The 131638-nt window shown below is 49.3% G+C and overlaps 7 protein-coding genes across 37 annotated transcripts in view; 5 read left to right on the top strand and 2 right to left on the bottom strand.

Moving 5' to 3' along the window:
* Window positions 1–39220, bottom strand: part of NFATC3 (nuclear factor of activated T cells 3) — a 155074-nt gene extending 115854 nt beyond the window's left edge. Inside the window, exon 1 of one of the 4 annotated variants that reach the window (XM_017342314.3) lies at window positions 38665–39220. In XM_017342314.3, the coding sequence (XP_017197803.1) occupies window positions 38665–38767 (103 nt within the window). In that variant the 5' untranslated portion in view covers window positions 38768–39220. The remainder of the gene's footprint in view (window positions 1–38664) is intronic. The other 3 variants (XM_008257512.4, XM_051847207.2, XM_002711632.5) reach the window with 3 other exon arrangements.
* A 5451-nt stretch (window positions 39221–44671) lies between these two features.
* DUS2 (dihydrouridine synthase 2) lies at window positions 44672–98881 on the bottom strand. 21 transcript variants are annotated; one of them, XM_051847208.2, is made up of 19 exons: window positions 90226–90393; window positions 87773–87849; window positions 86174–86211; window positions 85812–86092; window positions 84503–84645; window positions 77381–77426; window positions 74254–74345; window positions 72434–72477; window positions 71147–71207; window positions 62899–62946; window positions 56156–56221; window positions 55901–55971; window positions 53570–53656; window positions 51750–51918; window positions 49242–49363; window positions 47660–47809; window positions 46483–46570; window positions 45446–45519; window positions 44672–45222 (listed from the first exon to the last, which is right to left on the bottom strand). In XM_051847208.2, the coding sequence occupies exons 4-19, from the start codon at window positions 85855–85857 to the stop codon at window positions 44985–44987; spliced, it is 1545 nt and encodes a 514-aa protein (XP_051703168.1). In that variant the 5' UTR covers window positions 85858–86092; window positions 86174–86211; window positions 87773–87849; window positions 90226–90393; the 3' UTR covers window positions 44672–44984. The 21 variants fall into 21 exon arrangements, with proteins under 21 accessions (XP_051703168.1, XP_051703173.1, XP_051703170.1 ...); XM_051847213.2 differs by having other exon boundaries at window positions 85822–86092; XM_051847210.2 differs by having other exon boundaries at window positions 90251–90386.
* DDX28 (DEAD-box helicase 28) lies at window positions 90934–91986 on the top strand. The gene has a single exon (XM_002711630.3). The coding sequence runs from the start codon at window positions 90934–90936 to the stop codon at window positions 91984–91986; it is 1053 nt and encodes a 350-aa protein (XP_002711676.2).
* DPEP2NB (DPEP2 neighbor) lies at window positions 95838–97953 on the top strand. Its single transcript, XM_017342311.3, has 2 exons — window positions 95838–95973; window positions 97048–97953. The coding sequence occupies exons 1-2, from the start codon at window positions 95838–95840 to the stop codon at window positions 97383–97385; spliced, it is 474 nt and encodes a 157-aa protein (XP_017197800.3). The 3' UTR covers window positions 97386–97953.
* A 4911-nt stretch (window positions 98882–103792) lies between the features above and the next one.
* On the top strand, window positions 103793–113830 carry LOC100353768 (dipeptidase 2). Of its 8 annotated transcripts, none has more exons than XM_008257492.4 (11): window positions 103793–105599; window positions 108878–109178; window positions 109444–109570; window positions 110201–110330; window positions 110414–110555; window positions 110863–110932; window positions 111039–111215; window positions 111585–111669; window positions 112205–112280; window positions 112894–113029; window positions 113465–113830. In XM_008257492.4, the coding sequence occupies exons 2-11, from the start codon at window positions 108916–108918 to the stop codon at window positions 113717–113719; spliced, it is 1461 nt and encodes a 486-aa protein (XP_008255714.3). In that variant the 5' UTR covers window positions 103793–105599; window positions 108878–108915; the 3' UTR covers window positions 113720–113830. The 8 variants fall into 8 exon arrangements, with proteins under 8 accessions (XP_008255714.3, XP_017197798.2, XP_069918770.1 ...); XM_070062669.1 differs by lacking the exon at window positions 103793–105599 and adding an exon at window positions 105647–107627; XM_070062667.1 differs by lacking the exon at window positions 103793–105599 and adding an exon at window positions 107750–108576.
* A 6365-nt stretch (window positions 113831–120195) lies between these two features.
* Window positions 120196–124512, top strand: DPEP3 (dipeptidase 3). The gene is made up of 10 exons (XM_051847222.2): window positions 120196–120687; window positions 120976–121102; window positions 121596–121725; window positions 121808–121949; window positions 122205–122274; window positions 122382–122558; window positions 122834–122918; window positions 123394–123469; window positions 123941–124076; window positions 124168–124512. The coding sequence occupies exons 1-10, from the start codon at window positions 120449–120451 to the stop codon at window positions 124408–124410; spliced, it is 1425 nt and encodes a 474-aa protein (XP_051703182.2). The 5' UTR covers window positions 120196–120448; the 3' UTR covers window positions 124411–124512.
* A 5702-nt stretch (window positions 124513–130214) lies between these two features.
* The window catches only part of SLC12A4 (solute carrier family 12 member 4), a 20775-nt gene continuing 19351 nt past the window's right edge, over window positions 130215–131638 (top strand). Inside the window, 1 exon segment of the mRNA NM_001082703.2 lies at window positions 130215–130348. Coding sequence (NP_001076172.1) covers window positions 130234–130348 — 115 coding nt within the window. The 5' untranslated portion in view covers window positions 130215–130233.

Below are 131638 nucleotides of genomic sequence, written 5' to 3'. Positions count from 1 at the left end.
AGAGAGCAAATTCTTACGTGACATTTAAAAAACAACAATATTTTCAATGAAGTTGAGAAAACATCCATATACCAAAACATAATGGTCCGGCACCGCGGCTCACTAGGCTAATCCTCCGCCTTGCAGCGCTGGCACACCGGGTTCTAGTCCCGGTCGGGACACCGGATTCTGTCTCGGTTGCCTATCTTCCAGGCCAGCTCTCTGCTGTGGCCAGGGAGTGCAGTGGAGGATGGCCCAAGTCCTTGGGCCCTGCACCCACATGGGAGACCAGGAAAAGCACCTGACTCCTGCCATCAGATCAGCACGATGCACCGGCCGCAGCGTGCCGGCCGTGGCGGCCATTGGAGGGTGAACCAACGGCAAAGGAAGACATTTCTCTCTGTCTCTCTCTCACTGTCCACTCTGCCTGTCAAAAATAAATAAATAAATAAAATAAAAAAAAAACATAATGAACTCTGTCAGAATGTGTTTCAATTGTTGGTTAAAATATATATGAGATATACTATATATATTTCATATACTATGAAAATTGCTCACTAACAGACAATCTAAAACAAACAGGAAAACTCACAGAAACAAATTTACCAAAACTAAATCAAAAGGTAATAGAGGGAAGCCAGCGCTGTGGCTTAGTGAGTAAAGCTGCCACCTGTAGTGCCAGCATCCCATATGGGTGCCAATACGAGTCCCGGCTACTCCACTTCTGATCCAGCACCCACGTGGGAAAGCCAGAAATTCCTGGCTTCTGGCTTCAGATCAGCGCAGCTCTGGCAGTTGTAGACATCTGGGGAGTGAACCAGCGGATGGAAGATCTCTCACTCTCTGACTCTCCTTGTCTATGTAATTTTGACTTTCAAATAAATAATCTTTAAAAATAAAAAAGATAATAGAACTGTACCAAGAAATTGAATCAGTAGTCAAAATCTCCCCAACAAATGAAGTTCAAGCTCAGATGGATTCATTGGTGAATGCTATCAATTATGTAAGAGAATATTTAATATTTAAATAATAATAATCCTCTTCAACTTCTAAAAAATATACAAGATGGCTGGCGCCGTGGCTCACTTGGCTAATCCTCCACCTGCTGCGCCGGCACCCTAGGTTCTAGTCCCAGTCGAGGTGCCTGATTCTGTTCCAGTTGCTCTTCTTCCAGTCCAGCTCTCTGCTGTGGCCCGGGAGTGCAGTGGGGGATGGCCCAAGTGCTTGGACCCTGCGCCCGCATGGGAGACCAGGAGGAAGCAGCTGGCTTCGGATCAGCGAAGTGCGCTGGCCACAGCGCGCCGGCCGTAGCAGTCATTTGGGGGTTGAACCAATGGAAAGGAAGACCTTTCTCTCTGTCTCTGTCTAACTGCCTGTCAAAAAATAAATAAATAAATAAATAAAAAATATACAAGACGAAAGAATACTACTTCATCTTTTTATTTTTAAAGATTTATTTTATTTATTAGAAAGAGTTAGAGAGAGAGGCAGAGACAGAGAGAGAGGTCTTCCATCCACTGGTTCACTCCACAGAACGGCCGGAGCTGAGCCAATCTGAAGCCTGGAGCCAGGAGCCAGGATCTTCTTCCAGGCCTCCCACGTGGGTACAGGGGACCAAGGACTTGGGCCATCTTCCACTGCTTTCCCAGGCCATAGCAGAGAGCTGCATTGGAAGTGGAGGAACCAGGACTCAAAACCAGCGCCCATATGGGATGCTGGCACTTCAGGCAAGGGCTTTAATAACCTGCTGTGCCACAGCTTCGGCCTTTCTTCTTTTCTTTTAAAACTCTATTTGAAAGGCAGAGCCCAGAACTCCATCCAAGTCTCCCACTTGGGTGGCAGGAACCCATCACCACCCATCACCACAGTCTCCCAAGATATGCATTACCAGGAAGCTAGAATCAGGAGCAGTCAGGAGCTGACATGATATGAGATGTGAGTGTCTCAGGAAGAGTCTTAACTGTTACAGCAAACTCCCATCCTGGAACATTTCTTAACACTTTATATGAGCCAAACATTTTTTTGATATCAAAACAAGATAAAAACTACTACACACACACACACACAAACTACACACCAATAATACACAATACATAATAGATTCATAAAAGTCCTCAATGAAAACAAGCAAACCAAATCCAATAGCACACTCACAATGCAAGAGTGATTTGAAAGATGATATAATCAGCTCACATAATATGCCACACATAGACTGAAGGGGAAAAAATGATCATTTCAACTGACAAAAAGTATTGATAGAATTCAACATTTTTTTATGATTGGGAAAAAAAAAAACCCTCCGACAACCAGACAACCAGAATAGAGGGAAATTTCCTTAACAAGATCAAGGGAATATATGAAAAACCCACAGCTGGCCAGTTGACATCATACTTCAGGGTGAAAAAAGTTTTCCCCAAAAGATCATGAATAAGACAAGGATGTTTGCTTTCACTAACACAGCTATTCACCACTCAACCAGAAGTCTTATCCAGAGCAATTCAGCAATGAAAAGAAACAAAAAGAACTCAAATCAGAAAGGAAAAAGTAAAACTATGGAGAGACATTGTGGAACACTGGGTTAAGCTGCCACTTGTGATGTTTAAATCTTGTATGGGAATATTTGGCTCTATCCCAACTACTCTGTTTCCTTCCAGCTCCGTGCTAATGCACTCATGAAGGCAGGAGATGATGGCTTGGGTCCTTGTCACTAACATGAGAGAGCCAAATGGAGTTACTGGCTCCTGAGATAGGCCTGGCCCAGACTTGGCTTTTGTGGGCATTTGGGGAATAAAGCAGTGCATGCAAGATACCTTTCTCTCTCATTCTCACTTTGCCTTTCAAGTAGTTGAAAATATATACATTAAAAAAAAAAAAAAAAAAGGAGAAGAAGAAGTCGGGCTGGCATTGTGGTACAGTGGATTAAGCCACTGCCTGCAACACCAGCATCCCCATATGAGCATCTTTAAGTTCCAACTGCTCTACTTCTGATCCAGCTCCTCGCTAATGCGCATGGGAAAGCAACGGAAGATGGCTCAAGGACATAGGCCCCTGCCATCCATACTGGAGACCTGGAAAGAGTTCTAGGCTCCTGACTTTGGCCTGGCCCAGCCCCAGCTGTTGTGGCCATTTGGAGAGTGAACTAGTGGATGGAAAATCTCTCTCTCCTCTCTAACTCTGCCTTTCAAATAAATACATAAATTTTAAAAAATAAACAAAAGGTAAAACTATCTCTATTTGCAGATGACATGATTCCATGTATAGTAAATTGCATAGTATACACAAAAAACTACCACAGTTAAAAAATGAATTCAGTGAAGCTCCAAGGTAGGGGGTAAGCATTTGGTGCAGCAGTTAAGCTGCCACTTAGGAAGCCTGCATACCATGTCCAAGTGCCTAGTCCAAGTCTTGACTCCTCTACTTTCAATCCAGCTTCCTGCTGGATACCTGGAAGGCAACAGATGATGGTTCTAGTACTTGGGTCTTTGTTAGCCACATAGGAGACCCAGTTCCAGGCTCCTTCCTGACTTTGGACTGGTCCAACCATGGCCATTGCAGGCATTTAAGGGGTGAAAAAGTGAACAGAAGTCTCACTTGTCTCTATTTCTGTCTCCGTATCTTTCAAATAAATAAAAATAATTTTAAGATTTATTTATTTGAAAGGCAGAGGCAGAGAGAGAGAGGTCTTTCATCTGCTGGTTCACTCCCCCAAATAACCACAATGGCCAGAGCTGGGCCAACCCGAAGCCAGGAGCCTGAAGCTTCTTTCAGGTCTCCCACTTGGGTGAGGGGCCCAAGGATTTGGGCCATCTTCCACTGCTTTCCCAGGCCATAGCAGAGAGCTACATCAGAAGTGGAGCAGCCAGGACTCGAACTGGAACCCATATGGGATGCTGGCACTGCAGGTAGCAGTTTTAACTGCTACGCCACAGTGCCAGCCCCAACAAAAATAAATTAAAAAAAATTTTTAAAGTAACCCAAAATGCAGTAATGATCTAAATGTAAGAGCTAAAAAACTATAAAACTTTTAAAAGTAAACACAGGGGTATACTTTCACTTCCTCAGATGTGGCAATGGATCTTAAATACTAAAAGCATAAGCAGCAAAAGGAAAATTAGATAAATAGGACTTGATAAAAAAATTTTTTTTAAGAATTTATTTTTATTTGTTTACCTGACAGGCAGAGGCAGAGGCAGAGAGAGAGAGAGAGGTCTTCCATCCACTGGTTCACTCCCCAGATGGCTGCAACGGCTAGAGCTGTACCAATCCAAAGGCAGGTGCCAGGAGATTCTTCCAGGTCTCCCACATGGGTGCAGGGGCCAAAGGACTTGGGCCATCTTTTACTGCTTTCCCAGGCTGTATCAGAGAGTTGGATCAGAAGTGGAACAGCCGGGACAAGAACTGAATCAGCGCCCATATGGGATGCTGGCACTGCAAGCGGTGGCTTTACCCACTACGCCAAAGCACCAGCCCTCCTTGTAAACAGGCCCTGCACCCACGTGTGGGACACCTGGAAAAAATAAATCTTTTTTTATTTAAAGATTTATTTATGCATTTGAAAGTCAGAGTTACAAAGAGAGAGGAGAGGCAGAGAGAGAGGTCTTCCATATACTGGTTCACTCCCCAGATGGCCTCAACTGCCAGAGCTACACCAATCCAAAGCCAGGAGCCAGAAGCTTCTTATGGGTCTCCCACACGGGTGTAGGGAGGGGCCCAAGCACTTGGGCCATCTTCTACTGCTTTCCCAGCCCATGGCAGAGAGCTGGATAGGAAGTGGAGCATCTAGGCCTCGAACCAGTGCCCTTATGGGATACTAGCACTGCAGGCAGCAGCTTCAGCTGCTACACCATAGCACCGGCCCCCATAAATAAATCTTTTTTAAACAATTATTGGGCTCTAAAAGTTAAAAAAAAATTATTGGGCTGGCATTTGACATAGCAGGGAAAACTGCCACGTGTGATACCAACATCCCATGTGGGCGCTGGTTGGATTCCCAGCTGCTCCACATCTGAACCAGTTCCCTGACTGGGAAAGCAGTGAAGGATGGTCCAAATGCTTGAGCCCCTGTACCCATGTGGGAGACCCAGAAGAAGCTGCTGGCTCCTGTATCCATATGCGAGACCCAGAAGCTCCTTCAGCCCATCTCAGCCTTGGCTGTTGGGGCCATCTGGGGAGTGAACCAGTGTTTTGAAGACCCCTCTCTCTAACTCTTTCAAATAAATAAATCTTTTAAAAATATATATTTATTTGAGAGGCAGAGACAGACATCTCCCACCTGCTGATTCACTTGCCAAATACAAAGTTTGGCCTGGGACTAGACCAGGCTGAAGTTAGGAGTTGAGAACTCAGTCTGGATCTCTCATATGAGTGGTAGGGACCAAACTACTAAACCATCACCTGCAGCCTCTCAAGGTAATACATTAGCAGGACACTGGAATTGGAGCACAACTGGGACTCAAACCCAGGCACTCCAGTATGATATAAGTATCCCAAATGAAAACTGCCATGCCAAATGCCTGCCTGTTTACTTTTTTTTTTTTTTTTTTTTTTTAAGATTTCTTTTACTTGAAAGGCAGAGTTACAGAGAGAGGCGGAGGCGGAGGCGGAGGTAGGGAGGGAGTGAGGGAGGAAAGGAGGGAGGGGGAGGGACAGGTTGAGGGGGAGGGACAGGGAGAGATAGAGAGATGGGGGGGGGAGATGCAGCTTTACCTGCTACACCACAGCGCCAACCCCCAGCCCAATGATTTTTTAATTAAAATAAAATTTTAAAAATAAAATAAAAGCTAACAATAGGAAAAACTATCTGCAAATCACATATTTGATAAGGATTTGGTATCCAGAATATAAAAAGATTAGAGCCAGTGCTGTGGCGCAGTGGGTTAAAGCCCTGACCTGAAGTGCCGGCATTCCATATGACCACTGGTTCTAGTCCCAGCTGCTCCTCTTCCGATCCAGCTCTCTGCTATGGCCTGGAAAACAAGATGCCCCAAGTCTTTGGGGCCCTGCAGCCACGTGGGAGACCTGGAAGAAGCTCCTGGCTTCGGATCAGCTCAGCTCTGGCTGTTGCGGCCATCTGGGGAGTGAACCAGCAGATGGAAGACCTCTCTCTGTCTCTACCTCTCTCTGTAACTCTTTCAAATAAATAAAAAATAGGCCAACACTGCAGCTCACTAGGCTAATCCTCTGCCTACAGCACTGGCACTCTGGGTTCTAGTCCCGGTTGGGGCGCCAGATTCTATCCCGGTTGCTCCTCTTCCAGTCCAGCTCTCTGCTGTGGCCCGGGAAGGCAGTGGAAGATGGCCCAAGTGCTTGCGCTCTGCACCCGCATGGGAGACCAGGAGGAAGCACCAGGCTCCTGGCTTCGGATCAGCACAGTGCGCCGGCCGTAGCGGCCATTGTGGGGTGAACCAATGGAAAAAGGAAGGCCTTTCTCTCTCACTGTCTAACTTTGCCTGTCAAAACACACACTATGCTAAGAGAAAGAAGCCAGACACAAAACATCACATAATTATATTTTTTTAAAAAAGACTTATTTATGGGGATGGCGCCATGGCATAGGGTAATGCCACCTGCAGTGCTGGCATCCCATATGGGCACTGGTTCCCATCCCAGCTACTCCACTTCTGATCCAGCTCTCTGCTATGGCCTGGGAAAGCAATGGAAGATGGCCCAAGTGCTTGGGCCCCTGCACCCACATGGGAGACCAGGAGCTCCTGGCTCCTGGTTTTAGATCAGTGCAGCTCTAGCCATTGCAGCCATCTGGGGAGTGAACCAGCAGATGGAAGACCTCTCTCTCTCTCTCTGCCTCTGCCTCTCTGTAACTCTGCCTTTCAAATAAAATATTAAGAAAAAAAAAAGATTTATTTATTTATTTGAAAGTTAAGCATTGGGCCGGCACCGCGGCTCACTAGGCTAATCCTCCGCCTGTGGCACCGGCACCCCAGGTTCTAGTCCTGGTCGGGGTGCCAGATTCTGTCCCGGTTGCTCCTCTTCTAGTCCAGCTCTCTGCTGTGGCCCAGGAGTGCAGTGGAGGATGGCCCAGGTCCTTTGGCCCTGTACCCGCATGGGAGATCAGGAGGAAGCACCTGGCTCCTGGCTTTGAATCGGCGCAGCACCAGCCATGGCGGCCATTTGGGGGTGAACCAACAGAAAGGAAGACCTTTCTCTCTGTCTCTCTCTCTCTCTCACTGTCTAACTCTGCCTGTCAAAAAAATAATGAGCCGGCGCCAGGGCTCACTAGGCTAATCCTCCACCTTGCAGCGCCGGCACACCGGGTTCTAGTCCTGGTCAGGGCTCCGGATTCTGTCCCGGTTGCCCCTCTTCCAGGCCAGCTCTCTGCTGTGACCAGGGAGTGCAGTGGAGGATGGTCCAAGTGCTTGGGCCCTGCACCCCATGGGAGACCAGGAGAAGCACCTGGCTCCTGCCATTGGATCAGCGTGATGCACCGGCCGCAGCGCGCCAGCCACGGTGGCCATTGGAGGGTGAACCAACGGCAAAGGAAGACCTTTCTCTCTGTCTCTCTCTCTCACTGTCCACTCTGCCTGTCAAAAATAAATAAATAAATAGGGCCGGCGCCGCGGCTCACTAGGCTAATCCTCCGCCTAGCGGCGCCGGCACACCGGGTTCTAGTCCCGGTCGGGGCGCCGGATTCTGTCCCGGTTGCCCCTCTCCAGGCCAGCCCTCTGCTGTGGCCAGGGAGTGCAGTGGAGGATGGCCCAGGTGCTTGGGCCCTGCACCCCATGGGAGACCGGGAAAAGCACCTGGCTCCTGGCTCCTGCCATCGGATCAGCGCGGTGCGCTGGCCGCAGCGCACCGGCCGCGGCGGCCATTGGAGGGTGAACCAACGGCAAAGGAAGACCTTTCTCTCTGTCTGTCTCTCTCTCTCACTGTCCACTCTGCCTGTCCAAAAATAAATAAATAAATAAATAAACAATATTCTAAAAAAAATAAAGAAAGAGAAAGAAGAAGAAGAAAAAGAAAGAAAGTTAAGTGTTACAGAGAGAGAAGGAGAGACACTGAGACATCTTCCATCTGCTAATTCACAACCCAGAGGGCTGCAATGGTGAGGAATGGGCCAGCCTGACACCAGGAGCAAGAAGCTTCATGTAGTTCTCCCAACCTGGGTAGAAGGTACCTAAGTACTTATGTCATCTTCCAGTGCTTTTCTCAAGCCATTAGCAGAAAGCTGGATAGGAAGTGGAGCAGCCAGGACTCGAACCCGTGCCCATATGTGATGCCAGTGTCACAGGCAGCAGCTTTACCCACTATACCACAATGCCAGCCCCTATATGATGCCTTTTATATGATAAATTGACACAGAACACAGTAGAAGTTATCAGGAGATGAAGAAGAGAAATTCTGAGTGATTACTTAATGGGTATGGGTTATTTTTACAACGAGATGATGAAAAAAGTTTTCAATCTAGAGAAAGCTGGTGTTCGCACAACACTGTGTTATACTAAATACCACTTAATTTTATATTGTATATTGTTAAATATTTGCCTGTATGTTGCGTAACTTTCACTTCAATAAAAAAAATAAAAAACAGGAGTGCTTGGTGTTTGGCACAGAAGTTTAAAAAGTGGCTTAAATTCCTGTATCCCATATCTGAGTGCCTGGATTCCAGTCTCAGCTCTGCTCCTAATTCCAGCTTCATGCTAATGCTCACCCTGGGAGGCAGCAAGTGATGGCTCAACTAGATAAGTCCCTGCCATCCATATGGGAGACTCACTGAATTCCAACTCCTGGCTTCAGTGTGGCCAAGCCTCAGCTGTTACTGGCGTTTAGGACATGAATCAGCGGATAGTAGAGCTCTGTCCTGTCTGTTGTCATCTCTCCTTCCTCACCATTCAGGTAAGTAAAATAAAAATCTTACAAATTTTTTAAATGAAAGAATTTCCAAGTGAATAAAGAGGACTGAAGATACAAATTTACCTGTGCCCTACTGAAACTCCACTAAATGACAGTAAGTGAATTTTTTTTAAGGAATAAACACACAAGAACAAAAAGAACAGCAGATGAAACCATAGAAACAAAATTTTTAGAAGCCAGAATGCAGAACACATAGTAGCTGACTTAGGATGTGGAAAAACCAAAGCAGCACTGTGGACAGCCAAGAAAAATGATTTACAACAAAACACCCTCACATTCAGGAACCATACTTTGAGATGCTTTTAAAAGAGAAGGTGAAAGCAAAGCTGAAAACAAAATTGGTAAAAAGTCAGTTTAATGAGTAGGTTACCCTCTTTCCAACTTCCCACACTCTTCACTGTGTACTACTGGATGACTTTTCCTATGGGCACAATACAAGAAATTTTCTGAAGAGGTAAGACAGGGATAACTGAGAGCCTGGAAACCAAACTGAAAACAGGATGATGAAATATAAGTCTCTCTAAAACATATACTGAAACCCTAAGTGGTTTTTCCCTTGGCTCAGCAGCACAATGGGCTTATACTCCGCAGGCAAGAGACTGGAAGATTCTTCCCAAGGGAATCTAATTAGCCTAAGAGAAAAGACCTACAGATAAAAACATCAAAGGTAACATAGTGAAAAATCCCTACAATGAGGTCTGCAGTCAGCAAGCACCACTTGTGATCACAAAGCTGCCAGTAAGATTTTGGTGCCCATTTTAAAAATAAACAGATAGCCATAATCACCACACATCTGAAACAAATATCAACGTTAAAGACAAAAACAAAAAACAAGAAAAGAATTGCAGAGGGAAAAAACTATGCAACAATATGGAAGCCTCAAAAATAAAAACAAGAGGCAGGTATTTTGCCAAAGGGGTTAAGCCACCAGTTAGGAGGCCTGCATTCCATGTCAGAGTACCTGGATTTAATGCCTAGCTTTGGCACCTGTTTTCAGCTTCCTACTGAAATACTCTCTGGGAGGTAGCAGTGATGCTCAAGTAGGCAGATTCCTGCCACCCACAAGAGGCATCTGGATTGAGTCTCCAAGTCCTGGCTTGAGACCCCTGGCCATTGCTGGCATTTGGGAAATGAACCAGCAGATAACAGCACTTGCTCATGCACTAAATGTGTGTGTGTGTCTGTCTGTCTCATGGCTCTCTGTCAAATAAACTTTTTAGAAAGCTTAAAACAGGGTCAGCGCTGTGGCCCAGCAGGTTAAAGCCCTGACCTGAAGCTCCGGCATCCCATATGGGAGCTGGGTCTAGTCCTGGCTGCTCCTCTTCCGATCCAGCTCTCTGCCATGGCCTGGGAAAGCAGTGGAAGATGGTGCAAGTCCTTGGGCCCTTGCACCTGCATGGGAGACCCAGAAGAAGCTCCTGGCTCCTGGCTTCAGATCAGCGCAGTTCCGGCTATTGCGGCCATCTGGGGAGTTAACCAGCAGATGGAAGACCTCTCTCTCTGTCTCTACCTCTCTCTGTCTCTCTGTCTTTCAAATAAATAAAATAAATCTTTAAAAAATAAATAGCTTAAAATATAAAACATGGGTTGGACATTGTGACACAACAGGTTAAGTTACCTCTTGGGACTCTTCTATCTCATATCATATCAAAGTGCCAGTTAAGAGTCCAGGCTACTGCACTTCCAATCTAGCTTCCTATCAATATGCCTGGGAGGCAGCAGATGACAGCTCAAGAGTATGGGCCCCAGCTACAAACATGGGAGAACTGACTGGAGTTCCAGGATCCTGGCTTCAGCCTGGCCCAGTTCTGACTATTGGAGAGTGAAGAGCAGCAGATGGAAGATACCTTTCTCTCCCTCTCTGCCTTTCAAAATGATGGAAATAAATAAAACATTTTTAAAAACATGCCAATCAGGGCGGTGCTGTGGTGTGGTGGGAAAGTCTCAGCCTGCGGTGGGTGCTGGGTTCTAGTTTCGTCTGCTCCAATCCAGCTCTCTGCTATAGCAGCCATTTGGGGAGTGAACCAGCAGATGGAAGACCTTTCTCTGTCTCTTCCTCCCACTGTCTGTAACTCTACCTCTCAAAAAATAAACAAATCTTAAAAAAAAAAAAAAAAAAACCCTGCCAATCCTCTAAAAATAAATAAATAAAACCTATCCTCAATATTTTCAGAGAGAAAAGAAGATATTGTAACCCTGAAAGAACATGTATTTACGTTTTTAAAAAATTAAAGAGCAAGCCCTTAGAAATTAAAAATTATTTATCATACAAATAATTGGATCAGGCACTATGGTGCAACAGGTTAAGCTGCTACTTGGGACAACATCCCATACTGGAAAGCCAAATCAGGTCTCAGCACCTCTGGTTCTGATCCAGCTACCTGCTAATGCATCCTTGGAAGTAGTAGATAATGCCTAGTGCCTGGGCTCATGCCACCAACATGGGAGAATGGATAGAGTTCCTGGCTCTTGGCTTTGGCCTGGCCCAGCCTTACATATTGAGGGAATGTAAGAAGTAAACCAGTAGATGAAAGATCTCTGTCTCCTACTGCATACTTCTGCCTTTCAAACAAATGAAAATAAACATTTTAAAACTATAATACAAATATTCGTTTTCCTTTGAGCCTTAAAAATAAGATCCAAAGAAAAACTAAAAGATTAAGTTGAAGAAATTTCCCAAAGGTAAGCAAAGAGACAAACAGGAAATGGGGGGGAGGAGGATAGAATCTATACCACAGTTGAAGATTGGGAGTTCTAGGAAAGAACAGAAAATAGAGAGGAAGGGGACTGGCACTGTGGTACGATGCAACACAATAAGAAGGCAAAGGGAATCCTCAAGATGATAAAGAAGTGAAATCTCAGAATGACAGATATACAACAGCCTGGGTAGCTACCAGTACAGATCTGAGCTGTTTAGAAGGCTCTGACAGAAATCTGCAAGAAAATCGAATTGACAGACTGATATGTTTGAAAATGCTTAACCGAGGGCTGTCACTGTGGCACAGCAGGTAAAGCTGCCACTTTGCAGTGCCAGCATCCCACATGGGCACTGGTTTGAGTCCTGGCTGCTTCCGATCCAGCTCTTTGCTACGGCCTTGGAAAGCAGTGGAAGATGGCCCAAGTTCTTGGGACCCTGAACCCATATGGGAGACCCAGAAGAAGATCCTGGCTGCTGGCTTCGGATCAGCACAGCTCCAGCCGTTGCGGCCATATGGGGAGTGAACCACTGGATAGAAGACCGCTTTCTCTCCTTCTCTCTCTGTGTAACTGTTTCAAGTAAATAAATAAATCTTTAAAAAAAAAAAAAAAAAAAAGGACCGGCGCTGTGGCTCACTAGGCTAATCCTCCGCCTTGTGGCGCCGGCACACCGGGTTCTAGTCCAGGTCAGAGTGCGGATTCTGTCCCGGTTGCCCATCTTCCAGGCCAGCTCTCTGCTGTGGCCAGGGAGTGCAGTGGAGGATGGCCCAAGTCCTTGGGCCCTGCACCCCATGGGAGACCAGGATAAGTACCTGGCTCCTGCCATCGGATCAGCACAGTGCGCCGGCTGCAGCGGCCATTGGAGGGTGAACCAACGGCAAAGGCAGACCTTTCTCTCTGTCTCTCTCTCTCACTGTCCACTCTGCCTGTCAAAAAAAAAAAAAAAAAGGAGAGAATGTTTCAACATGGGAAGCAGTTCACACAGCAGATTCATAGAATGACAATCGCTCTAATAGCACTCTGGCCTCAGAACCAGCCCTCAAGGCATTCTCATCTGGTTGAAAAGCCCATGAGAACATTTCAGGCATGCAAAGCCAAGACACTGTGGAAAAAAAAAATGTCCTACATAAAGGATCTCTGTGAGATCAACCCCAGTGGAAAGCAGGGGCCATCAAAGAAGGATGTATTTTTCTCTGAAGGGAGGAGAGAACTTCTACTTTCTTATGGCCTTGCCTAATACTGATGGAGACTGTGGACTCAAAGGGCTTCCAAAGCCTTGGTAGCTGATGTCAAGAGCCTCGGGTGATCACTGGTGTCATATATAAGACTGTTAATTGTTAAATTAACAACAGGAGTCACTGTGTACTTACTCCCCATGCAGGACCTCTGTACTGTAAAACTTGTTGTACTGTAAAACTTGTTCTCAAACAGTTTTTTATGTTGTGTGTATGCAAATTGTTGAAATCTTTACTTAGTATAGAGTTGGTCTTCTGTGTACAAAGTTTAAAAGGAAAATTATGTTGAAAATAAGAATAGGGCTGGCGCCGCAGCTCAATAGGCTAATCCTCCACCTGCGGCACCGGCACACCAGGTTCCAGTCCCGGTCGGGGTGCCGGATTCTGCCCCGGTTGCCCCTCTTCCAGGCCAGCTCTCTGCTGTGGCCGGGAGTGCAGTGGAGGATGGCCCCAAGTGCTTGGGCCCTGCACCCCATGGGAGACCAGGAGAAGCACCTGGCTCCTGCCTTCAGATCAGTGCGGTGCGCCGGCCACGGCAGCCACTGGAGGGTGAAACAACGGCAAAAGGAAGACCTTTCTCTCTTTCTCTCTCACTGTCCACTCTGCCTGTCAAAAAAAAAAAAAAAAAAAAAAAAAAAAAAAGAAAGAAAAAGAAAAGAAGAATAGATTAGCATAGCTAGAGTCTGAGAAAATAATGCAACAAAGAAGCAAGAAAAATGAACTAATTTATATCCTCAAATTCATTAACCAAAGGTAATTTACTTCACTTAATAACATATTGAAGGGAGCCAGTGTTGTAGTGTAGCAGGTAAAGCCACCGCCTGCAGTGCCGGCATCACATGTGGGTGCCGGTTCGAATCCCAGATGCTCTACTTCCGATTCAGCTCTCTGCTGTGGCCTGGGAAAGCAGCGGAAGATGGCCCAATTCTTTGGGCCCCTGCACCTGCGTGGGAAGACCCAGAAGAAGCTCCTGGCTCCTGGCTCTAGATCTTGCATCTCTGGCCGATGCAGCCAACTGGGGATGAACCAGTAGATGGAAGACCTGAATCTGCCTCTCCTTTCTCTGTGTAACTCTAACTTTCAAATAAATAAATTAATTTAAAAAATACTAAAAACAACTATAGTAGAATGAAGGTAAAATTCCACACATGTAATCAATTCTATATACCACCAACCCAAAACAAAAATATTTCCTGAAAAGGGTTTTTTGGATGGAGGGCCACAGTCATGGTGAAGCATAGCCACCAAGACACTGGCATCCCATATGGGAGCCTGTTTGTGTCCTGGCTGCTCCACCCCCAATCCAGCTTTCTCCTGTGGCCTGGGGAGCAGTAGAAGATAGTCGAGGTCCTTGGGACCCTGCACCCACGTGGGAGACCTGGAGAAGGTTCCTGGCTCCTGGCTCCTGGCTTTGGATCAGCACAGCTCCAGCCTTTGCAGCCATCTGGGGAATGAATCAGCAGATGGAAGACACCCCCACCACCACCTCTCTGTAACTCTACCTCTCAAATAAATAAATAAATTTTTTTTAAAAAAGACTGTAATCCTCTAATACTCAACATCAGTAAATCCTTTATCACAGAGATACTACTAATCCTCATACTTTTAATGAATATAAAAGAATCACAGTTTCCAGAAAGGAACCTGAGGCAGACATTTGGCACAGCAGTTAAAACACTACTTGAGATGCCCACATCCCATATCAGACTGCCAGGGTTTGAGTCCTGGCTCTGCTTCCAATTCCAGCTTCCTGATAACACTGGGAAGTAGCATGTGATAACTCAAATATTTGGTTTCCTGACACACACATAGAGGACACAGAGTTCTTAGCTCCAAGCTCAGTTTCACTGTTCCAGGTATTCAGGAAGTGAACCAGTGGATGGAAGAAGATGTCTGTCTCTTTATTTTTTACTTATTTGAAAGGAAGAGAAATAATAATTAGAAAAAAAAAAAAAAGAATCCACCATGTAATATAATTCCTTCATCTCTTCCAAACCCCAACATTCTCTTTGAGAACTCATTTATTCTCTTAATTCCTGCACTTTTTCCTTTGGGTCTTGGACTATTAACAAAGCAACATCTCCCAATCAACTTAAATTCTTCTCTGCTCTCAAACCTCTCTAAAATTTCTGAAAAGACACTGTTATGACAATGAAAAGACAACCCACAGATTAAAATTCTTTGAAAAGCATATATCTGATAAAGAACTTGTGTCTAAAAATGATTAAGGCTGCTGGTTGGTTCAAGTTCCAGTTGCTCCACTTCCATTCCAGCTTCCTGTTAATGCAGTGGGGAAAGCAGCAGATGATGGTCCAGGTACCTGAGCCCCTGGCATCCACATGGGAGCTCTGGAAAAAGCTCCTAGCTCCCGCCTTTAGCCTGGCCCAGTGCAGGCAACTGTGGCCATTTGGGGAGTGGACCAGCAGACGGAAGATCTCACTCTCTCTGTCTCTCCCTGTAACTCTGTAACTCCGCTTTTCTAATAAAATAAACAATTCTTTATAAAAGGGGAGGGGGGCAGCATTGTGGTACAGTAGGTTAGGCTGCCATCTGCAACATCAGCACCCCAAATGGATGCTGGTTCAATTCCCAGCTGCTCCACTTTCAATACAGCACTCTGCTGATGTGCCTGGGAAGTAGCAGATAATGCCTTAAGTACTTGAATTTTTGTCGCCCACACAGGAGATCCAGATGGAGTTCCCGACTCCTGGTTTCAGCCTGGCCCAGCCATGGCTGTTGCAACCATTTCACAGGGATTGGAAACATCTAACCTGCAGTGTGTATGCATGTATGTATTGTATATGTGTGTGCATACACACACACACATACATACATGCAGGGCAGGCCACATAAGGCCTGTGAAATCATTTGGTCTAGCCCTGTTAAGGCAACTGCAGGCAGGACTCAAAATTCAATAAATCTGTATCATGCTAATTTTTAAGCTGATAATTTTATATGGCCTACAAATGATATTATAAATATCCAAATGGTCCTTGACCCTTACCCCTAATTTAGTGAGTGAATTAGTGGATCTCTATTTTTCAAATAAAATGAAAAAATTTTTAAAAGAAAAATGGTAACAGATAAAACCCTCTTCTACCTTGGCTTGCCCTATACCATTTTCTTTTGGTTGTCTAATTTAACTCTCTAAGAGACTTTCTTGGGTTTCTCTTGCCATCCTTCCCACACTGTTGTTTCCAGGGTACTGCTTTCAACCTTCTTTTATTATTATTATTTTTTAAGATTTTATTTACTTAAGAGGCAGAGTTACAGACAGTGAGAGGGAGAAACAGAGAAAGGTCTTCTATCTGCTAGTTCACTCCCCAAATGGTCACAATGGACAGAGCTGAGCCAATCTGAAGCCAGGAACTAGGATCTTCCTCCGGGTCTCGCAAGCAGGTGCAGAAGCCCAAGGACTTGAGGCATACTCTACTGCTTTCCCAGGCCATAGCAGAGAGCTGATCGGAAGAGGATCAGCAGGGACTAGAACTGGCGCCCATTTGGGATGCTGACACCACAGATGGAAGATTAACCTACTGCGCCACAGCACTAGACCCTTCCTTTCTCATTTTTATCTATACCTTCCTACAGTGACTTCATTCATGCCTAAAACTTCAACTATCATTCATATTTATAAACCAATGACTTCCAAATCTTTTATGCAAATTTCTCTTTTAAGCTCTAAACTTTCCAGTTGCCCAAGAAATCTACATATGCCTCAAAATGGAGATACACAAGACTAGACTCCTTATCAGTTTATTATATGCTCTGATAGTACTTTCTACTTTCACACCACTTATTTCATCAATAATTATTAGACTATAAGCTCCATGAGGTCAAGAACCATGTCTGTCTTGTTCACCAGCTTCCACAGGTTTGTCATAATGCCTGGCATTATTTTTAAAATTGAATCATCTCCTATCATAATTGACCAGAAACATAATTGCCTAGAAACATAGTCTCCTTCCTCTCCTTACTTGATAACAGATCTGATCAATTTCTTTTCTTCAGATTTATCTCAATTCTATTCTTACTCTGCCATCTACACTGCTTGTTATCTCAGAACTCATTTGTCCTTGCCTTCATTGCTGCTTTTCTCATCTATTACCCACAGTGATCAGAGATCTGAGTCATAAATCTCACAATTCTGCCCAGCCTACAATCAGTCCTTCAATAGCTCCCTGCTGTCTGCAAACTCAAATCCAATCCCTCAATATAATAAGATCTCCTCCAGCCACCTCTGAGCACTCCAGAACCCTGAATCTCCACCTTTCCAATTTAAAGGACCATGCTCTTTAACCTGTGTCTTTCAATGTATAATCAAACAGTGTAAAATGCATGCTCTTCCTTATCCACCTGGTGAACTCATCCCACTGGAATCAGCTCAACTTTACCTTCTTCTCTGACCTCTTTATTCTTAGTTATGCTCTTTGTCTCAAGGATCAAAGAAGACTTTCTCTGTATCTCTGTTACATCAACATTGTTTTATTTTTTTTAAAGATTTATTTATTTATTTGAAAGAGTTACACAGAGAGAGGAGAGGGAGAGAGGGAGAGAGGGAGAGAGGGAGAGAGGGAGAGAGGGAGAGAGGGAGAGAGGGAGAGAGGGAGAGAGGGAGAGAGGGAGAGGGAGAGAGAGAGAGTCTTCCATCCGATGGTTCACTCCCCAATTGGCCACAATGGCTGGAGCTGCGCTGACCCGACGGCAGGAGCCAGGAGCTTCCTCCGGGTCTCCCACATGGGTGCAGGGGCCCAAGGACTTGGGCCATCTTCTACTGCATTCCCAGGCCATAGCAGAGAGCTGGATCAGAAGTGGAGCAGCCGGGTCTCAAACCAGCACCCATATGGGATGCTGGCGCTTCAGTACAGGGCATTAACCCACTGCGCTACAGCGTCTGTTGTATTTACTTTAAATGTCTACTCTAATAGACTGAATGCTCATTTGCTTTCCAGGTATTTTTTCATTTGCATGTTTTTAAAATTTTATTTGAAAGGTAGAGACAAAACAAAATGAGAAATCTTCCATCTGCTGGCTCACTCCCCAAATGCCCAGACTGTACTTAGGTCAATGCCAGGAGCTCAAAATTCAATCCAAGCCTCCCACATGACTGGCAGGAACCCAAGTAGCTAAGCCATCAGCTTCTGTCTCCCAGGGTGCATATAAACAGGAAGGTGAAATCAGAAGCAAAGCCAGAACTCCAAGCGGGCACTGTGATATGGGACGCAAGCATCCCAAGAGGCATCTTAACCACTGCACCAAAAAGCCTGTCCTTGAATTTTTTCAAAGGCTAAATTAGTATATTCACCCATCTGATGGCAGGAGACTTTGTTGAGGTTCCTTCCAACTTAGTTACTCTAAGATCTTATACAATGCTCCTGTCTAGTTACTACTTTTTCTACACCTCCATCAGCTCCCACAATTACCCTAAGAACTTTGACAAAGCAAAAGAAAAAGAAGAAATAGTAATTGCATAGTAAAAGTCACATTTACATTTTGAAGTTCCTTAATTGCTAGAATATTATGTTCAGTACCAGTAGGTAATTCCTTTGGGTGAACCCTCCTCCTAGTATCCATTTTCCCCTTTCTCCTCCCTAACAGATTTTCTTCCATGTATCCTCTCCTCTCCCACAAACCCATGTGCTTCAGAAGCCAACCAACCACATCCTTAGACCAAAGGATATATCTGGTTGGCTAAGAATAATTCCATCTGTCCTTACCAGTAACTAATTTAGGAAAGGGAATGTAACCCAATTTTGGTCAATGAAATGCAAGGTTAAGTTTGGAGAAAGCTTCTAGAAAAGTCCTTCCTTTTCTTAAAAAAGAAAAAAAGCCATCAGAAGCCACCATCTGTCTCTTTCATTCTACCAAATATGAACCCAAAATATAACCATTTTGCATGCATTAAATGAGAAATGTTAAGTATTTTACTATTTCTGACAGTGATCAGAAGATAAAAAATCAACCAACAGTGATTAGGCAATATTTACTAAGTAATATGTGTAATGAAAGAACCCTTTTGCCTTTGTGCTGAAAGGGAGCATTCTGGTAAAGCTCAGAGATAACTGAGCACGTGTAAGAGAGAGGTAGTAAACAAGAGAAGTTCAAAAGATAGTACTGATTTTTTGAGATAAGAATAAATAGCAGATGGCAAACTGATCAAAATATCAAGAAAAAAAGACATGCTATCAGTGTTAGTGACTATAGAAGAACAATTTTACTTGTACCCTAAATTCAACCAAACAAACAGTACTCTTTTTTTTGTTGGGGGGGGTCAGGTGGGGGAGGATATGAGAACATGTGAAAGCAAAATTTTTAAAAGGAGAAGAAAAAAAAAAAAACTACTGCCCTAATTAGTAACTGAGATTTTAAACATTCTAAACTTTCCTCTCAATTATGTTTAAGCCTGTTATGATGACAAATCTAATAGTGCTTCACCTTTTAAATCTGAAATATAAAATAGCCTGCAAGATGACACAAATCATACCCTAATCAGGACACTGGTAGGGGCTGCCAAAGAGAAAGGCCAAAGCCTCTTTACCACTATAATGCTTTAATACCTAAAACAGTATTACCTCTTGACCTCCAGATCCACAAGAGAAGAAAAAGGTCCAAACATCCAAATTTGGGCCTAGCATTGTTGGTGATACCTCTACTGCACTGGATGTATCACTGCTACCATTTTTAAATTTCTAAAGCAAACAAGTAAGATGATGCACCCTCACATAGCTATTTTGAGTCAAAATCAGAAAAATCTAGTCACAGGAACACATGTAACATATAAGCCCTGGCCCAGATATATTTGATTCCATGTGCTCACCATCAGCCTTGCTTTCACCAAAGCAAAAAAAAAAAAAAAACTATGTAAACTTTTTCTGAAAATAGAAAGGAGAGGCAGGCATAGTAAAAACAAGTTCAACACTTGGGTCCGGGGCCGTGGCTCACTTGGCTAATCCTCCGCCTGCGGCGCCGGCATCCCATATGGGCACCGGGTTCTAGTCCCGGTTGCTCCTCTTCCAGTCCAGCTCTCTGCTGTGGCCTGGGAAGGCACTGAAGGATGGCCCAAGTGCTTGGGCTCTGCACCCGCATGGGAGACCAGGAGGAAGCACCTGGCTCCTGGCTTCTGATCGGCACAGTGCACTGGCCGTGGCGGCCACTTTGGGGGGTGAACCAATGGACGGAAGACCTTTCTCTCTGTCTCTCTCTCTCACTGTCTGTCAAATAAATTTTAAAAAATTAAAGAAAAAAAAGGATTCAAGACTTACGTCATAAAACCAAGAATCACATCCCAACTATTCTATTGTCTAGATAGTCAATCTATCTGTATTTGTTTATATATAACACATAAGTAACAGTGGCCGGCACTATGGCATAGCAAGTTAAGCCACGGTCTGCAGTGCCAGCATCCCATATGGGCACTGGTTTGAGTCCTGGCTGTTTCACTTCTGATCCAACTCCCTGCTAATGCACCTGGAAAAGCAGCAGAAGATGGCCCAAGTCCTTGAACCCATTCACCCACGTGGAAGGCTCGGAAGAAGCTCCTGACTTCTGGATTCAGAAAGGCCCAGCTCCAGCCATTGTTGCCAATGGGGGAAGGAAACAGTAGATGGAAGATCTCTTTCTCTCGCTGTCTATCTCTCCTCTCTCGCTCTAACACTTTCAAATAAATAAATAAATAAATAAATCTTTTTTTTTTTAAATGGAAATAATATATACCTCTCTAGGTTATTATGAGATTCTGAAATAATGCATACAAAAATATTTTGTACATAACTGGTACTCAGTATTATTAAATGTTAATCTAACAGAATACTAACAAAAAGGTTACAAAAACAACTCTAGGATTTTCAAACAGGAATTAAGCAATTTAATGAAGAAGAGGAAAAAGGACTAGAAGTCAGATTTGCTGGGTTACTGTTTTGAAACCACCTAATTAAATGACCCTGAGTTAGACAATTTAAACCTCACTTTCTCCTCTCCTATAACAATGGAAAGACTGATTTAGTCTGAACCTACTCTGTCCTTTTTAGCAATGTCAACCCAACTACCAGTAGAAATGAATCTAATTCTAAAACTCAGTACTTTATAAAATAATATCCCTAAATTATTTTACAAAAGACAAAGCTGTAAAACCTGCATATGTCAGAGGAAGTTCAACAAATGGGTAGATGGAAAGGTTTCACAAACTGGACAGAAAAACAATCAAAGTATAAAATTAAAGATGACGAGCTCAGGGCCGGTGCTATGGTGTAGGAGGCAAAGCTGTCACCTGCAGTGCCGGCATCCCATATGGGCGCCAGTTTGAGACCTGGCTGCTTTCACTTCCAGTCCAGCTCTCTGCTATGGCCTGGGAATGCAGTAGAGGATGGCCCAAGTCCTTGGGCCCCTGCACCAACTAGGGAGCTGTACCCACATGGGGAAACTCAGAAGAAGCTCCTGGCTCCTGGCTTCAGATTGGAACAGCTCCAGCTGTTGCAACCAATTGGAGAGTGAACCAGCAGATGGAAGACCTCTCTCTCTCTGCCTCTCCTTCTCTCTGTGTAACTCTGACTTTCAAATAAATAAATAAATCTTGGGGCCGGTGCCGTGGCTCACTTGGTTAATCCTCCGCCTGCGGCGCCGGCATCCCATATGGGCGCCAGGTTCTTGTCCCAGTTGCCCCTCTTCTGGTCCAGCTCTCTGCTGTGGCTCTGGAAGGCGGTGAAGGATGGCCCAGGTGCTTGGGCCCTGCACCCACATGGGAGACCAGGAGGAAGCACCTGGCTCCTGGCTTCGGATCAGCGTAGCTCCGGCCGTAGCGGCCATTTGGGGAGTGAACCAACAGAAGATCTTTCTCTTTGTCTCTCTCTCACTGTCTAACTCTATCTGTCAAATAAATAAAAAAATAAATAAATAAATCTTAAAAAAATATTATGAGCTTGATATTACCTTTAAAAAAAAAGATTTATTTATTTACTTATGTGAAGTCATAATTACAGAGAGAGAGAGACAGAGACAAAGAAAGATCCTCCATTCACTGGTTCACTCCCCCAGATGGCTGCAATGGTCAGGGGTGAGCCAAGCCAAGACCAGGAGACAGGAGCTTCAATCTAGGTTTCCCATATGGGCGGCAGGGGCCCAAGTGTTTGGGCATCGTCCATTGCTCTTCCCAGGTGATTGGCAAGGAGCTCGATCAGGAGGCTTTAGTGCTGTGCCATTATAACCAGCCCCTTGATATTACTTTATGTGGAACAAAATGAAGACTGTGAGGAGGCAGGTTACAGATGAAAAGAAGCAGGTAACCTTAGACAGGACTTTAAAAATTGAATTTGGAGGAGCATAATATGAAGAAAAAAATTTACAAAACTCAAATGGAAGGTTAACAAATACCAGAGAGAATGAAGGAGACATAGTCATTTATAGGAAGTGACAAAACTTACCAATCACATAACCTTTTTAAAGGATAACAATAAGCTAATTCAAAAAATAAAAGGTTAATTCAAAAAATAAAAGGCTGTCGCTGTGGTGCAGCGAGTTAAAGCCTTGGCCTGAAGCATCAGCATCCCATATGGGCGCCGGTTCTAGTCCCGGATGCTCCTCTTCTGATCCAGCTCTCTGCTGTGGCCTATGATAGCAGTGGAAGATGGCCCAAGTCCTTGGGCCCCTGCACTCACGTGGGAGAACCGGAGGAGGCTCCTGGCTCCTGATCGGCACAGCTATTGCCACTGTGGCCATGTGGGGAGTGAAGCAACGGATGGAAGACCTCTCTCTGTCTCTACCTCTCTCTGTAACTTTTTCAAATAAATAAAATAAATCTTCAAAAAAAAAAAAAAAAAGGCTTTAATGTACAGTCATGGGAGGGGGCTGGCACCATGGCTCACTTGGTTAATCCTCCGCCTGTGGCACCAGTATCCCATATGGGCACCGGGTTCTAGTCCCGGTTGTTCCTCTTCCAGTACAGCTCTCTGCTGTGACCTGGGAAGGCAGTGGAGGATGGCCCAAATGCTTGAGCACCTGCACCATGTGGGAGACCAGGAAGAAGTACCTAGCTCCTGGCTTCGGATCAGTGTGGCTATGGCCATAGTGGCCATTTTGGGGGGTAAACCAATGGAAGGAAGACCTTTCTCTCTGTCTCTCTTCCTCACTCTCTAACTCTATCTGTCAAAAAAAAAAAAAAAAAAAAAAAAGTACAGTCATGGGAAATAATTGATGATAGCAAGAACATTTCAATGCCTTAAAAAAATATTTTTAAAGATTTATTTAGGAGCCGGCGCTGTGGTGCAGTGGTTAAGGCCGCTGTCTGCAGGCCGGCATCCCAAATGGGCTGTTCCGGCTGCTCCACTTCAGATCCAGCTCTCTGCTATGGCCTGGGAAAGCAGTGGAAGATGGCCCAAGTCCTTGGGCCCTTATACCCACGTGGAAGACCTGGAAGAAGCTCCTGGATCCTGGCTTCAGACTGGTACAGCTCCAGCCATTGTGGCCAACTGGGGAGTGAACCAGCAGATGGAGGACCCTCTCTCTCTCCCTGCCTCTCCTTTCTGTGTGTAACTGATTTTCAAATAAATAAATAAATCTTTAAAAAGAAAGGCAGAGTTACAGAGAGGCAGAGGCAGAGAGAAAAACATCTTCCATCCATTGGTTCATTCCCCAAATGGCTGCCAACGGCCAGAAATGTGCCAATCTGAATGCAGGAGCCTGGAGCTTCTTCCCAGTCTCCCACATGGGTGCAGGGGGCACTTTTCCCTGCCAGGCCACCCATCTTAGAAGTTTTAATTGGAACTCTGAAGCCATGTCGGAGAGGTTTGTTTTTAGAACTGAAGATTATAAGTTAGTTGTGGAGCTGGCATTATGGCATGGTGGATTAAGCAAATCATATGAGCACCGGTTCAATTCTCAGCTGCTCCACTTCTGATCCAGCTCCTGCTCATGTGCCTGAGAAGGCAACAAAAGGTGGCCCAAGTGTTTGCATCCCTGCCATTAAGTGAGAGACCCAGAGGAAGTTCCAAGCTCCCAGCTTTGGCCTGGCCCAATCTTAGCCTGGCCATTGTATCCATTTGGGGAATGAACAAATGGATGAAAGATCTATCTGTGTCTCTGACTCTCTTTCTGAAATTCTGTCTTTCAAATAAATAAAATAAACCTTTAAAAAATTAATTGCATTGTGACTTTAACGTAATAAAAAAGAAAACATTGAGGCCGACATTGTGGTACACTGGGTTAACCTGCTACCTGCTAAACCAGCATCCCATAGGGGCACTGGTTTGAGTCCCAGTTTCAGATCCAGCTCCCTGCCGGTGTGCCTGGGAAAGCAGTAGAAAATGGCCAACTACTTGGGCCCCTGCCACCCATGTGGGAGACCCAAATGGAATTCCCGTATCCTGACTTTGGCCTGGCCCAACCCTGGCAATTGTGGCCATTTGGAGAGAGAAACAGGAAACGGAACACCCCTGCCCCATCTCTCCCTCTCTGTAACTCTGCCTTTCAAATAAGTAAATCTTTTTTTTTTTTTTTTTTAAGATTTTATTTATTTGAGAGGTAGAGTTACAGACAATGAGAGGGAGAGACAGAGAGAAAGGTCTTCCTTCCGCTGGTTCACTCCCCAAAAGGCCACAAAAGCCTGAGCTGAGCCAATCCAAAGCCAGGAGCCAAGAGCTTCTTCCATGTCTCCCACTTGGATACAGGGGCCCAAGCACCCGGGTTATCCTCCACTGTTTTCCCAGGCTATAGCAGAGAGCTGGATTGGAAAAGGAGCAGCCTGGTCTAGAACCAGCGGACATATGGGATGCCAGCACCACAGGCAGAGGATTAACACACTGCGCCAGAGCGCCAGCACCTCAAATAAATAAATCTTTAAAAAAAAATAATAATAATTGGGTCCAGTGCTGTGGCACAGCAGGTTAAGGCTCTGTCTGCAGTGCTGGTATCCCATATGGGCAATGGTTCAAGTTCCAGATGCTCCACTTTTGATCCACCTCCCTGCTAATGTGCCTGGCAAAGCAGCAAAGGATGGCCCAAGTTCTTGGGCCTCTTCACCCCTGTGGGAGAGCTGCAAGAAGCTCCTGGCTCCTGGTTTGGCCTAGCCCAGGCCCGGCCACTGTGGCCATTTGGGGAGTGAACCAGAGGACGGAAGACCTGTGTCTCTCCCTCCTTCTCTGTGTAACTCTGCGTTCAAATATTTTTTTAAAAAAATCTTAAAATAATAATAATTTTTTAAAAAAGAAAATATCAGAGACCAATGTGTGGTACAGTAGGTTAAACCACTGCTTGTGACACAGGCATCCCTTATCAGACAGCCAGCTCAAGTCTCAGCTGCTACACTTCCAAAGTAGCTTCCCGCTGACACACTTGGGAAAGCAGTGAATGATGGCTCAAGTACTTGAGCCCCTGCCATCCATGAGGAAGACCTGGATGGAGTTCTAGCCTCCTATCTTTTGCCAAGTCAAGACCTGGCTGCTGCAGTCATTTAGGGAATAAACCAGCATACAGAAGATATCCTTTTCTCTTTGTTACTCTGCTTTTCAAATAAATAAATATTTTTAATTAAACATTTAGATAAAACTTTCTGTATCTACCCCCAAGACTTTCCTGATACATAGGGCAAAATTAAAACCTGTATTCTTCTAGTATGCACTATGATCTCAGAAATGGCAACATGATATAAATTACAGACCTTGTTTCTTCTGAAATATTCACTAATAATTTGTCTGTTTATCTTTGTAAATTAATTCCTACCAATTATATAGTTAAGTGGCAAAATTAAAACCTGTATTCTTCTAGTATGCACTATGATCTCAGAAATGGCAACATGATATAAATTACAGACCTTGTTTCTTCTGAAATATTCACTAATAATTTGTCTGTTTATCTTTGTAAATTAATTCCTACCAATTGTATAGTAAGACTAAAAAAAGTACTCCTAAAATTAAAAACAAGTTCTCTAATTTCACCACAAATAAATCTAAAAGTTCAAGCAAACTAAAAAAACAATATCAGACTGATGTACCTAAGCAACATGATCAAATATTAAAAATTTTAAATGATTTCAAACTCTTAAATACATGAATTTTTCTGACCTCATATACTTAATTAGAAAATATTTTAAAAACACCTACTTTCAAAAACATAAGATCAGTTCACTTCCTATTTATGTAGATCACAGATCCCACCCTCCCACTAATACCGCATAATCAAAGAGAGAAAAGGATTCTGTAAATAAGACATACCACAACTAATTTTTTTTTTTTTTTTTGACAGGCAGAGTGGACAGTGAGAGAGAAAGACAGAAAGAAAGGTCTTCCTTTGCCGTTGGTTCACCCTCCAATGGCCACCGCGGCCAGCGCGCTGCGGCCGGCGCACCGCGCTGATCCGATGGCAGGAGCCAGGAGCCAGGTGCTTCTCCTGGTCTCCCATGGGGTGCAGGGCCCAAGCACCTGGGCCATCCTCCACTGCACTCCCTGGCCACAGCAGAGAGCTGGCCTGGAAGAGGGGCAACCGGGACAGAATCCGGCGCCCCAACCGGGACTAGAACCCGGTGTGCCGGCGCCGCTAGGCGGAGGATTAGCCTAGTGAGCCGCGGCGCCGGCACCACAACTAATTTTTAGTTTTCGATAATTTGTTAAATGTTTTTTTAACTTTTTTTTTTAATTTGAGAGTAGAGTTACAGACAGTGAGAGAGAGACAGAGAGAAAGGTCTTCCGTCCATTGGTTCACTCCTCAAATCGCCGCCACAGCCAGCACTGTGCCAATCCGAAGCCAGGAGCCAGGTGCTTCTTCCTGGTCTCTCATGCAGGTGCAGAGGCCCAAGCACTTGGGCCATCCTCCACTGTCCTCCCGGGCCACAGCAGAGAGCTGGACTGGAAGAGGAACAACCGGGACAGAATCTGGTGCCAATATGGGATGCTGGTGCCACAGGCAGAGGATTAACCTAGTCAGCCACGGCACCAGCCCCAGTATTTTATAAGTAACAGCAAATCCTACTACACAGTACTACTTTATTTTTTTAAAGATTTATTTATTTATTTGAAAGTCAGAGTTACACAGGAAGAGGAGTGGCAGAGAGAGAGGTCTTCCATCCGATGGTTCACTCCCCAATTGGCTGCAACGGCCAGAGCTGTGCTGATCCGAAACCAGGAGCCAGGAACTTCCTCCAGGTCTCCCAGGAGTGTGCAGGGGCTCAAGGACTTGGGCCATCTTCCACTGCTTTCCCAAGCCACAGTAGAGAGCTGGATTGGAAGCAGAGCTGCCGGGTCTCGAACCAGCATCCATATGGGATGCTGGCACTTCAGGTCAGGTGTTAACCTGCTGCACCATAGCGCAGACCCCCACAGTACTACTTATAAAAGTGAATATTTTTCCTATCCCCATCTAACACCTTAAACATTTTGTATTTTGTGTTTTTGTTTTGTTTTGTTTTTTGTTTTTTTAACAGGCAGAGTTAGACAGTGAGGGAGACAGAGAGAAAGGTCTTCCTTTTCCGTTGGTTCACCTCCCAAAATGCCTGCTATGGCCGGTGCGCTGTGCCGATCCAAAGCCAGGAGCCAGGTGCTTCTTCCTGATCTCCCATGCGAGTGCAGGGCCCAAGCACTTGGGCCATCCTCCACTGCCTTCCTGGGCCACAGCAGAGAGCTGGACTGGAAGAGGAGCAACTAGGACAGAACCGGCGCCCCAACCGGGACTAGAACCTGGGGTGCCGGCACCATGGGCGAAGGATTAGCCAAGTGAGCCGCGGCACCAGCCACTTTAAACATTTTGAATGTCATCTTTTAAACTTCCTAGTATAGAAAATTTTTTTAAGATTTATATATTTATTTTGAAAGTCAAGAGTTAGAGAGACAGAGACAGATTTGCCATCTTCTGGTTCAATCCCCATATGGCTGTAATGGCCAGGGTTTGCCTGGGCCAAAGCCAAGAGCCTGGGGCTTCTTCCAGGTCTCCCATGAGGGTGCAGGGGCCCAAGCACTTGGGCCATCTTGCACTGCTTTTCCCAAGTCAATAGCAGGGAGCTGGATCAGAAGTAGAACAACCAACACCCATAAGAAATGCTGGCATTGTAGGGCAGCAGCTTTACCCACTCCGCCACAACGCCGGCCCCTTCGTTATGGAAATATAAGAACATATACTGAGGCCAGCACTGGGTTGCAGCAGGTTAAAGCCCTGGCCCACTGCCCCAGAATCCCACATGGGTGCCAGTTCCAATCCCAGTGCTCCACTTCCAATCCAGCTCCCTGCTAATGCACCTGGGAAAGGAATGGAGGATGGCCTAACCCCTTGGGCCTCTGTACCCACATTGAGAGACCAGAAGCTCCCAGCTCCTGCCATTGCGGCCATTTGGGGAGTGAACCAGCGGATGAAAAACCTATCTCTCTTCCTCTGTCTCTACCTCTCTCTGTACTGTTACTCTTTCAAATAAATCTTTTTTAAAAATTTTTTCATCTAAAAATGAGTAATCTTTATATATAGAATATATACAAAGAATAGAGAACAGCATAAGGAACCATCTAGCTTCAACAGTTTCTGAATGTCTTTTTCTCTAAATGCTATCTTTAAAATTATTTATCTCTATTTTCATTTGAAAGACAGAGAGAGAGAGAGAGCGAGAGAGAGACAGAATGTTCCCATCCACTGACTCACTTCCCAAATGCCTACAATAGCTGGGGGTGGGCCAGGCCAAAGCCAGGAATTCAATCCAGGTCTCCCACATGGGTGGCAGGGACCCAATTACTGGAACCACCACCTGCTGTATCCAGGGTGCACATTAGCAGGAAATTGTAAATCAGGAACAGAGTCCAAACCTTGCTCCAGTAGGGATGGGTGGGTCTCAGGCTCTGTCTTAACCACTGTGCCATAAGTCCAATGCTAAACACCAGTCCCCTGAAAGCTACTGTTAATTTAGAAACCTTTACTGAAAAAAATGTTTAAAGCAATACTGAAAAATATTTATGTTGAGGCTGGCGCTGTGGCATACCAGGTAAAGCCACCGCCTCTAGTGCTGGCATCCCTTATGGGCAGTGGCTGAGTCCAGTAGCTCCACTTCCAATCCAGCTCTATGATATGGCCTAGGAAAGTGATGGAAGATGGCCCAAGTTCTTGAGCCCCTGCACCTGCATGGGAGACCTGGAGAAAGCTCCTGGCTCCTGGTTTCGGATCAGCACAGCTCCGGCCGTTGTGGCCAACTGGGGAGTGAACCATCGGATGGAAGACTTCTCTCTCTCTCTGCCTCGCTGTAACTCTGCCTTTCAAATAAATAAATATATCTTTAAAAAATTAATGTTTAAATTTAACTTATAGTACATTAACATGTTTAGACAATGATTAACTTGGTGGGAAAAAATGCTTTTAGACATATTTTTACATTTGATACAAATCAAAAATACTGGAAAAAGTTATGAGAAAATAATAATCTGAAATTAACCCAATTTCAGAGCTCAGATAATCCTGCATTTTTAATTAAAATAAAGAGTAAAGCCAATGAAAATTTAACCCAAACTTAAGAAATACAGGGGCCAGCGCTGTGGAGCAGCGGGTTAATGCTCTGGCCTAAAGTGCTGGCAGCCCATATGGGCAACGGTTCAAGACCCGACTGCTCCACTTCCGATCCAGCTCTCTGCTATGGCCTGGGAAAGTGTGGAAGATGGCCCAAGTCCTTGGGCCCCTGCACCTACGTGGGAGACCCGGAATAAGCTCCTGGCTCCTGGCTTCGAATCGGCACAGCTCCAGCAGTTGCAGCCAATTGAGGAGTGAACCATCTCTCTCTGCCTCTCTCTTCTCTCTGTGTAACTCTGACTTTCAAATAAATAAATCTTTAAAAAAAAAAAGACAAAAATTTATGACATTAAAAACATTTTAAAATTAACACTTTATAGGAAAATGACGCCGTCAAGTTACTTCTCCAGCGTACTTGAGATTTTCAGGCTTTTACACATTTGTAGTTCCTTTTCATGCATCAACACAATATGTTAATTAGAACTGTCCAAACAACTAAATTTCAGCTTTTCATAAGCTATAAATTCATACTCTGTAACTAGTCAGGTCTTACAGGCTCCTACTGTTCCTCTGTCCTAAACATCACCAAATTCAAACAGGTTAAAGAAATATAATTATATAAACATTGCCAGAAATACTGAAATATATGTGGGCCTATGTTACATTTGATAAAATGGCTGTTTAAAAAGCTTGCTCCTGCTTGTGACTCTCTTAAGTTTCCCTCAACTCACTCCTCTTAAATTCCACTGTTACTTGAACCTCATATGGCATGCCTGGGCAAATTTGATGACTTGGATTTTGTTTTAGAAGCCAGGCTTACTGCCAAGTCTGCTGTGTCTACTCCCCTGACCCACCAGGACAACACCTCCCTTATTTGTTACTGCTGTGAGCAGTTAAACTACCACTTACTATCAAATGAGGCTGAACTTACTCAGGTTTCCTACCTCTTAAATGTGACTGCCTTCACTATATTATGGCTTCCTCAACCCCACCTCTATTTAAAAAAAAAATTACCATATTGAATCATCTTCTACTCAAGAAGGAAATCAGTCATAAAAATCATCTTAATTCTATTTTACATATCAGTAGTTATGACTATACCTAAGGAAAAATTAATATGATTATACTTCACTGAAAAAAAGTATAAAGCAAACCTCAAAAGCAGAGGACTATGCTTTCAATAAAAATACAATTTTAGGCAAAGTTTAATGGCTGTCCCAGAAACACAAGTCATAAGTTGTATCCTACATAAATATCCTAAAAGCCCTTTAATGCCTAAGATACAAATTTTACTAGACTTGTACAATTTCCTGGCCAAACAACCAAGCTTTAACTTTTATATCATCTAATAAAAATACTATAGTATTGGGGCCGGCACTGTGGCTCACTTGGTTAATCCTCTGCCTGCGGCACCGGCATCCCATATGGGTGCCAGGTTCTAGTCCTGGTTTCTCCTCTTCCAGTCCAGCTCTCTGCTGTGGCCCAGGAAGGCAGTGGAGGGTGGCCCAAGTGCTTGGGCCTCTGCACCTGCATGAAGACCAGGAGGAGGCACCTAGCTCCTGGCTTCGGATCAGCACAGTGCTGGACGTGGCAGCCATTTGGGGGGTGAACCAACGGAAGGAAGACCTTTGTCTCTGTCTCTCTATGACTCTACCTGTCAAAAAAAAAAAAAAAAAAACTATAGTATTACCTTTACTAATAGTTCAGAATTTATGACAAAATATCCCTTCTATTAGTAAACGGGAAAACCTAAAAAAAATGCAGGAATAGCAATGCTCTTACAATGATGAATTTAATAAATTTATTTGAATGGTAGAGTTACAGAGAATCAGAGGCAGAGAGAAAGGTCTTCCATTAGCTGGTACACTCCTCAGATGGCTGCAACAGCTGCAGCTGGGCTGATTCGAAGCCAGGAGCCAGGAGCTTCTTCCAGGTGTCCCACTCAAAGAAAGGAACCCAAGGTCTTGGGCTACCTTCAACTTTTTTCTCAGGCCATGGCAGAGTGCTTCGGAAGTGAAGCAGCTGGGACTCAAACCAGTGCCCAGTGCAGCCCTCAATGACGAATATTTTTAACAAAATAATTTGACACTGAAATTCTTTCCTCATACTCACTAAAAACATTTATTCACTAATCTACATCACTGAATTCTTCTGGCAACCCCAAGAGCATTCTTCAACCCCTTTCAGCGAATGTGTCAAAGAAACAGACTATTAAATTACTCTTCCAAGTAAAATGGTAAAATGTTTATCCTTGACTCAGTTGCCTAACACATACTGTCACTGCATTCAAGTCAACAGAAAAAGCTGACTTATGGCTTGAAAATAGGGCCTAGTAGCAATCAAATCATCCTTTACAGTACATAACAGGCTGCACAAACACACCATTTTATTTCTACAGGAAACCATACAAGCAACTTCCCTTTTTCAAACTGATTTAAATATCCAATTATACTTAGTATAGTTAGTAAATCAACCATCTTTCACAGCCTACTGAGTCAGTAACAACTTAACTCAAGAAAGAAAAAGAGCATAATTAAGAACAAATAATCTTCAGTGCTTACACTTGTCAAAATGAGAAGAGGTAACAATGCAAATAGTACTAGAATTAACAGTATAAAATAAAATGTTTCAAACTAAATAGTACAGCTCACATAAATAAAGTTTAAACTACTACATCTCTGAATCTCTGATCTGCCTCTACTTTCTTTCAATTATTTTTTCTCAAGATTTATTTATTTGAAAGGCAGAATGGCAGAGAGGGAGAGACAGAAAGAGATCCTCCATCCACCAGTGCACTCCCCAAGTGGCCAAGGCAGAGCCAGGATGAAGCCAGGAGCCTGGAACTCCATCTGGGTCTCCCACGTGGGTACAGGGACCCAAGGACTTGGGCCATCTTCCACTTCTTTTCCAGGTGCATCAGGAAGGAGCTGGATCAGAACTGGAGCAGCCAGGACTGGAACCAGTGCTCCATTATGACGCAATGAGCAGCAGCTTAACCCACTGCACCACAACACTGGCCCCCTCAGTGTTTTAAGTTAGTACTATGTAGAGAAAAGTCGAGAGAGGGAGGCAAAACACAGCCTATCAGAGTGTATGTGTGTGGGGAGGGGAATATGTGTGTGTTTAAAGAAATGTTGCAGTAATTCCCAGCATCGTCAGCCTCATAATGACAAATTTTCATCTGACTGCACAATCAAAATGGTATTGATAGGAATGAACTCCAGAGGCTGGACCTGACCCGGGAGTGGTCACTCAGGCCTGGTGCTCTGTTGTATGACCTGTACCTCTCAACTATTGCACTGTTAAATATATGCTATGTCATTAAGTGCTTTTAAATCCAAAAATAAATGCATAAAGAAATAAAAAATAAAGAAATGTTAACTACTGCCACTTAAAGAGCATCACTGAAGCAGAACTGTGATAAGAACTTTAAGTACTTTAACTTGGGGTAAATGTTGTGGCGCCATGGTTAAGCCACCAACTTCCTGTATAGGAGGTACCTGGTTCCAGTCCCTGCTACTCCACTTCTGATTCAGCTTCCTGTTAATGCACACCCTGGAAAAGCAGATGATGGTTCAAGTACTTGGATCCCTGATATGTGGAAGACCTAGAAGGAGCTCTGGGCTCCTGGCTTCCTATCCCAGACTCAGCTGTTGCAAGAATTCAGGGGAACAAATTGGCAGATGAAAACATCCCTCTCTCTCTCTCTGCCTTTCAAATAAATATTATCACATTTATAAAAGATATAACAAAAAACTTTAATTAAAAGCAAGATAAACTGAAAAGTGAAAAAATGAAATTATCTGAGGTAGTAAATTATAGCATGGACCAGACTTCCAAGCACTGAAAGTAAAAACACTCTAGATTAAAGTCTAAAGGACGGCGTTGTGGCATAGTAGGTAAAGCCGCCTCCTGCAGTGCCAGCATCCCATATGGTCAATGGTTCGTGTCCCAGCTGCTCCACTTTCAATCCAGTTATCTGCTATGGCCTGAGAAAGCAGCAGAAGATGGCCCAAGTACTTGGGCCCTGCACCCGCGTGGGAGACCCAGAAGAAGCTTCTGGCTCTTAGCTTCGGATCAGCACAGCTCTGGCCATTGTGGCCATCTGGGGAGTGACCAGTGGATGAAAGACACTCCCCCCTCCACTCTCTCTCTCTCTGCCTCTACCTATGCCTCTCTGTAAATCTGCCTTTCAAATAAATAAATATTTAAAAAAATAAAAAGTCTAAGACAATGATCTAGAACAAGTTCCTCAACTTCATATGTGAAAAAGTTGTGTTTAATAGTAGTATTTGAAAAAAATATCACACATCTTATCATAAATTTCTTACAAAAATATATTGTATCTAAGATATTTTTCCCTTTTGAAAAACAACAGAAGATAACATATTACACACAGTATAGTACTCATTCCTCCAGTAACTTTCATTCAGGACTTTGAAGTAAATATTTAATAACAAACCCTGAGAATGAAACTTTGAATTTGTAAAAGTAAAGATTACTGTAATATCAAACTATATTAAAGATACATAATCAGTACACTAAAACAGATTATCAGAAGCTACCCTTTATAATGGCAAAGAATGTTAATGGAATACATTAAACACTTACCTATCTTAAACTCCCTATTTACTACCGAAATGTAGCATAAATTTAAAGATAAGCAGTAAGTAAAAAAGTTTAGCAAAATGCTTTGATTCAATTATAAATGGGAAAAAATCAGAGACCTCACTGGGAGCGTTACAAAAAAGAGAGAGAGAGAGCTAAAGACTCTAGGGGCTTCAACTTTTCCAGTGGAAAAACCTCAAAACATCTAAGTAAGTAAGTAGTAATTTTAAGTCACAAATGTATCCAATGTTATCAAGTACACCATCTAATTTGTATGTTAACAAGATTGCTTAGGACATTCACTAAATTCAGCACTTTGGCCTGTCCTCACTTTCCAGCCCCTACTCCCAACAAGTATCTTAGAAAAACCTTCTCCCTCAAATGGGCAATAATGGTGCAGTGGGCTAGGCAGTCGCTTGAGATAGCTACATCCACATCAGAGTGCCTGTTCAAAACCTGGCTACTCTGCTTCCAATCCAACTTCCTGCTAATGCGGCTGGGAAGGCAGCAAATGATGACTGACCCAAGTCTTAAGTACCTGTCACCCATGTGGGAGACCCTGGCTTTGCCCTGGTCCAGCACTGGCTGTTGTGGGCATCTTTCTCTCTCTCTTTCTCTGTCTCTCTGTCTCTCCCTCCCTCCCTTTTCTCTGTCAGTTTTTCAAATAAATAAATCTTTTTTTAAAAAATTCTCCCTGTATGGATACTTAGATGTGATACAAGTATTCTTAAACTTTCTGGGCCCAGCACTGTGGCGCAGTGGGTTAAAGCCCTGGCCTGAGGCACTGGCATCCCACGTGGGCGCTGGTTCTAGTCCAGGCTGCTCCTTTTCCGATCTAGCTCTCTGCTGTGGCTTGGGATAGCAGTGGAAGATGGCCCAAGTCCTTGGGCCCCTACACTCACGTGGGAGACCCGGAGGAGGCTCCTGGCTCCTGGCTTCAGATCAGCATAGCTCCAGCTGTTGCAGCTGTCTGGGGAGTGAATCAGCAGATGGAAGACCTCTCTCTCTGGGCCTACCTCTCTCTGTAACTGTCTTTCAAATAAAATAAAAATCTCAAAAAAAAAAACTTTCTGAAATATGCAAAAACCAATGCAGTTCAATGCTATCTCGTGGAACTAATAAAAACTAAAGAATTGAAGCAACTAGCATTAACTTTCTCCACCATGAAAAAACAGTGAACAGTGACTTCAAAACTTCATTAATTCAACAAATATTGGGTGACTATCATGTAAAGGTGCTGATAATATGACTATACAGAAGACATAAACACTATCCCTGCCCCTCCAGGAACTTCCATTCCAGCAAGCTGGAGAATCTAAAAACAAGTAAACACACTGACACAACCCATTCCAATCTGAACTCTACCAAGCAATCTGATTTTCATGCTCCATTTATATCTAATATATATATATATATACACACACAGATATAATCATTTTTATATAAATTATCCTAAAAACCATTTCAGTTGATTAATTTGGTTTCATCAAATTGCATTCTGTATTCATGTTTGTTAAAATGAAAACTTAATTTTGTGAACAAGTAACTCTGAAAACTTAGCTGTGAATGTATAACATCTCTAACAGAATTTAAAAATTATGTCAAGTGTTCACAGCAGCACTATTCACAACAGCCAAAAGATGGAAATTGTTCAAATGTCCATCAATGGATAAAGGGATAACAAACTGTGATTATTCAGCCACAGAAGGGAATGAATTACTGATACATGCTATCAAGTGGCTGACCATGAAAACATCAAGCCAGGTGAAAGACACAAAAAGTTACAAACTGTATGATTCCACTTACAGGAAATATCCATAGACCTCAGACTGGTGGGCACCAGGGGTTGAGAAGGGAAATGGGTAGCAACTGTTTAATGGGTACAGGATTTTCTTTTGGAATGATAAAAGTGTTTTAGAACTAGTTAGAAGTGTTGGTTACACACTGTGAATGCACTAAATTGTTCACTTCAAGATGGTTTATTTTGGGGCCAGCGCTGTGGCATGATGGGTTAAGGTACCGCCTGCAACATTAGCATCCCATATGGGCACCACTTTGAATGCCGGCTGCTCCATTTCCAATCCAGCTCTCTGCTGGTGCGCCTGAGAAAGCAGGGGAAGATGGCCCAAGACCCTGGGCCCCTGCACCCATGTGGGAGACCCAGAAGAAACTCCTGGCTCTTGGCTTTGGCCTGGCCTAGCCCTAGTCGTTGTGGCCATTTGGGGAGTGAACCAGCAGATGTAAGATTTTCTCTTTCTCTGTCTCTCTCTCTGTAACTCTGTCTTTCAAATAAGTAAAACAAATCTTTAAAAAACAAAACAAAACAAAACAAAAACTTGGGCCATCTTCCACTGCTTTCTCAGGCACATTATCAGGAAGCTGGATCAGAAGTGGAGCAGCCAGGACTCAAATCGGCGCCCATATGGGAATCCTGCACTGCAGGCTTTAACCCGCTGCGCCACAGCGCAGGCCCCTGCAGTAAATAAATCAATCTTAAAAATAAAGAGTCTCGGGCCGGCGCCGTGGCTCAATAGGCTAATCCTCCACCTTGCGGCGCCGGCACACCGGGTTCTAGTCCCGGTCAGGGCGCCGGATTCTGTCCCGGTTGCCCCTCTTCCAGGCCAGCTCTCTGCTGTGGCCAGGGAGTGCAGTGAAGGATGGCCCAGGTGCTTGGGCCCTGCACCCCATGGGAGACCAGGAAAAGCACCTGGATCCTGGCTCCTGCCATCGGATCAGCGCGGTGCGCCGGCTGCAGCGGCGGCCATTGGAGGGTGAACCAACGGCAAAAGGAAGACCTTTCTCTCTCTGTCTCTCTATCTCACTGTCCACTCTGCCTGTCAAAAATTAAAAAAAAAAAAATAAATAAAATAAATAAATAAAGAGTCTCTGCCTTCACATAGGAGACCGGGAAGAAGCTCCTGGCTTCAGATCAGCTCAGCTCCAGTCGTTGCAGCCATTTGGGGAGTGAACCAGTGGATGGAAGACCTCTCTCTCTCCCTTTCTCAACCTCTCTCTATAACTCTTTCATATAAATAAAACAAAACAAAACAAAAAAAGTGGTTTATTTTATTCACGTTTCACCTTAATGAAAAAAAAAACTAAAAAAAATCACCTGCTAGAATATTTTAAGTGGACTCAATCACAGAACTAATCACGTGTACTTGTGGAAATTTCAATTATACATAAAGTTGCAAATCTTAACTCCTTCTAAACCTATTTTAATATCAAAATGGTTTTTGTGTGTACAGCAAACATCATATTTCTAAGCCATTTTCATAGCTTTTAAATATTATTCGATATTTTGGATATACATAACTCCTACTTACAAATTTGTTTGGTTAACACCTTTATTTATTATATAATATATAATGTGCTCTAGTCAAGTTTGTGACCAGTAAGTTTACTAATATCAGGAACTGTTTATCATCTTCATAAGAATACTCAGTAAAAATAAGCTGTTCTTATTTGTTCAGTCTCAACAAACTAAGTTCAATTCAATGCCACCCTTTCCACAAATGCCACTTTTTACACTTCTCTACTATAAAATGCCTCAAGATTCAGTCCGCCTAGAAGTCTAGTTTTTTGTGCTGTGTCTCCCCCAACTATTTCCCAAACCCCTTGAGGAGATTCAGTCCTTTTTGCGTTAGCACAACACTACCAAGTATTTAACAGGACCTTCCATATAACCGGTGCTCCAATGATGTTAGTGGAATTGAAAAAACGCAGCCAACACGTAATTATAAATTATTTATTATGTTGAAAAAGACATCTGACAAAGACTAAAAGGACTGATAAAGTAAGTACTGCACCACCCAGAAAATCCTTATGCCTCTGCTTTTCAATACAACTCTACAGAAGGGTATACTAAACAGCAATATGAACACTGATTCATCTAAGACTCGGAACGAATAAATGTGGATTACTCTTATCCATCACCTTTTAGAAGCACGCCTGCATGTATAATAAGAAAACTGAACTTAATGAACCAACAGTTCTCCAAACCAGGTCACAGGAGAGCTCTAAGTCCCAGTCATCCTGTTTCTATTTCCTGATTGGTCTGACCTGCAAGAATTACGGTGCCCAGCCTTCCCAATTCACGCTCCCTTTAAAAATATCTTCTGAAGACATTTTTTCTTAAAACAAAACAAAACAAAAAAGATTTCCAGAACTTTCTAGAAGGATTATAAAGGTACCCCTCTTTTAAAGAAAGCTTCAGAAACACTCTGCTCAAGCAAAACTGTTTTTAGAAAAGTTCCGTTATAGTTACACTTTGGATTAATTATAGGCTATAAACTCGCACAAGTGGAAGTTAACTCGGAAGCATTACCGTCCTAGCAAAGCAGATTTAAAGAAACATGTGCACGAATCTTAGAGGAGACCTCCAAGAATGCGCATCTTTCAAATAAAGTTTTTTTAAAAAAGAAAAAAAAAAACCTAAAATATAGATGAAAACTCCAGTACGCTTACACTTTACAGGGACGAGAACATTTTCTACCACGCTGGCAAAGCAGCGACAGTCAGACGCCACTTGGGCAGCCGCCCCTAGCTTCGGCCTCCAAATCCCGGGCGTCCACCGGCCACAGGAGTCCCGGAGCCCAGCTCCCCACTAGTTCCACGTCGCTGCGACCCACACGCCTCCTCAGCAGTTTAAATTCGCTCTCCACTCAACACGCGCGTGCGCGCCCGCGCGCGCGCGCACACACACACACACACACACACACACGGGGTTACCAGTCGCGGGACAATCAAGGGACCAGGAAGGGGGCGCGAGCTCGTTTGAGGAAAGGGGACTATCGATCCTGCCCGGCCCGTCACCCACCTGCAGGCCGCGAGCCCGGGGGCGGCGGCGCCGGCGCCCCGTCCTCGCCAAAGACGAGTTTGAAGTCGAGCTCGTCGTTGGAGCCACAGTTTGCAGTAGTCATCGGCGTGGCCCAGGGTGCTGCGACTTCTCCTCAGGCGGCGGCGGCAGCAGCAGCGGCAGCGGCGACGGTTCCTTAGCGCCGCTTCATGCCGGGCCGCGCCGGCCAGGAGGTCCCGGGTCCACCGCAAACTTTCCCGGCAAGGCCCGCTACGCCGAGCGTTCCGTCCCGAACTCGAAGGCTGGCCGCGCGCCGAGCTGCACCAGGAGCTGCCGCCGCCAGCAGCCAGCCAGTGCCTAAGCCGCCACCACCGCCTCAGCCAAGGTTCCCCGCCCCCCAACAGTCGCCGCCGCCGCCGCGCGCTCTCGCGCTGTGTTGCGCGCCTGGCCCCGCCTTCTGCCGCGCGCCCATCCGGCTGAGCAGCCCATAGGCCACGGGCGCCACGAACAAGCCAAGCACCCCGCCCCTTCACCGACCTATCGCGTGACTCCTTCCCTAGGAGGAGGAAGTCACATGACAACGGCGGCCAAAGAGCCCTGCTACCTCTCGGGAGTTGTAGTTTTGCCTTTATTCCTTACGCGACTCCTCTGCAAGACGCACGTCAAGCCGTCAAGCCGAAAGCCCTTTCTAATTGGATCGAGGGACCCACCGTCAGCCAATAGAAGCCTCCTTCCCTCACTGGGCGGGGCTCACGTCGAAGAAGGGGCGCCATAATTCTGGGATTATCGGTTCCGTGATGGCCCGCCGCAGAAGTGACTCCTCACCGCTGGGTTTACGGAAGGCATACGGTCCCCCCCGGAGGATTTTCCGGAGGCCACTCAAACCCTCATCTCCCCACTTCAGCCTTAATGGGGGAGCCTAGAGAGGTCAAGGACTTGACGTAAACTTTCAACTATGTTGGGGCGGAGCTGAAGAGACCAGGGTTGCACAAGTATGAGTTCGCGGTCCCTGAAGACCAACCCCTGCGGGGCGGGGCCCACACCTTGATGGCAGTGCTTTTGCTCCCACTAGCTGACCTATGCAGCCAATCTTTCAAGAACAGCATGATCATTCTGGGCCCTGTGCCCTACTGAGGCTGAGCAGGCAGTGGGAAAGCCCTTTGTTGACTGGCACCACTCGCAGCTCTGCCCTCGCCACCCTGATGCACATCCTGTCACCCAAACCAGGTGGCTGACAGGGGGATGTGACACTGTATGAATAACGGTTTTCACGCTTGGCCCCTCCCCAGCAACTCTACTTTCCCCTGAGATGGCCCTGGATGCCTCCTCGTGGGGTCAGGCGTATAGGCAGTGCTCCAGGCCATGAGCCCTGCTTGTTGACTTAAGGATTCACCAAAGATTAGGGTAAATGGGGAGTTAGGGAGAGAATTCTCCCGCCTCCCCCTAGTTTTCCTAGATGCCCCTTGCTGGAGGGACCCAGGGTGTTGTCTCAGGGCCATGGGTGCAGGTGTGAGGTCCCAGAAATGCTACCTCACAGGGCCCACTGCACATCCCACACCACCAGTGGTAGGGGGGAAAAGGACACTCCTTGCAAATGCCTCAAAGTCTGCACTAATACTGGAGTTACCAAGGAGTCCTTAGGGGAGCCCAAATAGGTCTCTGAACTGAATAGGGGATGTTCAGAGTATGTGAGACACTTAGATCAGGTCACTTCATTCCTGCCAGTAGTCTACTGTGCTGGACCAGGGGGTGCACCCTTCAGGGGCAGGGGAGAAGGAAACACTGAATCTGTAATTATTGTGCAGAGATTAGGACTATACCAGGAGCTCAGAGAAGGCTCACATACTCCCTGGCTGCAAGGCCTTGACAAAAGTGAGTAGGAATTGGAGAGAGGGGCAGGAGGTGAGAAGAGCAGAAAACAGATTTCCAAAGATTTGGAGACCAGAAAGCAGTGGGCAAAAGCCAAAGATGAGGCTGGATGAGTAGGCTGAGTGTTGCAGGATTAAAATAAAGTCTTTAGGGGCCAGTGCTGTGGCGCGGCGGGTTAACGCTCTGGCCTGAAGCGCCGGCACCCCATATGGCTGCCGTTTCTAGTCCCGGCTGCTCCACTTCCGATCCAGCTCTCTGCTGTGGCCTGGGATAGCAGCAGGGGCTAGCTCAAGTCCTTGGGCCCCTGCAGCCACATGGGAGACCCGGAAGAAGCTCCTGGCTTCAGATCAGCACAGCTCTGGCCGTTGCGGCCAACTGGGGAGTGAACCATTTGATGGAAGATCTCTCTCTCTCTCTCTCTCTCTCTCTCTCTCTCTCTGCCTCTCCTCTCTGTAACTCTGACTCTCAAGTAAAAAATAAATCTTTTTTTTTTTTTTTAATTCTTCTTCCTTAGGGCAGTAGGGAGCCATGGAAAGGTTTAGAGCAGGGGACTTAAATGGTCAGAGTTCTGGATAGAACACTGGATTTCACCGGGGAGAAGCCAGCAATGGGGTTAAGATGGAGAGAAAATAACACCGGGCAAGGAGAGGGAGCAAATGGTATTAGGTGAGTGGAACACCCTTCCCAACAAGCTCTGCCACCTTCAGAGGATCTCCAACCCAAGGGAGAGAGTAGAACTTACCCAGGCAGGTGGCTGGCCCACCTCGTGCATGATTCTTGTATCAGATCCCAGAAGCTTGGCCAACTCCCCTGCTCCTCCCCATAAAATGTAAGCCAACTTCATGATGTGTGTCCCTCCCCAATCCCACACACCTACCTGCCAGGTTGTCATCTGGATTGAGAAAGTGGACTTTCATCCAGCCCTGCTTCCCCATAGACTTGTCTGCACCTGAACCAGGGCTCAGACAGGGAGGCAGGAAGAAGAGCTGGGGCCTGTCAGCCCCATGGCTGAGAAGGGACCACAGAGCAGCTGGAGATGGCTTGAAAATTAACTCATTCATCAAATGCTCAACTGCATGTGTTTCCGAAGCCACTGAGTACCTGTACAACACTTACAAGGGATTATGTTCTGGGGAGGGTTTCTGGAAATCTAACAGGGAGTAATGAGGGCACTGCGGGAAGAGATACTATCTTTGTAAGAAAGGCAGCAGTAGGGGCTAGTGCTGTGGCACAGCGGGTAGGGCTGCCGCCTGCAGTGCTGGCATCCCATACAGGATGGTTCTAGTCCTGGCTGCTTCTCTTCTGGTCCAGCTCTCTGCTATGGCCTGGAAAAGCAGTAGAAGATGACCCAAGTCTTTGGGCCCCTGCACTCGCGTGGGAGACCCGGCGGAGGCTCCTGGCTCTGGATCAGCCCAGCTCCGCCTGTTGCAGCCATGTGGGGGGTGAGCCAGCAGATGGAAAATCTCTCTCTGCCTCTGCTTCTCTGTAACTATGCCTTTCAAATGAAAGAGAGAACAAAAAGCAGCAAAGGCTGGGAGCTCTTTACTCTGTGAAAGGGCCTGCCCATATACACACTGATATGCACACTCATTCCCCTCCTTTTCCCCAGCTAGGGCTAGGACCACCTCCCATGAACTCATCCTCAGGCAGGCTGCAAACTCCTGCTGGTCATTTGACTTGCCTCCAGCGCTCTCAGAGCCCCATGAAGCCAGAGACCTGGGGGAAGCAGTGCAGCAAATAGAAACCCCCTGTAGACAAACGTGTGGGTCTCTGCACAGCCCCTCTCCCTCCTGGGTGAATGCCAGGCCTGAGAATTAGGGATGGCCATCTCTTTCATCAGCTGCCACAGGCCTAGCCCTAGCCCCCATTGTGGAAAGTTCTCCTGTACTCAGAGCCATGGATAGTACAGCTTAGCGGAATCCATCCCTTGGCCCACTATTAGTGAAAACAGAGCCTTGATGGAAAGTCAGTTTCAAAAAGTTCTTCCTCTCCATGCCACACATTCCTCCCCTCTCCCAACCCCACGGCTCTTGTTTGATTCTTCTTCTGTGCCTACTCCCCACCTCTATGACAAGGCTAGCCATAGGGGACACAAGGACTGCCCTTGAGCAGTTACCAATCTGGGCAGAGAGGGTATGACCAGCCAACTACAATCTCAGATAGTTGCTGAAGTCAGCAGAGGGAGCTGAGAAGACAGGATCAGCACTTTGTCCTCAAACGCTAGGCTGAGGAGTTTGGACTTGATCCAGAGGGCAGTCTCAGTCATGAGAGAGTTCTGAGCAGGAGTAACAACTGCAAAGACCTCAGAGTGCAGGCCTGCAGGCACCAGATTCCCCACTAGTTTGCAGTCTTTGCCAAAGAATCCTTTGTGTGGCCTGTGAAGACCTGCCACCTCTCTTGCCTTATTCATCCTTCCCTTTCCTGTTCATACCAAAACCATTTGTCCTCAAAATGTGAGGAGCTAAGGAGAAGTCCTCAGTCCAGGTAGCCAGAAAGGACAAGCGTGCGGCTACTAGCCCAGGGAGGGGTTTGGGAGTCCAAGCGGCCTATTTTAAGGTGAGCATGGTGAGGAGGTCATTCCCAGGTCTTGGGCAGGTCACTTGACTCCATGGTGAATAAACCTCTTCCCAGTGCTTTCCAGGCCCTCAAAAACCCCTTCCCCTCATCCAGTTTCTTTTTTAACAGCAGACCACTGCCTCTGCTTTTCTCTCCCCACAGCCCAGAAATGAACCTGACCCTGCCAGAGGAGAGGCTTTCCCAGGGAAACCACATTAGTGGGAAAAGAGACCTGGGATCAAAGCCCAGCCCCACCAGGGAAGTGGATCTTAGGTCTCCATCCCCACAGAGTCTTCCCCAGGAGTGCCTGGGGGTCCACTGGGGCTGTTCTGTTCCACTTGGAGTATGAGAAAAGGCAAAGGGCACGTTTTGATTGAGACACTTTCTGGTAGAATCATAAATTGTGCCTACAGCTTGGTGGCTAAGAATTAACCAGGCCTCAAGTCCTTCCCCTGGGTGGGTCCCCTTTGCTGGGAGTACTAGTCTGGGAAGTCAGGACAGCCTTGTCATGAAGTGATCCCATTAGCCATGCAGTGCCACCATCACAGGCCCAGCCCTTATCCGCCAGCCAGCCTCAGCAGGCAGACGACAGCTGAGCACACACTCAGGGCCCTGGGGCCAGAGAGGGCTAGAAGTGAGTTGCCCAAGGTCAAACAGTGATTGACTCTGGAAGGCAGCTAGTAGTGTGGTATCCTTATCTGCACACAGAAGAGCAAGTGTGTGTCCCAGGGAGGGGCAGTGCCAGGACAGCAAAGGCTTTACCTGCCAAACCCTCAGCTCAAGAAGAGGCCAGCAGGGCTGGAGGCTACCGGTGGCACAGGCACCTGACCCACAGAGCCATGAGGCTGACACGAGGGAGATGTGGGAAACCTGGCTTTGGCCCAGGAGGGAATCCCCCCAACAGAGCCTGCCTGGCAGAGAAGAGCAGCAGCCTGTTTACAGCCGAGGAAGTGGGGGCGGGGCAGGCAGGGACCTTTGGTCAGAAGGCCCCTCCCAGTAAGCGGGGGAGGCCCCAGAGTTGTGGTGAGATGCGGTGGCCGTTTGTTTGCTTCTCATTTCTCACTGCCAGGAGGAAATTAAAGAGAATCTGCCACTTCCTTCCGCCCCCAGTGGGATGGGGGAAACAGGGAGGGCAGTGGCCTGACTTCACAATCACAAAGCTAAGTTGTTGCTGTCAGCAGCCTGCAGGGCCACCTGCCCACAGAGGTACCTCATCAGTCTGAGGCAGAGCCAGCTGTCAGGCTCCGAGTCGACTCTGGGCATCAGGCCAACACCCCTAACCCTACTGGTATCCCCTACTGGGGCACCACATAACCTAGTCCTTCCTCCAGATTCCATGGAACCTCTCATCAGGAAAGCCAATGACTGCCCAGTGCCTCAAGTTTCTCATCTTTAGAATGGGTTTTTTTGGGCCTTACAGGCTCAGCCCAAGTCCAGTGAGCCTAAAAGAGGGACACCCATCCCCCTCCTCTACCAGACCCTTAAGGAAGAGTGGGGGCATCCTTTAGGAAGCCTCAGTTCTGCAGAGGTGGGGAGCAGAGTAATTGTTCAGGATACAAGTCCATGTGTAAAGGTGCCCAAGGCTGAAGCAGCCAGCCTTAGGTGAGGGTGGGGGTTGTCTTTATTGCACTGTTCCAGTGTCAGGTTGGAGAAGTGCCACCTGAAAAGCCCATCTTCAAAGAAAACACTGAAGTTGCTAGGACCTTGGCCCCACCCCTGAGACCCACCAAGGGAGATAGGAATCCAATCCTGGGTACTCCTTGGTCCATGTTGCAGGCTGATGGCCCAGGCCAGCACCTCTCACTTCTGATAGGCTGGGCCAGCAAACTGTCCAATGGTTTCCAGCTTATGCTCCAGCACCCACAGCCACCTTAGAGCCAGGCCCAGGGAGGGGCTGACCAGGGCAGGGACAGTAGTCACCAGCCTTCCAGGGGGCTCCCTTGACCACTTTCCAAGGCTACAAAGGGCTTCTTGCACATTTCCCCAGGCAGTGCTGGCTCCTGAGCTCTACAGCCCCCAGGGTCTTGGTCAGAGGCCTCCCGCTTGCGCTTGTACAAGGAGGGGCTCTCTTCACCCAGCCGACCCTCAGGCAGGCCCTGGCTCCGCAGACAGACGATGGCCGCGGCTTGCTCCGCCAGTTTCTTGGACTTGTCCCTGGGCAGACAAGGCATAGGACAATAAGGCAGGTGGGTAAACAGGACTAGAGGCTGGGAGCCTGACTCTGTACACCCTTGGCAGAGATTCTGCCAGAACTGAGAAAGGGATCACCATCCAGGGACACCACTGCTCATGCACACCATCCGCCCAACCCTCCCAGGTCAACACTGGATTCAAGTCCACCACCCAAAGCCTCATGCCCTCTGATGAGGAAACTCACCATAAGGTAGACTGGTACTTTTGCTCTGCAACAGTGACAACAGAACAGAACAGGCGATCTAGGGGCCGTTGAACCTGGGGAAAAAAGCAAAGGAAACACGGCTGGCTGTAGAGCCCTAAAGGTCTACCTACCAGGATCACATCAAAGGCAGATAAAGAGAAGAACTTCCAACTTAAGTCAGATGAAAATTCCCTATTATCACATGCTCTCCCAAGCAAAAGTGCCAGGTGCATCTTCCAGGGAAGAAAGACAGATACACAGACAGTGACATCAAGAGTCCTGTCATGGACCTAAGCAAAGGGCCACATGAGCCCTTCGCAACAGATGACTTATGGGTCCTTTTCCTGCTGACATCTGCACGGGCCAGGACCCCAAAAATTAAGAGTTCACAGGATGGCAAAGGGGTGAAAGAGGACAGGGAACAGAGGAGGCTGGAAGCAGAGAAGGCACACCTGGCTAGCACAGAGGGCTGGGCAGATGGAACCCAAAGTAGCAAGGCCTGGGAGGTGGTGCTTGTGCTTTATACTGAGGCACTAGGGCTTCACTCCACAGACAAGAGGGAACTGATACTTGAGTAAGAGGGACGGACAAGGTTAGATTTGTTTTTGGAAAAGTCATTTTGGCAGAGAGGGACACGAGGCCCTAAATGTTCAAGCCTGGAGGTCAGGAAGTCCAAAAAGAGGCAGAGCAGCCCAGATGAGGCAGGGCCATCAGGACCAAAGGAAGTGAAGCAAAACTATCTCAAGGTTTCCACCCCAGGGGCTCTCATGTCTTGGGTCCAATTCTGGGTTACCCTGGACAAGGCCTGATCCAAAGGCACATCTTCCAGAACTGGATGATAAGCCATGGTCAGAAGGGAGGGCTATTAGCAACTGATCCAGCCCCCCAGCAACCTCTTCATGCCTGCAGAGGCCAGGCTAGGCTCTGGCCAAGCATTCTGGAAATGAGGTTCTCCTGGCTGTTGGTGTGCTGAGTTGATGACACTAGCCATAGGATCCCTGTGGCTGACTGCAGGGCAGGCCACGGTTAGTACTCACTGTTTCATATGTGGGCTGTGCCAACTTCTCCCTCCGGCACCACTCCAGCAGGCACATCTTGGGGGTGATCTGGGGTGCATATGCTCTCCTGGGAAAGGAGGGAAGCAGTTAGGGCCGGCCCACCATCCACTCCCTCCCTTGCAAGGGCCATATTTAGTTCCTGATATGAGCTGCAAGAACTGGCAGAACTCTAACACTAGGTTGCTGCCTTAAGGCTCCTGTACATATTGAACTGGGCTCCCATTCTGTCCTGCCTGCAGCCTGAGACCTGGGAAGATGGCTTTGGCATGCCTGAGGAATTGGTAGGGGGAGAGGGCAGGAGACAGTGAACTCCCAGTATGCTGAGCCTTCAACAGCCAAGAAGAAAGGTTTGGTTTACCTCTCAAGACAGGATTAGTAGGGCAGGGGTAGAGGTGGGTTCTGGAACATAGGTGTCCATACAGTGACCTCAGGGATCTCAGTGCTCACCCTGATTATGTCTGTGACTGTCAGAATGATCTGTTGCTGCCACAGTGGACTGCACTTCCAGAGCTGGTTAGTAACAGAAGGTGACAGGGTAAGAGGGGCCATCTTCTAACTGGGAGCTCTCCCTGGCATTTGACTGCCCAACAGCTGTCTTCAGAATCTGAAATCCTTGTCAGACAAGACAGGCTCCTGGTCTAGCCTGGGGACTGGATGGCAGATGACAATGTTGAGAGCATCATTCAAAGCTGAGTCATAGAAGCAGGAATCAGCCTAAGGTACTTCTGCTGAGGGAGGGCACCACGGGGCTAGTGAGCAGCACTGGGCATGGGCAGGGGTTGCAGAGCCAATCAGTTGCTAAGAGGGAGCTCCAGACAGGCACCCAGCTCTTTAGGACCACAGGGAAGCACAGACTTTCAGGAACAGGAGGTAGGTCCCCCTGCCCCAAGTTGGAGGAGGAGGAGAGTTGGGGAAAAAGCAGAGTTCAATCACTCTTGGGACAGCATGTGTGCCTCCAGCAGCACTGCCTGGGTGGTCAGGGGCTGTCATCCCTGAAAGCACCTTCTTTGGGATACCGAGAATTGAGAATAAGTGTCTGAACCAAGAAGATATCAGGTCTCTAAGCTTGGCATCAGTCACATACAGCAGTCCTCTTGCTGGCCCAGTCCTGAGGACACTGGCCCTGGCCCAAGCTGAAGCCAAGCTGAAGACCTACCGGTCAAACTTGACAGCCATCTTAATGACACCAGAGGTATCTTCAGCTGGCTCCTTTGTTTCTTTCGGAGTTCTGGCCAAGAGCTCAGCCCGCCGGGCATCCAGCTTCTGTGTCATCTCCTTGTAGAAGGCACCAAGGCCAAAGGCCTCACTATGGAGGGAGAAGCAGAACACAGTAAGCATCCAGACTGCCACAAAAGCCCAGGAACCCACCATAAACACCAAAATGCCACTAGGGCCTGGCTGTCAGGAGATGCCTCCTGCCCATCCCTGGGATCAACCTGGAAACTGCAGAGGAATCCCTGAGCATGGACACCAGAGGGAAGCTGGGCTGGGAGGCAAAATGTTCTTAGGTTCACTCCACCACCTACAGCCTTTCTCTCAAGGAGGAACACACAGTAGGATGGTTCCATTCAGTCAGGACTGGTGTTGATGAAGCACCGGGGGTGTGCATAGTCTATTCCTCATGTGGGCCCATAAGAAGGAGAGATGGACGCCTGACCACGGAGTGGTTCCCTACTTCACCTGCTACAAGCAGTTGCCTAAATTAAGAGTTATACTCTGGCCGGCACCGCAGCTCACTAGGCTAATCCTCCGCCTTGCGGCTCTAGCACACCGGGTTCTAGTCCCAGTCGGGGCGCCGGATTCTGTCCCGGTTGCCCCTCTTCCAGGCCAGCTCTCTGCTGTGGCCAGGGAGTGCAGTGGAGGATGGCCCAGGTGCTTGGGCCCTGCACCCCATGAGAGACCAGGAGAAGCACCTGGCTCCTGCCATCAGATCAGCGTGGTGTGCCGGCTGCAGCGCACCAGCCGCGGCGGCCATTGGAGGGTGAACCAACGGCAAAAGGAAGACCTTTCTCTCTCTCTCTCTCTCTCACTGTCCACTCTGCCTGTCTAAAAAAATCTGGAGGCCAGCACTGTGGCATAATGGGTAAAGCTGCTGCCTGCAGTTCCAGCATCCCATATGGGCACCAGTTCAAGGTCCAGCTACTCAACTTCTGATCCAGATCTCTAGTACGGCCTGGGAAAGCAGCAGAAGATGGCCTAAGGCCTTGGGCCCCTGCATCCATGTGGGAAAGCTGGAAGAAGCTCATGGCTCCTGGCTTCGAATCAGCACAGCTCCTGACACTGCGGCCACTTGGGGAGTGAACCAGGGGATAAAAGACCTCTCTCTCTCTCTCTCTCTATAAATATGCCTTTCAAATAAATTTAAAAATATTTTTTAAAAAAAGTTATACTCTGTCTCTCACTCACAAGACACCTGAGTCAGGCTGGTTAAGCCATGCAGGGTGGGGACAGAAACAACACCACAGGCTGGGGTGGGAGGAGGGTCTGGCAAGGCTTTTTCCTTCCTGGAAGCATCCTGAGGGCTGGAGGACTCCCGAGAGATGGCTCCCGGAGGGCGAGAGTGGTTCAGAAACTTTCTCGGAGGAAGGAGGAGGACAGAGAGAGCCAAGGACCCAGTCTGAGCATAGGAGTGGAAGTACAGAAGCAGACGGGTAGCCCCCTAGCAATCAACCTAGGGCACAAGGTAAACCACGGGCAATGTCTGCCCATAACAGAAGGATAGCCCATTTCCCCTTTACCAAATTTCCTGGGAAGACTGTGCAGCATGGAGCAATCTTCCCTGGGATGACTCCAGCTGTTCCCGTAGCATCTGGCACAAGCAGTACTTGGTGTTGGTATAGTGGTTGTCATATTGCACCGCCTGAGAGAAGAACTAGAATGAGCCAGTCTGCTACCCAGCAAGTTCTGAGGCCTGAGCTATACTCCAGTGGCAGGGAAAGTGGTTCCAAGAGGGCATCAGATGTGTGTTTGCAGCTGAAGCAATGTGACCTCATAAGATGAACCCCATTCACCCTGGCCATCGACCAGTGGGACAAAGTTTCAGGGTCACAGCCAAGGTCCCTTGGTTAGGAGTATCCTCTCTTGGAGAGCCTGCATGAGGCTGAGAAGTGCAGGCAGCCCCCTCCTGCATCAGCCACCACAGGCTACCACAGAAGACTGCTGCCAAGCTTGTTCCATGGTGGGGAGGGGGAACACACCAAGTTCTGGCATGGCAGGTCCAGCTCCAGGACAGGGATGATTCCTCTATTCCTTATAACCAAGGTGGTACCTTTCCCTGCCACATCTTCACCAGCTTCTCTCCAACTCTCCCTACACAGGCAAAGCATAGCACCAGTTCCCAAGTGTGTTCACATGTGTTCATTATCATCTCATTTATGTATGCAAGTGTGAGGTACAGCTGTTACCACCACATCATGCCCTAGGAAAGGCGAGCTCAGGAGGCAAGATGACGGCTCAGGGGTACCAGGGGAAGCCTACCTGGCTGTGGGTATAGCAGCACTGAGAGGTTGCTGGCCCCAGCCTTTCAGAGCCCCCACCCTACACTATTCTAGGATTTCCACTGGGGCCTATGTCTTCAGTGCCTGGGAAGTGACCATGGCACATGCAGGACAAAGCTAAGAGTAAGCCTTGGTTGGCAGCAAGGCCTTGATTCAGCTTGTTTGGGACAGAAGGCACCTGGCTGAAGCAGACCTGCTTGTGCTCTCAAAAGTCACTCCCTTTCTCCATGACAACACACCCTCTTGAGGAGCTGCCAAGGGACAGGCTGAGCAGGAATGATAACATCACCTTTCACCCAGTGAGCAAGCTCAGCACTACTAAACATGTCTTTTCAGACACAGGCATGCTATCTGGCCACAAAGTTGGACAGCTGACCTGGGCTGAGACAAACCCCCCTTGCCAGTAGCTGACCCAGGCCACTGGAGGGCTGGTAGTCACCAGCCTCCCAACAGGAGATGAGGGCTGCAACACTGAGGAGGAGAAGCTTAGGACAGAGGCTGCCTGCTCCACGCCAGACCTCATGGCCTCCTAGCATCCGCAGCTTGCAAATCATGGGAATACCCACATCTGCACAGGCACAACCATGGCTTGGCCATGGCCAGGATATACCTAGGACTGAAGAGAGGAATGAAGTCTGCTCTAGGCAAGGGCTGCACCTTCTGTCAGGCCCAACTCAGTGAGGAATTTGAGGAACACTCACTGCTGCTATCTATAGACATGTGCAGCTGATCAGAGTTCCCGAGGTAGTAACAAAAAAACAGGACAAGTGAACTCATAAAAAATTCCTTTGTAGAAGCTAACATTTGATATAGTGGTTATGCTATCAGTTAAAATGCCTGCATCTCATATAGGAGTGCCTGGTTAGAGTCGCAGCTCTGCTCCCAATTCCAACTTCTTGCTAATGTGCACCCTGGGAGACAGCAGTGATAGTAGCTGAGTCCCTGCCACCTGGCTGAGTTCTGAGATCCTGGCTTTGGCCTGGCCAAGTCCCTGCTGACGCAGGCATTTGGAGAGTGAAGCAGCATATGGGAAAGTTTTCACTCCCTCACCTCCACACCACCCCCAAATCCTCCTGTCTAAAAAAAAAAAAAAAAAAAAAAAAAAAAAAAAAAAAAAAAAAAGCCCTTGCAGGGAAATGAATGCCCCTGGCTCTTATCATCAAGTTCCCAGTGAGAAGAAAGTGCTTTAGAAAACATTATTCCCTAAGGAGAGGATTAAAATTGGGCAATTTTCTAAGTCACAGGCTAAAGCATTCTAAGAATTAGCAATGGTTAGAAGTGACTTTGATGAGTTCAATCAGGTGAGAAGTCTCTGTGGACACGTTGTTGTTGTCCCCAACAGCTATAATGGCTCCTCCTGGTTCTGGCTGCTCCTATGCCAATCGATAGATACGTGCCTTCGGTGGCACAGAACCCATTGTCTACGTGCACGCATGTGTGGACGGTATACAGTATGAGAGAGAAGAAAGCTATCAAGCGTCTGGAGTCCCAACAGCATCCTGAATCCTGAAGGTCCTTGCTATGACCTCCACACCTCTGGAAGCTTTAGGAGGAGGCTATGTGGGAGCACAACTCCAGCACCCTCTCTTCACACCGCACGTGGGAAGACCTCAGGCTATACAACAACAGCTAAAAAGAAAAAGAGAAGAACAATAGGGACTGCTAGCAGCCAGAGGATCACACAAAGTACTCTCTGCAGGCACAAGGCAGATGTGAGGAATGTTGTCTTGGAAAAGCGCAGAGACGTACATATCTGATGTACTTCTGCATGACCTCCTCCAGAGGCCGGAGACCCTCCTTGAGGAAGATAGATGGGTTCCACATGGCCGCTCGGGCCACCATCACTGAAGAGGCTGCTGTGGCTTGTCGGAAGTCCTCTATGTCCAAATGCTGTTGGATATGGTCATGAGATCCTCCGCTGCAAAACAACAGCAGGGTTAGAGGTATCCCCATTATGGAACATAAAAGCAATGTCAGAAAAAGGCAACACCCAGATCTGCCACTCATTAACAACATAGCTTTGGCCAAGTCCCTCCCACTATCAGAGCTTCAGTAAAGCATAGAATGCAATACATACCCCATTATGAAGCTAGGAGCACTAAATGAAATAATATAGCAGGGGCCAGTGCTGTGGCATAGCAGGTAAAGCCACTGCCTGCAGTGCCAGTATCCCATACGGACATTGGTTCAAATCCCAGCTGCTCCACTTCCAATCCAGCTCTCTGCTATGGCCTGGGAAAGCAGTAGAAGATGGCCCAAGTCCTTGGGCCCCTACACCCGCATGGGAGACCCAGAAGAAGCTCCTGGCTCCTGGCTTCGGATTGGCGCAGCTCTGGCAGTTGCGGCCAACTGGGGAGTGAACCAGCGGACGACAGAAGACCTCTCTCTCTGTCTCTCCCTCCCTCTCTGTGTAACTGACTTTCAAATAAATAAATAAATCTTAAAAAAAAAAAAACTAATGAACACTAATATTAAAAAAAAATCCAAGCCGGTGCCGCGGCTCACTAGGCTAATCCTCCGCCTGCGGCACTGGCACCCTGGGTTCTAGTCCCGGTTGGGGCAGCGGATTCTGTCCCAGTTGCGGCACCGGATTCTGTCCCAGTTGCTCCTCTTCCAGGCCAGCTCTCTGCTGTGGCCCGGGAGTGCAGTGGAGGATGGCCCAAGTGCTTGGGCCTTGCACCCACGTGGGAGACCAGGAGGAAGCACCTGGCTCCTGGCTTCGGATCGGCGTAGTGCGCCGGCCATAGCGGCCATTTGTGGGGTGAACCAATGGAAGGAAGACCTCTCTCACTGTCTAACTCTGCCTGTCAAAGAAATAAATAAAATAAAATAAATCCAAAAAGAAAAATAAAAAACCTCTCTGCCCTGGGGAAGTTGGGGTCTGGCCCCTCCCTTAGCTCCTCCCTCCCACCATTCAGGCAAGCCTTCTGTTGGGCCTTCTCTGTCCCCAGCTTCCCAGATACCCTCCCTCAGACTCTGTGCCATGCTAAGGTGTAGGCTGAGCTGGACTCCCAGCTGGCCCACCCAGTCCTGCTTCCCATAGCAACTGGGGACTATCTTATCATTAAGTCTCTGGGCTGGTCACTGTGCCTCACATATGCCAGTGTAGGTTCCTCATCCTACAGCTGCCCAGAATGCTTGCCTAGGCTTCTATCACCTACCTTACGCTCCCTGAACCACAGCACCACGAGCTCTGGCTTGAGGCTCCTTACAAAGGTCCCCACACCCCAGGCACCTACCTCTGGGTATGACATCATCTTCCCCTGGGCCTGCTTCAGCAGCTGCCTCCTTATTCCCCCTGTTCCTGAACATGCCCAGCCGCAGCCTGTCCAATGGGAGTGCCTTGGCTGTGCCCCTGCACACTGTGTCAACCTCTTGCCAGGTTGACCCACACGATAGGCACTTTGCAACCTCATTCCCAACTCCTGACTTTTGTCTCATTCTTTTTTCCTTTTCTCTCATGATTATTTTGTAATGCTATCTTGTTCCACATTTCACATGCCAGCTCAAGTCCTTTCTGAATAAGGTAGGGTATAACAAATAATAAATGAGGAAGGAAGGGGGCTTACTTGGCTATGACAGGAATGGAGAGGGTTTCAGCGATGGCTTTGATGACTTCACAGCTGACAGGGTGCTGAGGCCGCTCCTCCCGCTTCCTTGGAAATGAAGAAGAGATGGGGCTGAGGGCTGAGTGCCAAAGGCCGTGTCATCACTCACACAGGGCTACTCCAGTTGGGTCCTCCTGTCCTCCCCACTGAGCCTCAGGAAGGTCAGGCAGCCAACCGGCCACCAAGGGTAGTTGCAGGAGATGGTGCGCCCTGACCCCTGGGGAGGAGCAGCACAGGCGCACGCTGAGGAAACAAGCCCAGTTCTCAGAGGCCTCAGGTGAGGCAGGGCTGCCAGGGGCCGGTATGGATGGCCTGGCTCCCAAGGTCACACTCCTTTCCCCTGGCTTCCCTCCTGCCTCTGTCAGAGATGAGGGATAGTGTCATAAGAATATTGCCCCTACTGTCCCAGTCCTGCCCTCCCCAAGGGACAGGGAACAGCTGCCACTGCTCAGACTAGCCACTCCCACACAGCTGCCTGTGCCGAGGCCAAGTTGCGCAGCTGATCCTAGAGAGAGGCACCTGACACGGGGCAGGCCTCGCGCCCAGGGCAACAGGGCAGGCCAATGACCATGGCTGTCACAACAAGCCAAAGGGGAGGCGAGACACAACCTGCAGCTCCTCTTCCAAGGTCAATTGCAAAAAGTTCTTGTGCATGAAAGAGAGCAAACACTAGGGACACTGAGGTGAGGCTTGACCTGAGCTACACATAGAGACAAGCAAGATAGATAATCTATCAGATAGCCCTTGCCCAGGTCTTTTCCAAGGGTGGCCCCTCTGCTACACTCCTTAACAACGGGATCAAGGGCCACAGGGTCTCAGAAGACCTGCTCAGCCCAGCCTCCACTTCTTTATCACTACATCTCCAAGAGATAGTTTTAAACCATCCTCAAGAGCACTGATAGATAGAAATCCCTTCCTTAAACTCATCAAAATCTGCCTTCCTAGTATTTTCAACTGCTGGCAAAAGTAATTCGCGTCCTCTTTTAAAAGAATACTATCAGGGCCGGAGTTGTGGTGTAGCAAGTAAGGCCATTGCTTGTTGTGCCCGCATCCCATAGGGGCACCAGTTCGAATCCCGGCTGCTCCATGTATGGTCCAGCTCTCTACTAATGGCCTGGGAAAGCAGCAGAGGATGGCCCAAATATGTAGGACCCTGCCACTCATGTGGGAGATGCGGATGAAACTCTTGGCTCCTGGTTTTGGCCTGGCCCAGCCCCGGCAATTGTGGTCATCTAGGAAGTGAATCAGTAGATAGAAGATCTCTCTCACTCTCTTTCTCACTCTCTAACTCTGGACTTGAAAAAAAAAAATTTTTTTTTTTAAAGATACAATCTGCCAGGCACTGCACCAAGGTTTTATTCACAGTTTCATAAAAGGAAACTGAGGGAGCCAGCGTCGCGGATCACTAGGCTAATCCTCTGCCTTGCGGCGCCGGGGCACCGGGTTCTAGTTCCAGTCGGGGCGCTGGATTCTGTCCCGGTTGCCCCTCTTCCAGGCCAGCTCTCTGCTGTGGCCAGGGAGTGCAATGGAGGATGGCCCAGGTACTTGGGCCCTGCACCCCACGGGAGACCAGGGTAAGTACCTGGCTCCTGCCATCGGATCAGCATGGTGCGCCGGCTGCAGCGCGCCAGCCGCGGCGGCCATTAGAGGGTGAACCAACGGCAAAAGACCTTTCTCTCTGTCTCTCTCTCACTGTCCACTCTGCCTGTCAAAAAAAAAAAAAGGAAACTGAGGGAACCTTCAGAAACACATCAGCTCCCAGCAGACAGGACATTAGCTATAGACATTAGGACTGGTTAAAGCAGTCTTTGGGATAGCTGGTAATGCCACAGGACAGATCAAACAGGCAGTACCTTTAAAAAAAAATCTCCCTGGCTCCCTGCTGTCATTCAAAGGGGAAGCAGGTACACAATATAGTGGGAAGAAATTGAGATTCAGAGTAAGAGTTCTAATCCCACCACTTCCTGGCTGCATGATGTGATTCTGAACAATCATTCAAGCTCTATCGTTCACACATCCTGAGGGTAAAGGCATTTCTCCCTCCTCTTGGTCTCTGTGCCTCTCTAAAGCCCAGTGCAGTGTCTACCACCAGTAGGTGCTCAGTGGATGAACAAAGCAAAAACACAACCCTCTCAGGGTGTGACCACCCTCCACAGACAGGATGTCAAAGAGCTCACCGGAAGTAGGCTAAACGCTTACAGGAGAAATTGGTTGTCACCTGAGGTTGGTGGAGGATGGTCAAGACAGCTGAGAACCAGCTGCCAGTCACTTCCTAGGAAGGCAACCACTCACCTCCCGTGAACTGCGATGGCGGCAATGCCAGTCTTTTCTATTCTCTTCACAAGGCTCAGGGTATCTTCTAGCTGAGAAAGAGGATCACACAGGGTGGGCACTGAGGAACTGGAAGGGGCAGCTGCTGGTTCCCAAAATGGGCTCAGCTCCAACCCCTCCTCCAAACCTAATTCAGCCCCTCAGCAACCATTCATGTCCCCAGATTCAACATTACCAAAGAGAAACGGGCCTTCAAATGTGGCACAGCACCCTTACCGAAGGCAGGATGCGAATCTTGCAGGTAACAGGTCTGCGTGTTCCTTTAACGAGAGTGCTGAGGATCTGTGGGGAGGAGAAAACAGAGCCACACTGCTTGTACTCACTAACCCTGCCACAGACTTGTGCAGCCCAGTGGCACGGACAGCTGGGTGATATGCAAGGGTACATATGTGTCTGGTGTGCATATATAACACATAAGCTCCATGACACAAGGAGTCTGCCTTTGTTCTACACTAAGCTGCACCACCAGCAGTCTCACCAACACCATGTGCTTGGCACATGGCAGTGCATAGGTGTTTGTTAAATACACTGAATGAATGAGGGAGGGAGGGACTGAACAGACCTGCACACATGCCTGTGTGGAACACAGTGATCCTTAGCCAAGACAAACATCAGAATCAACCTGGAAAGCTTCGAAAATACAAACTTGAATTCCACCTCATTATTTCCTGAATATTCCTCATTATTCCCTACAGGCAGGGCTTAGGAATCTTCAAAAGGCTTTGCCCAACACACTCTGACTTCAGTAGGATTTCAAGCCATGCCCTTGTTTAGGACACATGGCTGACAGCTTCCTTCCTGGATGAAGAAGACATTCCCTGACTGCCATCCCAGGACCTGCAGTGAGGGAGCAGGAAGACTTTACAAGACTGGGCCTGTGCTCACACACCCTTCTCTATAGGAGTGGAACTGGCCAAGGAAAACACAACATATTCAACAAATTAAGAAGTACCTCATCACAGTAATTGAAAACGATTTCAAAGAAAGATGATGCCTCACAGCAAAGTGTCGAGGAGATAGCAGGACCAGACCACACAGGAACCAGAAACCAAGAGAGGTGTGGATGACACTGCATGTCTGTGGCAATGGTATTGCCTTCGCTCATCAAAACTCTCAGGCCAGGCAAGCTGAAGGGAAGGTGATCCCAAGAGCTCTCTTCCAAGAGCTGGATCTCTGTCCAGCAGAGCAGTGGGGGATACACGGACAGCTGCCGCCAGTCTTCACTCTACATAGACAGGCGGGGGCAGCAGAGAGCCAGGCGGCCAGAGCCAGTAGGAGAGGCTTTTTAGCAACAAAAGCCCAAGTGGGCCACTCCAGAGGACATCCAACCACAGGCTGTGCAGACAGCTGGGACAGTTCATGAACAAGACTAGGCCCACTGGCCCAGGTACAGCCGCCAGAGACTGGCAGCTAGGAACAGTCCCTAGGAGCTGCCCTAGTAGGCACACTGGGCATAAGATCCTGGGGTCATCCTAGTAGGCTTTAAAAGGGCACAATGTCACTTAGGACACACAACAAAAATGCTTCAGTCCTATCCCTCAGGCTCACAGCAACATCTCTGGAAGGTTCTTCTGCAAGTCCTCACTGGGAATCCTATGATATGTGGAGATTTAAGCAAAGCCAGCTGGTCTGACCCAATTCTCTGTCTTGTAGAAATTCCTTCAGTATATTTTATCCAAGGAGCTATAAGTACTTTCTTCAGTATCTCTGCTCATTTCATGGGCATGTTAGGCACCAGGAAGTAAATTAGGGAACCAAAAGCCCTAGGCGCTGGCCAAGGGCACCCAGAATCTCAGTTTTAGATTCAGTTATATTCTCTCTCTTGCCCTTACCTCAGATTCCCCATGCACACCCTGGCTGCCCGGGGCATCCCATTTTACATGCTGCACTTCTTCCATGACTAATAATTGACAGGGCCAGGATCTGAACTCAGGTCTCACTATTTCCGAGGCCCATCCTATCCCATCCTCCCACCTGTCCCCAGCCGCCAGGGAAGCCAAGGATTCTGCTTTTCCAAGGGTTCAGCTAGTGGTCTGTGGGACAATCCTGCCTCCACAGATGTCCTTTACTCTGCTCAGATATGGGCTTGTCTGGTCCTTTCCCCTCAAGACCTCCACACCACAGAGACGAGTGGTACAACTGGGGTCTGCAGAATTGCATGTCCAGGAGAATGGCATGCTACAGCCTGGCCATAAATAAAAGAAAACATTATTTTTTTTCTTTATTTTAAGATTTATTTATTTATTTGAGAGGTAGAGTTACAGAGAGAGGGAGAGACAGAGAGAGGTCTTCTATCTATTGGTTCACTCCCCAAATGGCTGCAACAGCTGGAGCTGAATCAGAAGCCAGAAGCAAGGAGCTTCTTCCAGTCTCCTGCACAGGTACAGGGGCCCAAGAACTTGGGCCTCTTCTACTGCTTTCCCAGGCCATAGCAGAGAGCTGGATTGGAAGTGGAACAGCCGGGATTTGATCTAGTGCCGGCACTGCAGGTGTTGGCTTTACCCGCTCCGCCACAGAGCCGGCCCCAAAACTGAGATTCTTAATCCAGGAAGGATACACCACAGTAAACTGGTAGAAGCTTTTTGAAGACTGATAACCTCTTCTCCTGTTTCATCTACCACCACAAAGGTATACAGAATTCTCAATAGATGGCATCCTGGTGTTTTGTTTGTTTGTTTTAATAATTAGGATAAAATGTATAGAGCAAAGTTTGCCATCTTAGCCATTTTCATGGAGCCAGCTTTGTAGCATAGTAGGCTAAGCTTCTGCCTGCAGTGCTGGCACCCCATCTGCGTGCCAGATGGTATCCCAGCTGCTCCTCTTCTGATCCAGCTCTCTGCTTATAGCCTGGGAAACCAGTGGAAAATAGCCCAAGTGCTTGAACCCCTGCACCTGTGTGGGAGACATGGAAGAAGCTCCTGGCTCCTGGCTTTGGATTGGCCCAGCTCTGGCAGTTGAGGCCATTTGGGGAGTGAACCAGGGATGAGAACACTTTTCTCTCTCTCTCTCCCTCTCTCTCTAGCTCTACCTCTCAGATAAATAAATAAATAAATATCTTAAAAACTTTTTTTAATAATTCAGTGGCACTAACTGCAGTCACAAAATTGTGTAGCCATTATCACTATATATTTCCAAAGTTGTTCGTGACCCCATACAGCTATCTTTGAGAAAATTTCTGCAGGTGGTCTTGAGATACTCTCATACATGAGACCAAGCTTAAAACATCAAACCAGGAAGGACCCGCAAAGTTTTCATCCAGGTTACCCAGCTTGCCAGCACAGCCAGGGCCTGAAATCAAATCCTGAGACCAGTATTTGTCACAGCAGGTCAAGCCACAGCTTCTCATACTGGAGTGCTGGTTTGAGCCCCAGTTGCTCCGCTTCTGATCCAGTTCCCCATTAATGAGCCTAAGAAAGCAGTAGATGATGGCTCGAATGCTCGGGCCCCTGCTACCCACAAAGGAGATCGAGATAGAGTTCTGGGCTCCTAGCTTCTGTCTGGCCTAACCCTGGCTTTTGTCAGCATTTGGGGAGTAAACCAGGAAACAGATACCTCTCTCTCTCCCTCTCATTGCCTTTTTAATTTTTTCCCCCCCACAGGCAGAGTGGACAGTGAGAGAGAGAGAGACAGAGAGAAAGGTCTTCCTGTGCTGTTGGTTCACCCTCCAATGGCCGCCGTGGCCAGCCGGCACGCTGCGGCCGGTGCACTGCGCTGATCCAAAGGCAGGAGCCAGGTGCTTCTCCTGGTATCCCATGGGATGCAGGGCCCAAGCACTTGGGCCATCCTCCACTGCCTTCCCGGGGCCACAGCAGAGAGCTGGCCTGGAAGAGGAGCAACCAGGACAGAATCCGGCACCCCGACCAGGACTAGAACCCTGTGTGCGGTTCCGCAGGTGGAGGATTAGCCTATTGAGCTGTGGCACCGGCCGCCTTTTTAATTTTTTTAACATTTATTTTATTTATTTGAGAGGGAGGGAGTGGGAAAGAGAGAGAGAGAGAGGTGAGAGAGAAAGAGAAAGAGAAAGAAAAAGGTCTTCCATCCACTGATCCACTCCCCAGAATGGCTGCAACAGGTGGAGCTGCACCGATCCAAAGCCAGTAGCCAGGAGCTTCTTCCGGGTCTCCCACACAGAGGGCAGGGGCCCAAGGACTTGGGCCATCTTCCACTGCCTTCCCAGGCCATAGCAGAGAGCTGGATTGGAAGTGGAGCAGCCAGGACTCAAACTGGCGCCCATGTGGGATGCCAGCACTGCTGGCGGCAGCTTTACCCACTACACCACAGCGCCAGCCCCTCACTGCCTTTCAAATCAATCTTTTTTTTTTTTTAATTCCAGCAGCATCCCATGCCTAAGTTATATCTGACTTCTTTGCTGTAGAAGCCTACAACCTCTCTTCCATGAGGCAACCCCCCTCTCCTCCTTTGACCCTGCCCACCTGACTACCCCACCAGAGATAGAGCGAATGAACTAAGCTTCCAAGGTGGAAAGTATATCCCTTCTGCCTCCTGGATAAAATCTGCCTCACTCAGAACAGGGCAATGGGGACAATGGAGCCAACAGCATGGGTCTCAGAAGTTGGGGGGCGGAGTGAGGGGGTTAACAAAATCCTTTTGTGTACATGTTGTGAAGCAAGTGTCTACTGTACTGCAGCTAAACACTTAAAAACTACACCCAGGCAACTTAAATCAGATGCCACTGAGAAAGGACAATGATGCCCAACGAGGATTTGTAAAACTATGGCTCTAAGGCTGGCTCTGCCTCCTATTTATTTGCTACATGATCTGGAGCAAATTGTTTTTAACTCTCAGTGTTTTTATATCCTTTTTAAAAAATGTATATTTATTTATTTACTTGAAAGTCAGAGTTACAGAGTGCGAAGGAGAGAAAAAGAAAGATGTCTTCCATCTACTGGGTCTCTCACCAAAAGGCCAAAGCCAGGAGTCAGGAGCTTCACCCAGGTCTCCCACATGGATAGCAGCAGCCCAAGCGCTAGGGCCGTCCTCTGCTGCTTTTCCCAGGCCATTATGGATGGGAAGTGAAGCAGCCAGGACACAAACTGGCACCCACACGGGATGCCAATATCACAAGCGGTGGACTTACCTGCTACACCACACAACACTGGCCCCGTCAGTGCTTTTATTTCTTATTCATACTAGAATATACTTTGAAAAGGAAACTACTTTAAAATGATCAAGATCTAAGCACTATATACACACACACACACACACAATCTGTAGCTGCACATGAGAAAAAATGAGAAGGCACCAGCCAACAAACATGGCGGTCTTCCTATATCCCACAAACAGCAGGACTGGAGGAGTATTCAGGGTTGAACTATTGAGGCAGCAGCCAGCACCAACAAGAGCAGCTCTTGCATGAGTCCCAAGTCAGTCTATTTAAGCACAAGGCTTAAAGTCCAGGCAGGGAAGTGGGGATAGAAAATGAAAAGGCAAACACAGGCACTAATAGAAGCAACAAGGGGACAGCTGTGGACTGGGAGACAAAAGCAAAAGGTGGGGCTGGCCTTGTGGCGTAGAGGGTTAAGCCACCACCTTCAATGCAGGCATCCCATTTGAGCACCAGTTCGAGTTTCAGCTCCATCACCTCCAATCTCTACCTGCTGATGAGCTTTGGGAAAGCAGCTGAGGATGGCTCAAGGGCTTGGGCCCCTGCACCCACACTGGAGACCCAGATGGGGCCCCTAGCTTCTGGATTCAACCTGGCCCAGCCCTGACACTTGTGGCCACCCACAGAGTAAACCAGCAGATGGAAGATCTTTCTTTTATTTTTATTGTATTTTATTATTATTATTTTTTTGACAGGCAGAGTGGACAGTGAGAGAGACAGAGAGAAAGGTCTTCCTTTTGCCGTTGGCTCACCCTCCAATGGCTGCCGCGGCCGGCGTGCTGCGGCCGGTGCACTGCGCTGATCCGAAGGCAGGAGCCAGGTGCTTATCCTGGTCTCCCATGGGGTGCAGGGCCCAAGCACTTGGGCCATCCTCCACTGTACTCCCAGGCCACAGCAGAGAGCTGGCCTGGAAGAGGAGCAACCGGGACAGAATCCGGCGCCCCGACTGGGACTAGAACCTGGTGTGCTGGCGCCACAGGCGGAGGATTAGCCTATTGAGCCGCGGCGCCGGTCTAGATCTTTCTCCCTATATCACTCCCTCTCTCTTTTTGTAACTCTGCTTTTCAAATAAATAAACCTTAAAAAAAGACAATGAAACAAAAGCAGAAGGTACATACGAAGAAGCAGAAAATGCCCTGGTGTGCCTTGGAAGCAAATGCCAGCCCCTCTAAAGGCCTCATTAAGGCAACATGTGGAATCACCGAGAGGAAGAGGGACAGAGGGAGACTAACTTCAGCTTGCCCTACATGACCCTGGCCTGGCTGCTCTCAGAGCTAGTGGCAGACCCTCTCAGTCTGCAGGTGGCCCACTGATGCTCTCAAGCCCCCTAAGAGAGGCCCACACCACACATATAGCCATCTGAGCCTGTCCTCACCAGAGGTAGCCTGGCCTCTGCTCTCCTGATAAATCTCAGAACAGAGCGGGAGGGGGCAGGGACTCTCTCTGACTCCTCAGGACCCTGGTTTGCAGTTAACACATCCAAAACTCTGGGCTTTTAAGGAACTCCAAGGCTGCTGTAGGCTGTCTCAGGGGTTCCCAGGCCTGACTGCATGTCACCATCACTAAGAAGCTTGTGAAAAATTTCCAGTCCCAAAATGTAGTGCCTGGGTGGGCAGACTTCAGGAATTCTGGAGTAGGGGGAGGGAGACATTTCAGGCTACTCTAGTTTAGGAGCCAACACTGCGGTGCAGTAGGTTAAGCCTCTGCCTGTGATGCCGGCATTCAACATGGGCGCCGGTCCATATCCCTGCTGCTCCTCTTCCAATCCAGCTCTCTGCTATGATCTGGGAAAGCAGTGGAGATGGCCCAAGTGCACAACCCACACAGGACTTACCTTCTCAATCTTGTCAGGGTCTGACAGCAGTGCAGCTCCCATTCCTCCCTAAGGAGAAGCAGACACACAGTCTTCTTACAGCCGGAGGAAAAGGGCACCTTCCCACAACACGGCAATGTGAGAGACCTTGGCCTGGCAACTAAGGTCCACTGGCAATCAGCATTCCTCCTGACCAGGTAGGATGCTGGCAACATCTGTGGCCTCAGAATCAAGGATCAGAATTTCAGAAAGTTCAGAGTGGACATTTGGCACAGCAATTAAGTTAGGATGCCTGTATCCTATAACAGAGCGCCTGGGTCCAAGAACTGGCTCTGTTCCTGATTCCAGTTTCCCGCTAATGCACACAGAGGGAGGCAGCAGGTGATGGCTCAAGTATTTGGACCTCTGCCAGTCACATGGGAAACCCAAACTGAGTTCCATGCTTCAGCCTGGTCCAGCCTCAGCTAGTGTGGGCAGCTGGGGACTGAATCAGTACAAGGAAGATCTCTCTCTGTATCTCTCCTTCTCCCTCTCTGTGTAGCTCTACCTTTCAAATGAATAAAATAAATCTTCAGAAAAAAAAGAATTTGAAGAATTCTAAAAAGTTATTAGCATCATCTCTTTGGTAAAACTCATGGGTCTATCAGGAAGCAGGGACTACAAAATTCATTTTTCAGAATTCATCACTGCCTACCCAGTCCTCAGTATCTTTATAAACTAAACTCCACCATCTCCCAAGCCCTTAAAAAACAATGAAACATTTTTCCTTTGAAATAAGACAAAATGCACCTTCTTCCTATCATACCCAACACTTGATGTATACCACTGCCACCAGCAAAACCACTCACAGGCACTCCAGCTGCACACCTCGACCAGTCCTTTCCCCTCTGCCAGCAACAACAACCCAGTCCTGAGGACCCAGACTCCACCAAACTGGAACAAAAGCCCCAGCAAATGAAAACTACCAGTCCATGGAACCATGTAAATCACAATTTTTTTTTTTTTTTTTTTTTTGGACAGGCAGAGTTAGACAGAGAGAGAGAGAGACAGACAGAAAGGTCTTCCTTTTCCGTTGGTTCACCCCACAATGGCTGCTACGGCCGGCGCACCACGCTGATCCAAAGCCAGAAGCCAGGTGCTTCTCCTGGTCTCCCATGTGGGTGCAGGGCCCAAGCACTTGGGCCATCCTCCACTGCACTCCCGGGTCTCAGCAGAGAGCTGGACTGGAAGAGGAGCAACCGGGACAGAATCTGGCACCCTGACTGGGACTAGAACCCGAGGTGCCGGCACCGCAGGCAGAGGATTAGCCTATTGAGCCATGGTGCCGGCCGTAAATCACGATATTAAAAACACTCATTTTGGTTTTTGGTTTTTTTTTTTTTTTAAGATTTTCATTTGGGGGCCAGCACTGTGGCACAGTGGGTTAAAGCCCAGCCTGCAGTGCCAGCTTATGTGCGCTGGTTTAAGTCCCAGCTGCTCCACTTCTGATGCAGCTCCCTGTTGATGTTCCTGGGAAAGCAGCAGAAGATGGCCAGAGGAAGCTGTTGCTCCTGGTTTCAGATTGCCCAGCTCTGGCCATTGCGACAATTGGGGAGCTAACCAGTGGAAGGAAAATCTTTCTGATCTTATCTCTCTCTCTCTCTCTCTCTCTGGAAGTTTACTTTTCAAATAAATAAATAAATCTTTTAAAAAATAATCAAAGGGCTGCCTGGCACCGTGGCTCAATAGGCTAATCCTCCGCCTGCGGCACTGGCACCCCAGGTTCTAGTCCCGGTCGGGGCGCCGGATTCTGTCCCGGCTGCTCCTCTTCCAGGCCAGCTCTCTGCTGTGGCCCGGGAGTGCAGTGGAGGATGGCCCAGGTGCTTGGGCCCTGCACCTCATGGGAGACCAGGATAAGCACCTGGCTCCTGCCTTCGGATCAGCGCAGTGCACCAGCTTCAGTGCACAGGCCGCAGCGGCCATTGGACGGTGAACCAATGGCAAAGGAAGACCTTTCTCTCTGTCTCTCTCTCTCTCACTGTCCACTCTGCCTGTCAAATAATAAATAAATTAAAATTAAAATTAAAAAAATAATCAAAGGGGATGAGGAGGGATCTTTGAAAATCTGAATCCAGGGGGCCAATGTTATGGCTGCTCTAATTCTAGTCCAACTCCCTGCTAATGCATCTGAGAAAGCAGAGGAAGATGGTCCTAGGACTTGGGCCCCTGCACACACACTGCAGACCTGGATCGAGTTCCAGGCTCCTGCTTTTGGCCTGACCCAATCCCAGTCATTGCAGCCATTTGAGGAGTGAGCCAGTAGAAGGAAAATTTTTCTCTCAGGAGGTTGCAGCCATTGGGAAGTGAGCCACAGATGGAAGCTATCACTCCTTTCTTTCTCTCTCCCCACCTCTAAGAGTGAGGCAAATCCTCTAAGAGTGAGGTGAAGGCAAGAGAAATCTAATGAATATACGCACTCAGTATAAAGACTTGCTACTAAGGAATACTCACAGGACATGTTCATATGTTTAAATTCAGTTTTATAGCTTAATCTGTTCAAGGCTTAAGGTTTAATTTCACACTGAAACATGACAGATTAGAATCAAAGAGAACATCAAACCACCACAGACTTGGCTAGGCTGTGTGAATCACACAGGCTGGAGGAACCACTAGCCCCAGGCTATCTGTGCCACAGACATAAACTGTGGCAGCTGTAAACAAGTCTAGAACTCCCCAGCTCCTTACGTCCTGCACCTCACACACAATGCATCCCTTCCTTGCGGAACCACAGCACATAAAATTCAGTCTCACTGCCCCTTTCACAACAATGGTCTTCTCAACAATGGCATTTCCTTCCTTCCCTTCTACTTAACTTACTTGCTTGCTTAAGTAACACATTCAAAATTTAAGAGATTCAAAGGGGTTAAGAGGGGGCCAGCGCTGTGGCATAGTGGGTAAAGCCACTGCCTGCAGAGCCAGCATCCCATATAGGTGCCAGTTTGAGTCCCAGCTACTCTACTTCCAATCCAGCTCTCTGCTATGGCCTCGGAAAACAGTGGAAGATGGTCCAAGTCCTTGGTCCCCTGCATCTGCATGGGAAAACCGGAAGAAGCTCCTGCCTCCTGGTTTTGGATCAGCACAGCTCTGGCTGTGGCCATCTGGAGAGTGGTCCAGCAGACAGAAGACCTCTCTCTCTCTCTCTCTCTCGCTCTCGCTCTCGCTCTCACTCTCTCTGCCTCTGCCTCTCTGGAACTCCGCCTTTCAAATAAAATAAATAAATATTAAAAAAAAAAAAAAAAGAAAAAAAGAAAAAGAAGGTGCAGCTTCCTGGCCCACCACTGGGGATATCTTAGCCTTTAAAAAGAAAGGGTAGGGGGTGGAGTTAAGAGTAAATCATTCAGCTCCCTGAGGAAGGGGAGACTTTTCAGTCTACACTTTTTATCTGACTTTGAATTCTGAACCATGAGGACACAGAAGATATTTTCTAGTATGTACCAGCATGGCATGCAGACTGGCATCTGTCCCAACTGCCGGTACCGGTGCTTATCAGGTATTAATTATTTTGAGTAGCACCCCTGCAAGGGGAACTTAATACTCAGAAAGCAATGTTACTAGTAAGTCTAGCCTGACTTTCCAAATGTATCATATAAATAAAAAAGTAAATATATGTAGATACTCATTTCAAAGCCCCCTTCTTAAATAAACAGTAGCATACCATATACAACCCTGTGTCTTGCTTTTTTCACTCCAGTGTTTCAGGAATATCATTCCAGATCATTTTAACTCCATTCTTACAAACTCAAGAACACACAGAAGTATCAAAAGAGAGTAAAACAGCTCAAAGCTTGCAACACCTCATAGGCAATTTCAGGCCTTCATAATTCCTAGAAGCAGCTGTCTACAAGTCCTTTTTGGTTTGCAAGCATCCAAAGGGCCATTCCCTCGGGCAGGAAGGTAATCTGCAGCCTCCTGGCCTGAAACAAACGCCACCATTAGGTAACTCCTGGGAACAGAGTGGCTGACTCTGAATAGTGGGCCCGGGGTGCACTGCAGGCCCTGACCACTCCCCCTGCAACAAGAGTCCCAAGGGACAGTCATGCAAGCCAGGAGTCACTATGGTACCTCACACTTAGCCACCCCCCAAGTTGTCCTTGCCTGCTTCAAATAGCCTTTACCTCCGGCAGTCCCAATCACAACCCAAGACCAGCTTCCTCCTGGCTACCAGTCTCTCCACCCTCTAGCCACACCATATACCACACTACCCAACACCCAATCCAGCCATTTATCAACCAAGTCCTGAGAAATTCAGCCCCAGTTCGGCTTCTCCTCTCTCCATCCCTGGCCTCACTGTGGACCCAGGACTCATCCCCTAATCTGTTCTCTACTATTAGCCTCTTCCCATTCTAATCCATCAGACTCATCGCTTCCAGATTAGTAGCTCTTTCTTAAATAAAGTTCTTGCTTTTGTTTTTGTTTGAGAGTCAAAGTGACATTTAGATGGACAACTCCCATCTGCTGATTCACTCCATAAATACCCACAACAGCTGGGACTGGGCCAAGCCATAGAGGAGCTAAGCTGGGAACGGAGTCCAAGTCTCCTCCATGGTAGCAGGAATCTAACTACTTGATCTTTTTTTTTTTTTTTTTTTTTTTTGGACAGGCAGAGTGGACAGTGAGAGAGAGAGAGACAGAGAGAAAGGTCTTCCTTTTGCCGTTGGTTCACCCTCCAATGGCTGCCGCGGCCAGTGCGCTGCGGCCGGTGCACTGCGCTGATCCGAAGGCAGGAGCCAGGTGCTTATCCTGGTCTCCCATGGGGTGCAGGGCCCAAGTACTTGGGCCATCCTCCACTGCACTCCCGGGCCACAGCAGAGAGCTGGCCTGGAAGAGGGGCACCGGGACAGAATCCGGCGCCCCAACTGGGACTAGAACCTGGTGTGCCATCGCCGCAAGGCGGAGGATTAGCCTAGTGAGCCGCGGCGCCGGCCAGGAATCTAACTACTTGAGCCATCACCTGCTGATGTGACAGTGGGAACATGCATTGAATCCTCTATTTTTTTAATGTATATCTTAATTTTATTCTTGAAAAGACAAAGCCCGGGGTCAGCACTGTGCGGTAGTGAGTAAAGCCACCGCCCACAGTGTCGGCATCCCATCCCATATGGGTCCCAGTTCGAGATCCAGATGATCCACTTCTGAGCCAGCTCTCTGCTATGGCCCTGGAAAGCAGTAAAAGATGGCCCAAGTGCTTGGGCCCCTGAACACACATGGGAGGACCAGAAGAAACTCCTGGCTACTGGCTCCTGGCTCCTGCCTTCAGATCTGCCTAACTCCAGGCATTCAGCAACCATTCAGGGAGTGAATCAGTGAATGGAAGACCTCTCTTTCTCTGCCTCTGCCTCTCTGTAACTCTAGCTTTCAAATAAATAAATCTTAAAAAAAAAAAAAAAAAAGACACAGCCCTGTATACACTATTTTTCTTTGAACATTTGCATACTTTATTACTTAGGCAGAGAGAGAGAGAGAGAAAGGCAGAGAGACAGACAAACAAACCTTCCATCCTCTGGCTTACTCCCCAGATGCCTGCAATGGCTGGGGCTGGGTCAAACCTGGGAACCAGAAACTCAATCCAGGTCTCCCACACAGGTGACAGAATTCTATTAGTTGAGGGCCGGCGCCGCGGCTCACTAGGCTAATCCTCTGCCTTGCAGCGCCGGCACACCGGGTTCTAGTCCCGGTTGGGGCGCCGGATTCTGTCCCGGTTGCCCGTCTTCCAGGCCAGCTCTCTGCTGTGGCCAGGGAGTGCAGTGGAGGATGGCCCAAGTCCTTGGGCCCTGCACCCCATGGGAGACCAGGAAAAAGCACCTGGCTTCTGGCTCCTGCCATCGGATCAGCGCGGTGCGCCGGCCGCAGCGCGGCGGCCATTGGAGGGTGAACCAACGGCAAAGGAAGACCTTTCTCTCTGTCTCTCTCTCTCACTGTCCACTCTACCTGTCAAAAAAAAAAAAAAAAAGAAAAGAAAAGAAATTGTCCCACAAAGTGGTATAAGGGTATCTTAACTAGTGTCTTAATTACTAGGTTAATGTCTGTCTGTATATATATATATATATATATATATATATATTTTTTTTTTTTTTTAAGATTTATTTATTTATTTGAAAGTCAGTTACACAGAGAGAGGAGAGGCAGAGAGACAGAGGTCTTCCATCCGCTGGTTCATTCCCCAACTGGCTGCAACGGCCAGAGCTGCGCCAATCCGAAGCCAGGAGCCAGGAGCTTCTTCCGGGTCTCCCATGTGGGTGCAGGGGCCCAAGGGCTTGGGCCATCTTCCACTGCTCTCCCAGGCCATAGCAGAGAGCTAGATTGGAAATGGAGCAGCCAGGTCTCAAACCGGCACCCATATGGGATGCTGGCGCTTCAGGCCAGGGCGTTCACCCATTGTGCCACAGTGCTGGGCCCTATCTGTGTGTGTGTGTATATATATATATATATATTTTTTTTTTTTTTTTTTTTTTGACAGGCAGAGTGGACAGTGAGAGAGAGAGACAGAGAGAAAGGTCTTCCTTTGCCATTGGTTCACCCTCCAATGGCCGCTGTGGCCGGCGCGCTGCAGCCGGCGTGTCGCTCCCCCTCTTCGTGGAGGAACGACACAGGACCCTGCGCTGTTCTTTTGTCTGCTCGGCCCTCCCCGGGTTTGCTGCTGGTTCTTCCCGGGTTGGCTACCGTCCCTTCCACCTCCATGGAAGGGTGGTTCCCCCTGCCACTTTCCCCACTAGAACCCGGTGTGCCGGCGCCACAAGGCGGAAGATTAGCCTAGTGAACGCGGTGCTGGCCCTGTATATATTTTTAAAAACTTATTCATATACATGTATATGCATGTGTGCATTGTGTGGTATGTACGTGTATAAAATTTTCCAAAACCTTTTGAGGATTAAACCATATATTAGGGGCCAGCGCTGTGACGTAGCGGGTATTTCCGCTGCCTACAGTGCCAGCATCCTATATGAGCACCCATTCTAATCCTGGCTATTCCACTTCTAATCTAGCTCTCTGCTGTGGCCTGAGAAAGCAGTGGAAGATGGCCCAAGTCCTTGGGCACCTGTACCCATGTGGGAGACCTGGAAGAAGCGGAACAAGCTCCTGGCTCCTGGCTTCAGATCAGTGCAGCTCCGGCTGCTATGGCCATTTGGGGAGTGAACTAGCGGACAAAAGACCTCTCTCTCTCTCTGCCTCTGCCTCTCTGTAACTCTGCCTTTCAAACAAGTAAATCTTAAAAAATAAAATAAAATAGGGGACCGGCGTTGTGGCACAGCGGGTTAACACCCTGGCCTGTAGTGCTGGCATCCCATATGGGCACCGGTTCTAGTCCCGGCTGCTCCACTTCTGATTCAGCTCTCTGCTGTGGCCTGGGAAAGCAGCAGAAGATGGCCCAAGTCCTTGGGCCCTGCACCCACGTGGGAGACCCGAAAGAATCTCCTGGCTCCTGGCTTCGGATCAGCGCAGTTCCGGCCATTGCAGCCATCTGGGGAGTGAACCAGCGGAGGGAAGACCTCTCTCTCTCTCTCCCTCTCCCTCTGCCTCTCCTCTCTCTGTGTAACTCTGACTTTCAAATAAATAAATAAATCTTTAAAAAAATAAAACAAAATAAAAACACTCAAATATTATAGCCTTTTATCCTTAAATCTTTAGTATGTATTTTCTAAAAATAAAAATATTCTCTTATATAACTATAGAAGAATTATCAACCTCATAAATTTACACTGACAGAATATTTTTAGCTAATCTACCATGATCACTTCTAATTTTGCCCACTGATCTAATAATAACCTTTTGAGCATTTTCCTCATGGTTGGGTAACATACTTCATTGCCATGTTTTTTTAGCTTCCTTTAATCTGCATATTTTATTTGTGAAGAGGACAAGAAAATCAGGTGGAATGGCCTTTTGGAGCAGTAATTAAGATACTGATTTGAATGCCTGCATCCGATACTGGAGTGCCTGGGTTCAAGTCCCAGCTTCACTTCCAATTCCACCTTCTTGCTAATACCTACCCTCAGAGGTAGTAGGTGATGGTTCAAGTACTTCAGTCCCTGCCAGTCATGTGGAAGACCCAGGCTGAGTTCCCAGCTCCTGGGTTTGGTCTGGCCCAGCCCCAGCTGTTACAGGCATTTGGGGACTGAACCAACATCAAAAGATCTTTGTCTATCTATTTATCTCTGTGTATGGGAGTGTGTGTGTGTGTGTGTGTGCCTTTCAATTTTGTTTGTTTGTTTGTAAAAGGAAATCAGTTTACCTTGGTAGAATATTCTTTTGGACAGCCCATGTTGACATCAATACCAGCTACATCATTTTCTCTGGAAAAAAATATTTTAAGATGCAATAAATATTCAGTTGGAAGAGAAGGTAGGTTCAAAGGCATGGATGGGTTTGTGCTCATGAATCTCTTACCACGTCCCTGACCCTATGAAACACATGAAGCCTCAGTGACAGAAGCTAAAAAATGGAAAAGTACCCTGTCTCTAAAATCCTTAACTGTTTCCTCTGAGCAGAGCTCCCGAGGACAGAAATAACATGCACACAAATGTATAAACAGCTACATACAGGGACTCTGCTACTTTGGAGTTGTATCAGATAACTCAAAAGGGAGTGATGAGTAAACCATCAGGTGGAGGACCTCTCTCTCTCTCTCTCTCTCTGCCTCTCCTCTCTGTGTAATTCTGACTTTCAAATAAATAAATAAATCTTTAAAAAAAAATAGGGAATGAAGTGTACAATGAAATCCATCGCAGAGCTGCAGTTCTGACTGGAGCTGTGAAAGCCGTTTGTCAAAGTAGAAAGAGAGATAAGAGCACAAGAGCCGTTCCCCAGAGCAGCACTTCTGGCAGAAACCATGACTGCCTTTGTTTGATGGACGCACGGTTGGCTTATTGCAAACAATTCTCGGATGTAAAAAGGACCCTCGCCTCATCCTCTGGTGGTTCTGTAGTCCACAGTCTATCAGCAGCAGCAATTATTGCCTGAGTTCCCTCTCACTCTCGTTCTCATTAATAACAATAGCTAACCCTTACCAACCACGCACTACGTGCCACACTGCAGACATTCACATGCATCGCATCATTCACCCTTCCCTATAATACCAGAAGTCAGTGATACTATTGGTCCCCGTTGATAGATGAAGGAACTCAGTATGTAGCAAGGTCACACAGTCACTAAGTAGCGAGGCCTGAACTCCAGTCCAGGTCTGTCTGAACTCCAAAGTCCATCTCTTTAAGCACAGTATTCTCTTGCCTTGGTTAAATTCAAGCCTCAGGACTCACAAAATCCAGAGAGCCCTGGAAAAGCAATCTCAAGAATAAAAACTAAAAAATAGGCCCCAATATAGAGGCACTCGGGTCAGAGTACCATGGGTACACTTCAGTTTTAGGTTGGACCTTTGAGGCCACAAAAAGAAGAAACCAGACAGAAACAGAGGTGACAGGGTTGCAGGCAGAAGGATGGATGACTTCTAAGATCACCAGTGTCACTGAGGCTTCACACTCACAGGAGAGATAAAGGCAGCCCCAAGGAGGAAGGAACTTACACAAGCCTGGCCACAGCAAGTGCTCGCTCTGCGTCTGAAGTCCCCTGGGAACACAAAAAAGGCTGCATCAACCACTGTCCTAACACAGGCGCACACTCACAAACATGCCCATGCACATGTCACATCCACACACTGGCTGGCTTTTTCTAAAATGGCCAGCCCACTAGACTAGCTCACTGAAAAAGGAAAAGGCAGACTTTGGAGCCTGGATAATGTCATTAATGCTGAGATTACTTTCAGACCTACCAAAACGTTGAAAAAACTTTAAAGCGAACATTCAGATACCTACCACTTAGATTCCACAGTTAACATTTTGCTATATTTGTTTTATCACACATCTACCAACTGTCAGTTTTTAAAAACCTAAACATCATTCAGGAGCTATTTCTACAAAAGCAATAAGTGGAAAAATCAGTGTGGCCCAGCAGGTTAAGTTGTCACTTAGGATACCCACATCCCAGCCCATATCAGAGTGCCTGCGTTCAAGTCCCACCTCTGTTTCCAACACAGTTCCTGCTAACGTGCACCCTAGGAGACAGCAGATTCTGGTTAAAGACTTAGACACCTGCCATTCATAAAAAGAGAACCAGGGGCCGGCGCCGTGGCTCACTTAGTTAATCCTCCGCCTGCGGCTCCGGCATCCCAAATGAGCGCCAGGTTCTAGTCCCAGTTGCTCCTCTTCCTGTCTAACTCTCTGCTGTGGCCCGGGAAGGCAGTGGAGGACGGTCCAAGTGCTAGGGCCCTGCACCCGCATGGGAGAGCAGGAGGAAGCACCTGGCTCTTGGCTTCAGATTGGCATAGCTCCAGCCGTAGCAGCCATTTGGGGGGTGAACCAACGGAAGAAAGACCTTTCTCTCTGTCTCTCTCTCTCTCTCTCTCACTGTCTAACTCTATCTGTCACATAAATAAATAAAGACAGAGAGAGAGAGAGGGAGAGAACCAGATTGAATGTCCAGCTCCTGGCTTTTGCCTGGCCCAAACAGGCTGTTGCAGGCATTTGAGGATTGAACCAGTAGACAGAAGATCTCTCTCTTTGTCTCTCTTTGAAATGAAAATGAAAATAAAATAAACTTCTTAAAAAATAAATAAAATTTAAAAGCACCAAAGAATGCTCAAAGTGAGAGAAGAGAGCTACCAGTCACTATAGTCCTAACATAAATCTTCTCTTGAGGAACCTAATTTCTTCCTATGTGAAATACACAGGGGCTGGCGTCATGGTATAAGTAGATTAATCCTCTGCCTGTGGCGCCAGCATCCCATATGGGCACCAGTTCTAGTCCCGGCAGCTCTTCTTCCAGTCCAGCTCTCTGCTATGACCTAGGAAAGCAGTAGAAGATGGCCCAAGTGCTTGGGCCCCTGCACCCACATGGGAAGCCAGGAAGAAACTCCTGGCTTTGGAATCAGCGCACTCTGGCCATTGCGGCCATTTGGGGAGTAAACCAACGGAAGGAAGACCTTTCTCTCTGTCTCTCCCTCTCCTGTCTGAAACTCTACCTCTCAATTAAATAAATAAATAAATAAAAAGAAATACATAGAGACTACATATAAACAAAGACCATGATCTGAATAATCAATGCTAGAGACTAAAAAAAAAAAATACAAGTCATGCCTAACAGACAATTCCTGTCATCAGGTAAATTAAACTTCAGATTGGATACATATAACAGTGACAGCTTGAGTTCCATAACCTATCCCCGATTACTCATGAGCCAGTCTTTGAAAAATGTTAAAGCAAAGTCTTCAGGAAGCCAGCCTGCATGCAGGCCAAGCCAAGGCAGAAGGTGAGCCTCAGGAGGGCACCTGACAGTGAGGTCTCTTACCATCTGGAAAACCACCCTGCTCTGCTCTCTTTCACAGGTGCGAAAGACGACTCGGTCATCAGGGGCAACAAAGTCCACTGTGCTGAGCACCTCTGCAAGAAAACCCAAACACAAGGGGCACCCAATTAAGATGCAAGTTCAACCCAGCCCAAGTCCTAAAAGAAAACACAGGAAAAGTATAACCTTGAGGGGGAAAAAGGGATCCTCAATGTTTACCAATCTAAAAAGGAGAGGGCGAGGGAGACCTGGAAGAAGCTCCTGGCTCCTGGCTTCAGATGGCGCAGGCATTGTGCCACCTGAGGATTGAACCAGAGGATGGAAGAACTCTCTCTCTCTCTGCCTCTGCTCTCTTTAACTTGGCCTTTCAAATAAATAAATAAATCTTTAAAAAGTGGGGGGCGGAGGGCATTCTGATATAGCAGCAGAAGCTGTCACTAGGGATGCCTGCATACAATATTGGAATGCTACAGCCCAGGTACTTGGGTTCCTGCCACCCAAGTGGGAGACCTGGATGAAGTTCCTGAGTCCTGGCTTTGGCCTGGCCTAGGCCTAGCTGTTCCAAATATTTGGGGAGTGAATCAGAAAATGGAAGATCGATCTCTCTCTCTCTCTCTCTAATTCTGCCTTTTGAATAAATAAATCCTTTTTTTTAATTATTATTATTATTTTTTTTTTTGACAGGCAGAGTGGACAGTGAGAGAGAGAGACAGAGAGAAAGGTCTTCCTTTGCCGTTGGTTCACCCTCCAATGGCCGCCGCGGCCGGCGCGCTGTGGCTGGCGCACCGCGCTGATCGGATGGCAGGAGCCAGGAGCCAGGTACTTATCCTGGTCTCCCATGGGGTGCAGGGCCCAAGCACCTGGGCCATCCTCCACTGCACTCCCAGGCCACAGCAGAGAGCTGGCCTGGAAGAGGGGCAACCGGGACAGAATCCGGCGCCCCAACTGGGACTAGAACCCGGTGTGCCGGCGCCGCTAGGCGGAGGATTAGTCTAGTGAGCCGCAGCGCCAGCAATAAATAAATCCTTTAAAAAAAAAAGACAGTATACACTCATTATTACTGAGGTGACAATGACTATCAATGTTAATGAATCAACAATGTAATTTAAATAGTATGTCTTAAATAAGGTTGTGTATTGATTAGTTAATGAAAACATGATTGGATGCTTGCCAAGAGCATGACTGTATTTCTCCAAGGATCAATGGTTCAGTATTCATTAATTCAGTGTTCACAGCAACTTTATGAGGTGTAACAACTGCAAACAATAAGAATTGGCTGTGTCTTATTTCTTCTTCCTAAGGAAGCTCTTCAGTAAGTGCCAACATTATTAGCTTTCAAAGATGACTACTGGGACTGGCACTATGGCATAGTGGGTAAAGCCACCATCTGCAGTGCTGGCATCCCAGCTGCTCCACTTCTGATCCAGCTCTCTGCTAGGGCCTGGGAATGCAGAAGATGGCCCAAGTCCTTGGGTCCCTGTACCTGCTTGGGAGACCCAGAGGAAGCTCTTGGTTCCTGGCTTTGGATCAGTGCAGCCCCGACTGTTGCAGCCATCTGGAGGGTGAAACCAGTGGATGGAAGACCTCTCTCTTTCTCTCTTCCTCTCTATAACTCTGCCTTTCAAAAACTAAATAAATTAAAAAAAAAGAAAGATGACCACCAAATGAAAGAGATTCAACATGGCAGTTGTGAGAAGACATCTACCTCAAAGATGATTTGAAAAATAAATGAGATCTTTAATGTATATAAAGCATTTCCATAAATGGAATCTATAATTATCATTATACCACTGAACAGATTAGAAGGTTAAAAAGGGTTGGGTAGAGGCAATGGCTTGTTGGGAGTGGTGATCAAAGTTGTCCCTAGCAGAGGCCTCTCACCACTGGCAGTAAGGCATCTGAGAGACAACCCACAAAAACTTGGTGAATTTATAACACAGTTTCATTTCCATCAGCAAAGTATTGGAAATCCCCATTAATACATCGGTGAAATCAACTCTGACACAGTTACCTACAGATACTGACATTTGAAAGCGTCCTAGTATAAAAGTGGCACAGAGGAGCCATACATAAACATGTCCTAATTTTATATATACACATTAGTCTGTGTGGAGAAAAATATACATTACTCATCTTTGTGATGATGTCTTTGTGGGATTATGGAGGGTTTTCTACAGAACTGCACTGTTGAATTTTTTATAACACAAAAAGGAAAATGTAAATTTAAAATATTCGGGCAAAACTGAGTCATAACTTCTAGTGAAATTATATTAAGATTTCACAAGCTTATATCTCAAAAACCTGAAAGAATACAACAATACAACTCTAACCAGAGCAGAATCAGCCTCCTGAACAAAGCACAAGCAAAACCACAACTCACCACAACCACTTCCATTTCCATAGAGCACAAGATGCGTAAAGGACTTGCTTACGTGCACCTTATCTACTGGATCCTCCCTCCAACTCTGTGACTTAAGTAAAGCAAGGATTATGACCTCCATGTTACAGACAGAAACTAAGGTAGAAGGCCGGTGCCGTGGCTCACTAGGCTAATCCTCCACCTTGCGGCGCCGGCACACCGGGTTCTAGTCCCGGTCGGGGCACCGGATTCTGTCCCGGTTGCCCCTCTTCCAGGCCAGCTCTCTGCTGTGGCCTGGGAGTGCAGTGGAGGATGGCCCAAGTGCTTGGGCCCTGCACCCCATGGGAGACCAGGATAAGTACCTGGCTCCTGCCATTGGATCAGCGTGGTGCGCCGGCCGCGGCGGCCATTGGAGGGTGAACCAACGGCAAAGGAAGACCTTTCTCTCTGTCTCTCTCTCTCACTGTCCACTCTGCCTGTCAAAAAAAAAAAAAAAAAAAAAAAAACCACTAAGGTAGAGAGAAGTGATGTAACTTGCAGAGCCAAGGCCAGTGCTGAAGCCATCCTGACTCCAAGGCCCCTAGGCTCCCTCCTGTACCACGAAACATGGTGATTTCTATGCCAGCAAGCCTGTGGGCAGAAGGCATATCTGTATCATATCTGTTTTTTTTTTCATGGTCTCTTGAGAGCAGTGAAGGGAGCACCCACAGAGGACACTGTCACCCTGGGGAAGGTCGTGGTAGTGCTTCTTGGGACCAGAGCTGCACTCACCATTGACAACTCTCCTGCACTGAAGCATCTTGAGGTCAATCAGCTCCTGCAGAGGAATCAGAGGACACCTGTCAGTATTGGACACGTAGGCCCTGGGCACGGGAGCAGGAGCTTCAGCCACAAACCTGATGCGGAACACTTGGCCAGTCACCCTACTACCAAAAAAAGCATGGCTTTGGGGACATATTGCCACCGTCTACCCCAAGCATGGCAAGCAGGTGTCTGAGTAAGCTACTCTTAATCAGCAACTATTCCAAGCTTGGAAATGTTTGGGTCCTAAAAAGGACAAGCCATTCAGATAGCCAAAGGGAAGATAATCACTCAGGATGTGGACTGCGGACACTTTCTTTCACAGTGGTCTGAGCTCAAGCCCACCCTCAAAGAACCTCACACCTTAGCCCTGGGTGAAGGCAGGCAGTGAAGGGCTCCCAGGAAACATCCAAGGACACACTGGGAATCAGGTTATAGAAGCACAGGAAGGCCATATTTCCCTGGTACCAAAACAAAGGCAATACACAAAAAGAAAAAAATTTTTTGGTCTATTTTGTGAGCAATGTTGGTTTTCTATTTCTATAAAACTCAGTGCTGAGGGGGCTGGCGCTGTGGCACAGCGGGTAAAGCTGCCACAGCAGGTAAAGCTGCTGCCTGCAGTGCCAGCATCCCAAACGGGTGCCAGTCCAAGACACAGCTGCTCCACTTCCGATCCAGCTCTCTGCTGTGGCCTAGAAAATCAGTAGAAGATGGCCCAGGTCCTTGGGCCCCTGCACTCACATGAGAGACCCGGAAGAAGCTCCTGGCACCTGGCTTCAGATTGGCGCAGCTCAGGCCATTGTGGCCAACTGGGGAGTGAACCATCGGATGGAAGACCTCTCTCTCTCTCTCTCTCTCTCTGGGCCTTACCCTTCTGTAACTCTACATGTCAAATAAATAAAGTCAATCTTTATAAAAAAAAAAATTCATGTGTCAATCCTTATCATCTTAGATTAGGCAAATTTCTGAGATGACACCAAAAGCACAAACAAAAGAAAAAAACTGGATATGATTAAAATCTATATATTTTTTAAAGATTTATTTATGGGGCCAGCGCCATGGCTCACTTGGTTAATCAGATCCACCTGCGGTGCCGGCATCCCATATGAGCGTCGGGTTCTAGTCCCAGTTGCTCCTCTTCCAGTCTAGCTCTCTGCTGTGGCCCGGGAAGGCAATGGAGGATGGCCCGAGTGCTTGGGCCCCTGCACCCGCATGAGAGACCAGTAGGAAGCACTTGGCTCCTGGCTTCAGATCAGCGTAGCTCTGGCCGTAGCAGCCATTTGGGGAGTGAATCAACGGAAGGAAGACCTTTCTCTCTGTCTCTCTCTCTCATCGTCTAACTCTATCTGCTAAAAAAATAAATAAATAAAAATAAAAATTTATTTATTTGCTTGAAAGAGTTCCAGAGAGAGAGAGAAAAAGAGAGAGAGAGATCTCCCGTCCACTGGTTCACTCCTCAGATGGCTGCAACAGCCAAAGCTGTACCGATCCACAGCCAGGGGCATCTTCCGGGTCTCGCCTGTGGGTGCAGGGACCCAAGAACTTGAGCCATCTTCTGCTGCTTTCCCAAGCAATGCCAGAGAGCTGGATCAGAGTAGAGCAGGGGCCAGCGCTGTGGCAGAGTGGGTAAAGCCACTGCCTGCTGTGCTGGGATCCCATATGTAACCCCAGCTGCCCCACTTCCCATCCGGCTCTTGGCTGTGGTCTGAGAAAGCAGTAGAAGTTGGGCCCCTGCACCGCGTGGGAGACCCGGAAGAAACTCCTGGCTCCTGGCTTCGGATCAGTGCAACTCCACCCGTTGCCACTAATTGGGGAGTAAACCAGTGGATAGAAGACCTCTCTCTCTGCCTCTCCTTCTCTATCTCTGTGTAACTCCGACTTTAAAATAAATAAATCTTTAAAAAAAAAAAAGAAGAAGAAGTAGAGCAGCCAAGACATGAACCGGCGCCCATATGGGATACTGACACAGCAGGTGGTGGTTTTACCCACTATGCCACAGCACCGGCCTCAACATTTAAAATTTTTATGTTCAATATATTTTTATGTATAATATCAAGAAAGTTAAGAAGTTGGGTGTTTGTCCTCACACTTAAGACACCACTTTGAATACCTGCATCTCCTAGCCGAGTGCCTGGATTTGAGTCCTGGGTCTGCCTTTTTTTTTTTTTTTTTCTTTTTTTTAAGATTTATTTATTTATTTGAAAGGCAGAGTTACAGAGAGGCAGAAAGAAAGAGACAGAGAGAGGTGTTCCATCCACTGGCTCACTCCCCAATTGGCCACAATGGCTGGAGCTACGCCAATCCAAAGCCAGGAGCCAGGAGCTTCCTCCAGGTCTTCCCACATGGGTTCAGAGGCCCAAGGAATTGGGCCACCTTCTACTGTTTTCCCAGGCCACAGCAGAGAGCTAGGTTGGAAGTGGAGCAGCCAGGACTTGAACCAGCGCCCATATGGGATGCTGGTTCCGAAGGCGGAAGCTTTACCTGCTATACCACAGCACCAGCCCCTGCTCTTTCTTTATTTTTTCAAGAGGCTGCAGCAACTTCCCATCATGAGGGCCACCTGACGCCTTGCCCTGTTGGGACGCCTGGTATTTCTTTTTTTTTTTTTTTTTAAGTTATTTATTTTGAGAGGCAGAGTTACAGACAGAGAAGAGGGGGAAACAGAGACATCTTCCATCTGCTGGCTCCTTTCCAAACGGCTGCAATGGCTGGAGTTGGATCAATCCGAAGCCAGGAGCCAGGAGCTTCTTCTGGGTCTCCCACAAGGGTGCAGGGAGGGGCCCAAGCACTTGGGCCATCTTCTACTGCTTTCCCAGGCCATCAGCAGGGAGCTGGATCAAAGTAGAACAGCTGGGACTTGAACCAGCACCCATTTGAAATTTCGGCGTCCCAGGCGGAGGCTTAACCCACTAGCCACAGCACTGGCCTCCTGATTCCAACTCCTGATTCCAACTTCCTACTAACACATATCCTGGGAAGGCAGCAGGTGATGGCTTGAGTACTTGAGTTCCTGCAACCCATGTAGGAGACCCAGGTGAGTTCCAGGCTCCTGGTTTCCACCTGACCCAGCCCTGGAAGCTGCAGGCATTTGGGGACTGAACCAGCAGAAGACACTCCCCTCTCACCCTCTTCCTCTCTCTCACTGCTCTGCCTTCCAATGAAACAAATAAATCTTGAGGGAGGGAGGGAAGAATCGAGGGAGGAAGAAAGAAACTCTGGTGGGGAAGGACTATTGCTCTTTTGACTTGCTGATTAGCCACCCTCCAGGTTAAGGCTTTGTGGGGCTTTTGAGGAGGTGCATGCACACCTTGTATGCTCCTAGGACCTACAAGAGGTAGGTGAAATGGTTTGATATTCTAATCTCCTAGATGAGCTGCCTCATCTGAACTCACCAGTAAGAACATATGAGCATGTGTCCAATACCGGCCTGCAGAGCACACTGGGTCCACCAGGGGGCACCAGGCACCACGTCCAGTACTCAGGGCCCAGTCCCCAGGTACCAACTCAAACAAAGCAGGACTCTGCCTGCCTGCCACTGCTCCCCACAGGTCTGAGGCACCAGATGTAGTCCTGTGCTTCAGCAGACACGGGTTTGTAAGCCCCTCAGCGTACGTTTGTAAATTCCTCCTCTCATTCTCTTTCCAAATCCAAGAGACTTTTCTGGATGGCAAAGACAGTGCTGGTCAGGAAAAGCTGTACCTAACCCACAGCTGACCACCAGACAAGAGTTCAGAGTGCTACCACATGCGTCCAGGGCCTGGCCTCTGTGAGAACAAGTTCCTCCCTGCCCGAGGCATGTTCCAGCAGCCTGGAAGGCTTACAGGTGGATGTATACCAACAGCCCCTCTGACATTTCCACCTCCACTTTGACATGCTACTCAGAAATCAGATCTTGAGCCTCTGTGATACTGAACTCTGGAATCTCCATTTCTGGCTTCCACCTTATACCTTCCAACAACACATGGTCCCTTCACCCCTCCCTTCACCTTGATGGCACCCTAGACACCCCTGCCCCTGCCCTGCAGCAGGCACCAACATGCCAATCCCCAGCTATGGGCGGAGCCCTCTCAGCTCTCCCTAACACTACCCACAAGCAACACATGCATTCCTGGCTGCCAGCCAAACTTCCCACGGGCACAGGACCAAAACCTCTTCGCTTTCCTCAAGTCCACACCCATATTTGCAACACAACACTAGCCCCCTACATCTCCCTGTGCCTCAGCTTACCTCTGTTTCTTCACGTCTACCTGTTCCTCCTTGGCCCACCTCAGAGGAACGCATCACCTCGCTTCATCAAGAATCCTGTCCCTGGTGCTGGCATTGTGGTGCAGTGGGTTAAACCACAGCTGTGATGCCAGAATCCCATACAGAAGTGCAGGTTCAAGTCCTGGCTGTTCCATTTCCAATCCAGCTTCCTACTAATGCACCTGGGAAGGCAGCAGCAGATGGTCCAAGTACTTGGAACCCTGTCATCTATATGGGAGACCACGAGGGAGTTCCTGGCTCCAGGATTCAGCCTGGCCCAGACCCAAATGTTGTGGCCATTTGGGGAGTGAGCCAGTGGGCAGAAGATTCTCTGTCTCTGTCTTTCTCTCTCTCTTTCCTTTTCCCTCTCCCTCTGAAGCTCTGCCTTTCAAATAAATAAACCTAAAAAAAAAAAAAAAAAAAAAAGAATCCTGTCCCCTCCAAAGCCTGGCCTGACCAATCATTCCCAATCCCTCACATCTCCAGGCTTCCCCTCACTTCTAACTCCATGCAAGCTGTCTAAAAACACCTCCCTTCACTTACTTCCTTGACCTCAAACTGCCTACCTTTACATCCCTTGACCCTTAAATTCCTGAAGGGGCATTCAGCAGTCCTATTTCGACTTCCCCACTTGCTGTTCACTTCTCCAGTTATTAATTCCACAAGTGTTCATGTCCACCAAACAACTTTTTCTTAAGATTTACTTTGCTGGGGCTGGCGCTGTGGTATAGCAGGTAAAGCCACCACCTGTGGTGCCAGCATCCCATGTGGGTGCTGGTTCAAGTCCCAGCTGTTCCTTCTTCTAATTCAGCTCTCTGCTACGGCCTAGGTAAGAAGTAGAAGATGGCCCAAGTGCTTGGGCCTCTACACCCACACAGGAGACCCAGAAGAAGCTCCTGGTTCCTGGCTTCAGATTGGCCCAGTTCTGGCCATTGTGGCCATTTGGGGAGTGAACCAGCAGACAGAAGACCTTTCTGTCTCTCCCTCTCTCTGTCTGTCACTCTACCTCTCAAATATATAAATAAATAAATCTTTTTTAAAAAAGAAAGATTTACTTTATTTATCTGAAAGGCAGAGTGACAGACAAAGAGTGAGACAGAGAGAAAGATCTTCCATCTACTGGTTCACTCCCCAAATGGCCAACTATACAGTTGTCAGGGCTGGGCAAGGCCAAAGCCAGAAGCCTGAAACTCCATCTGGGTCTCCCACATGGGTAGTAGAGGTCCAAGTATTTGAACCATCTTCTGCTGCCTTCCCAGGAGCATTAGCAGGGAGCTGAACCAGAAGCGGAGCAGCCAGGACTCAACCTGGTGCTCATATGGGATGCCAGCATTGCACCACAGTGCCTGTCCCTCCAATCAACTTTTTCATAGCACCTTGCTGGTCTTTTTGTGAATGGATATTTCTGCATCATCTGACATAGATAACAGACCTGACTTTTGCCTTTCCTGACACTAGACTCTAAGTTGCCTGTTTCTGTCACTTTTCTACCTCTTCTATTATGGATTCCTATCTCTCAACACCCACACCCAGCAGCCAGCATTTTCCTCAACTTCCTGCTTCCCTTTCTTCTACTCAGTGATTTTCTTTCCAAACACTTTATTTTAAGATCATTGCAGCTGGGGTTGGCGCTGTGGTGTAGTAGGCTAAGCCTCAGCCTACAACACTGGCATCCAAAATGGGAGCCGCTTTGAGTCCCTTCTGCTCTACTTCCAATCCAGCTCCCTGCTAATGGCCTGGGAAAGCAGCAGATGATGGCCCAAGTGCTTGGGCCCCTGCACCCACATAGAAGACTGGGAAGAAGCTTTGGGCTACTAGCTTTAGCCTAGCCCAGCCCCGGACATTGAGACCATCTGGGAAGCGTACCAGCAGGTGGAAGGTATCTATCTCTGTCTCTGTCTCTCTCTCTCTCCTCCTTTTTCTTCCACTCTGCCTTTCAAGTAAATAAAAAATAAATCTTAAAAAAAAAAAAAAACCATGAGAGCTTCATATGCAGTTGCAGTAAGAGAACCTATATATCCTTTCCCCAGTCTCCCCCAGTGGTAACATCTCACAAAATTTAAGCACAATAGCAGAATCAGGTTGGTGTTGACACAGCTAAGACCTAAGAGTCCCATCACTCCAAGGATTCCCTGTGTTGCCCTTTTCTGGCCAGTTGCCTCCCCAACTCATCCCTCTCCCCAGGGGCTTTTAAAGATGGAGAGACACTTGAGAAGCTTCTTCTTAAACTTCCATACCCAGTAGGGGAACACAGCAGGGTCAGGTATTGAGAAGAAGCTGCCCAGACAATTCCAGTCAGTGCTGAATTGAGGACTGCTCGAATTCCCTTACTATCCACTGTCAGCTACTCCTGAAATTCTACTTTTCTTGGCAGATACTTTCTGAGCCGAGGTCTAAAGCCCCAATATTCTTCAAAGCAGAAGCAAGAATATCTACTGGTACACTAGCTAGAAATGCCAGAAAACTCAGCAGCTACCAGAAGCAACCTCAGCCAGCTTCCTCTGCCTGCATCTGGTCCTTTTCCTCTCTTCTCAACCTGAGTTCCCTCATTAAAGTAAATACATTACAGACATACATTACCCTAGGCGCCAGGACCAGGACCACAGATGATGTTCATCTATCCACTGGCTCAGGACATCCAAGGACACCTCTGTTCCACCCAGGCTCCTGGCCCTTAGCAAGGCTCACAGAACTCCTAAGTGTCCTGTGTGTTCGTCTCCTGCTTTTAGTGAGCACCTGGGAAATGAGTTCCCACTCTGCCTCCTCCTCCACTCCTGAGCACCCCCACACATTAATAGGGAGCCTGAGCTCCTGGAAAAGCCCTCCCAAAAATCAGAAGCCACTTACCTCACAGTAAACGATGTCTGCTCCATAATCCAGGGCCAGCAGCCTCATTGGAAGGGTCCCCACCCGAACCATAGGTGCTAAGATTAGTTTGTTGTGATAGCACAGAGAGAGACTATTCCCAATCATTCCGCCTCTGTTACCGTCTGGAGAAAGGGAAAACAACACTCAGAAATTTAAAAGGCAAAACCTCTTCCACTTTCCTTCTAACACACAGTAATCTGTTTTCCTTTTCTCTGTTCATAAAAAGAATATATGTACATTTGTTCATCCAACAAATATTTATGAAGCAGGTGTTTAGCCTTGTGCTTCAAATGCTCACACCGGGAGCCAGCGCTGTGGTGTAGTGGGTAAAGCTGCCACCTGCAGTGCCAGCATCCCATATGGGCGCTGGTTTGAGTCCCAGCTGCTCTACTTCAGATCCAGCTTCCTGTTATGGCCTGGGAAAGTGGTGGAGGATGGCCTGAGTCCTTGGGCCTCTGCACCCATGTGGGAGACCCAGGAAAATCTCCTGGCTCCTGGATTCAGATTGGCGCAGCACCAGCCCTTGCAGCCAGTTATGGAATGAACCAGCGGATAGAAGACCTCTCTCTCTCTCTCTCTCTGCCTCTGCCTCTCTGTAACTCTGCCTTTCAAATAAATAAATCTTTTTTTAAAAAAATTTACACCCATAATCTTTAAAAAAAAAAAAAAGATGTCTACATCGTTGGGGCCAGCAATGTGGTACAGCGGGTTAAACTGCTGCCTGCAAAGCTAGCATCCTACATGGGTCCTGGTTTGAGTCCCAGATGCTCCAGCAGAGGATGACTCAACTTCTTGGGCTCAACACCCACGTGGGAAAACCAGATGAAGCTCCTGGCTTTGGCCTAGCCCAGCACAGGCCACTGAAAACACATGGGGAGTGAATCAGCAGATGGAAGACTCTCCCTCTTTCCCTCTGTGACTCTATATTTAAAATAAAATAAAATGGGGCCGGAGCCGTGGCTCACTTGGCTAATCTTCCGCCTGCTGCGCCGGCATCTCATATGAGCGCGGGGTTAGTCCCGGTTGCTCCTCTTCCAGTCCAGCTCTCTGCTGTGGCCTGGGAAGGCAGTGGAGGATGGCCCAAATGCTTGGGCACCTATACCCACGTGGGAGACCAAGAGGAATCACCTGGCTCCTGGCTTCAGATTGGTGCAGCACGCCAGCCGTGGCAGCCATTTGGGGAGTGAACCAACAGAAGGAAGACCTTTCTCTCTGTCTCTCTCTCTCTCTCACTGTCTAACTCTGCCTGGCAAAAAAAATAAATAAATAAAATAAAATAGGCCAGCACCATGGCTCACTTGGTTAATCCTCCGCCTGCAGCGCTGGCATCCCATATGGCGCCGGGTTCTAGTCCGGTTGTTCCTCTTCCAGTCCAGCTCTCTGCTGTGGCCCGGGAAGGCAGTGGAGGATGGCCCAAGTGCTTGGGCCCCTGCCCCCACATGGGAGACCAAGAGGAAGCACTTGGCTCCTGGCTTCAGATCAGCGCAGCACGCCAGCCACAGCAGCCATTTGGGAAGTGAACCAAAGGAAGGAAGACCTTTCTCTCTGTCTCTCTCACTGTCTGTAATTCTGTCAAATAAAAAATAAAATAAATCTCAAAAAAAAAAAAAAAGTGTCCACTTCCCACATCAGAGTGCCTGGGTTTGATACCTTGATACCTGGCCCCAGCGCCTCACTCCGGCTTCCTCCTAACACAAGAAGAAAAAAGACCTGCTTTCAGATCCATTCAAGAAGGATGAATAGTGCAGTTCTTTTTTTTGCAACTTGAACATTGGAACCCCAGAAGGTAGTGGTGATGGTATTTGGGCCCTGTCACCCACATAGGAGACTGGGATGGAGTTCCAGGCTCATAGCTTAGGCCTGGTCCAGCCTTGATCATTGTGGCAGTTTAGGGAATGAAGCTTTCAGTAACCTATGACAGATGATGGTGGCTCAGACCTGGAACTGGTAGTGTAGGTGATGATAATTGGCCACACTTTAGAAATACTTTGAAGTTAAAGTCAATAGGAATAAAAATAAAATCAAAATCCCATTCCCAAAGGTAACTACTGTTAATATTAATTTATTCATTTTAACCAAATATGGTCTCTTCTGAAAAGTTACAAAGCCAGACAGACCTGATGTGCTCAGAGTTACGGAAGCTTCATCCACTTTCTTTTTACTTCTTTTTATTTTTTTAAAGATTTATTTATTTATTTGAAAGTCAGAGTTACACAGAGAGAGGAGAGGCAGAGAGAGAGAGACGACTTCCATCCATTGGTTCACTCCCCAGATGACTGCAACAGTCGGAGCTGTGCTGATTCGAAACCAGGAACCAGGAGCTTCTTCTGGGTCTCCCACACAGGTGCAGGGGCCCAAGCACTTGGGCCTTATTCTACTGCTTTCCCAGTCCATAGCAGAGAGCTGGATCGGAAGTGGAGCAGCCGGGTCACGAACCGGCACCCGTATGGGATGCCGGCGCTTCAGGCCAGAGCGTTAACCTGCTGCGCCACAGCACCGGCCCCTCTTTTCACTTCTCAGTCCACTCCAGTCTTGCTTCTGCCTCTGTCACTCTACTAAAACGTCTCTAAGTCAAGTGACCAATTATCTCAAAGTTGCTCAAAGTTGTGGCACAGCAGAAATAACCACCACAGGCAACACCGGCATCCCATCTCTCTCTGTCTCTCCCTCTCTTTCCGTAACTTTGACTTTCAAATAAATAAATAAATAAATCTTTAAAAAAATAATTGGAGGGGCCAGCACTGTGGTGCAGCGGGTTAAAGCCCTGGCCTGAAGCACTGGCATCCCATATGGGCACCGGTTTCAGTACTGGCTGCTCCTTTTCCAATCCAGCTCTCTGCTATGGCCTGAGATAGCAGAAGATGGCCCAAGTGCTTGGGCCCCTGCACCTGTGTGGGAGACCCGGAAGAAGCTCCTGGTTCCTGGCTTCAGATCAGCTCAGCTCTGGCCATTGTGGCCATCTGAGGAGTGAATCAGCGGATGGAAGACCTCTCTCTCTCTGTCTCTACCTCTCTCTGTAACCCTTTCAAATAAATAAAATAAATCTTAAAAAAAAAATAATTGGAGATTATTCAACATCTGCGCCAAGAAGGAGGGAAAGAGAGAGGCTTCTGGCAGTGTCCAATGAAGAAATTAGGAACAACGGGCGGACACAGGCTCAGACTAGCTTGAAAATTTATAAAATATTGAGAAAGCAGCTACATGAGAAAGCTACATGAATATCTGAATGATAGCCACACACACACATACCTAAGTAATATTCTTCTGTGACAATTCCCTCAATGTATCTGCTCTGTCTTCATGGAAAGCAATTCTTTGTTTTATATCTGAAAAACAGTGGCATATAAAAATGGATGAAGACTGTCATTTTAAGGAACTATTTAGAGAAGGGACAAGAAGTTCCAAGTTCTCAGGAAAAAAATCACAAAAGTAGCACAGAATCACAAAATCTTTGCGTATCCTTTATATTAACTTCCCTTCTATCATATCGCCAACTAGTGGTCATTCGGCCTGAGAACTTCCCAGTAACAGAAAACTAAGCTCTCTCAAGACAGATCTGAGCATTTCTAGTTGTTACAGAAGTTCTTTACATCAAGTTCAGAATCTGCTTCACGTGGGTTCTGGTTCTGTCTTCTAGAATGATAAACCCCACATCTTGTCTCTTCTTCATCTGGCACATTCCTCAAATACATGAGGGCTGTTTGCTCTCCGTGAACCTCTCTTCTCCAGCTTCACCCTCGTAAATCACTCTTTCCTGTGTTTATGAAATTCAGGGGCCTCAAAGTCCCAGTGCTATGATAATCAATGGCATCAGTGTTCTTGCTACAGATACTGGAGATGGGGCAAGGACAGTGCAAGAGTTTGGCAAATGTGTCAATGCAAAGAGGTAACCTCAGCCTCTCTTCAGTCCTCACCTTCTATCCAGATTTCTCAACAAAGCACTGTGGATATTTTGGGCCAGATAATTATTTGTGTGGGGTTGTACTGTGCATTGTATGATGCTGAACAGCATCCCTGGCCTCTACCTTCTAGTCACCAACAGCACCTAGTATTTGCCCAGATGTGGCAAAATCTCTCCAGCCATTGTCAAATGGAGGAGGGCGACAGGGACAAAATCACCCTCACTGTAGAACCACTACTTTAGGGGCCAGCACTGTGATGTAACAGATTAAGCTGCGGCCTACAATGCTGGCATCCCATGAGTGCTGGTTAGCGTCCTAGCTGCTCCACTTCCAATCCAGCTCTCTGATATTGCACCTGCGAGACCAGCAGGGGATGGCCCGAGTCCTTGGGCCGCTGCACCTGTGTTGGAGATCCAGCTGAAGCTCCTGGCTCCTGGCTTCCAATCAGCTGTTGCGGCCATTTGGGGAATAAACCAGCGGAAGGAAGACCTTTCTCTCTGTCTCCCCCTCTCACTGTCTGTAATACTACCTCTCAAATAAATAAAATAAAAAAAAAAATCTTAAGTCTGCTTATGCATCACAATGGTACATGAAATTTTTTAAGAGTTTTTCTCCTTTCAGTGATATCTGATGAAACTAAAACACTTTCTCCAGATGTTAAGAACTTGTAGGCTGTTAATCCACATTTACCTCATCTCCTCATTTCCCACAGAAAATGTCTGTTTTCAGATCCATTCAAGAAGGATGAATAATATAGGTTTTTTGTTTTGTTTTGCTTTTTGACAGGCAGAGTGGACAATGAGAGAGAAAGGTCTTCCTTTGCTGTTGGTTCACCCTCCAATGGCCGCCACGGCCAGCGCGCTGCGGCCGGCGCACCGCGCTGATCCAATGGCAGGAGCCAGGTACTTCTCCTGGTCTCTCATGTGGGTGCAGGGCCCAAGGACTTGGGCCATCCTCCACTGCACTCCCGGGCCACAGCAGAGAGCTGGCCTGGAAGAGGGGCAACCGGGACAGAATCCGGTGCCCCGACCGGGACTAGAACCCAGTGTGCCGGCGCCGCAAGGCGGAGGATTAGCCTAGTGAGCCGCGGCGCCGGCCTATATATGGTTTTGTCAGTTTGTTTGTTTGCAACTTGAACATCTGAATCCAAGAAAGGCATTCTGCCTGACCAGGGCAAAGTGAGGAAAGCCACAGACTTGATCACTTCACAGAGAAACAGGACTTCCTTGCTACTTGGTTCAAGCAACTGACGTCTCTGAGCGGGAAGCCAGGGGAGGTGAGCTCACTGCAAGAGTGGTGGGAGGGACAAGGAAGTGAGGCGTGAACCCCGGCTGAGAAAGAAAAACGCTGTGGGGAGATAACTCTGCTTGACACAGCCTGAAGGCCTTACCTCACTTCTCAGGAAACAAGCTCAAAGCCACCAGCTTACATCCTGGGTTCTCAGCCGGAGGAGGGGAGGGAAAGAACCAAGATCTATGACTCCCGTGCATTCATTCCCACTCTCAACACACCACACACATATGCACTACCAGACCTTGCGCGGGGACCGCGGCTGCAAAACACTGCCATTCCGTTAGCGGTTACAAGGGGCGCGGGGCACGGGTTAAGCTATTACAGGGGCAACGAGGCCGACAAAGGAGAATCACAAGGGCTGAGCACCCTAAGCGCCAGAAACCCTCCGCCCTCTTGAACTATAAGACCACTACCCCACGCCGCCAGGTCCTGGTCCTGCCTCCACCTGTGTGCCCTTCCCCAAAGCTGGTCCAGGTCTGGATATCGCCACCCACTGTTCAGACTTACGGACTTTGCTGAACTGTACAGCTACCTTCTTCCTCACGGTTCTCCAGCTCCACGGGAGTTACTGAGCCATGCCAGCCACCGTACAGGAGGCGCGTCCGTGACGTCACTGGCTTGCGCCTCTCCTGGTCAAAAGGGAAAATGGCCTTAGCTAGGCCCACGCGGCTTTTGTCGCTGGAGGCTAGGTTGTTCCTGTTTATCCGACGGGACCTGGTGGTCCGCGATCCCGACGAGCCCCTGCCGGTGGTGCGCATTCCACGGTCTCTACAGCGGCGGCAGGAACAGCGACAGAGAAGGCACCAGAGCTCCTCGCGGCCGGTGCTGGTGCGACCAGGGCCGCTATTGGTCTCCGCGCGGCGGCCAGAGTTGAACCAGCCGGCGGGCCTCACGCTGGGCCGTTGGGAATGTGCGCCTCTCGCCTCGCGTGGCTGGAGGCATCGGCGCGCGCATGGGGACCACTTCTCCATCGAACGTGCTGAACACCAGGCACCAGCGCTTCGGAACCTCTCGTCGGACAGCAGCTTCGGCGATCTGGGTCTGGAGCCACGTGTGTTGCGAGCACTACGGGAGGCTGCGCCCGAAGTCGTCCGGCCCACGACCGTGCAGTCGAGCGCCATCCCCTCTCTGCTTCGCGGCCACCATATCCTTTGTGCCGCGGAAACAGGTAGTGGCAAGACTCTGAGTTACGTACTACCTCTGTTTCAACGGCTTATGGGCCAGCCAAGCCTGGACCACCGCCGTATCCCCTCTCCCAGGGGCCTCGTCCTTGTGCCTTCCCGAGAATTAGCCGAACAGGTGCGAGCTGTGGCCCAGCCTCTGGGCAGCTCCTTAGGCCTGCACGTGCAGGAGCTAGGGGGAGGCCATGGTATGCGTAGAATCAAGCTGCAGCTATGCAAACAGCCTTCAGCAGATGTGCTGGTGGCCACTCCGGGGGCTTTGTGGAAGGCCCTGAAAAGTCAGCTCATCAGCCTGGCCGAGCTCTCCTTCATGGTGTTGGATGAGGCAGACACACTGTTGGATGACAGCTTCCTGGAACTGGTGAACTACATCTTGGAGAAGAGCCAGATAGCAGAAGGCCCAGCAGACTTAGAAGACCCCTTCAATCCCAAAGCTCAGTTAGTGCTGGTGGGAGCCACGTTCCCTGAAGGGGTAGGCCAGTTGCTGAGTAAAGTCACCAGGCCAAACTCAGTCACCACCATCACCAGCTCCAAGCTCCACTGCATCATGCCTCATGTCAGACAGACATTTATGAGACTGAAAGGAATGGACAAGGTGACGGAGTTGTTGCAGATTCTCAAACGGCGTGACAGGACAGATAGGACTGGACCCTCGGGAGCTCTCCTGGTGTTCTGTAATAGTTCCAGCACGGTGAACTGGCTGGGATATATTCTGGATGACCACAAAATCCAGCACCTAAGGCTGCAAGGGCAAATGCCAGCCTCGATGAGAGCAGGTATCTTCCAGTGTTTCCAGAAGGGCTCCCGAGATGTACTCCTCTGTACAGACATAGCCTCTCGGGGCCTTGACAGCACCCATGTGGAGCTAGTTGTCAACTATGATTTCCCCCTCACCCTGCAAGATTACATCCACAGAGCGGGGAGGGTGGGTCGTGTAGGTAGCGAGGTTCCAGGCTCCGTTATCAGCTTTGTGACCCATCCTTGGGATGTGAACCTGGTTCAGAAGATTGAGCTGGCAGCTCGCCGAAGGAGAAGCCTTCCCGGACTACCATCCTCGGTGGGCGAGCCTTTGCCACTGCAAGCCTGATGTTAGCTGGCTTGAATGCGATGCCAGGGGTTGGCACTGTGGTGTAGCTGGTTCAGCTGCCACGGGGGGTGCCCACACTGCATATCAGAATGCCGGAGATGGAGTCCCACCTCCACTCCCAATTCAGCTTCCTGCAAATGAGCACCCTGGGAGGCAGCAGGTGACTCCCATGTGGGAGATCTGTCTGGAGTTCCTGTCTCCTGGCTTTGGACCGGCACCCTCCACCGCCGGCTATTGTGGATATTTGGGGAATGAACCAGAAGGTGCAAGACCCGTCTCTGTCTCTTTCACTCTGCCTTCCAAATAAATAAAAATAAGCTTTTTAAAACGCATGATGCCAGAACAGGGATCTTTGCAGTGCCCTCAGTGAGTGAACAAACTTCTCAGTGGGAAGCTCTGGGCTGCCCTGTCCTCTGCCTGCTAGAGCTTTGGAAGGGAAGCTGTCAGTCAGCATTGGAGGTTAAAGTACTGAGACTGGCTCTCTGGTTTCCACATGTCATGCGAAAAATAAAGTGGGTTGTTTTACTCTCTGTCATCATTTCCAACTGATGTTTTCGTGGGTCTCCTTTATATAATTACCTTTGGCACAGAGTTCAGATTCTTAAGATTCACCCAAGACCACCGCATCTAGGACAGGTTTTCTCTAGGTTGATAATATTTTAAGTTTTTATTTTATTCAAAATTTAATTTTACTTGAATGAACAACAGAGAGAGAGAGGTCTTCCATCTACTGGTTCACTTCCCAAATGCTCAGAACAGCCAGGGTTGGGCAAGGCCAAAGTCAGGAGCCCCAAACTACATCCAGGGCTACCAAGTGAGTAGCAAGAACCTAAGTACTTGACCCATCGTCTGCTGTCTTCCAGGCTGTGCACCGGCAGAAAACTGGATCAGGAGCAGAGGAGCCAGGACTCAAACCAGGCTCCAATATCAGGTGCAGGCATGCAAACAGCAACTTAACCGCTGCGTAAACACCCACCCAAAGAGAGTTTCCTTACCAGTAATACTTGGGCAAAATTGCAAACTCAGAGTGAAATGTCTCTGGGAATTTTACCTTCAGGAAGGAAGGTAAAAGGAAAAGGTCAGCTGCAGAAGTATCGCTTGTGCGTTTCCAGGCTGCCTTCTGCCCCATTTTTGTGTGGCAGAAGAAGGAAATTAATGAAAGTGTTACAAAACAGGCAAAGTAAGCATTTAGCATCCCTTATCTCCTGGGTTCCAGTCTCTGTGTAAGTTTTGCCTGTAGTTGAGGGTCAAATGTAATACTCCATAAAACAATTCAGGGCCCAGAGCAACCTTTGCCAAAAGAATATTGTACTGAGTGTACAATTATAGCTCTCTTTCACATACAAAGAAACAGGCTTAAAGGGATAAAAGAATGTGCTCGAGATTAAACAGATAAGTAGGACAGCATCTGGTCTGTCTGCCCCAGAGGTTGTGTTCCTAACCACCATACTAGCTTCTCTCAAATATGATTCATACACAGAATTACTACATCTGTTTTCCTGGAGTATTCCTCATTTATAGCTGTTGCCTCGCAGTTTCTAAGCTTGCCCATTTTGACACTCAAAAACATCCCAGTTAAACAGTTTGGTCACTATCTATGGATCATTGTGGCAGAATTGCCTGGGAAACTTGTTAAAAGTGCAAATTCCTATTTCCCATTACAGATTGGATTAAGCTGTTTGTGGGTTGACCCAAGAATCCTATTTTTTTAAGCATCCAAGGTGATTCTCAGGCCCCTTTAAGTTACTCTCCCATTTGTCTACCCTGTGCTGCCTTTCCCCGTGGTCCTGGCCACGCCCTGGTGAAGTAGTTATGTACCCCCAACAAAGCAGGGGTGCTTCTGAACAAGTGCTTCAGGAATCTGGTCTCACGCTGACCTTCCTGCCAGGAAGAGCCTCCCCCAGAACCCTCCCCTTCACCACTCCACCAGCTGTCAGCTCTGATCAGGCCTGATCTCTGTGGCATAACATGCACCACAGTAATTCAAGCAGCTTCCCAGAAGAGATGCTGGGATTCCCAGCTGTGGTCGCCCCACCTCCAGGATAGTAGCTAAGGCAGCCCCTACCTCATAAAGCATCCCAACTGCAACAGCCCTGGTAAACAACTGCCCCGTGCTTGTTTTTTCAAGGTCTCCTAAATGTTATCATTTCTAGGAAGTTCTTGGCCACATCAAACCAAAGTCTGCCTCAAATGGTTTCCTAGTTTGGCCTGATGTGGCTAAGGGCAGCTTGTTTCCTCCTCAGAGCAGGACCTGCTCGTCTTTTTGGAACCTGCTTTTCACCTGTGTTGCTGCTGCTGAGCCCATATTTTCTAAGGGGGTGGGATTTATTGGTTACCTCTTCAGAGGGAAGGGGAGTGAAATGATAAGGTATTCACTTTGTATGGTTATTCTCATAATTTTTGAATGTTAGGTTAAAATGGGTCCATCATTCCCACTTTGTGAAATCAGTCAAAAACCTCATTTTGCCTCGGGAGCACCCTTAACATCCCTCCCCCTGTCCATCATCTTGAAATCTGGTGAGCTTGTCTTTGCATTCCCGCCAGCTAAAAATCTGGAGCCCCAGCATGAACAACATGAAACCCTGCTGTTGAGCACACCACCTCTGCTACTTGTGTTCACTTGAGTAGACCCCTTTACATCGTGGGTTTTGGTTTTTCTTTTTTGAGTATTCAGATGTAAATGCATGAATATTCTATGAATGTACATTTGGAACAGAACAAAGTCAAGAAAATGTCTTTGCTTTTATTTTTTTTTTTTTTCAAAGATTATTTATTTGAAAGTTACAAAAAGAGAGATCTTCCATTCTCTGGTTCACTCCCTAGATGGCTGCAACTGCCAGGGCTGGGCCAGGCTGGACCAGGAGTCAGGGGTTTTATCCAGGTCTCCAAGATGGGTGGCAGGGCCCCAGGTACTTGAGCTATCTTCCACTGCTTTTCCCAGGCCAGTAGCAGGGAGCTGGATCTGAAGTGGAGCTGCCAGGACTTGAACTGGAGCCCATGTGGGATATTGGCATTGCAAGTGTTGGCTTTATCTGCTATGCCACAACACTGGCTCCCATCTTTGCTTTTATTATATTTTTTTTACATTTTTGTTTGTTTATTAAAAGGAAGCAAGAGAAACAGGTCTTCCATCCGTTGGCTCACTCTCCAAATGACTGCAGCAGCCAGGACTGAGTCAGGCCAAAGTCAAGAGACCAGAATTCAGTCTGGGCTTTCCACATGGTAACAAGTACCCAAGTACCACTTTGAGCCATCATCTGCTGCCTCCAAGGCAGTACATTAGCAAGAAGCTGCATCAGAAGTGGAGCAGGGACTCAAACCTAGGTACTCCAATATGGCATGCAAGTATCCCAAGCAGTGGCTTAAACACAGCACCAAACCCCCATCCCCTGCCTTTGCTTTGATTCTTCTCTGCTGGAGTGTCTTTCTTCTCCCCGTGTGTCCAAATCTCACTATCCTTTAGCCCACCTTCAAGGAGCCTTCCCTGATTCCATAGTCCTTCCAGTTGTCTGCCTCTCCAACTGTTGAATGCTTAAGGTAAGGCTGTGTAACCTAGCAGCCACGTAGGTTAATCTGGCACCTCTAGCCAATCTCAGAATTTGGTTTCCCTTACCCTCGTGTGGTCAGTGAGGCTGTGCCAGCCTATAGGTGTGTTCCAAAAGGAATGGCTACTTGAATAAGGAGTGAGTGGGGAGGGCCCAGGCAGGTGCCCCTCTGCGTTCATCCCACTCTTCCACAAAACGCCAAGGGCCTGAAGCCTGCCCTTTAGGTCATGTATTCCCTGTGTGACCACACTGGGTAGTGAGGACCTCACAGGCTCTCTATTTCCACGTCAGGGTATCTACGCAAACATGATGCCCTTGCAGAAATTTCCCTACCATTTCTCTTCTAGATACCAACCTGTGTGGTTGCCTATGACAGTGTCTGAGCAGATCTTGTATATTCACCCTAACTTGTCCTGTGTCCCCTGGGAGGGCAGTGCAGCGGGTAGGCCTAGGATGGGCATCTATACCGGAGGCACTGGTGTACACAACCACATCTGGCTGCCACAGTGCCTTCTGAACTTGCCTGTCACACCTCAGAACCTCCCCAGCCATGAGGGGACCAATGGCCTCGGTCCCCCAGGGATCCAGTGTTCCCATTCACTGCTGAGGGTAAGTGAGATGTCACTTCTGGGCAAGTGTTCAAAAAGGTTCTACTCTTTATACATTTTGCCCTCGTCTTTTGGCTATGAGATGCTTTTGGCCTTTTCTTGATTAGACCCTTAGCAAAAACCAAGTGTGTTTTTGTTGGAGTGGTTTGAGGAGGAACTGCTGGTGAACCTCCCTGTCAGACCCAGGCACCTTGGCTGTGCTGTCAGTTGGACATACACATGGGCCCCCTCAGCCACATCCCAGCCTGGGCTCCTGAGTTCTAAGGAACAGTGTGGGTAGTCAAGGATAGATGAAGTGCCAGAGACTGGAGGTCTCAGAAGATGTCGCAGGAAGTTAAGCTAATGTGAGAAGTTTTCTTGAGCCCAGACTTAGTTACCAGGATTTGGCTGTGAACCTTCTGGTCATCACCTTGCCTTGGTATGTGGCCTTTTAGAAAGTATTAGCAAACGGTAAGAGTTCATCATAGTTGAAACAAGAAGCACAGAGGGGACCCAAGAGGAGATGCCAGGATGAGAGGGATTCTTAAGTGATTTATATTATATCACTTGTTTCCAAAACTTAAAAATTATTTCTGTGACAGCCTCAGAAGTGAAGTTCTTAAGAAATGTCTGAGCTGTGGAAGGGAGAGACTGAGGGGGTCTTGACTGCAGTTATCTTGAAGTTCTGTTCTCTCAGGGAGTGGAGCACAGATGTCCTTGTATCCTGCTGCTGCCATAGCTTCACAGAATTGCTTCTGCGACCACAATCCATTCTCTAAGGAACCTGCAGAAGTGACAGGCCAAGGATGTGTCTGGGATGCCTGGCAGACAAGAGGGCTGTGGCCAAAACAAAGACATGAAAGAGAGGAGGTGCTGGCGGCACAGTGTACATAGCAGAAGTGGCTGAGCAGTCCTAGTTTTCTTTCCAGCAGTTGTGCCTCCCACTTCTCTTCCTGTTTGTGGCCTCTCCCATATCTTCTACCGAGGATGTAGAGAAACGCAGGTAGGCTGGGACGGGGAGACATACTGCCTGGTTTGTGGCTTCCAGGTCTATGGTGATGCTTCTTTAGCAAAGTCAAGAACAGAGAAGCCACTCCTGTGTTGGGCTTCCAAGAGACCTCAAGCTCTGGCAGAGTTGGACAAAGTCCTGAGTTGCTCTGTCCCCAAAACTTGGCACTTGCGGCGTGTGGGAATAAGATCAGTCCACAGAAGCTTGTTGGCCGAGCCCTTCGTGGAGGACAAATGTCTAACTGCCTTAGATGCTTAATGCCCCTTCTGCAGTGACCTCCATTGTCCACCACTGGAGACAGAGGCTGGGCCACTCTGCCAGTAGCCCCTCTTCCATACTAACTGCCCACGAACTGGGGTTTGAAGTGAGAAGCTGTTTTGAACATCCCAGGGCTGAAGCTAGCCTGGAAGAAAGCCTGATGTTCCTCTGCCCAATCCTGTAGCGTTTCTTCCTGGGCAGAAGAAAGAAAAGCCTGCATTCTGCCAGCCAAGGAGAAGTCAGGAGCAGAGACGGGGTGCAGAGTGGCCAGAATGGGCCCAGTCCGCCAGAGGGACTCCTCCCCTGAGTCATTGCCCACACAAAACAGGAAGGAGTGGGCTTCCTGAAACTGGAAGCAGCAAGCTGTGGCTACCCAGGGAGTCTCCTGCCTGGGGTGTTAGGAGACAGAATAAAGAAACCTAGCGAGCCCGTCTACCTGGAGCAGGAACAGTACGGATAAAGTCAAGCAGTACACCCCTGACCCCTGAGGCTCGTATGCATCCTTACCCCAGTCCTTTGTAGCACCAGTGGAGTTCCTGCTGCTCAATAAAAATTTGTTTTTGGCTTGAGCTTCCTTTTATCCAACAAGTCCAAGCCCCTAGCCTCCCTTTGCTCCTGAAGTACATTCCTTTGTGGAGGACCTTGTCTTGTAGCACCTTCTGTTCTCAAAATAGACCCCTGGGTGCACCATCAGTGTAACTCCTGTAATTGGGGAGGGACCCAGGTAGTTTAAGAAGCGTAACCTGATAAATGGTGGTGTGTGTGTGTGCATTCACGCACGTGTGCACACGTATATGCACATGCTCACAGAAGAGGGGCAGGATTGAGAAAATGTTCCATCTATCAATCCAATCCACCCATCCATCTATCCATTTATTCAACAAGTACTTACTGAGCACCTGTTATATACCAGCCACTGTGCTAGTTGCTTGGGATATGTTGGTGAATGAGATGATCAAGACCCCTTTCCCTAAGGAACCCACAAACTAAAGGAGGACAAAGAGGTAAAAAAAAATATTTCAGGGTCTTTGAATTTCTAGGAAGAAAAATAAAACAGGATGAGATTATAGAGTGATAAGAGGTGCTGTGTTACAGAGCGTAGTCCGAGAAGGCTTTCTTGAGGAGGTGACATTTCAGCAGAGATTTTAAGGGAGTCCTGTGAGAAATTAAGAAGAAAAACATTCCTGGAGGAACTAGTAAGTGTAAAAACCCTGTGGTAGGAACAAGACTGACCTAAGACCAGCAGAAAGGCTAGTGTGGCCAGGAAGGAAAGATGGAGATGACTAAAAGAAACAGTTGGAGAAGTGGGCGTGGACCAGACCACAGTGGGCCCTATCAGCCAAAGTGAGGAGTATGGCTCTTGCGTGACGGGAAGTCACGGGAGAAATTTGAACAAGGTGGGGAAGTGATCTGATGCAGATGCTAAAAGGATCACTCTGACTGCTGTGTGTCACAGCAGTGAGGCACTAGCTGTTACCAGTGGAATGTCTCTCTCAGCAGTTAAGGGGACAGTTGGTCCTGGGGGGTGGGGGTGGGGTGGGGAAAGCAGTTAAATAAGAGTTTGGGCCTGTTTCCCAGGCCACCTGCATCATCAGCCGGAACCGAAGGTGGCACTGCCAGCAACACTTAGCCCTCAGCCCCAGGTGAAGCTACCGACCCTGCAGTCGGTTCCTTCATCCTCAGGGCCACAGCAGCAAGAGTGTCCCTCCACCCTGACCCACATATCCTCAAGGCCAGGAAAGGTCCGAATAAGAAGTTTCCCTAGAGAGGAGGTATTTGGGGACACCAACATCCCCACAGCACAGCCTGGAATCCAGTCCCACCTCCACTTCCCATCAGCTTCCTACTAATACACATCCTGGGAGGTAGCAGATGATGGTGCAAATGCTTGGGCCATACCACCCATGTGGGAGTCCTGGATGGAGTTCCAGATTCCTGGCTTCAGCCTAACCCAGATGGAAGACCTCTCACTCTCCTCTTTCTCTCTCCCTTCCTCCTTCTCCCTCTCTCAAATAAATGAAACCAAAAGTTTCTCCAGCCTGGGTTAGAAGGAGGATGCACAGGCCCTGGGGCTCCCAGAGCATCCTTACTGAGAATTTCAATTAAGCCGCTGCGGTCTGTCTCTCCTACATGGTGTGACTGAGGCAGATTTGTGGTTACTGGAGGGGGCATGTAGATTGGCAATTCAAAAACCTGAGACAGACTCAGCTGGAGCTTTCAGGAATGAGAAATCCCCAGCACCCACACCAGTCTGAGTTTTGGGAGTGAGGCCCTAGAAATATGTAGTTTTAAACTGACTACCAGTTTACAGGAAATATAAGGAACAGAAGAAAATGTTAAATGACACCATGGGATGCAGTCAACAATCTCCCAAACATTAAAAACTAACACAGACATGATTTTTTCAATAAATAAATTGGCATCTCAAATTGGAGTGCCAATTTGACTCCTGGCTGTTCCACTTCTGATCCAACTCCTAGCTATGTGCCTGGGAAAGCAGCAGATGAGGGCTCAAGTACTTGGACCCTGCCACCACCATGGGAGACCCAGGTGGAGCTTCAAGCTCCTGGCTTTGGCCTGGCCCAGGTCAAACTGTTGTGGCTATTTGGGGAGTGGAAGAAAAAAGAGGGAGGAACCCAGAGATAAGTCACAGCAATCACACATAATGTAGGGAATCTTAACATATATTATAATTTAAATAAATCAATTATGTGAAAATTGGGTAATCAAGGGAATTTGAACTTGATAATCTATGATATTTAAGAAGCATTTTTAGGCCGGCGCTGCGGCTCACTAGGCTAATCCTCCGCCTGCAGCGCCGACACTCCGGGTTCTAGTCTAGCGGCTATTGGGGGGTGAACCAACAGAAAAGGAGGACCTTTCTCTCTCTCTCTCTCTCACTGTCCACTCTGCCTGTCAAAAAATTAAAAAAAAAAAGCATTTTTAAATTTTGAGGTATTGTAATGGTATGGTAGTTGTCTTTTTTTTTTTTTTTTTGGACAGGCAGAGTGGACAGTGAGAGAGAGAGACAGAGAGAAAGGTCTTCCTTTGCCGTTGGTTCACCTTCCAATGGCCGCTGAAGCTGGCACGCTGCGGCCGGCACACCACGCTGATCCGATGGCAGGAGCCAGGTACTTATCCTGGTCTCCCATGGGGTGCAGGGCCCAAGCACTTGGGCCATCCTCCACTGCACTCCCTGGCCACAGCAGAGAGCTGTACTGGAAGAGGGGCAACCGGGACAGAATCCGGCACCCCGACTGGGGCTAGAACCCAGTGTGCCGGCGCCACTAGGCGGAGGATTAGCCTAGTGAGCCGCGGCGCTGGCCGGTAGTTGTCTTTCAAAAAGGAATCTGGGTTGGTTTTGAAATAGAAGATGCCCTTTGGGATGCCTGCATCCCAAATCAGAATATCTCAATTCGAGTCCTAATTCTGCTCTGGATTGCAGCTTCCTGCTAATATACTCCCTGGGAAGCAGCAGATGGTGGCTCAAATATTTGAAACCCTGCTGCCCATGTGGGAGACCCACATTGAGGTCCTAGCTCCTAACTTCAATCTGGCTTAGTCCAGCACTCCAGTTGTGGATATTTGGGAAGTGAAACATTAGATGGGAAATTGTGTGTGTATGTGTGTGTGTGAATGTGTGTGTGCCTGCCTTTAAAATAATTTTTAATTTTTTTTTAAAAGGGCCCTTACTGGGACCAGCACTGTGGTGTAGAAGATGAATCCTCCACCTGCAGTGCTGGCATCCTATATGGTGCCAGTTCAAGTCCCAGCTGCTCCACTTCTGATCCAGCTCTCTGCTAATACTCCTGGGATAGCAGTGGAAGTTGACCCAAATTTTTGGGCCCCTGCACCCAACGTGGGAGCCCTGGATGAAGATCCTGGCTCCTGGCTTTGGCCTGGCCCAGGCCCAGCCATTGTGGCCATTTGGGGAGTGACACTCTCTGTCTCTTCCTCCTCTCTGTGGTTTTGCCTTTCAAATAAATAAAATGAATTTTTTTTTTTTTTTTTGTGGACAGGCAGAGTTAGACAGTGAGAGAGAGAGAGACAGAGAGAAAGGTCTTCCTTCCATTGGTTCACCCCCAAAATGGCCATTACTGCTGGCGTGCTGCGCCGATCCGAAGCCAGGAGCCAGGTGCTTCCTCCTGATCTTCCATGCGGGTGCAAGGCCCAAGGACTTGGGCCATCCTCCACTGCCCTCCTGGGCCACAGCAGAGAGCTGGCCTGGAAGAGGAGCAGCCGGGACAGAATCCAGCGCCCCAACCGGGACTACAACCCGGGGTGCTGGTGCCGCAGGCGGAGGATTAGCCTAGTAAACCGCGGCGCCGGCAATAAAATGATTTAAAAGGGGGGGGGGGCTTACCTTTTAGAGAGACATACTTACAGATGGATGGAATTTCTGTGATTTGCATTAAAATGATCTGCAGAAAAGTGTGACTGAGGGTACAAATGAGAAAAGAGGGGCCGTGAGTTGATAACTGTTGAAGCTTGTGATGGCTACATGGGAGTTCAGTATAATTTTCTGTATGAAGTTTTCTCTAATAAAAATAGATACTACTGAAGTACAGTGTCATGTTCAACCAGATTTGGAATCAGTGAGAACTCAGTTGGCAGCTTCCCAGGGTAGAGTAGCTTTGTGGGCACCATGGCAGCAGGCAGTGGGGCAGTCTGTGCTACACAGCAGGGCGTACTGCGCATGCACATTGTTGCAGAAACAGCTCTGCCAGCCTGGGAGATGAGCAACCTAGGCTGGGCAGAGACAGCAAGTCTGAACCCGCTGTGAAATCACACATGCTGTGCAGTGGATAGACGTTTGCTTGGTCAGGAATGGCTACTGGAACCTGGCGCCCCTACAGCCCGCCCTTCTGTGTGCTTCTGTCAGTGCCAGTAAAGGATGCCTGGACACGGAGATGGCTGGAAGGAATCCATGGCCTTTCCTGAGGAGGGAGGCAGCAGCTGGAAGTGGAAGGATTCTAGGATCCCCATCTGACTTGGCCAGGAGTGTGGCCTGGGGTCATCTGCCCACCCAGCAGTTCAGTCTGCTCACTTAGAGAATGGGGCTAGTAAAATTCTACTTTGGAGGCTATTTGAAAATTAAACGGGCTGAGACATGCCAGCTTGGCAGCTTAGTTCTAAGCCCATGGTAACTTTGGCTGTTGTCATCGTCACCCTTGAGCCCTTGCTCTATAAAGGGAGGGGAAACAGCAGCCTCACAGGCGCCAAATGGACTCACTCCACAACAAATCTTGTTTGCACACTCGCTGAATGCAGGTGTAGTGCCACGTGCCAGGATATGGTGGATGCAGCTTCATTAAGTTGCCTTGCCAGCTTCAGGAGCAGGTCACCCCTGCAGACTGCTGTTCCGAGGAGGAAGGAGAGCACTGAACCGGAGAGAGCAGCATCTCACCCAGGTCTTCTGACCTGAAGCCTCCCTCGTGGAGGGTGCCAGTCCCTTTGTTCCTTCAAACCCTGCTATGATCACTGGCCTGCAGTGAAAGGCCTCACCGCTAACCAGGCTGCTGTGCACACTGAGGGGCAGGCCTGGCGGTCCCGGAACACACGTGGTGTTGGGGAACCTGGAGACCGGACAAACCCCGCCCGCACCGCTGCCTCACCAGTGACTGATCCGACTGCTGGTTGTCAGAGCGCAAGCTCCTGGCTTACAATGTCCTGTTACGCCCCGCGGTTTTAGTAACGACCCGTGATGACGGTGCGTGTAAGTGGCAGGAAGCAGAGGCGGTACACCTTCTGGGGATTTATTTATTTATTTTTTTGACAGGCAGAGTGGACAGTGAGAGAGAGAGACAGAGAGAAAGGTCTTCCTTTGCCGTTGGTTCACCCTCCAATGGCCGCGGCGGCCGGCGCGCTGCAGCCGGCGCACCACGCTGATCCGATGGCAGGAGCCAGGTACCCATCCTGGTCTCCCATGGGGTGCAGGGCCCAAGGACTTGGGCCATCCTCCACTGCACTTCCCTGGCCACAGCAGAGAGCTGGCCTGGAAGAGGGGCAACCGGGACAGAATCCGGCACCCTGACCGGGACTAGAACCTGGTGTGCCGGCGCCGCAAGGCAGAGGACTAGCCCAGTGAGCCGCGGCGCCGGCCTTCTGGGGAATTTCAAGAAGAAATCACTTATACTGGAATTAAACATGCACCAAATGGACAAAAAAAAACCCCATACATATATGTATGTATTTACATATATATCTATATATAGATACTTATATCTATATATAGATATATATAAAGATATTCACATATATATGTATATATTTACATATATATCTATATAGATATATATAAAGATATTTACATATATATGTATACACACATATATATAATTTATTATTATTATTTATAATATATATATAATTTATTTATCTGAAAGAGTTATGGTGGAGGGAGGGAAGAGACAGACAGATTCCTGGTTCACTCCCCAGATGTCTGCAATGGCCAGGACTGGCCAGACTGAAGCCAGAAGCCAGGAGCTTCATCCAGGTCTCCCACATGGGTGCAGGGGCCCAAGGACTTGGGCCATCTCCCACTGCTTTTCCCAGGCACATTAGGAGGGAGCTGGATCAGAGGTAGAGCTGACGGGACACAAACCAGCACTCATATGGGATGCTGGTGCTGCAGGCAGTGGCTTTACCTGCTATGCCACAACACCAGCCCCAGGGCCCTGTCTTTAAAGAGCGTAAGTCCCCAGACAGGGTTTGGATTTGTCAGACTTCTCCATGATATGCTTCCCCTCTCCAGGCAACTGACTATCACATTGAGGGGGTACCACCTGAACCCCAGGGACACCCTAAGCATCTTGCTGGAATTAGCTCCTGTACCCCAGACCCCTATAACCTCCCCTTCTACCCTTAGCTGATGGTACAACCTCAAGACACAGGACAACACGCAAAGTCTTTAGGACAAAGGATCCAAGCCTCTAGAAGTTACTGTAACATCTGGCACCAGAAGCAACCCATTCAGACACTTCAAGCCTGTTGAACATCGCATGTGGTTTTGCTCCATGAATCTCAAATACTGGATATTCTGTACTGCCTGAAAGCAGCAGAACTTGGCTGTAAAAAGCATTCAACAGTGCAGACAGGACCCACATCACCAGTCATCTCCATCAAAAAGCGGGCCAGGAATGTGGGCAGAAAAGAAAGGGGGGAGCTGGGAAGAAGCTCAGATGGAAGCAGGAGACAGAGATGAATGAGTGGTTATGCATTTCTCCCAGCCAGATAAACACTGGCTTGGCCGGCGCCGCGGCTCACTAGACTAATCCTCCGCCTAGCAGCGCCGGCACACCGGGTTCTAGTCCCGGTCGGGGTGCCGGATTCTGTCCCGGTTGCCCCTCTTCCAGGTCAGCCCTCTGCTGTGGCCCGGGAGTACAGTGGAGGATGGCCCAAGTCCTTGGGCCCTGCACCCCATGGGAGACCAGGGAAAGCACCTGGCTCCTGCCATCGGATCAGGGCAGTGCGCCAGCCGCAGCGCACCGGCCACGGCGGCCATTGGAGGGTGAACCAACGGCAAAGGAAGACCTTTGTCTCTGTCTCTCTCTCTCACTGTCCACTCTGCCTGTCAAAAAAAAAAAAAACAAAAAACACACACACACAAACCACCACACACACACTGGCTAAGGCCTGTGGTGAAGCTGCTGCTGTGATACCAGCATCCCATATCACAGCACCAGTTTGAGCCCCAGCCTCTCTACTTCTGACCCAACTCCCTGCCAACATGTCTGGGAAGGCAGCAGAAGATGGCTCGAGTATTTGGGCCCCTGCCACCCACTTGGGAGACCAGGCTGGAGTTCCTGGCTCCTGGCTTCAGACTGTTCCAGCCCCAGCTGCTGCAACAATTTGAGGAGTGAGCAAGTGGATGGAAGATCAATCTCTCTCCCTCTCTCTGTGTCACTCTGCCTTTCAAATAAATACACAAATCTTAAGAAAAATACTGCCTACCTTTTAAGGAAGAAAAATGTGCTAGCTCTTTGCCTTATTGGGAAGTATGACCTCAGCTTTTTGATTGGAGGATGTGTGTGTGTGTGGTGGCCAGGCTATCTGCTGCTTGGCAGACAGTTGTTTCTGGGGAATTGGACTGTGGCAGTGATCATGGGAGCAGCGTGAGAGCAGCACCCACGAAGATGCAGGTCAGCACGAGTCTGCAGGACCCGAGGGCAGTGAGTGGAGACTGACCATCACGTGGGCCATGCTGGATACCAAGTAAGCGCCCTCCTCCACCCCATCCCTGTGTGTGAAGTAGCCGGTGCACCTGTAACTCAGACTGACTTTTCACTTCCCTGTACATCCTCGCCATACACTGGCGATCAGCTCTACACCAGTGCAAGATTGGTCCCAGAAGAAACCTCTTCCTATCACTGCTGCCTCTGCAGCTCCTGATTTTTGTGAACGCTGCCTGGGTGGAGAATTAGAGTGAGAAGCTGCTCACTCACCTATCCCTTTTTGGTGGCAGGATTTTCCCATCCTGAGTCTGCCTCAATGACCCAACCAGTTGGAGACTGAGGGGGTAGCATGTGCCACGTCCCTGTGGTAGGAAGCAGCATGGCTGGTGTGGCCAGAGCTCAGAGGGCAAGGGGGTTTGGGCTGTTTGCTGAGATTTACAAGGCTGGTGGGAACAGACTCCTCAGGACTTGAAAACCAAAGAAAGAAATTTGTTACCTAAGAGCATCAAGAGGCTGCAGAACTTCAGGCAGGAAGATGACAGTACAGAATAGGGGTGGAGTGGGGGCTGGGGAGGCCAGGAGGAAATGAAAAAAGAAGGGGATCAGTGCTGAGGAAGACGCAGTGGGAACTGCGAGGAGACGCACCAGGAAGATGTCAGGGTTTGGAGGTGGCGTGAAGAGAGGTAGGGGAGATGGCAAGGAGGCATCAAAGATGATACTTAGGCCGGCGCCGCGGCTCACTAGGCTAATCCTCCACCTAGCGGCGCCGGCACACCGGGTTCTAGTCCCGGTCGGGGCGCCAGATTCTGTCCCGGTTGCCCCTCTTCCAGGTCAGCCCTCTGCTGTGGCCAGGGAGTGCAGTGGAGGATGGCCCAGGTGCTTGGGCCCTGCACCCCATGGGAGACCAGGAAAAGCACCTGGCTCCTGGCTCCTGCCATTGGATCAGCGCGGTGCGCCGGCCGCAGCGCACTGGCCGCGGCGGCCATTGGAGGGTGAACCAACGGCAAAGGAAGACCTTTCTCTCTGTCTCTCTCTCTCACTGTCCACTCTGCCTGTCAAAAAAAAAAAAAAAAAAAGATACTTAGGGTCAGCTCTGGCGTCAGGCTCTGACCTTCCCACCTCCACCCCATTTCCTCTTCTGCCCACTGCCAGCATCCGGAGAACTTCTGTCATAGCCTGTGCCCACAAACTGTCCCTGCCCCAGAGCTGTGTCACCCATACTGGGGGCTCTGACACCCACATTTCACTAGTGTGGGCTTATTTATCCCTGCAAGAGGCAGGGCACAGACGTGGCCTCAGAGGAGGTTAAGAGGATAACAGATCACCTTGTTGACCAAAATTTGCTCACCACTGCGAGCGACCCTATGTGCCTGGGTACGTTTGCTTTTCCAGGCCTGGCTTTGTACGGCTGCCTCACGGCTGAAGTTTGAGGACTTAGGTTGGATGTTACGGAAAAACTGGCTAATCTGCAGAGACGGCAGCCGCCTCCATGGGCTGGACACAGCCTGCCTCTGCTGGGCTAGATGTTCCTCCAATCCCTGGGATGTCAGCCAGTCAGCCCTTGCAGAAAAGCTAAACGGAAAACCTCAATAAGCTAAATCCTCCCCACGCACCCCTCTCTCGGTGGCTGCTATTTATTTATTCCCACTCACTTCTGCCCATAAACTGCCCACTTTCTGGGGGCTATCAGGACTGGGAACAAGTCCATTACCCAAAATCCACATCCTTGGTCTAGAAACCAACAGATCCAAGAGATCCTCCTTCCTCTTGCTACTCGGCAGCACAAGAGAGTGTAGGGGCTGCTGACCAGCAGTTGGCAGGAGGAAGGAAGAGAGCCATGTCTGAGTTGGGTACTCTAACCAGGCACACACCCTGCTATTCTCAGAAGCAGCACCCTAGGGAACGCATGCTGTCTCTCTGAAGAACCCTCTGACCACAGTACACAAGGTTCCCCACCTCCAGCGCAGCACCATTGATTTTTCCTTCCTCCTGTTCAGCAGGCACTTGGGAACATCAAGTGCACAGTCCCTGACCTACATCCAAGCTAAGAACACCTCTCCCCTCGCAGGTAGCTCCCGTCCCTTTGTTTGCTTGCTTGTTTCCCTCTTAGAGGGCCTTCTGGAATGCCAAAGCTCAGTACAACGCTTCGGGAGGTCTCTGGGGAGGAAGCCTCTAAAATGGGGCTTCTTTGAGAGGGCTATCCCCTTGTGAATATGCTCACATACATGTGCACCTGTGTAGGGGGGCATAGGGGTGTCCTGGAGGAAGCAGCTAGGCCGCTGATGCAGACTGGGTGGGGCCTCCAGGCAAATATGGCAACTAAGCCCTTGAGGTTTTGTGGGGAGCTAGAGCCACAAAAACAAGCAGAGTCCTGAGAGGAGGGGTGGAGGGGAGGCACAGAATCCACGTGCCACGCCTCTCCTTAGGATCCACTGTTCTGACCTGGCTTCTTGGAAGTAGCTCAGCCAGCAGCTCTGAGAGGACGGTGCCCGGTGGAGGGCTCTGCTGTTCTGGAAGTCACTTCATTTCCTTCCATCCAGTGTCTGGGTTCCTGCTCCACCAAGGAAAATTCCCGGACCTCTGCAAGATGATTTATCAGTTCTCCAGCCCTGGGGAGGTGGCGCAGCTCCTTAGGAGGGAGCTCTTTCCCGAGGCTGGCTGGGAAGATGGGGGCAGGGTCCTGACAATTCCCAGTGTGGACTCCCAAAGTCTGCGGGTGGAAGTCGGGCATGAGAAGGCAGCGAGGTCAGGAGGACTGAGCCACTTCCGCTTCCTGTACCCAGAATCTGCAAGTTAACCTCTCATATCCAGAGATTATCTCCTTCCCACACACTGCCCAGCACCAGGAAACCTGAACCCAGAGCACCGCAGTCACAGCCACCTGCGGCCCCCAGGTGGCCAGGGTAGGCTCCAGGCAAGCAGGAACACGAGGAGAGGCCACAGGGCAGAGGGCCACTCCCTGGGAGAAGCACCCAGGCCCCCTCGAAGAGCAAGCCTAGGGGCCGGACTGAGGGGAGGTGGGGGAGGGGTGAGCAACCTGAGCCGCCCTCGGGGGCAGTTGAGGGGAGGGCGGCGAGGGCGGAAGGCGGTCGCGGTGAGGCGGGTGAGCGCACGCGCCTGAGGCCCGCCCAACCCATGGGGGCGCCCTCCGGGATGGGTGCGGGAAGATCGTGGCGCTCCGGGCGGTTGCGCTGCGCCGCGTGGCGACACCTGGCGTAGCCGTCGCGGGTTCTCGTGACTTCAGTCCCGCCCAACTTTGGCCGCGCAGCTGTGACCTGACCCTGTTGTCGCCTTCTGCACCTCCTCAACCCTTCTCAGGATCCCGCGATCGCCACGCCCGCCAGGCTTTGTGCAAAATGCAGCCCGCAGGCCTCGAGGGTCCCCATGCGCTCCGGCCTCTGGTGCTTTTGTTCCTGCTCCTGCTGCTGCTCCTACGGCTACCCGTAACCCGCGCCCAGACTGCACCCAGCACTCCTGGCGCGCCCACCACGACGGGTGCCCCTGGCACCACTACCACACCAGGCGCCCGTAGCGCCTCAACCACGCCAGGCACCCCCAGCTCCCTGGCCCTGGAAGAGCGCGCCCGAGCCCTGATGCGGGACTTCCCACTTGTGGATGGGTGCGTATTGGCTGCATCAGGGCAAGTCAGGGCTGAGCACACCCCTGGACATGTGCAGCAAGTAAGACAGCCTGGCACAACACCCCTGGGTGCCCTTTCCCCTCCTCTGTCACTTCCTCTCTGGTTGGAAGCCCCCAGCCCAGGCCTTGGTATAGTCTGTGGACAGTGTGGGGTGAGGTACCCTCAGATATGTCTTGCCTGACCTGGAGACCTAGGGGACCCACCCATTTTGCCGCATCCTGACCCTGTCTTGACATTCCTCCAGCCACAATGATCTGCCCCTGGTCCTGAGACGGTTTTCCAAGAACGGGCTACAGGAAATTAACCTGCGGAACTTCAGCCATGGCCAGACCAGCCTGGACAGGCTTAGAGATGGCTTCGTGGGTGCCCAGGTACCACAGGGACACACAGAGCACTCCTGCATGGCTGCCAGGGGATGCTGGGGAGAGTGGGGCCCCGGAGATCACACGTTAGTTATCTGGGGACTCAGTTACAATAGTGGCCCCCAGAAGTGCTCTGATGTGGGTGGTGGGGCTGCAGGGGCTACAATGGGGGTGAGAGTACAAGAGTGGCCGCTGGTGGCCGGTGTCTCAGCTCACTAGGCTAATCCTCCGCCTGCAGCACCGGCACCCTGGGTTCTAGTCCTGGTCGGGGCGCTGGATTCTGTCCCGGTTGCTCCTCTTCCAGTCCAGCTCTCTGCTGTGGCCCGGGAGTGCAGTGGAGGATGGCCCAAGTGCTTGGGCCCTGCACCCACATGGGAGACCAAGAGGAAGCACTTGGCTCCTGGCTTCAGATCGGCGCAGTGTGCCGGCCACAGCACATCGGCTGTAGTGACCATTTTGGGGGTGAACCAACAGAAAAGGAAGACCTTTCTCTCTGTCTCTGTCTCTCTCTCTCTGTCCACTCTGCCTGTCAAAAAAAAAGAGTGGCCTCTGGGCCCTCTGGGTACTGTGGAACCTTTGAGAAATTCAAGTAGCTACAAAGCAGCCTCTGCCCAAGCCAACCCCTGGCCTTGCCCCCAGTTCTGGTCAGCCTACGTCCCATGCCAGACGCAGGACCAGGATGCCCTGCGCCTCACCTTGGAGCAGATTGACCTCATCCGCCGCATGTGTGCCTCCTACTCTGAGCTGGAACTTGTGACTTCAGTTGAAGGTGGGTCAGTCGGTGGGGGGATGTTAGGAACCTGACTGAGCTACTCGTTCCTGAAAGCAATCATCTGACCTTCCTGTCTCCAGCTCTGAACAACACCTGGAAATTGGCCTGCCTCATTGGTGTGGAGGGTGGCCACTCACTGGACAGCAGCCTCTCTGTGCTGCGCAGTTTCTATGTGCTGGGAGTGCGCTACCTGACGCTCACCCACACCTGCAACACACCCTGGTGAGCGTGGTGCAGATGCTGTGGGCCCACTGAGGCAGAGATTACATCAGGTCAAACTATGGGCCCAGGCCAAGTTTTGCCCCTGGGATCTGGCACAGACCCTAGAAGGGAGAGAAGGGATGGGATCCTGGGGTTCACACAGCCAAGACTAGATCACATCAGGACACTCATACTGCCAAGTCAAGCCCATCCTGGGTTCCTGCTTTTGCTCCACTGGGTCGCAGGGATAGAGGGCTCGGTGGGATCTCTTAAGTTCTTGTGGCCAAGGCCTGGCCACCAGTCAGACTGCTTTTTGGCTATCCTGCAGGGCTGAGAGCTCAGCTAAGGACATCCACCCCTTCTACAGCAATGTCAGTGGACTCTCCAGCTTTGGTGAGGTGAGGACCCTGTTCATACTCCATGTCACCCAAATGTACATTTCCTTTCAAAAAAACTTCACATACATTTGCACCCTGGTACCCTCCTCCCAATCTGTTCCTGCAGAAGGTGATAGCAGAAATGAACCGCCTGGGCATGATGGTAGACTTGTCCCATGTCTCCGACGCCGTGGCACGGCGGGCCCTGCAAATATCACAGGCCCCTGTGATCTTCTCCCACTCAGCTGCCCGGAGCGTGTGTAAGAACGCTCGAAATGTTCCTGATGACATCTTGCAGCTTCTGGTGAGAAACTACCCAGCCCTGGAACCCAAGATTTGAACCAGGAGCCTGTGAACCTTAGTCCCTGCTCCATCAACCTCATCAAACCCCAGGCTGAACATCTTCTGTCCCCTAAACCCACAGTCCCTGAACTCTTGATCCTGGGGGTGAGGGTTCTGGATTCCTCTGTGCCTCACACCAGGAGCCAAGATACTTCCAACCCAAACCACAGCCAACCTTGTTCCCTTTACAAACCCAGAGAGGTGAAGTCTCTTGAGTCCTGAAGCCAGGGCCGAACACCTTCCTCACAGGGACCCAGAGGGTAGGCAGGCATGCGGTTGTGCTGGGGTTGGGGTGGGGGCAAAGTGAGTGTCTATTTGATTACCTTTGCAGAAGAAGAATGGTGGCATCGTGATGGTGTCCTTGTCCGTAGGGGTACTGCAGTGCAACCTGTTAGCCAATGTGTCCACTGTGGCAGGTAAGCCTTCCCTCCAGGCTCTCCGGTGCACAGAACATAGCATCTTGGTGCCACATGGAACTGGAGCTGCAGTCAGTGCTGTGATCCTCATGGTATAAGGGAAGAAGTCAGACCCAGGTACTACCGGGGTGCGGGGGCTACCAAAGCACCCTGCCCCTGCCTCTAGCCAAGGGACTAGGCAGTGCCTCAGGTCTCTAAAGTCTTTGTCAGTTGTGCTGTTTTGTCTCTCATATTCCACTGACCTGGAAGGGAGCCCCCTCTAGATTGTCAAAGAGATGTGAGGCAGGGTGGATCCTGGATGGGAAATAGCCCAAATGGGTGACTCTGGGTATACTGCAAACCTGAAGTCCAGTGTAAAACCAGCTGGTCAGTTTAGGTCGAACCTGAGAGCCTTCTGGCTGCCACATGGGGTGCCAGGCCATGGAGGAATTGGCCTTCCTGGGCTACAGACCGCAAGAAGGGTAATCAGCAGAATCCAGTCCCAGGGGTACCCCTGCCCTGGCAGCCCCACACTCCTGATTCTCCATCCCCCCAGATCACTTTGACCACATCAAGGAAGTCATTGGATCCAAGTTCATCGGCATTGGTGGAGATTATGGTGGAACCAGCCAGTGAGTGCTTTCCTGTAGCATGTTTAGGGCTGGGCATACAGCTAAGAGGCCCTCACAGTCACCACACCTACAGCTTCATGGTCCTGATAACCTTAGGACTTTCCCAACTGGTATCTCCCCAGTCCCAAGCATCTCTGTACCCTCAGCTCTCCTGTCTGTCCTCAGTCCAGTGGCCCCACATTAAACACATTATTTGACTAAGCCACCAGACAGAACTCATCTGCCAGCACATGTACCCCCCCGACACCCCCACCCCAACCACTCCTTCTGGGCAGACTGTCTGCAAGGCCTGGCACGGGCTGACCATCACACACCCAGTGCAGAAGAAGGTTTGCTTTTCTTAAAACAATTTTTTTAAAACAATTGCATTCAGTGACGAGCATAGATCTTAATACTGCAAAAATTCAGTGAGTTTTGACAAATTTTCAAGGTTTTAAGGCCTCTCTCTAAAGGAAAAGGAGCGATGAATCATTTACTCCCTGCCAGTCTTTGTTTCCCACATCTGACCATGGTTAGGGTTCAGAGGACCTTGGGCATGCAGGGCTGTGGTTATAAGTTGGGATCAAGAAACAAGGTCTGGGGCTCATCAGCTGGTTGGCTGGTGGCTGCATAGGTTCCCCCAGGGACTGGAGGACGTGTCCAAATACCCAGTGCTGATAGAGGAGTTGCTGAGGCGGGGCTGGAGTGAGGACGAGCTCCAAGGTGTGCTTCGTGGAAACCTGCTGCGGGTCTTCAGCCGAGTGGAACAGGTATGTTGGATTGGGCAAGAGTATCCTGGGCCGGCGCCGCGGCTCAGTAGGCTAATCCTCCACCTTGCGGCGCCGGCACACCAGGTTCTAGTCCCGGTTGGGGCGTCGGATTCTGTCCTGGTTGCCCCTCTTCCAGGCCAGCTCTCTGCTGTGGCCAGGGAGTGCAGTGGAGGATGGCCCAAGTGCTTGGGCCCTGCACCCCATGGGAGACCAGGAGAAGTACCTGGCTCCTGCCATCAGATCAGCGCGGTGCGCTGGCTGCAGCGCGCTGGCCGCGGCAGCCACTGGAGGATGAACCAACAGCAAAGGAAGACCTTTCTCTCTGTCTCTCTCTCTCACTGTCCACTCTGCCTGTAAAAAAAAAAAGAGTAGCCTGGGGTCTGAGCAGATGTCAGGGGAGTTGAGAAGCTGCTGACCACTGACTGCCACCTCTAGGTACGGGAGGAGAACAAGTGGCAAAGCCCCCTGGAGGACAAGTTCCCAGAGGAGCAGCTGGAGAGCACCTGCCGCTCCATCCAACCACGTTTGCGTCGGCGACAGTATCTGCTTTCAGACGAGAAGCCAGCTGAGGTTCCAACACACTGGCCACTCACATTATCATCCAAGTTGTCAGCCTCAAAATCCTCCCCCAGCAGGGCCTCAGGGCTCATGATTGTCGCCACCTTTCCAATCCTCATTCTGTGGCTCTGATGACCCAGTTAGTGCTGCCAAACGCCACAGACAGCCACAGACACCCCCTCAGAATCCCCCCTTTGTGTTGACTTAAGCATTTCCTAGAAAATAAATATTTTGGGCATGAAACAGGTATGAGTGTCCTTCTCTTGGCATTGTCTCTCAGCTCTGGTCTTTGTGGGGTACCCTGCACTTCAGCCACTGTTTGCTCCAGGAGGGCCGGTTGCCAGTGGTCTGAGACCTGGGTGGTCAGGCTCAGCACTGGATAAAGACAGTGGGTGGATCTAGCTGTGGATGAGTGGACCCCATTCTGTATCCTCCCCTTCTAGGTCATCTCAATCCACATGCTGACCCACTGACTGCCACCCGGGGGTCTTCCAGGGAACTCTGCTTCAGAGAGGAATTTGCCTGGATCCTTTGTTCCTCTTTGTACAGAGCTCAGAATACCAGGCCACATAACGGGCCATGGCCCTCCAGTGGCTGGACTGCCCTGAATATGGTACCCCCATCCCTGAGGGACTTCCTCTCCAAGAGGCACAGCTACTTAGGCACCCATCTTACCTCTAGGCCCTTAGTGATAACCAATAGCAACTGCAATAATAGTAATAGCTAATACTAATTATGGAAGCTAGTAATAATAACATGATAATAGATAATGGCTAATAAAATAATACTAATAGCCTGCATAACTCATGATGGGACAATTTCTTTTCTTTTTTTTTTTTTTTTGACAGGCAGAGTGGACAGTGAGAGAGAGAGACAGAGAGAAAGGTCTTCCTTTGCCGTTGGTTCACCCTCCAATGGCCGCCGCGGCCAGCGCGCTGCGGCCGGCGCACCGCGCTGATCCGATGGCAGGAGCCAGGAGCCAGGTGCTTTTCCTGGTCTCCCATGGGGTGCAGGGCCCAAGCATCTGGGCCATCCTCCACTGCACTCCCTGGCCACAGCAGAGGGCTGGCCTGGAAGAGGGGCAACCGGGACAGAATCCGGCGCCCCGACCGGGACTAGAACCCGGTGTACCGGCGCCGCTAGGCGGAGGATTAGCCTAGTGAGCCGCGGCGCCGGCCCATGATGGGACAATTTCAACCCAGATTTGTATCCAGCAATAATTATGTATTATGTTCCCATAAAGGTGTATGAAATATGTATAACCTCTCTCTGCTTCCCCTCTCTGCAACTTTGCCTTTAAAAATAAATAAATCTTAAAAAAAAAAAAAAAAAAAACTCAGCACTGTGTCATAGCAAACAAAGCCACAGCCTGCAGTGCTGGCATCCCAGGTGCTCCACTTCTGATCCAGCTCTCTGCTATGGCTTGGGAAAGCAGTGGAAAATGGCCCAAGTCCTTAGGCCCCTGCACCCACATGAGACCTGGAAGAAGCACCTAGGCCTCTAGCTTTGGATCAGCTCAGTTCCAGCTGTTGCGGCCACTTGAGGAGTGAACCAGTGGATTGAAGACCTCTCTCTCTCTCTCTCTCTCTCTTTCTCTCTCGCTCTCTGCCTTTGCCTCTGCCTCTCTGTAACTCTGCCTTTCAAATAAATAAATAAATCTTAAAAAAAAAAGAAAAAAATATATAGCAGCATAATCATAACCCCAAACTCTTCTCTTCAAAGTCAAAATTTGAGGAGCCACAGATAGCCAATTATCAAAAAGTAGTTGTATTTGAATACACTAACTTGATGAACAACAATAAACATGAAAGTTGGGGGCAGGTATTTGGTGTAGCAGTTAAGCCACCACTTGGAATACCCACATCCCATATCCGGAGTGCTTGGGATCAGTTCCTGGCTTCCCTCTAGATTCTGCTAATGTGCGTCTTAGGAGGCATCAGGTGATGGCTCAAGTGGTTGAGCCCCTGCCACCCATGTAGTAGACCAAGAAGGAGTTCCAGGCTCCTGGCTTCAGCCTGGCCCAGTCCCAGCCATTACTGCCATTTGGGGGAATGAACCAGTGGTTTCTCTCTCTCTCCCCTCTCTATCACTTTGCCAATCAAACAAATCTTTTTTTTTTTTTTTTTTTAATGAGGGAAATTGGAGCAGGCGCTGTGGCTTAGCAGGTAAAGCTACTGCCTAGAACGCTAGCATCTCATATGGGTGCTGGTTTGTATCCCAACTGTTCCACCTCTGACCCAGCTCCCTGCTAGTGCACCTGGCAAAGCAGTGGAAGATGGCCCAAGCACTTGGGCCCCTGCACCCATGTAGGAGACCTGGATGGGGAGTGAACCAGTGGATGGAAGATCTTTCACTTTCTCTCTCTCCCTCTCTCACTGCAACTGTTTCAGATAAATAAATAAATCTCTCTCTTTTTAATGGGGATAATTGGTTATACAGGTATTGGAAAGGCACAAAGGTGAAACTAAGGTAATGGAAGATAATAATTAAGGAAGCTATCTACCACCTACGTAGGGTTTGGCAAAAAGGGAAAGAGGAAGAAGTTACTGGAATCTCAGATGCTTAGAGGAGGGCCTACGGCGCTGGGGCCAAACCTCAGAGGAAGGGGCTCTGCCCAGCAGGCAGGGGCTCTGCCGCAGCCCAAAGCAGCTGTGGACTGGAGCTAAAGCAGAACTGACAGGGATGGGAAAATCAGGAAAGATTTCCCTCTTTCCTCCTGCCTCTCAGTTTCCCTCTCATGTTCCTATTGCCAGAATGTAACAGAAAGCCAGCCAGCAAGGTGATCCTGGGAATGTGCTAGTAGGACTTCCAACCCCAGCAACACAGAGCAGACAGGCTGAATCTGGGGTAGCACACAAGGGCTTAATAACCGAAAATGCAGCAGACCTGTGGCTCTCTAATTCTGATTCCCTTTTTCTCACGGAAATTCCTTTATGTTCCAACTCAAAACTGAGTATTCATCAGGGCCTCCCTTGCCTTGGTGGCCCCTGGATGCTAAGCCCTGACTCCTCAGTCCAACAATGCCCCTAGAGTAAGAAACAGTCTAAAGGCTGGGCTCATCTGGATCTCTGCCCTCTCTCGATCCTTGTCAAGTAATTCTTCAATTTCTGCTGACTCTGGGGCCAGCATTGTGACATAGTAGGTAAAGCCACCACCTGCAACACCGGCATCTCATATGGGCACCAGTTCGTGTCCTTACTGCTCCACTTCCAATCTAGCTCCCTGCTAATGGTCTGGGAAAAGCAGTGGAAGATGGCCCAAGTATTTGTTTTGTTTGTTTGTTTGTTTGTTTTTTATTTATTTTTTTTTAACAGGCAGAGTGGACAGTGAGAGAGAGAGACAGAGAGAAAGGTCTTCCTTTGCCGTTGGTTCACCCTCCAATGGCCGCCGCGGCCAGCGCACTGCGGCCGGCGCACCGCGCTGATCCGATGGCAGGAGCCAGGAGCCAGGTGCTTTTCCTGGTCTCCCATGGGGTGCAGGGCCCAAGCACCTGGGCCATCCTCCACTGCACTCCCTGGCCACAGCAGAGAGCTGGCCTGGAAGAGGGGCAACCGGGACAGAATCCGACGCCCCTACCGGGACTAGAACCTGGTGTGCCGGCGCCGCTAGGCGGAGGATTAGCCTAGGGAGCCGCGGCGCCGGCTGATGGCCCAAGTATTTGGACCCCTGCCACCCACGGGGAAGACCCAGATGAAGCTCCTGGCTCCCGACTTTGGCTTGGCCCAGCCCTGTCCATGGGGGTCATCTTGGGTGTGAACCAGCAGATGGAAGCGCTCTCTCTCTTTCTCTCTCTCTCTCCCTCTCTCCATGTATCTCTGCCTTTTCAAATTAATTAATTAAAAAATGTTGCTGACTCTGATCCTTTCAGGAATATGCCTTTTTTTTTTTTTTTTTAATTTTTGACAGGCAGAGTGGACAGTGAGAGAGAGAGACAGAGAGAAAGGTCTTCCTTTGCCGTTGGTTCACCCTCCAATGGCCGCCGCGGCCAGCGCGCTGCGGCCGGCGCACCGCGCTGATCTGATGGCAGGAGCCAGGTACTTATCCTGGTCTCCCATGGGGTGCAGGGCCCAAGCACTTGGGCCATCCTCCACTGCACTCCCTGGCCACAGCAGAGAGCTGGCCTGGAAGAGGGGCACCGGAGGAATATGCTTTTAAAAAAAGATTTATTTATTCATTTGAAAGGCATAGTTAGAGAGAGGCAGAGAGAGAAAGTCTACTATCCTCTGGTTCACTCCCCAAATGGCTGCAACGGCTAGAGCTGGGCCAATCCAAAGCCAGAAGCCAGGAGCCAGGAGCCAGGAGCCAGGAGCCAGGAGCCAGGAGCCAGGAGCTTCATCTGGGTCTCCCACGCAGGTACAGGGGCCCAAAGACTTGGGCCATATTCTACTGCTTTCCCAGGCCATAGCAAAGAGTTGGATCAGAAGTGGAGCAGCCAGGACCCAAACAGGCACCCATAAGGGATGCCAGCACTGCAGGTGGCAGCTTTACCCACTATGCCACAGCACCAGCCCCAGGAATATGCTTTTTAATAATTAGCTCAACATTTTAAGTTTTCAGAAGGAGTATAATTTTTTAAATATTTACTTATTTATTTATTTGAAAGGCAGAGTGACACAGATTATTTATTTGAAAGGCAGAGTGACACAGATCTTCCATCCAGTGATTCACTCCTCAAATGGCTGCAACAGCAAGGGCTGCGTCAGGCTGAATCCAGGATCCAAAAACTATTCTGGTTTCCCGCCATTTTGAAAAACAAGTTTATTTTAGTGTAAAATATTTAAAATCTGTCCAGCGCCATGGCTCACTTGGTTAATCCTCCGCCTGTGGCACTGGCATCCCATATGGGTGCCAGGTTCTAGTCCTGGTTGCTCCTCTTCCAGTCCAGCTCTCTGCTGTGGACCGGGAGGGCAGTGGAGGATGGTCCAAGTGCTTGGGCCCTGCACCCACATGGGAGACCCAGAGGAAGCTCCTGGCTCCTGGCTTCAGATCAGTGCAACTCTAGCCACTGCAGCCATTTGGGGAGTGAACCAGCAGATGGAAGACCTCTATCTGTCTCTCTCTTACTCTGCTTCTGTAACTCTGCTTCTCATATAAATATTTTAAAAACAAACAAACAAAAAAGCAGCAACAACCATGGCTGGAGCTGAAACCAAGAGCTGGAAACTCAGTCGAGCTCTGCCAAGCAAGCAGCAGGAACCAAGCTATTTGTGCCATCACTGCTGCCTCCCAGGTTCTGTATTGGCAGGAACCTAGAGTCAGCAGCCAGAAGCCAGGTATCCAACCCAGGTACTCTTATGTGGGGCACTAGACTAACGTCCTGCTCTCCATGAACTCCTTTTAAAAATATATAGATACATTTATATATGTGTGTATTATTATTATTATTATTTTTAATGAGAGAGGGAAAGACAAAGAGTTCTTCCATCTGGTGGTTCACTCCCCAGAGGTTGGGCCAGTCCTAAGCCAGGAGTTTCATCCAGGTTTCCCCTGTGAGCTATCTTCTGCTGCTTTTCCAGGTGCATTAGCAAGGAGCCGGATCAGAAGTGGTGCAGGGGCCGGCGTGGTGGTGTAGCAGGTAACGCCGCTGCCTGCAGTGCCGGCATCTCTCATGGGTGCCAGTTCGAGTCCCTCTGCTCCACTTCCCATCCAGCTCTCTGCTATGGGCTGGGAAAGCAGAAAGTATAGTATAAGATAGCCCAAGCCCTTGGGCCCCTGCACCCACGTGGGAGACCAGGAAGAAGCTCCTGGCTCCTGGCATTGGAATGGCGCAGCTCCAGCAGTTGCAGCCATTTGGGGAGTGAACCAGTGGATGGAAGACTCTCTCTCTCTCTCTGCTTTTCCCTCTCTGTGTGTCAAATAAATAAATATTTTTTTTAAAAGAAAGAAAAAAGAAGTGGTGCCATTTGGGATGTCAGGGCGGCAGGCAGGAGCCGCCACATTGCTAGCTCCTCCATGAACTTTTTTTTTTTTTTTTTTTTTGGACAGGCAGAGTGGATAGTGTGAGAGAGAGAGACAGAGAGAAAGGTCTTCCTTTTGCCGTTGGTTCACCCTCCAATGGCTGCCGCGGCCGGCACGCTGACCTGAAGCCAGGAGCCAGGTGCTTCTCCTGGTCTCCCATGCGGGTGCAGGGGCCCAAAGACCTGGGCCATCCTCCACTGCACTCCCTGGCCACAGCAGGGGACAGAATCTGGCACCCCAACCGGGACTAGAACCCGGTGTGCTGGCGCCGCAAGGCGGAGGATTAGCCTAGTGAGCCAAGGCGCCGACCCCTACATGAGCTTTCCAAAGCCCACTCATATAGGTCTTAAATTTCACTTTCATTTTAACAAACTTCAGGGATTCTTTTCAGTCAGTCTCAACATTCAGATCTAACTCACTCTAAGACTTCACGGAATATTTTGACCTAGTTAGGGTCAGGACACATCCTCGCAGCTAAGGCCCCCAGGAGAGCCCAGCAAGGGGATAGAATTAGGAAGATTCCTGCTTGGTTGACCAATTCCCTCACCGACCTCCTACCTGTCGGCGGGTCTGCGCAGCCAGGGGCAGCGGCACGCGTGGGGTGGGGCGAGGGGAGCCCACGTCGCGTCGTGCGCAGACGCAGGCTGCACGCAGAGGCCGCCCAGCCCGTGGGGGCGCTCGCCCGCGTAGGGAGCTGGGGATTTGTGGCGCCTCCCGCCGGCCACGCTGCTCGGCGTGGGGTTCCCAGCCCGTTGGTTGCAGCGTCGCCTGACTGAAACTCTCTCAGAGGGAGGCCACACCGCTGAGTCACCTTAATCGGAGCTTCGGACCCTCGACTCTCTGCCCTTCGCCTCCCCAGTCTCGTGATCATCACCCTTGCACCCCGGCTGGGTCTTGCGCAATATGCAGCCCACGGGCCTCGAGGGTCCCCACTTGTCCTGCCGGCGGCCTCTGCTGCGTTTGCTGTTGCTGCTACTGCTGCTGGTAACCCGCGCCCAGACCTTGCCCGGACCTCCTGGTGCCCCCAATGCCACGACCGTGCTGGGCGCCACCAACGCCACAGCTATGCATGGAGCCTCCGGTGCGCTGGGCCTGCGGGAGCGTGCGCAAGCTCTGATGCGGAGCTTCCCGCTTGTGGACGGGTATGTAGATATGGCGTACAGAGTAGGCAAGTAGGGGCTGAGAGCACCCGTGGGCAGGGAAGGAGGTTCTGATCGTGCAGGGTTAGCAAGGAGGCCCCCTCATACCACGCCCGGATGCCATCTCCTCCATTACTGCACTCCTGGTGGACCCCACCCCCACCCCCCACCTCCGTCTTCAGCCTGGTCTCAGGAGGTCACCATATTGTCTACGCATGACCAGGACGTGGGTGGAGTGGGGGAGGTAGGCTCAGGAAGGTTGATATGTCCTGCCTTTGTCTCCACCCTCAGCCACAATGACCTGCCTATGCTCCTGAGACAACTTTACCAGAACATATTACAGGATGTCAACCTACACAACTTCAGCCAAGGCCAGACCAGCCTGGACAGGCTTAGAGATGGCCTCGTGGGGGCACAGGTACCATAGGGGCACACAGGGTGCCACTGCATGGCTGCTGGGGAATGCTGGGGTCACAGAAGACTGGGTTGGCCAACCTCTGGGTGACTAAGTACCAAGGGACACACAGTATGTAATCATGTGCGTGCTGGTGGTGCTGCTGGTGGGGCCCTGGGCGGGGGAGGGAGGGTTGCCTGGACAAGCGAGCTGCAGGGGTGTCCAGGTTCTGTGGAGACATGCAGAAAGCAGAAAATCCTTGCTGACCAGAAAGGACACGGTCGATTGCCCTGGGACACTGACATATCACATGGAGATGCAGCAATCCGAGATGTGTCCTAAATCCACTGTTTGGCTGTTGGTAGCAAGCTTAATTACCAGGGTGCCTGGTACCCTGCTGTGCTGCCTCACTTGGGGCCATTAACCCAAATGGGTGCGCTGGGGACTGAGGCAGGGGTGGCAGGCCTAGGAGTTTAGAGGCACCCTGGCTCATTCTGGATCCCTCATGGACCCCCAGTTCTGGTCAGTCAATGTCCCATGCGAGACCCAGGACCAAGATGCTGTGCGCCTCAGCCTGGAGCAGATTGACCTCATTCGCCGCATGTGTGCCTCCTACTCTGAGCTGGAGCTTGTGACCTCGGCTGAAGGTAGGCTGGCGGGTTGGGGGAGAAGCAGGGGCTCAAATGGTTCTGTCTCTGCTCTGACCATTTGCCTCTCCACCCTTTTTAGGTCTGAACAGCACTCAAAAGCTGGCCTGCCTCATCGGTGTGGAGGGTGGTCACTCAGTGGACAGCAGCCTCTCTGTGCTGCGCAGTTTCTATGTGCTGGGAGTGCGCTACCTGACGCTCACCCACACCTGCAGCACACCCTGGTGAGCGTGGGGCCTGGCTGGGGTGCAATGGTAGATAACACGGTGTGGAAACGACCACATCCCTGGGATCGTTTTAACTAGAGAGGGCTCCACAGAGGGAGGCTGCACCCCCAGCAGCCCCTCACACTCTCAAAAAGTAGCTGGCCCTGGGTCCTCACCTGTTCCAGAGGTGAATGGATGGGTAGACAGAGGGCCCTCGGACTTTGATGTCCAAGATATGGCCAGCTAGGTTGCCCTTCCCTACATGTTCTGCAGGGCAGAGAGTTCCAGCAAGTTCACACACCCCTTCTACACCAACGTCAGCGGGTTGACAAGTTTTGGTGAGGTGAGGACTATTGTTCTATACCCCACCCTACTGGTTCCCTACAGATAAGTGTACCCACCTGTGTGCTCCTGATACCCCTCTCTCCAAAACCCCAACTGTTCCTGCAGAAAATGGTGGGAGAAATGAACCGGTTAGGCATGATGATAGACTTGTCCTATGCATCGGACACCTTGGTGAAGCGAGTCCTGGAGGTATCCGGAGCTCCTGTGATCTTCTCCCACTCGGCTGCCAGGACTGTGTGCGACAATTTGCTGAATGTTCCTGATGATATCCTGCAACTTCTGGTGAGTACCCAGCCAGCCCTCAAGCCTAGGGCCAGACATGCTTCATTCAAAGATTCTTGACCTTGAACAAAGAAAGCTCACAGACTCATGGACCCAAAGCTGATTAACCCTCCTCCATCTCTGAAACTCAAAGTTAAATCCAGGGACCTACAAACCCAGAGAGGTAAAGCCTCTTCAACAACTCTATCAGGGCCCCCGTGGCACAGGTGGGTTGGCAGAAGACAAGGGGATAAGGCAAGAGGGCCAAGCTGAGTGTTCCCCTTCTCTTCCTATAGAAGAAGAATGGTGGCATTGTGATGGTGACCCTCTCCTTCGGGGTGCTGCAGTGTAACCTGTTTGCTAATGTGTCCACCGTGGCAGGTGAGCTCCTCCTTAGCTCTTTGTGCAGGTCTGGCTTAGGCTGTGCCACCCTGGCCCCCCAGGACAGCTCCAGAAGTTTAGCACACATGTCGGGTACACCCTCCAACAACTCAAGGACAGCAGACACAACTCTCTGTTGCCACCCTGGTCTGAGTGCTAGGGATTTGATCCTTCTGAGTCTTATTTTTGCTCCCAATCCTTGAATTTTTCTTATTACCCACTTCCCTGGGCAGGGCAAGCAGATGTCCCACCAGGCTCTGAAGAACCCAGAGGCAGGAAAAAGTCCAAAGGGGTGGCTCTGAGGTTCAGTCTAGGTCAGCCTGTAGTCACATCAGGATTCATGACAGGCCATGAACTCTGTGGAGTCAGCTGCCACAGCCAGAAGAGCTGTGCTTGTGGGCAGGGAAGTTGGCCAGGGCTGGTCCCATGGTCTAAATTCAGCTCATTGCTTCCTACCACTTACTCCACCCCCTAGATCACTTCGACCACATCAGATCAGTCATTGGATCGGAGTTCATAGGGATTGGCGGAAATTATGATGGGTCAGGCCGGTGAGTGGTTCCCCAGGGTTTGTCGTGGGCAAGAGTACACCAGGGAGTCCCATATGTAAACTTCCCCATCCTAGGGGCCTCCCATCCTTCATGGTCTAACTACTGGCTCTGGTGACATCCCCCACTCCCAGGGCTTGTTTCCAAGGTGGTCCCTGTCCCTTCTGTGCCTTAGTGGGTCCACTCCAGCCCATCACACTTGCTCAGCACTCCTGTACCCCAAGGGGAACTCATCTGCCCAGCTCAGGTTCCACCCCCTGCCCCGTATATCTGCTCAGCTGGTGGATACTACAGAAGCTCGGTCCTCAAGGGGCTTCCAAAGTTGCATTCACTAGCCTCAAGAACTTGGTCTCTAGTTTCCCATATATGTGATTGGGGCTGGTAGAATGATAGGCCCAACACCAGAGCCAAGGCTAAGGTCAGTGGGTCCTAGACCAGAATCAAGGCTAAGCTGACTGGCTGGTGGCTGCATAGGTTCCCCCAGGGACTGGAGGACGTGTCCAAATACCCAGTGCTGATAGAGGAGTTGCTGAGGCGGGGCTGGAGAGAGGAAGAACTTCAAGGTGTGCTTCGTGGAAACCTGCTGCGGGTCTTCAGCCGAGTGGAACAGGTGTGCTGGGCTAGGTAGAAGGATGTTTCAGTGGTTTGAGTGGATGAGGGGTTTGCTGTGGCAATGTCTGACTGCTGATTTCCTCCCACAGGTGAGAGAGGAAAGAAGAGAGCAGAACCCTGTGGAGGCTGAGCTTCCAGACAGGCGTCCAGTCAGGCCCTGCCACTCCCACCTCCTGCCTCAGCCTCAGAATGAACCCTTGGGTACCCACCTGGAGGTGACCAAGTGGCCATCCGGTCAGGTGCTCCAGAGCCCCTCAAAAGCCTCCCCACACCTCTTCCTAGGCCTTGTGGCTGCTACCATCCTCCCAATTCTTATCCTGTGGCTCTTGTGACCTAAATGCTAATCTCCCCAGAGGTCTCTGTAGCAGTCCCAAAGTCCCCTTCCTACTTGTCCAGGCATAAGCTATATTGAGAATAAACATTGTAGGCATGGAGCCAGGTGTGTTTTTCCTTCTTCAGCTGGGGCACGTGGGCTCTTGGTTGGTAAGGGGTTTTGGGCCTGGCCCCAGCTCCTCCAGGAATCCAGTTCCCACTTACCTCCAACTCTGGCTGTACAGAGGTGTCTTACCAGATTCGTATGTGAAAAGCCGATGTCCACAGATGAGTACACAGAAATCAAATTCAGTGTCAGTCCCATCACAGAGTATGACTGCAAGTGGGTCCTTTTTCTCTGGAAGATTTTTAAAAAATATTTATTTGAGAGGAAGAGTTACAGAGAGAGGGAGAGACACAGAGAGAGATCTGTCATCCACTGGTTCACTCCCCAGATGGCCTCAACAGCCAGAGCTAGGCCAGTCTGAAGCCAGGAGCTTCTTCTGGGTCTCCCGTGTGGGTGCAGGGGGCTAAGCACTTGGGCAATCATCCAGTGCTTTCCCAGGCCATTAACAGGGAGCTGGATTGGAAGTAGAGCAGCTGGGACTCAAACTGGTGCCCATATGGGATGCCAGTACCACAGGCAGAGGCTTAACCTACTAGCCACAGCGTTGGTACTAATTAATAAATATTTTTTAAAGAAAAATACAACTTAAAAAGAGAAAAAGAAGGAAATTAATGCTGTCCTCTTGGCTCACTACAGTTCTTTCTTTAGCCACTTTCCTCTCTAGGTGGGCCAGAATCAGATCTAAGTTCCCTCTATGAGATTTTGAGATTGGAAAAAAGAAAGACTTCAGTGCTACCTATGTTATAAATCAAAGGTCTGTTTGTTTATTGTATCAATACCACAATGTCATGGGGCCGGCACTGTGGCACAGCCAGTTAACACTCTGGCGTGAAGTGCCGGCATCCCATTTGGGAGTAGTCTCGGCTGCTCCACTTCCAATCCAGCTCTCTGCTATGGCCTGGGAAAGCGGTGGAGGTTGGCCCAAGTCCTCGGGCCCCTGCACCCACATGGGAGACCCAGAAGAAGCTCCTGGCTCCTGGTTTCGGATCAGCCCAGCTCCGGCCATTGTGGCCAATTGGGGAGTGAACCATCGGATGGAAGACCGACCTCTCTCTCTCTGCCTCTCCTCTCTCTGTGTAACTCTGACTTTCAAATAAATAAATAAATCTTACAAACAACAACAACAATGTCATGGCAACTTTAAAGTAAGTTTTGTGGGACCAGCACTGTGGCACAGCAGGTTAAAGCCATGGCCTGAAACGCTGGCATCCCATATGGGCGTTGGTTCTATTCCCAGCTGCTCCTCTTCCAATCCAGCTCTCTGCTGTGGCCTGGGAAGGCAGCAGAAGATGGCCCAAGTCCTTGGGCCCCTGCACCCACGTGGGAGACCCAGAGGAGGCTCCTGACTCCTGGTTTTGGATCGGCACAGCTCTGGCCATTGCAGCCATCTGGGGAGTGAACCAGTGGATGGAAGACCTCTCTCTCTGTCTCTACCTCTCTCTGTAACTCTTGTCTTTCAAATAAATAAAATAAATCTTAAAAAAAAATAAAATAAGTTTTGTAAAAAAAAATCCCTTTTGGGGCCGGCGCTGTGGCGCAGTGGGTTAACGCCCTGGCCTGAATCGTCGGCATCCCATATGGGTGCAGGTTCGCAACCCGGCTGCACCACTTCCGATCCAGCTCTCTGCTATGGCCTGGGAAAGCAGTAGAAGATGGCCCAAGTCCTTGGGCCCCTGCACCTGTGTGGGAGACCCAGAAGAAGCTCCTGGCTCCTGGCTTTGGATCAGTGCAGCTCTGACCGTTGCGGCCAATTGGGGAGTAAACCATCAGATGGAAGTCTCTCTCTCTCTTTCTGCCTCTCCTCTCTGTGTAACTCTGACTTTCGAATAAGTAAATAAAAATCTTTTAAAAAAAAACCTTTATTTATTTTTATTTGAAAGGCAGGGAGACACACATACCCAGAAATAGACAGTTGGAGAGAGATCTTCCATTCACTAGTTCATTCTCCAAATGCTTATAACAGTCAGAGCAGGGATAGGCCAAAGCCAGGAGCCCAAACTCCTTCTGGTTCTCCCAGGTGAATTGCAAGGACTCAGGCACTCAAGCCATTATCTCCCAAGGTGCATTAGTAGAAAGTTGGAATGGAAGTGGAAGAGCTGGGATTCAAACTGACTCTCTGATATGGGCTATGCATCCCCAGCTGCAGTTTGACTGTGTCACAAAGCCTGCCCATGTTCCAGATATTTCTCCTCCTCTCCCTCCTCTTCCCCCTCCCCCCCCCCTACTCTCCCCTTCCCCCCTCCTCCCCGTGAGGGGAGACAGCACTGTGGCATAGTAGGCTAAGCATCTCTCCCATATGGCTGTTAGTTCTAGTCCTGGCTCTCCTTTTAGTCCTTCTAATCCAGCTCTCTGCTATGGCCTGGGAAAGCAGTGGAAGATGGCCCAAGTCCTTGCGACCCTGCACTCACATGGGAGACCCAGAAGAAGCTCCTGGCTCCTGGCTTCGAATTGGCACTGCTCTGGCCATTGTAGCCAATGGGGAGTGAACCAGTGGATAGAAGACCTCTCTCTCTCTCTCTCTGCCTCCCCTCTTTCTGTGTAACTTTGACTTTCAAATAAATAATAAATAAATCTTTTAAAAAAAGAAAGAAAGTAGTTATACCATTAGGAAGCCAAACAGCCCATAAAAGGGTCCACATGTAGAGTACCAATGCCCTGGGCCTGTCACCCCAGTGGACTCCTAGCCTACAGACGGAAACAACTTGTGAGTTATGAGATGGAGTCATCTTGGAAGTGTATCCTCTGGCCCCAGCTGAATTCATGTGGAGTAGAGATGAGCTCTACTCAGTTTGCACATTTGTAAGTAAATACTGTTATTTTAAGTCACCTGAACAATTAAATTTTTCAATATTTATTTCAAAGCAGAATGACAGATCTTCCTTCACTGGATCACTCCTCAAATGGCGATGGGCCAAGGCCATGAGCACAGAACTGCATCTGAGACTCCCACATAGGTGGTATGGATTCATAAGCCTTCTTCTGTTGCCTTCCCAGGCACATTAGCTGAATGTAATTGGTAGTCCAATGTGGGATGCTAGCATTGCAAGCAACAGCTTAATCTGCCATGCTATAATGCCCATTCCTAATTTCAATTTTTTTTAAAGATTTATTTATTTATTTCAAAGAGTTGCAGAGAGAGAGGGAGAGGCAGAGAGAGAGACATCCTCCATCTGCTAATTCACTCCCCAGATGGCCACAAAGGCTGGGGGCTCGTCCAGGCCAAAGCCAGAAGCCAGGGGCTTCTTCCAGGAATCCAACAGGGGCACCAGGAGCCCAAGCACTTGAGCCATCATCTACTGCTTTTCTCGGGCCATTTGCAGGGAGCTGGATCGGAAGTGGAGAAGCCGGACAGGAACTGGCACCCACGTGGGATGTCACATCCCAGGTGGTGGTTTTACTGTTAGGAAAATGGCAAAGTCTTATCTATGGTGCAATCTACACCCTGATCTACATCGTAGGTCCTAGCCCCGCCGCCACTGCTGAAAGCCAGGTAGCCACATGGCCCAACCACCGGTGTCAAGCTCCACCCCCAACCTAATGGGATTCACTATTCCTACTTCCCTTCCCGCCCCCTGGAAAAGGGATATTAGACCTGCTCTCTGGAGGCATGCTCTTTTTTCCTTCTTCGCCCCTACACTCCGGTCTGCTGGGTTTTCCCCAGTAAACCCCTTCCCTTACTCTGGTGTTTGGGGTGTTTTGTGGTGATTTTACATTTACCCCTGCCACCATAACACCCTTAAATTTTTTAAGATTTATTTATTTATTTGAAAGTCAGACACACAGAGAGAAGGTGAGGGGAGAAGTCTTCCATCCGATGGTTCATCCTCCAGTTGGCCACAACTGCCGGAGCTGCACTGATCTGAAGCCAGGAGCCAGGAGCTTCTTCCGGGTCTCCCACGCGGGTGCGGGGGCCCAAGGCCTGGGGCCATCTTCCACTGCTTTCCAAGGCCACAGCATAGAGCTAGATCAGAAGTGGAGCAGCCAGGGCTGGAACCTGCGCCTATATGGGATGCCGGCACTGTAGGCGGTGGCTTCACTCCCTATGCCACAGCGCTGACCGCTAAAAAAAATTTTTTTTAAAGATCTATTTATTGGGGCCTGCGTTGTGGCAGAGGGGTAAAGCCACTGCTAGCCACACCAGCATCTCATATGGGCGCCATTTTGAGTCCCAGGTGCTCCAGCTGCCTGCTAATGGCCTGGAAAAAGCGCCAGAGTGTTTGGGCCCCTGCCGCTTGCGTGGGAGACCCAGAGGAAGCTACTGGCTCCTGGCCGTTGAGGCTATCTGGGGAGTGAACCAGAGAACAGATGACCTTTCTCTGTCGCTCCCTCTCTCCATATAACTCTTTGAAATAACAAATGCATATTTTTCTTAATATTCTTTTTAAAATATTTTATTTATTCCCGCCCTTGTGAAGTCCAGAGTCCAGTCAGTGGGCAGGCAGGACTCCCAGCAAGTTCGGCCCACACGGGGTACTGCGAAGGGAGAGTGCCTCCGAGGCACCGGCCCAGGTCGCGGAGAGGGCGAGGGCTGCAGAGAGAAACTTTTAGAGGGGCTGGCGGTCCCCACGAGGAGGTTGGTCAGAGAGGGTGGGGGCCGGGCGCGCAGGGCTGACGCCTCCGGGGCCCCCAAGTCTGAGGAGGCTGTCTGGGGGTGCGCCGGGACAGCCGGCAGGGCCGGGGGGTGGGGGAAGCAGGTTTCGTGGGCCCAGACGGGAAGCGGCGGCTCCACCGGGAGAGAGCGAGCGAGGCGTCCAGCCCAACGGCTGCGGCCGGGGGCTGCCGAAAGTGGCGGGAGGTGAGGGGCGGCCGAGGAGGAGGGGCCGGGGCGGTCAGCTCGGGGTCCCCGAGGCGGCCTGGAGGAGCTCGGCCACGCTGAGGTGGTCCTGGGGTTTTCTGATAGGGAGAGAGAAATAGTCGAAAGGAGGCCCGGAGAGATAACGATGCTTGAGGAAAGCCAGCGAGATAAGTTATCTGAAGCCCTGGCGTAGAAAGTGAAAGAAGAGCGCGGGGCTAACAAGTCAACGGCTGGGTAAAGGAATCCCCGCGAAGTCAGGCAGTAAAAGAGAAAGTTAAAGGTCGTGGCCAAAGCACCTCGCGTGCTGTCCCCAAGCGGGACAGCAGTGCCCAGCCGCCTCCGCCGGCGCGAGAGGGTGCGGCCCACGCGCCCTTCGCGCGGCGAACTCGTCCTCCCGGCACGCGGAGACGCGCGAGACCGAGATGACGGCAACCGGGGAGGTGGCGTCAGGGTTGGCGGGAAGCCCTGGGCGGGACTGGGGTGGCCCCTGCGGTCTGGCCTGCTCCACCCGTCCCGGAGTGACAGAAATGCCCTCGGGCGCTTAAGAGGCCCAGGGCGCAGAGCCAGGGCAGCCCGCGCCCCGTCTCACCTCTTAGGCCCAAGAGGTGGCCACGCGTTTCCCCCATTTTGCAACTACTTCACGTGGGGCCCAGAGAGGGCCAGCCCCTCACTCAAAGCCACACAGGAACCAAGCCCTTCCCCGGGGCGTGGAGCCTCTCACTCCCGCCCAGGGGTCTTCACCGCACCAGGGCCCCCCCTCGGGGAGGAGCCTCCCGAGCCCCTCCTGCTCCCCGCCCCCGAGGGGCGGCCCGGGGGGCGGGCGGAGGAAGTGAGCGCAGCGGGGAGGAATGCGAGCGGGCGGGGCGCGCCGGCCCTGGGCGGCGGGGACAGCGGCGGGCGCGGCGGGGTCGAGCGCGCGCGATGCCGCACTTCACCGTGGTGCCGGTCGACGGGCCGCGACGCGGCGACTATGACAACCTCGAGGGGCTCAGTTGGGTGGACTACGGGGAGCGCGCCGAGCGGGAGGACCCGGACGGTGAGGGCGCGTCCGGAGGGGGCCTTGGCGGGCAGGGGGCCGGCGGCGCGGGCCCGCGCCCACACATGCTCCGGGACTTCGCGCTTTCCGGACGCTTTCCGCACGTCGATGCGGGCTGAACTTCTCCGCGTCTGCGCCGCCACCGCCAGCTCCCCCGCTCCGCGCGCGCAGACACGATATTTTCGGCCCCAGGCACCGAGGCCGGGCCGCCCTCCCCACTCTGCTCCTCCCCTGCGGGCCACAGGCGGGGGCTGCAGACGTGGCTGCCCAGGAAAGCCAGCCAGCTGGGCCGCGAGGCCCTACCTCGCTCGGCGCACAGCCAAATTCCCGACTCGAGCCCCGTCACCTTCTGTGAAGCCCCATCCTCTTGTCACCTCGGCTGCCCGTTTGGGATTCAGCGGCTCTGCCTCTGGGTCCTCCCCACCAGCTCCCTCCACGGGCCTCCCTGAACTCTGACCTGGGAGAGATCGGGGATGTGGACTCCGGAGATATGTAGGACCGTGGGCATCTGGGGAGCACTCATGCGGAGCCAGTCTTGTCTAGGCATTTTATGGGAATTGACTGGTTTAATCCTCCCAACCTCCCGGGTGGGATAAGTATTGTGGCTCCCACTTAGGGAGGAGGGAACTGAGGTGTGGAGGTTATGTAACTTGTCCCCAGGGCATTCAAACCCCGACCTGAGAGTAACTCTTAACCTAGGTGTTAGGGCTGGGCCTGGAGTTAGGCCCCTCTTTCCTTCCAGGTGCCTGGTGCTCCCAGGCCCCTTTCCCTGTCTCACCCCAGAAGGGACTGGGGAGTGCTCTCCTTCCCAGGGACATTTGTCTGTGTGTGGTGGCATATGCAGTTGTGCTTTGCATGTGCAAGTGTGTCATTGTGGGTATCAGAGGGTCCGGACTGGTCAGGTCAGGTCATGCTCATGGTCACTGTTTCCTGCAGGGTCGTCAGTGATGCGGATAGTGATATGAGATGCTTGTGATGCCTTTGGCTAACCATTATAGAGACATGTAGGAAATGTGTTGTGGTTATGTGTCAGGTGATGTGCTCTTGATATCTGATCTGTCTGTGATGGTGCTATGCCTGAAGTATGAGCCCTGTCTGGTGTGTGTATGTATGATGTGAGTATGCACGGATGATGCTGTATGTGGAGATGGCACAGGACAGTGGCATAGGCTGCTGGATGTCATGGAAGTTTTACAGGCTTGACAGTTGTTTGAGTGCCCTCCTCCCCCGTGCCCTTGTCTGCCCCTAGGCTTGTTCAAGTGGTCAAAGCAGGAGCCAGCATCCCTCCTG

Source organism: Oryctolagus cuniculus, chromosome 18, assembly GCF_964237555.1.
Source record: "Oryctolagus cuniculus chromosome 18, mOryCun1.1, whole genome shotgun sequence".
Classification (NCBI taxonomy): Eukaryota; Metazoa; Chordata; class Mammalia; order Lagomorpha; family Leporidae; genus Oryctolagus; species Oryctolagus cuniculus.
Note: the sequence above shows the minus strand (reverse complement) of the source record. Positions and strands in the feature narration are given on the sequence as shown.

Bases quoted from the DNA above. Each gene is read 5' to 3' on its own strand.
- DUS2 (XM_008257495.4), bottom strand. From the start codon at position 90,839: ATGGCGCTCGACTGCACGGTCGTGGGCCGGACGACTTCGGGCGCAGCC. The intron at 74,346-77,380 runs GTGAGTGCAGCT...GTTTTCTTGCAG, and splicing joins GTGCAGGAGAGTTGTCAATG to AGGTGCTCAGCACAGTGGAC. The intron at 62,947-71,146 runs GTAAACTGATTT...GCTTCTCCTTAG, and splicing joins CAAAAGAATATTCTACCAAG to GGAGGAATGGGAGCTGCACT.
- DDX28 (XM_002711630.3), top strand. From the start codon at position 90,934: ATGGGCCAGCCAAGCCTGGACCACCGCCGTATCCCCTCTCCCAGGGGC.
- DPEP2NB (XM_017342311.3), top strand. From the start codon at position 95,838: ATGATGCCCTTGCAGAAATTTCCCTACCATTTCTCTTCTAGATACCAA. The intron at 95,974-97,047 runs GTAGGCCTAGGA...TTTTCTTTCCAG, and splicing joins CTGGGAGGGCAGTGCAGCGG to CAGTTGTGCCTCCCACTTCT.
- LOC100353768 (XM_008257492.4), top strand. From the start codon at position 108,916: ATGCAGCCCGCAGGCCTCGAGGGTCCCCATGCGCTCCGGCCTCTGGTG. The intron at 109,179-109,443 runs GTGCGTATTGGC...ACATTCCTCCAG, and splicing joins GACTTCCCACTTGTGGATGG to CCACAATGATCTGCCCCTGG. The intron at 113,030-113,464 runs GTATGTTGGATT...TGCCACCTCTAG, and splicing joins TCTTCAGCCGAGTGGAACAG to GTACGGGAGGAGAACAAGTG.
- DPEP3 (XM_051847222.2), top strand. From the start codon at position 120,449: ATGCAGCCCACGGGCCTCGAGGGTCCCCACTTGTCCTGCCGGCGGCCT. The intron at 122,559-122,833 runs GTGAGTACCCAG...CTCTTCCTATAG, and splicing joins ATGATATCCTGCAACTTCTG to AAGAAGAATGGTGGCATTGT. The intron at 122,919-123,393 runs GTGAGCTCCTCC...TCCACCCCCTAG, and splicing joins TAATGTGTCCACCGTGGCAG to ATCACTTCGACCACATCAGA.